Below are 119585 nucleotides of genomic sequence, written 5' to 3'. Positions count from 1 at the left end.
TTCATATTTATTAGTCATGATGGCATGATAGAAATTTATTGTTGTTGTGGTGCAATTTGTTATAATTTTAATGACTTAAAATAAGTAAAATAAAAAGATCCGGCACATAAATTGCAGGGAGATTGGTTGAAATTGAGAGGGAAGAAAAACAATCTTTTTTATTACATGAGTATAGTGTCGGGCTTTGCAGCTCAACACATTCGTGTGTTAAAAAAACAAAACAAAAACACGGGTTTGTCCCCGCGGGTTTGCTCCACCTGCAGCACCTGCCCGGGGGTTGTTGGCTCAGAGGCGTTGAAGCATCGAACGGAAAAAAAAAAGAAACGAAGCGTGAAATAAGGATCCGGTAGGTTGTTTCGGCGATGCGTGCTGTGCAAACGCGGATAAACACGCGTGGACACAGCCAAAAAAAAACAAAAGTCTATTTCCCAGACAGACCAGGAAGTAGCCATTCATTGCCAGGGGATGCTGTCACGTGACGTGACTGGCCAATGACATTTGAGTTCCACAGCCGCACCGCTGATTCGCTTCCGCACTCAAATCCATCCCAATATCATCTTTCAGGTGTTCCGTCTCTGTAGGTCACCCTTCCTCGCCGTTTAAATGTGTTTTTTTTAATCGAATCGCCATTTTCCAATGAATCCGCGCCGCTGCCTCATAACCAAACAAAATAGTAAACGTCATTCCGGTTAATTCACGAAGCCTGGGAGAAAAACTCGTGGGAAAACGTGACCCAAATAATGTGCGGCACGCTTCAGCCAAACAATGAAGTCAAGCGCACGGTGTTTTGAGCTGATACTGAATGTGGTTTTCAAAATAAAACCACGAAATGAACGAATTTCTTGTTAAAATCATAATCCTAATAAGTACTGAAAGGTACGAAGGAAAAGAAAAATAAATGCCCCTGAGTGATGAATCGGGGTTGAAGAATACTAAACAATCTATGTAGTACTTTAACACGTACTCATACTGGATAAACACATCGCTTACGTGTTGTGGAGGACTGAGGAGAAAAGGTCACATCGGGTGAACTAAACTCAAGGCAAAGGATGAATATTTCATTTAATTCGAGGGAGTGAGTATTTAATTTAATTAATGGCCGTTAGCCCTGGCTGTGGACATCTCAAGCAAGCAAGCAATGACCGGAAAGAATCTGCTGGGCAAATATAGATGTATTGACCCCGACAGATTGGAAAGTTTTCCCAGAGAGACGAGATATGGAGAAATAATCTTGAGCGAGAGTCGCCAGTCCATCACAGGGCCACACATGCTCATAAACCAGCCTGTTCCATCTGACGCAAACTGCTCTGGCACTGTTACTTAAATCTGTGTTTTGTGTACCGCAAAGTGGGGATTGCAAATGGATTGATGGACTTTTCCTTGTGTTATTTATTATTAATCTTTTTCATCAGCCATGTTACAGGCACTGTTAGGAAAAAAAACATTTACAGTACATATTTGTGGATGCTACCGGTATGTATTTTATTTAAAAAAAGTTAAAAAAAAAAAAAAATTCTGTGTAACATCTATTTGTGTAGATATCTCATCTCACAATGTGGACACCTGCGGCTTATAGACAAGTGTGGCCTACATGTGCATGTATTTTTATTTCAATTTTTTAGCCGGTGTGGCTCATATTCAGGTACGCTTGACTGTCGAGTATGGTGCCTTGAAGAAAATACATTTTATTATTATTATTATCATTATTATTATTGATGTAGTGAGAGAGAAGCATACAGAGAATAGGGTCAGATGGAGAAGGTTTATCCGCTGTGGTGACCCCACAGCCGAAAGGAGAATTATTATTAAGATAAGATAGATAAGATAGAACAACTTTATTAATCCCGAAGGAAATTGTTGTGCCAGAGTTACAGAAAATATAACAGTAATAAATATTAAAAAGAAAAGGCAGAATTAGAAATAAAATAAACGATAAACTATAAAGTGTCTCAGTGAAACTATAAAGTGTCTTAGTAAACAAGTGATAAAACTATAAGTGTCTTAGTATTATTATTATTATTATTATTATTATTATTATTATTATTATTATTCACACCACACCACCCAATTAAATGCATAGAAATATTTATAGAAATATTTTGTTTGCTGGCACAAATTATCACAATAAAATGTACATTTTACAAGCAAAACAATTCATGCTTGTAGGACTGTCTTGGATTTTTTTTGTGTTTAAAAAAAATAGTAATTGAGACATTTAAAGCCTATTCAAATTCAAATTCAAATTCAAAAAGCTTAATTTTGCCCTTAGGGGTAATTGTGAGGCAAGTAGAGCAGGTAGTACAAGACCAGGACAGCAAACAGTGCTAAAAAGGAGAGAACGTAGCACAATAAAATATGTGAACAAGTAATTGCAGTAATAAAAAAAAAAATAATGATAATAATAAAAAAAAAAAAAAATGAAAGTGTAAAGGTATAGTGTGAAACTGCAAAACAATGAGAGGTAACACGCAAACACACTGTCAAAGAACAGGCTTTTATTGTCTTAACCGGAAGTGCATCCCTACTCACTTCCGGTCCTCACAGGTGATGTAGGGGGTCCAGCCGCCGCGCAGCATGTAGCGGACCAGCCGTCCGTCCGTCTGTCCCCCCTTCCTCCCCTCCCTACCCCCCCTCCGGAGCCCGGCTGCTCGTGTGCTGCCGGCGGTCACACTGCCGATCGTCGTCCAGCTCGCGTCCCGATGGCGGATCGATCGCGAAGGGATCGATCGTTCGCGCGAAGCGGGAAGTTTACCTGAGGAGGAGGAGGAGGAGGAAGCCCGGGAGGAGGAGGACCACCGAGCGGCGGCTCAGACCTTCGCAGGTACGTGGGATTTGCGCGGACTTCGGGTGAAAGTTACACGCCCACGCGTGTCACCGCGGGAAATAATAATCATAATATTAGTAATAATCTAAGATCGGGTTCACTTGTACATCCCGATAGCTCGTCAAACTTTAAGCTGGGGGCGTCCAGACGCGCGGTGGTGCGTTCACGTACCTCGCCAATTTCCACGGGTTCAGCCGTGCGTGATTGGGATGAAGGGGGGCGATGAGCCACGTGGAGTGGACCCGTTCTCCGTGGGCACCTTGCGGTTCACTTGGGTAGGGATGGGGTCCATTTTAACACTAAAACTAAAATTTTATCAATATTTTTATTGCTCATGATCACTGCAATAACAGGACTCCCCCCTCCCAGGATCCCACCCCTGACGTTAAAGTTTGAGCCTTTGGAATAAAATCTGCATTTGAAACTACATAAAAAATTTTTTAATTAAAATAATAAAATGACGTGTTTTCCTAGAGGTGAGACATTCATGTGTCCCAATTGGTGCTTGTGATTTACAGTGCGGGGTCATTTCATCATCCAATTTCTGTGGAAAAAAAAAACAAAAAAACATTCAGTGTTTATCAACCCCGTCAGAGTTTTTTTTCTGTCTTTTTTTTTTTTTTGGGGAGCACAACCCGCTCGGACTCTTTATTAAAAAAAAAAAAAAAAACAACCTTATCTGATCATCTTCGAGATATTATTCATTGACCGACCGGCGCTCCCAACCACAAATCAGAGTGCCAGACATCGCCACCATCCCCTCTCCCCACCCCCGTCCTCTGATTTAATTTTAGTTCTCATTGACAGTCAGCGGCAGTGTGCTGCCAGCCTCCCCCTGCTGCTGGTTATATAATGACAGCAGAGGAACTACCTCATCGTGGTGGGCAAAAAAAAAAGGAAAAAAATGGTGGTGGTGGTGGTGGTGGGGGGGGGGATCCAGGCGAAATGGGAACGCGGACAATAGTGACAAGAGGCAAATTACGGCGTTACGTAAGGGACGCTTTCCTTCCACTCGGCTGGGATGATGCAAACGATGGGGGTCCAGAAATAGAGGTCTTAGGAGGAGCCGGGTGGGGGTGATGCTGCGCGGGGTGAACACACTTGTTAATACACGGCGAGGTCAGGTTATATATATCTATCTCTATATATAGATAGATAGATATTTATTTTCTTCCGGCAAAGGTCAGGGATCGGATGTTCCCCGTGCTATAATGGCATATAATGGGTTTCAGACTGTTGCAGTTCGAGGATACATGTTTCTGAAAAGATGTGTCTGGGGTGGGGGGGGGTCTGATTGCCCTTCCCTTTACTAGTAACCTCATCAGCAAAGTGCACGGCGGCCTCCCGTGCTTTGTTTAGGCCCTTCCAGGAGGCCGATGTCTTGTCAGGCGTGTTCCGACATGTGTGGAAACCGTCTCTCGAAGGAGAGAAAATTCAAAATCCCAAGCGGTCACCTTGTGTAGAAGATGTTTAGGATAAATAACAGGTTGATGAAAATTAGATTTTGTTCGCTGTGACACGCGTGAATATATCAGCCTGCTTCCCTTGCGTCGACTCTGGTTTCGATGTAAAAACACAGGGCGCTTGAAGTGTTTTGCCGGAAAACGGTAGAATATTCTAGTTGCTAACTAACACTAACTGCACGCAGTCTTGCTCACGGACGCGCAAAATATTGGGTGTTGCTGCGGAAGACGTCATATTGAAATATCCCAGGATAAAATCCCCCCGGTGAGATCAGCTGCATCATGAGGCTCTTTGCTAGCACCCGGCGGAGAGGCTGCTGACATCCTCAGTAACCTCGATGATTTAATATCGTGCGCTGCAGGAGGAGATAAAGATTAATAGCAGCGATTCATCATAAGAAGCAGCTTGATTTTTTTTTTCTCCACAAAAACGGTTTTATTTATCACAGGGGAATATATATATATATTTTGTATTAATATATATATATATACACATACATATATATTTCTGTATGTATGTATGTATGTATATATATGTGTGTGTGTATGTATGTATGTATGTATGTATATACATACATTTATATTTATGTATTTCTGTATGTATATATATATATATGGCTATGTGTATATATATATAGACATTTATAATGTGTGTGTGTAGATATACATGTGTATATATCTACATATATACATATATGCGTGTGTGTATATATATGTATATACATATATACATATATATACATATATGTGAGTGTATGTCTTTATATATATACATATATAAGGTATATACCTACATATATATATATACACATGTCTATATATCTTCTTTTTTCGGCTTTTCCCGTCAGGGGTCGCCACAGCGAGTCAACTTTCTCCATCTAACCCTATTCTCTGTATCTTCCTCTCTACCTTCCTATCCTCTCTCACTATGTCCATAAATCTTCTCTTTGGTCTTCCTCGAGAGCTCTTGCCCGGCAGCTCCAGTTCCAGCATCCGTCTACCAATATATTCACTATCTCTTCTCTGTACATGACCGAACCATCTCAGTCTGGCTTCTCTGACCTTTACTCCAAAACATCGAACATGTGCCGTCCCTCTGATAGACTCATTCCTGATCCTTTCCATCTTGGTCACTCCCAAAGAGAACCTCAACATCTTCATCTCTGCAACCTCTAGTTCTGCCTGCTGTCTTTTGGTCATTGTAACAGTTTCTAGTCCATACATCATCGCTGGTCTCACCACTGTCTTGTACACCTTTCCTTTTATTCTGGCTGAAAGTCTTCTATCACATAGTACCCCTGACACTTTTCTCCACCCATTCCAACCTGCCTGGACCCGTCTCTTCACCTCTTTTCCGCACTCTCCGTTGCTCTGGACTGTTGACCCTAAGTACCTGAAATCCTCCAGCTTCTTGATCTCCACTCCCTGTAGCCTCACCGCTCCACCCGAGTTCCTCTCATTCACACACATATATTCTGTCTTGCTGCGACTAACTTTCATTCCTCTCCTTTCCAGAGCATACCTCCACCTCTCTAGATTTTCCTCTACCTGTTTTCTGCTCTCACTACAGATCACAATGTCATCTGCAAACATCATGGTCCATGGGGATTCCTGTCTAACCTCATCTGTCAGCCTATCCATCACCATTGCGAACAAGAAGGGGCTCAGAGCTGATCCCTGATGGAGTCCCACCTCCACCTTGAACTTCTGTTACCCCTACAGCACACCGTACCAGTGTCTCACAGCTAGCATACATGTCCTGCACCAGTCTAACATACTTCTCTGCCACTCCAGACTTCCTCATACAATACCAGAGCTCCTCTCTTGGCACCCTGTCATATGCTTTTTCTAGGTCTACAAAAACGCAATGCAACTCCCTCTGGCTTTCTCTGTACTTTTCTATTAGCATTCTCAACGCAAATACTGCATCTGTAGTACTCTTTCTAGGCATGAAGCCATACTGCTGTTCACAAATGCTGACTTCTGCTCTCAGTCTAGTTTCCACTACTCTTTCCCATAACTTCATTGTATGGCTCATCAACTTAATGCCTCTATAGTTTCCACAATTCTGCACATCCCCTTTATTCTTAAAAATAGGCACCATCACACTTTGTCTCCATTCTTCAGGCATCTTCTCCCTCTCTAAGATCCTGTTGAATAATCTAGTCAGGAAATCTACCGCTGCCTCTCCTAGGCACTTCCACACCTCCACAGGTATATCATCAGGACCAACTGCTTTTCCACTCTTCATCCTCTTCAATGCCTTCCTCACTTCACTTTTACTAATTTGTGCTACTTTGTGGTCTACAGTAGTCACCTCTTCTACCCTTCTTCTACGCCTCTCTTTCATTTTCCACATTCATCAGCTCTTCAAAGTACTCTTTCCATCTTCCCATCACTCTTCTAGCATCTGTCAATACATTCCCCTCTCTGTCCTTAATCACCCGGACCTGTTGTACATCCTTTCCATCTTTATCTCTCTGTTTCGCCAACCTGTATAGATCATTCTCACCCTCCTTACTATCCAACCGAGCATACAAGTCATCATAAGCCCTTTGTTTTGCCTTTGCTACCTCGATCTTTACCTTTCGCCGCACCTCCCTGAACTCCTGTCTGTTCTCTTCAGTCCTCTCAGTATCCCACTTCTTCTTCGCTAACCGCTTTCTCTGTATACACTCCTGCACTTCCTCATTCCACCACCAAGACTCCTTATCTACTTTCCTTCCAGATGACACACCAAGTACTCTTCTACCTGTCTCCCTGATAACACTAGCTGTTGTTGTCCAATCATCTGGAAGCTCACCCTGGCCACCCAGACCCTTTCTCAACTCCTCCCTGAAAACCATGCAACACTCCTCCCTTTTCAGCTTCCACCATTTTGTCCTTTGTTCTGCCTTTGTCCTCTTCATCTTCCTTGTCACCAGAGTCATCCTACAAACCACCATCCTATGCTGTCTGGCTACACTCTCACCTACAACTACTTTGCAGTCACTGATCTCTTTCAGGTTACCCCGTCTATACAAGATGTAGTCTACCTGCGTGCTCCTACCTCCGCTCTTATAAGTTACCCTATGTTCCTGTTTTTTCTGGAAAAAGGTATTCACTACAGCCATTTCCATCCTTTTTGCAAAATCTACCACCATCTGTCCCTCTGCATTCCTATCCTGGATACCAAATCTGCCCATCACTTCTTCATCCCCTCTATTGCCTTCACCAACATGTCCATTGAAGTCTGCACCAATGACCACTCTCTCATTTCTGGGAATATTCTGCATCACTTCATCTAACTCATTCCAGAACTTCTCCTTCTCTTCAGATTCACATCCCACCTGCGGGGCATAGCCGCTAACAACATTGAGCATCACACCTTCAATTTCCAGTTTCAGACTCATAAGTCTATCTGACATTCTTTTCACCTCTAGGACGCTCCTAACAAACTCCTCCTTCAAGATAACTCCTACTCCATTTCTCTTCTTGTCAGTACCATAATAGTACAACTTAAAGCCTGCTCCTAAGCTTCTAGCCTTACTACCTTTCCACCTGGTCTCCTGGACACACAGTATATCCACTTTCCTTCTCTGCATTATGTCCACCAACTCTCTACCTTTTCCTGTCATAGTCCCAATATTCAAAGTCCCTACTCTCAGTCCCAGAACCTTTCCTTTCCTCCTCTCTCTCTGCTTCCGAACACGCACTCCTCCTCTTGTTCTTGTTCTTCGACCCACAGTAGCCCAATTTCCATTAGTACCCTGTAGGTCATCAGTACCAATGGCGGTCGTTGTTAACCCGGTCCGCAACCGATCCGGTATGGTATAGTTTTTGTTGACTCGCATATTTGGTTTTGGCAAAAGTTTTACGCCGGATGCCCTTCCTGACGCAACCCTCTGCATTTATCCGGGCTTGGGACCGGCACAGGGAGACACTGCTCCGTGCCCCCCCAAGGCAGGCTTGGAGAGGCACGGGCCAGTGCCGCCCTGAGGCTGCATTATACACATGTCTATATATATGCATATATATATATATATATATATATATATGCATATATACATATATATGTATGTGTATGTTTGTGGTATGTGTATATATATACATAAATATACATATTTGTATGTGTATATATATATGTGTGTGTGTATATATATACATATACATATATGTATACATATATATATATGTGTATGTATATATATGTGTGTGTCTATATATATGTATATATACACACACACACATATACATATGTATGTATATATATATATATATATATCTGTATATAAATACACACACACATATATGTGTGTGTGTACATATGTTTTTTATCCTATCGTTTTATTACACCTGCTGTATGACGGCAACCGTGCGTGGAAAAGGTCTGCACGGGTCAGCAGCGACAACATTCATCCGTCGCAGCTTGCCAATAAATAAAAGAAAATCCCCGAGACCAGACGGCCTTATCGCTTATCACGGCATCCAGCGCCAGGCTGGGAGTTGGCATTGCCCTCCTGGCCTGCAGCCATCTTTTTTTTTTTTATTCCTATTTTTCCCGAGCAACACCGCTGATAATGGGCGGCAGATAAACGGAGGGCCTTGCCGATCAATTGCAAACTAAAAAAAAAAAAAAAAACCCCTCCTGACGATTTATTTGTTATCATAAAACCTCAATCGATGACCAGAAAGAACGCGTTTATAGGTGTCAAAGGAGGACCTTTTGTGTTTTTAATCAGACGATGGTGACGATATCTGTGACCGCAGTGCCGTCTGATGATGACACACTGAAACCCCCCTGTGTATATATTAGCTGTGAGTCTCGGGGGGGGTCACCGAACGACCTTCTGTGAATTAATGAAGATCATGGAAAGTGTAAGTGTTTGCCACAACCAGACCTGCTCCATAACCTCGAGCTGATGGCTCCTCTTTAATTCCTGCACCCGCAGCCATGTTTTTCCCCGAAGGTCAAGTACGACCGCCGTTATCGTCGCCTCTGACCAGAGCCCGATGCTCGGCAGCAACATGTTCGTCATTCAATTGTAAGCCTTTTAAATTAGTGTGCGCAAGAATTTTTTTACAATAAATCACTTAAAGACACAAAAAGTAATCAATTTAAATATTTGCATTCATTCATTCTTTCATCGCTTATCCCAGCTGTCATTGGGTGAAAAGCGGAGTTCACACCAGCCTGGTCGCCAGTCAACATATTAAATATGTTTGAATGTGTGCACGTGTTTGTGGGTGTATGTGTGTATACATATACGTACAAACACACGCTTGTATATATACATATGTGTGCGTGTATATTGACTATCAATCAAGCTCTCAATCCACACACATATAGATATGAGTAACATTCACACCCTCATTCACACGTCATATAGAGACATACAACCATTCAGTCACTCATTCACTTTGTCATTATAACGCAATTATTTTTATATATTATAAAATTATAAATATTATTGAATTTCTTAAAACTAGGTGAACAAAATGAAAATTGCAATTTAAATATTTTAATTCGTTGGTATTTTATTTCAATTTAAAATCCTTCCTGACCATATAAATGTACAGATCGAACATTATTTTGTTTGTAGAGCAAAACAGGCCGGATGTGGCCTGCGGGCCATAAAATGCTCAATAGTAGTCATATAGAGCAGTGTTTCCCAACCTTTTTTGAGCCACGGCACATATTTTACATTAGAAAAATCACACGGCACACCACCAAATAAATATGTCAAAAACATTTTTTAACGAATTAGAATGAAACCGTAGTCTCAATTTACTTTGTGTGAAATCTGATATATCTAATATCAGTAGATTCGTCAAGTTGCAATGCAAATTTCCCACTGATGTGCAACTTTTCCAGAACACTTTTTTCAATGTCTGAAGACATGTCACCAATATGTCTGAAAATGATATTATTTGAGAGAAAGCTGGCTATTTCTTTATCAACGTCAGAGCTGAGCTTTTCTTCTGCAATGATTTTGCCGGCAGGTAGTATTAATGTTTTGCTACGATGTGTGGCTGTTTGGATTTAGAAATGAGTTCAGCAACTTTATAGCAAGCTTTCACTGCTTTCTCACTCGTCCTGGTAGTTTTCAACAATGCTGCCTGTTTGTTTACGCAGATACAAGTACTTTTTATTTTAAAAATGTATCATGCACAGCGTCACTGATCACTCTGATACACAGATGCACAGGTTAATTCACTACCCGTTGCCATCGAATGGGCACGCTGCCCACATAGACATAGGAAGACACATTATTTACGTTGGATAAATAATTTTCGGACCAATCGGGTGAAAGTGGGCATTTTTCCACGGAACACCTGATAATCTCTCACGGCACACTAATGTTGGGAAACACTGATAAAGAGACATTCAACCATTCACTCACTGACTCACCCATCATGCAGGTCAGGTTTGCCCAATACGTCGATCGCGATCTACCAGTCGAGTGCAGATAGATTGCTCGGTATTACAAAAAATAGACGCCAGCCCATCATCCGTCCTCACGTACAGGGCGGCCAGTCTGACATCTGACCTTTTCTGACACACGGGTCACCGCACATGCACATGCAACGCCGCCAAGTACCGCAAAACTCTAGCACACTAGCGAGTTACCCAGTTATCCTCCAAGTTATTTCTTTTAAACGTAAGAAGGGGTATTAAAATGGACCTAGTAAGAAGCCAAACACTTCCATCGGGAATGGGAGGAGGACTTTTTTTTTTTTCTATGTCATTTTCGAAGGGCGTTTGCCTCATCTGGCAGTCTAACGTCGCTATACTGAAGAAGGGAAATGTGAAGCGGCATTTTCAGACTGCTCATAAAAACTACAATGATCATTTTGGAAGTGCGCTTGAGGCCTGCCATCAGTAGCTACTGTCTGGACTTAACATCCCTGGCTGATTCCATTCAGTGCACGTCATCAGAGTAAGGTCACGACAAAATACAGAGATGTATTGTGCAATATGGGTTCATGCAGTTATGCAAGGTTCACCAGTATATATTGCACACACAAAAAAAAATTCTCAATATATTTGTAAATAAATATGTTTTGCATTTTTTATAGTAGGTACATCTTTTTTGCATGCTGAAAAAGTGTGTGCACCCCTGAGTTCTTTCTGTAATGCAATTACAAAAACAAAAATGTCTTACTTTCTGGATTCATTACAAATCAACTGAAATATTGCAAGCCTTTTATTATTTTAATGTTGCTGATTATGGCTTACATCTTAAGAAAACTCAAAAATCCTATCTCAAAATATTAGGATATCATGAAAAAAAAAGGTTTTCTAATTGCATTACAGAAGATAAAGAACTTTATCACAATATTCTAATTTTCTGAGACAGTCCTGCACATAATGCACAGACATAATGCACAAATATTCACACACTCACTTGTCATACAGAGACAAACTATTCACTCCAAATCCGATGTGACGTCGAAATTCAACCATTCATCAGTTTCTCATTACATTCTTTTCATTTTACAAATAGTCCCCTTCTTGGAAATCTCGAGCATCGAGATAAGTAAGGATTTAACACGCTATAAGAGCAAATAGACAAATAAATCCCAAGTATTCGGGATTCATTTAAGTATTTGTTTGTAACAAGTAATGACCATGGGGGTGAGGTTATATTTTTTCACCCTCCCCACCCTCTCCTCTGCAGGCGCGATGCTGGGAGGCCACCGCTCATGATGGAGGAGGCGGCCAGCCGGCTGGAGAGGGACCATGTGCACAGCGTCTACGACAAGATCGCACCCTTTTTCAACGACAGCCGCTACAAAGCCTGGCCGAAGGTGCGGCAGTTCCTGCTGGAGCTGCCGCCGGGGAGCATCGTGGCCGACGTCGGTGGGTCTCACCCCCCCCCCCCCCCTCGCCGACATCTTGCTTACCGCTGATTCCTAATTTTTTCGTTAACTTGCCCCTTTCCTTTTGAAAAGGCTGCGGCAACGGAAAGTATCTCCACATCAACAGGGAGGTGTTCAAGCTGGGGTGCGATGTCTGTCGTCCCCTGGTGGACTCCGCCTGGAGCCAAGGACACGAGGTGCAGATGTGCGACGGGCTGCATTTGCCTTACAGAGACAGCTGCTTCGACGCTGTGCTCTCCATCGCAGGTAACAGGGGGGCGTGCGCTTTTTTTTTTTTTTTTTGGGAAAAAAATATCATCATCCATCTGCACGAACGTTGAGCTGCCGGAGCTTCCGATGTCTTCAGTCAGACCGAGCCCGGTCGTGATACTTGCGGCGCTAATGTAGGTAGCGTATCGTATTTTCGTATTTGGGTGCACGCTTTTCAAGCTATCTTTGAGTCCGATTTCAATCGCAACGTAGTCACTTTCCACAGAGTCGTCTTTTCAAAATGATTGACGGAAACCAGGCGGCCGTCTGCCTTGACCGGTAGGGATAAACTGCGGGGGTTGTAATGTTGACACCGATAGCTCCAGTATTGATAAAATAAATAACAATGGCGGCTGGTGGGCTTGATCAAGCCGCGCCTCCCCGGGAAACCGTGAGCCCGGGGGACGGCGTGCAGGAGAACTACACAACTGCATCATCTTTCCATAAATATCATATTTTCACGACCAGAAGGCGCACCATACTAAAAGGCCCAGTCTCAGTTATATGTGCCATTACTATATTTAACACACACATAAGGCGCACCTGATTATAGGAGCGCGTTTTAAATACAATCCACGCCTGCTTCCCCCTTTAACGTTCTCATGGTGTCCTCTACTACATTCGCCTTACAACAACAACAACACGCACACAAGCATACAAGTGTGCGTATTTAAAAAAAGAGCGGGAGCTAAACTGTGTTCGGTATTCACATTTTTTTACCGGTAATCGTCATCAATCAAACCCATCGAAGTCCTCATCCTCTGTTTCTGATTTGAACAACTGCGCTAAATCTCCATCAAACATGCCGGGTTCACTTTCTTCACTGTCTGAGTCGCTTTCCGTGCCGCGCGGCTCCTCGGAAATGATGCCGACTTTTGCGAGAGCTCGAACAAAAGTGCCAGCAGACACGTTAGCCCGAGAATCTCTAATCCATTCACAAATTGTGGCGTAACTCGCCCGGCGCTGCCTTCCACTTAGTGAAACTGTGGTCTCCAAGAAGGCTTTTCGTACCCCGTTGTGCGTATCGCTACTGTGCTGGTCCCCTTCTTCTCCACAGTGTGACGAAAGTGAGCGGCACCTCGTCCATGTTAGTGACGTGGCCGGGCTGGAGGTGTTTGTCGGCGATGTTTTCAGGGTTGTTAAAACAAGGATGTTATGCATAATGCACATACCCGTTCTTTCATTTACAACACTTCCCCCTTTAACGTTCTCATAGTGTTGTCGACTACACCCACCTTACAACAACAACACACACAGGGCGCACTGCACTATTTGGCACGCCGCACATTTTGAAGAAAATCTAAGACTTTCTTATGTGCGCCTTATAGTCGTGAAAATACGGTAGGTCACTTCCTTACTTTGGTATTTTATTTACCCTTTTCCAGGATCATCTGGTTTCATTTCATAGCAGGCTGCATTTCACCTTTTTCGGCGTCTGTGCCAAAAACCCACTCATCCGTCAAAACTCGCAGATCTCTACCCCCATGTGGACGTGTGGAGAAAAAAAACAAAACAAAAAAAAAAAAAAAACGCCTGTCTTTCTTAGGAAGTTTTCCACAAGAAATCAATGAAACCGTCTGATGTAAAATTAGAAGCGGCGGTAGTTTTCGTCCATAAATCGCGCACAAACAAACAGCCGCAATGAAAACACAACCTCCTCCCCCGTCGGAGGTGATAAACAGGCTACCGTGGCTGCGTGTTACCTTGCCAACAATGCCGGGACGGGGGGGGGCAACACGTGAAGAGTGTGTCACCAATCATTTGTCTGCAGAAGCATGAAAGTGTCACCGTTAGGCGCACTTGGCATCTCACAAGTAGCACAGTTTATCTCGGGAACTGCATGAGCTGAAATTGCACTCCTACCAAAATGAAAATGAACTGACCGCCAAAAAAAATTAACGCTCTCTCGAGTGGCCGTGCTGTTGTCGTCGTTATCAAGTAAAAGCCGACCGGTGCTTAACTCTGAGCGTTTCTGTTTGTCGAAGTCATCCACCATTTGTCCACCAAAGAACGTCGTATCCGAGCAATAAAGGAGATGGCCCGCACCCTGCGGGTTGGGGGGCGCATCATGATCTACGTGTGGGCCATGGAGCAGAAGCGTCGCAAGTTCGAGAAGCAGGACATCTTCGTCCCCTGGAACCCCGACCCGCACGCGCCCGCCGTTTTGGGCAGGGAGCGCGGCAAACCCCGGCGGCGGGCCACGGCGCAGAGCGTGGGTGAAGCCATAGACAACGCCGACAAGCACAGGAAGGTCAGAAGCACATCCTCGGTGGCCGACGAAGACGAGCTGGCCGGCGCCGCGCCGCAGCAGAGGACGCAGAGGCTGTGGTTCTTCTCCAGATCCCTGGACTCCGTGTTTGACTTCAGCAACCTCGCCATCTCCCGCTCTTCCTCCAGAGAGCTCAGCACTTTTGAGAACGAGAGGAACAGAGGCGGCCGGTTTGGGCGAGGGCGCGGCCTCATCGAGCAGGTCTCCAGCTTTTTCTCACCGCCGTCCGTAATCGGCTCGGAGGAGGACGTCTTTGACCCCGTCACGGAATCGCACAAGGAGGGGAAAGATCCCGAAGGCGGCGGCGGCGGCGGCACCACCACCAACGTCTGTGTGCCGGTAACTTTGGCGGACGAGTGCGGCTCTCTGGCTCTGCCAGATCTGGTCCCGTTCCAGAAGGAGCCCCCGAAGCGACCGGGGGACGGAGGCGACCCGGGGCCTCAAAGGAAAGAGCAGCCTAAAAGCACAGAGGGCCTTCAGGGTGGGGAAGCGCAGGCCTCCTGCCTCAGGTACTACCACGTCTTCAGGGAGGGGGAGCTGGCCGAGCTGATAAAGAACCACGTGGAGGAGCTTCACGTCAAACACTCCTACTTCGATCACGCCAACTGGTGCGTGGTGGCGGAGAAAGTCCGGCTGTGGAAGATATGATACCGAACGGCACTGAATCGCACACTTCTTGTGACCGGCGGGGCCTCAACGCCGCGTCTTGGGTAAATATGGCCGACAGGAGCAGTCCTTGCTGATCTACAATTTTAAGCATCAAAACTCCTCCACTGCACTGCTTGACTGTTTGAAATCATTTAGGAGGGCGCAGATATTTAACCTGTTCGTAGTTACTAATGCAGGAGGTGCACAGCAGAGCTCAGCAACGGCTGCTTCTGTAACTCAGCTAAATACGAGAAGCTAACAAGCATTAACCCGATATCCCAATTTGTGTGCTCTCTTTTTAATTTATTTTTATATTTTTTTTTAATGGTCCGGTGACCTCAGGAGCCGCCAATGGTTTTAATATTCTATTCTTCTTGTCCTTCAAGCAGCATTTTTTTTTTTTTTTTTTGCAAAGAAACTCTGTTTCTAGTATTAGCCAAAGAAGAGTTTTCAACACGACTGTGCACTCTTCCAAGATGTTCTTAACGGTTTTAAATGCTTTGTTTACAGTTTTTTCTTCAGATAACAGTCTGTGTTTTACAGTCGCATCCTCCTCCGCTTTCGAGCACAAGGGGTTTCGGTGGGTGACGTGTTCCCAAGATCTCGACGGGACTTTTCCACAAACTGCTCACGTGTAAACTATCATGACAGTACGATGAGAAGTTGTTCCATTCGCTTCTTATTTAACACCCCCACTTCCCACTCCCCCTAAGTGTTTAGATGTTTTCTGTGTGGATGCTCCATGTCAACGTAGGTAGTATTCCTGTATGTGTGTGTGTGTGTGTGTGTGTGTGTGTGGTGTCTTGTGTTGATGTGACAAGCTGAATAGTCCCCTTAAAAACTCAGCCAGTCAACTGCCTCATATACTGTGACTTAAACATTGCACTGTACCAGAAGTAGGTCGCTGCTTGATGTCACTTTTAATGACAAATAAATATATATGTGAGTGTGTGTGTGTCTGAAACTTAATAAATGGTGATCTGTACCCATTGTGCTAAAAAAGGTGCACATCATTCAGTACGGTGTGAGTTTGTGTGTGTGTGTGTGTGTGTATAATCACTTGTCTCTGTTACGAGGTTAAGACCGATTCTTAATTGTCCTTTTGTGATCTCATGTAAATAGTTTGAATTTTACTTGAATAAATACTTCCATTCATGAAAGCTGTGGAGTTGAGATTTCATACGTTTCCCATTATGTATGTGTCAGGATTGAAAATGAAAACTTATTTGCCCTGTTTTTAAGTAATTTTTTTCAAAATGTACCGATATCGTAACATAAAAGTATTGCATAGCATGAAAATATTTTGCGTCGTCGGCAAAATAGCACTCTCTTGTGGACATTTAGAAAAACGACCTGACTAGGACTGGTTAGACTTAACTGTCGTTCGATAGGTGATTTAAAAGGAGCTGAGAGAAAATATTTTTGATAAAAATTTAATCTCAGTTGCCATATTGTTTACCGATATTAAAATAAAACATGTCATGAAAATGCTTTTTTGGGGGGGGAATTAACATTCTCGCAAGATGTTCATTTGTTTCAAAAGAATATGATTTTAATATTTTGATAGTTCTCTTGCCAGATGTTCATGCTTTTCTCCGCGTTTGGTCATATGTTTTTGCCCAGCATAACCGATTAAGTCAAACGCTGAATACCCGCTTCCTCTAATTTTATCGCCATGCTCTTATTTACTTATGTGACACCTGGTGTGTACCCGACCATCTGTCCGGGTCCAAGTGAAAGCAGCAGATACACCGAAAATGTCACCTTCTCTTCTCAAGCCTCGATGTGAATTGAAAATGCAATTATTATCCCATTTCACGTTTACCTGCTGCACACTAGAGTGAATCCTGCTTTTGAGTAAAGTTTATTTCCAGTCTTCAAGATTCTGGTTCCAGTTATTGTCTCCTTGAATAATGGACAAGAGATGGCCTCTAGGTATTTGTGAAGTGGCAAAATATGACCATGGTCGCCTCCTGGAATCAAAATTGGGAGATTTTCTGATTTGAGGGGAAAGCAAATAATTCCATAAGAAAATAACATTTAGAATTCATTTTATCCAATGTGAAAAAAAGATGGATTTCAGAGTCCGCAAGTGTACAGATTTAATGTTTTCTCTTACATGTGGTTGAGTCGTAGAGCATGTTGTGAGGATGCGTGCAGTTGTGTGTGTGTGTGTGAGTGTGTCTGTGTGTCTGTGTTTCAGATAACATTGACAGCTCATTCTGATGTCACACAGGCTAGTCGCACCTTAAAAAACAATAATTCACATTATTTGATGAGACATAGCAGTGCAACAGATCTATCTGCAGTCATCTGGAGCACAAAGTGTTTTGTTGTATTGTCCAGGGTGGGGGGAAAAAAAGGGAATTTTTGTTTTCCACTGCCCACATAAAGCACGTTCGTGTTCCAGTCTCTCTGATCATCAGGAGGATGTTTTTGTCACATCCCGCGTTCTTTCCAAACCTGAAAAGCAAAAAAAAAGAAAAACCTGTGTATTTTAAGAGAAAGTTCACACGCAGTTTCAGAGATCGTTCCGTGCCCTTCCCGCTGCGTACCTGAGCGGCCGCTCTGTGGACGATGGTGTGTCTCAGTGCCAGTTTGTCGATGTCCCTGGAGTACCCGCCTCCAATAACAGCGGCCACTGGGACCCCTCTGCTCCCCGCGGTCCTGAAGACATACAGGTCTCTCCTGAACAGACCTGAGAAATCACGAAGAGTCACCTGTCTGCCCATGGATGGTTTTCTTCATTTAAAAAAAAAAAACAAAAACGTTAGTTGGGGTCATCGCTCACCCTGGTCGGTCAGACGCAGCCTCCCCAGCTCGTCTTCCCAGTGAGGGTCCACGCCGGCGTCGTACAGGACCAGGTCTGGGCGAAACGTGTCCAGAAGCCACGGAAGGTGAGCCTCCACTGTGGAGACATTTTTTCCCTTTGTCATTCAAACATGTAAAGATTATTTTGATAAAAGAAGGAGATAGCTTGATGATTTGGATTTAACATGTGAGACAGATGTTTTAATGAATTATCATCTGATCTATTGACAGCCTTAAAATCAAATCTGGTAAACCCTGATTGTGGCTTAGAAACTAAGACCCTCTGATTGAAAGAAGCCGTGGTGTTCTTTAGTTTTGTGTTTTCTATTTTTGACCCATTGATGTTCGTGGCGCCACATTAAAAAATGAAAAGAAATTCAGTCATGTTTCACTTTAAATAATGACCTAAAACTAATTTTCAGATGAAGAAACATTGAGAAAGTATACCAAACACCATGGAATGAAAATTCAAGATCTTGTCTGTTTCTATTCTTTTTTGATATGTGGGCATTAGATAATCTGTTGATCTGGCATCCGGCGTGACGGTTATTCATGTCTCACGTGCCTGTGGACAGATAAGCGTCGTCTTCTAGCCCGTCGTCCACGCTGACGTCCAGGTCGCTCTGCTGTTTGCGCAGCGGGAAGTTTTTCCCGCAGTGCACGGAGAACGTGAACACGCACGGCTCGCCGCTGAAAATAAAAGCTGTGCCATCACCCTGTCGGGGCCACCCGGAGGAAAAGAATAAGAAAGAAAATTTAGCCCTTTCGTATCGGTCTGAACAAATCTTTAAAAGCATAAAAGCAGGGGCAACGGTTCCGCCAACCTGATGTACGTCTAGATCCACGATGAGAACCTTTCTCGTGCGCGAGGGGTCGTCTGTCAGGTATCTGGCCGCTACGGCCAGGTCGTTCAGGAGGCAAAACCCCGAGCCGTAGTCCGGAAAGGCGTGGTGAGTCCCCCCTGCTGTACTGCAGGCCAGGCCCCTCTGCAGCGCCACCTCAGCTGCAAGGAGCGTTCCACCTGACAGGGAGGGGGAGGAAAAAAAAAAAAGACATGACTGACCGGCTTTTGAAGCAAGGTTTTCGCACATGGGGTGGGGGTGCCCCTCTTACCTGTCTCGTAACGACAGCGACTGACCACGCCTTCGCTCCAGGGGAAGCCCGTCCTCCGCTGCTCCCGCTCATTTATCTTCCCGGTCAGTAAGTTGCTGAGGTAGTCTTCGGTGTGGACGCGTCGCAGTAAGTCCTCTGAGGCGATTTCAGGTACCAGCACCTGCTCTGACGAAGGAAGAGCTGGATAAAATAGAAATGAAGACGGCCACAAGAAGTGACGATAATGCAAATCAGGCGAGTACAGATTCAGACAAAGAGTGGAGGTATTTTCGTCGTCCGCCGACACAAACGTTACATTTCCTGGCACCAAGAGGCTGGTATATCAAGTGATAAAGTAACAAAGGCCTTGAGCAAACTGAATGTTTGCAAAGAAAGCTTCCCATAGAGAAATATAGAGATGGTTGAAGAGAGCTGCATTGTGCCTTTGTAGATCTAAAAAAAGCATATGACAGGACGTTGGATGAACAACTGTTGTGTGAGAGCGTCTTAAGTGGCAGAGAAGTATGTTAGTGGTGCAGGACGTGCTGTAGGTAGAGGTGGGAGTGCATCAGGGATCAGCTCTGAGCCCTTCCTCGTTTGGAAGGAATAAAGGTTAGCCGCCACAAGACAGAAAAAAAAATTGTCTTAGTAGTTTTGAAAAAATCTGCATCTATTTTTTAAAAACAGGAGGGAATCCATCACATGATCATTCTCTTTAAAAATGACACAACAACATATTTGTTGACACATATCTTCGGTAAGCATCTGAGGAAGAGCCTTGAAACGTCATGCATTTGTGAATAAGTGTTGTGTTATATATAAAATAACTCATATTTTCTTTTTGGAGCATTTTTTGCTGTCCGGATTTGTGAATGAGAGGAACACAAGTAAAACGGTGAGGATTTTAAGTACTTAGGGTCAACTGTCCAGAGCAACGGAGAGTGGACAGGTGAAGAAATGTGTGCAGGCAGGTCGGAACGGTCGGCGCCAAGTTTCTGGTGGCACTAAAGTCACGGGGCAAACATGGAGGTAGCAGAGATGAAGATGTTAAGGTTCTCTTTGGGAGTGAGGAGGATGGAGAGTCCATCTGTGGGGATCTGGGGGAAGGATGCTGAGTTTGGCATTGCCAGGCAGCAGGTCTAGAGGAAGACCAGAAATGGGATGAATGAGTGAAATGAAAGAGAACATGACATTAGTTGGTGTGAGAGAAAGGATGCACAGGAGAGGGCAAGAAGGAGGCAGCTGATTGGCTGCGGGGACCCCATAAGGGAGCGGCTTACAGGGGAGTAAATATATACGCTACAAAAAAAAAAGTATATACATTATATAGAATTGTATGAAATAAAACAAGATCAAACCGATCATATCTATAATTTATTTTACATAAGTATATGTGTTATTAGTTTTGTAATTAAATTACTCGACAAGGATTTGCATTTGTAGTTTCCCTGCTCCCAGCTGCGCTTAAATTTTGAAATTCAGCAAATTCTATGCGATCATAAAATACATATGGGACAGGATAAATTATTTGTTTTACGGAATAGTAACCATTTATTGACCGAAAAATTACGCTAATAGTTTGTGAAAAAGGGGGTTACCGGATATTAACGACTCCCGTCACCTGTTTCTCCGTGATGACCCGGTCTTTGAGTAAGAAGTGCAGCACCCGGGGGAACTTAGCCATCGGGAACCGGTGGTTCGGCGGCAAGTCGCACACGTATTTCCCGTGATGGACCACCGGGAGTCCCGCGGCTCCGAGTCCGACCTGAGGGGGGTTCGACACGGCGTCTTGAGGTTAGTAAATGTCCGGTAAAAACCACCGCGGTGTTGTCGAGTCGGGCTCAAGCTCACCGGTTCGGCATGGAAAAACCTCCGAGAGGTGACGAATTTCATCCGGGACCTTTTCCAAAAGATGTGTTTGAAACAGGTCATGGCTGTGATTGACGGTTGCCAGGGGCAACGCTGTTTGAGAAGGCTAGTGGGAAGTGTAAGTGAAGTAATAGCGCGTGGATTGTACCGTGTTTGCTGCTCGCCGTGGAGGCGAATACGGCAACTTCCACTCTGCTGCCACCCACTGCCACGGAGTGGAACTGCATCGCTTTTTAGAAATTGAATGGCGTCACCCGCTGGTACGATATTAAAACTACAAAATGTGTGTGTGTGTGTGTGTGTGTGTGTGAGGGCGCGGTAATTAACGTCCTATATATCAGTGACGTGCAGTCAGTAGAGGCAGGTGAGGCCGGGCCTCACCTGGCATCACGGAAAGAAAAAAATGTAAAATGAAAAAAGAATTGAATGGTTCTATTTATTCAGTGATTTGTATTATGCAGTTATTTTCCATCTAACTTCAACATTTTTTGTGTTTTTTTTTTCAAAATCGCTGAAAAAAATCACTTTTAGCGTTTAAATATGAAGAAGAGACGTGCGGTGACACGGCAGCCACCGGAGCCCACTATGGATTGCGTAATAACTGGGCTACCATGCTATGCGGCTTAGACGGCGTTGCTGTCTCTGTGGATGTCACTATTAAAATTTGCAAACACTTCAAGCATTAATATATGAACTAAATTTCCATGCTTTAGCTGATGTGTATAATTTTTTTCGTCAATAACTGTTACGTGTTTCTCGTGCCGAGCGATCGTAAAGCAGCAGCGAAGACACACTAAGTGAGGCACGCAGTGACGGTGCCTCACGGTAGGGGGAACTGGTGATTCCAGGGATCCTTTTTACTACTCGGCTAAAGAATAATAGAGTTTGCAACAGCAAGTTACTGTAAACAGTTAGCAAGTCAAGTGCAGCCATCCAGTTATTTTTTCCTCTTGCCTGGCTTTTTTTCAAAATGGGGGATTACATGGCTGAACTCAAAGAATTTTCTAAAGTGGACTTTCAGTCGAAGCAGGAGATAATAAGTAAGGGAAGACCGACACCTGCGGTAATGGATTTGCTTCAGACGAGGAGACGGAGGACTCGGTCTTTTCAAACGGAGTGGTACACTGGAAAAGGCTGGTTGTGTGGATGTCCAGTGAGAAAGCGCCTTTTCTGCTTTTCCTGCATTCTTTTCTCAACTTCTGACAATGTCTGGAGTCAAATGGGATATTTTGACCAGAAGAATCTGCAATGAGGCCTAATCAAATATGGGCAGTCGGCCACTCACATTCAAAGTCAAATCACGCTAAAAACATTCGGGATGTCCAGGATAGATTTGGCTTTGAATGAACAGCAAAGACTCAACATCAGCATCCAAAATGCTAAGGTAAAGGAAAACTGCTCAGCGCTGCTCAGTGTCGCATGGACTTCATTTGTAAGTAAAGGTAAGAGATAATAATGTTTTTTTTTTTAAATGTGCTTTAGTTTGTATGTGCTACAGTTTGTATATGTGAAGAATGCTGATATGATACTTTAAACAAAACACATCAACTGCTGCCAAAAAATAGTGAATAAGCTTCTCCATAAGGTTCATATGCTTGTAAATCTGACTGATGACGTCAGTGCCTCACCAGACATGAACCTCACCGCACATCACTGCTATAGATACATCCTCCATGTGCATCGAGGTTAACAATAGTTTTTGGAAAGAGATGACAGGGCTTCTGTACAAAAAACATTTTGCATGTGTGTATTTTTAGGTGTATGTTGAAACCCTTTATATGACTTTTTAATGGAATCTATTTATGTTACTATCTTTCTGATTTGTTTGTTTTAATTTGGAGAATAGTTTTACATTTTCACTCCAGGCAGGACGAAAGCGTCTTAAGGGACCCTTGGTAATAATGACGCCGCTCCCTAGTAACTTAACTCTCTCATTGGCATTATTCTAATCATTTTAATTATTAGTGATAAGAAACTTGAGAACAGGGACCCTATTAATTGCTGGAATAGTTCTCACAGTACCCTCATAATCTTAGATTTATGTCACCCAACATAAGTGTGTATTGTAGCAATACACGAATGTTGGGGTTCATGTTGATGCTTTTTTTTAAGTGGGATTTGGGGGTTGCTGTGAATTATGTGTGTGGGGTTTTGGGTGCGAGGAGTTTTTTTTTTTTTTACCTGGAATTGAGTGTTGAGCAGGAACAGTTAGTTATACTGTACTATCGTGTGGTGTGGCTGTGGCCAACAACAGTGATTGCTCATTAAACAGACATTTTACGGTCACCCGGGTGTTTCCGTGACTGAAACATTACAGTATTATATTTCTGGTGCAATAGAGACACTTTGGCTATTGGTGTTTTGCTAGTATCTGGGGTATGTAAAGTGTCAACTATAATGCACTCCCTCCTTACTTATTATCCGTAGTGGCTTTAGAATAAGGTATGATAAAATTAAAACCACACTGAATTCCTTGCAACATTTTGTGTAATTGTAAAATGCTGTGTAAAAACGAAAACAATTTATTATTATAATTGTTGTTGTTGTTTGTTAAATTTGTGCCTATTGGGTCAATGCATATCTATTTATCCTGTCCTGAAGTGATTGAGATGATAATTTCTGCAGTTAATGTTGGACCAGTCAGGGTTTGATGACTGAAAAGATTATAGGAATCATATTCTATTGGCTCTGCGGTCTATTCTGATTGTTATATATAATCTGCATTGAAGCCCTTCTCTTACTCTTTTATTCGGTCGAACACCCATTTGTCCAAGTCCTGTTCGGCCTGCGTTTTTTTTTTTTTTTTAAACATGCTGTTTGATGGACAAGATCTGCATGGTGATTAAGCGATTAAATTTTTCACCAGACGGCCTCCAGCGGTCGATTTGATTTTGTCTTTATCCACCCCCACCCGTCTCTCCCACTGTTTCATCCAGTGTTGAACCTGCACACATTTCCTACTCCTGCTATTTTTCATTGAGATATATTTCACATTAACATATCTTGAGTGTGTGTGAACCAGCTATGAAATATCGCTAAATATGTTAAGCATGTCTGACTCGCCGTATGCTCCAGGCTGCGACTGTTAAAGCGATTAGGCTTATTTCTTTTACATCCTCTACTTTACGTGCAGGCACATAACACATGTCACTCGTTGTCTGAAGACAGACAACTGGGTGACGTACGGGGCCTGCTGACAAAAAAATGGATTACGATCTTTCTGTATAAATTATCCATTTTTGTAGGCGAAGCCACTAGTGAATCAATAGCCGGAGGACCCTTGAAAAATAGATGAACATGTCATTCATGAGGATTTATCCTCTCTCCCCTCTGTCCTTTTATTCTCACCTCCTTGTTAGCCATTCATCAGACGACTCAGAGCTCATTTAAGATGTTTAACTTTCCACGTCCTGACAAATTTTTTTCGACATCCCCTCCGCATTTACATACATATGAGGGCAGGGGTTTTTTTTTTTCCCCCTCAGCGTCCAGCAGATTTCCTGTTCCTGATGTTTGCGCGGACCATCCCGCCATGTTAATGGCGTCCCTCCTCCTCCGCCGTTGGAGTCAACGCCCCCCTCCGGCGAAGCGCGACGTGGATGAAATGAACCGGCGGCAGAGGAGCGGATTTGGTGCCAGCCCCCCCTCGGCCGGGGGGGGGGGGGGGGGGGGGGATTTCACACAAGGCATTGGAAATGAGGTGATGTTTACATGGAGGGGGAGAAGGGTTCTGTTTCTTCAGTTTCTAAAAAAACAAAAACAAAACAAAAACAAACACCTTATCACCATTTTGATTACAACCCGCGTCTGGTTTGGACTCTCCATCTGGCTCTGGTCTGCATTGCTGTCAGGCAGCTCCAGGCGCCGCATACAGGGGTTCTGCAAGTGCAGTGGACGGGGATTAGCGGCGTTTCCCGCCGGGGGTTGTGGAGGGAGGGGGATGCTCGTGTACTCGCGGGCAGATAGGAACAGACGAGAGCGTTGGCCCCAGGTGCGGAGCTGAAATCTCCTCATAATAGAGAGAGGAGATTAGAGGGGGGAAAAATCGATTTACCGAGTTCAGCCTTGTTAACTGGCGTTTCAAACAAGGCGAGGGGAAATGAAGAGAGGGGGCTGTATCTTTCAGAAGAAAGACCAATATGCTCGGGTGCCAAGATAATACAGCGCCTCACAGTAATTGTAGAATTATTTCATTAACTTGTGCAATCTCTATCCCGGTTTATTAAATCACGTCTTTTCCATGAGGGTGCCGCATGTGTGCCAAATCACCTTTACTTTACACATAGCAGCATTTTCGACGCTAGTCTAGGACGTCTTTGAGTAAGATTTAGTGGGTATTTTTGGTTTTACACACCAGCTGAGTCTCGTGCACCGCAAAGAGACGATCGATGCTAAATAAATCACAATAGCTGCTTGTGTATTGTGGGAACCTTTTGTGTTTTGTAGAACCTTGTTCAGGAACCAGGCCATTTTGTGCATTCAGACAGCATAGAAACTCGATGCGAGTTCTTAGAACCTGCTCTAAGACAGAAAACCATGTTTGCGGTTCTGTGTGAAGTCATGTGACATGATTTCTCATGGAACTGCGTGGTGAATGGTCAAACTCTTGTGCCACGCCAATTTAAAGGTACTTCTTGCAGACTGCGGGGCACCATTTAAAAAAAAAACAATAATAATCTTGCGACAAAACGGACAAAACCAGCAAGAAGTGGGCCAACAAAGAGGTCTGGGCTCTTTCGGCCTGCTTGGGCTTGCAGCCGAACATAAACATCTTGGCCATAATCAGTATGGAGTGAGCGAACCGCAGGGTTCTTCACGTGGTGAAGTAGTGCAGGGAGAAAATAAAAACGCTGTTTGTTGCGTTTGTCCATGTTGTCCATTTCCTCTTCCTGTTCTACAAATTGGTTTGTTTTTGAATGTAGAATTTAAGGTACAAGCAGTTAACAAGGTTAAGCGGTGCGTCACACCGGTCCCGATGGTGGTCCCTTTATCCCTGTGCAAATGCAAAGCTACAAGGAGCCCCTGGGGGCGGGTAGTTACTACAACCAAACTCAAGCTGAACAGTTCTTAGAAGGGGTCTGTCCAGAAGTGGCTAGTGATAGACGAATCGATGATGTTGGCCCTCTGGAGGTACATTTGCCGCTTTATAATGCGATCGAATGGAATTGATTCAAACGCTTCATTTGCTGCGACATTTGGTTGACCGGGTTTCTCCTACGGTCAAAAAACACGCAGAAGGTTAACTGTAAAATGTGAAAAACTGTCCAGGTGTGTGAATGAATGAGCAGTTGTGGTTCTGTGATCGACCGGCGATCGGTCCAGGGGGAACCTCGCCTCTTGTCCACTGGGAGCTGGGAAAGGCTTCCGCATCCCCACGACCCGAAGTGCATAGAAGGCAGCATAGTGCATAAGTGGTAAATAATGAATGAAGGAGTACAGGAAGATGTTTAGCATTTGCTAATTTGAAAGTTGTCCGTGCTTAACCTAGCGTTTGCTAATTTGAAACTCATTGTCATTCCAAGTTGTGTTCATTTAGCTCAAGTCATTACGGGTTTCCCCTCTCCTGTTTTTCATCACAAAACAGTAAGAAAAAACAAGCAAAAAAACACCAAAATTAGGCAGTCAGTTTTTAAGTAGTCATTTTTTCGTTGAGTTCCTCCAAAAATCAAAGCAAGCAGTGTATTTGAAAAGCGTTTCGCAGGAATTTCGGACACTCAGAATATCCCGGCGGATGGAAAGCGACGCTGCAGCTGACTGTCAGCTGTGCGAGCGTTGGCCTGCGCAGCTGTTTTCGGAGCAGTGGGCTTCACATCTCATTCCTTGCAAACACAAAACACAAAGCCGACAACTGCTCGGGTTTTCGGGCCCTTCTCTCACGCGATGCGGTGAAGGCGGGTCGAATGGAGGCACGGCCTCTCCATCAACCTCATCCTTTTATTGTTTTGTTGTTTTGCAAATTATAGCATAGAAAAAAAAATCAAAAAAAGGGGTTTTAACAACCAATATTAGACATTCTCAATTTAATGCTGAAGCTTCTGTATTACTTTCAGAATAAAATAGGACAATCGAGCATGGGAACGCATGTTTTCTGAATGCTTATTTTCATTGCCCCAGTTTGATCCTGTTAAATGTTTTCCAGCTGACTTGGAAGAGCCAGAGTTTAAAATTAGAAAGTTAATAGGAAGCAGACAATGCGATTTTACCTCGGTCAGTTTCATTTCGGAGTTTGTGTTTTAAGTTAACAGCCGGGGGCCAAAAAAAAAAAAATGACCAAAGACCAACGGGGATGTAAAAAAGAAGGAATGCAGCATATTCCATTAAACTGATCGGTGTTTTTGACAAATCGTCACATGAAAAATGTCCATTTCTCGCATCCAGCAGTGTAAACAGCGTCCAAAAAATGGAAACAGGATTTCGTTTTTTTTTTTTTAAATTATCAAACAAAGCTATCTGTTAGCTTGAAGGCTTCGATTTGATTTAGTGAAATCAGTGGCACTGACCTAAGGCTAAGTTTGACGATCTTATCATTTGCCCTCCCAAAAAAACCCAGACGGATTTTTACATCTCGGGATGTTTTTTTCTTTTTTGGCTGAAGGGCTCGGCTGTCTTCTGATCTCCCTCGACCCAAAAGAAAAAAAGAAAATTACAGAAACAGAAGTAATCACTCCGGCGTACAAATGTATTTCACACATGGACAGGATCGATTTTATGCCGCACGCACCGTATGTTTAAACAAACCCTGTCATCTCTGAATAGCCCTGTCAGCGCGGCATGTTTCCTCGCATTCCTGGAAGGCAACGTGTTTGTTGTCTCACCTCGGCGGCAAGTGGGCGGGTGTGTATCAGACCCTGGATTAAAAAAGAAAAGAACCAAACTGTCAATTACGCGATGTCACGATCCCCAGATGGAACTCTTGAGCCCTCCCGCCCTCGCCTCCCCCCCCCCACGACGGCCTCATCCTCCATCTCATGGTTCAGAGCGGAAGGAATTTACTGGCTGATTGCAAGTGATGGCAGAGCGTGTTGAAGCAGGTGAGGACAGGGGTTGTTGTTGGACTGAATTAAATCGAAGCAGCGCTGTGTGTATGTGTGTGTGTGTGTGTGTGTGTGTGTATATGTATACTGTGACGGTCTCCTCCGAGGCAATCTCCCGGTCACATGAAAGGCCCCGAGCTGATTCACCCCTCATTAATCCCGGCCCTTTCAAACAGGAGCGGGTAGAGGGGGCTACTCAGTGTGGCAGCTCTGCGCCCCTTTATGTACTTTTTAATAATCACCTGTGTTCCACAAGATCTTCGCAAACCTTCTCCCCCGCTTATCAACCGCCACGTTTCGATTTGTCACGAGGAGGCGAACATCAACCGACCTTTGTGTTTCCAGCACGTGACAACGGGGATCCGTGAAGGGATGATCGTCAAAGCTCAGATTTAGCATGACGTTACGTTCCATTTTCACTGGGTTCTTCTTGAGCTTTGAGCAAGAAGCTCCTCAAGATACGTCCACGCAAAGGACGATGCAGAGTTCGAGTGATCAACTCCTTGACTGATAAGGCGAGATTTTACACAATGATTTACATATGCTTACAAAAAGAAATTAAACAGCCGTTTTTTTTTTCCATTATCTTTAATTTATAGGACATCTCCCAATTTACATGCAACAAATACAAATAAATACAGAAAAATCAGAAATGCAATGGAGATTACCTTTACCGCAAATGAAAAATCTCAAAATAATGAAAAAAAAACAAAAAAAAAACTACACGATTATAATTCGTCCCTCCCCCCAGCAAGAAGGTGCAGGAACTGATCAGCCGTAAAGGGGGAACTTATTTGGTATTATCATTTGTAGTAATAAATCTGGCATTGCTTTGCATTTGAATCAATGTGAGCTTCTCCATTTTAAGAGTTAGAAGTAATAACTACGTTGAATATAATTATCCTGAATGTGATTGTTTTCCCGGGTTTGTGGTGTCTCCTGGAGGCCACAGCACCCCTAGTGGGCCAGCCGACTTTGCTCACTGGACTGATTTCATTTGCCATTTCTTTTCTGTATGAAAATTGAAATATAATCTCACTGTATATAATCCACTTCTTTGGGGACGGTTTTCTACCCTATTCTACCCTTTCCACCTTTTCTACCTTTGTGGTGTCATTGGCTGATGAACGCTGGATACCGTCAACCACTGCTTGTAATATATACTGATGATTTAAGTCTTACGTTACCATGGTAACCGGGCGGGCTATACGAGGTTCGCTGTGACAGTGCCCCGTCAAAACAAATGGACAAGGTCACAATCAAGGAGGTTTTATGCAGCGCTCTGAAATGAAGCCCTCAAGTTTGAAATGTGATTTTTTTTTTTTTTTTTTTTCTTTTACAGACACAGAACTCACTTCAGCAGGATTAGCCGAGGAGAGTGCCCACTTGGGACCAAAGCTGAGGTAGGTCGGGGAGCGTAAAAGCAAGGGCAGAGCACGGGAGCGTAAGAGGAAATCCTCAATATGCATTTCTGCCTACTCATGGAATCAAGGGTTAGACAGCAACCAGAACAACAGGCCGACATTTGGAAACCGATGCTGTTCTTTTGACTTGGTGTCCGTGATCCAACACAACATGTTTGTCATGTTTTGCCTTCGATTTAAATGGGGTTATAATCAATAACAAATCATCATTTGAGAATTCAAGCTGCAAGCTAAGCGCTCGGAGGGCAGCGAAGGCATTTGACCTCTGCCAGTGCCGAGGTCGACATTGTCCGAAGGATACCAAAAACAAGTTATGCCCATTTTGCTGTAAAAACTTCCAACAGATGTAGTGTTCAGGTTGCGCCTCCTGCAGGGTCCATCGCTACCCAACATGGAACTTCTGGCCAAGAATGTTTCCTGGCAAAATGTGAAGAATTTTCATGTGATGTCGTGACTGTTAATTTGCCGGCGTGAAAACACCGGATATTCTTCGACGGCCAACTCGGTCGCCTGACCTCCAACCTGTAGAACTTGTTTTTCTCTGTCGCTGGAAACAAAACCCCAAATCAGGAGCACCTTGAGGTGACATCTGAATAAGTGGGCTTTTTGCAACCTGACACATGAGACAGGAATCTCCTTGGACTACGATGTTTGCAGATGACACTGTGATCTGTAGTGAGAGCAGATGGAGGGATATGTAGAGAAAGGAAAGGAGAGGAATGAAGGTTAGCCCCAGCAAAATAAGTTCATCAGAGTGACGGCACATGTTGGATTATCCGGAGAAAAAGTCAGACGGAGAGTTCGGACATGGGGGGAGAGTGAAGATCTGGGTGGAAGGATGTTGAAGTTGGAACTTCCAGACAGGAGGGGAGAATTTTACAGAATAGGCTGAGATTGAGGAAGATGTTTGGCTGTGGTGACCTCCTGAAGGGAGCACCCAAATAGTAAAAGAAGAAGAAGATGCAGAGAAAATTAATAGTTTTCCCCCCCCTTGTAGAAGAAAGGGGCGGGTTGGGTTCACTATACCAACTTGTAGCAGCCTGACTGGATGTACAGATACAGCTTTCCATGTTTTGACTGTGGAGGAAGGCGGCGCGGTGGCGTTTGCACAGCGAACGCAAAGGCAATTGGCTGTCATCGACGTGATGCTTTCAAAGCATCACAAAATATTTCATTTCAACGGTTATTTAAAAACTCCAGATAGGTATTCTGGTGGATGAATGAGCTCTTGATATTTCTGGATGTGAGATAGAACAAAACTATAAAGAGTCTGTGATTTCCCTGCCAGGGGACGTATAAGTGATCATCTTATCTTATCTTACGGATAACTCAAACCTGGTTTTAATTAAAAGCCGTCAGAGCCTTTCTAATATCCTTCGGCGGTTGGAGCTCCGCGAACGAACATATGTTGAATTATCACCGCGGCGCCTTTTAACACTTACTTTTGATTGATAGCTCCACGGTTTTGGCCACCGCGCAGGAGAACGTGCCGCAGACGTTTAATTTGTGACAAAGAATGCCAAACAGTGCCCCGTCACAAAGCCGCGCACGCAAAAAGTCTAATGATGATCAGCTACCGAGATAAAGACGACACGAGACAACAACGAGAAGTGATAATGCGGAACATCTGCCCGCGGTCTGAGGTATGCCGGGAATCCTGAGGGCAGTTGAAAAGCAGCAGATATTGAGTCAGACTCAGGTATTTCGGGAATGTTTTCTAATGATGTTTATGTGTCGTATAGAGCCCCCGTGTTATTCCAAACAGAGGTACGGCTCATGTTACATAATATTGCACATAAGGCATTAAAAAACACACACACACGACTGACAGGGGTGTGAAATGTATCAACGGTCGCTATCGAATTCAAGCACGAAACACAATATTTCCCCGCAGCGTGGATGGCGTTTGACGCCCACGGCCTTTGCCAGTTTATCGCATACCTTGTGCAATCGCATCGCTTGCGGGCAAAACGGCATCCATACAGCCGCACGTTCCAGCGCCGCGGCCCGGGACAAGTCAGTTCCCCTCTGTTTTAATCTCCCAGTGCCATGCAAGGAACACACACACACACACACACACACACACACACACACACTCCAATGTGTCTGCCCCATCTTGACAGCCGTGTTGATACTGACATGGGGGGTTGGGAGCTACAGAATGACAGCACAGAATGTGTTTCTCTGCCTACGCTGTGATATATTGACACGCCACAATCCAGCCGGAGTTGACAGCCGGCAGATTCCGTCCAGACAGACGGATCTTTCTTTACCGCCTCAGTATCTCAATGTATCTGTTGATTTTCTCCCGGTTATTCTATCTTGTATCAACATGACATTCACGCGGGCGGCACGGTGGCGCGGTGGTTGGCTCCTCGGCCTCACGGCGAGAGGCTCTCCGGTTAAATACCGACAGACAGCCTTTCTGTGTGGGGTGTCTGCGTGTTCTCGCCGCGTCTCCGTGGGGTTCCTCCGGGTTCTCGTGTTTCCTCCCGCAGTCCAAAGACATGCAGGAGGTTCGCCGGAGTCCCTAAATTGCGCAGATGTGTGAATGACACACGTCTTAATGGTCGTATCTCGATATTACGTGAGTGGCAAATGGTTGTATGACTCTATATGAGGATCCGTGGTGAGCCCCGCCTTTCGCCCAATGACAGTTGGGTTAGGCTCCACCATCCCTGATTGGAGAATAAGCTCTATAGCTAATGATTATTGGAAAATGTAGCGCAACTACAAATAGTCTACTGAATTTGGATGTATCAAAATGCACATCACCCAATTTTCTGACCACAGAACCCTGGATTGTTGATGTCCATTTACTGACTTTACTGTACAGTAGAACCACGGCTTACGAGCGCCCCTAAACAGAAATTTGGCCAACAAACAATCAAAGTTTTCAATCAGATTTTGATTGAATCAACTGGCAAACAGTCCTCAGTGCACTAACATACAAACAGACAAACTCATGGGCTTTCTGCGTTAGCGGCATAGCGGCAGTCGTCCGTGGTACTGTGTTGTTTACATTGTTCATCGTCATGTTCTGCTTTGATAATTTTTTTTGTGCTTTATTTTCAGTAAGAAAGCCCCTAAAAAGTTAAAAGTGCCGGTGATAGCGGTGTTCAGAAGTTAGAAATTATGGTTAAGGTTATGGTTATGGTAAATTATGGTTAATTATGGTTAACATGGCTAAGTCAACCATCTGTACGATCCTGAAGAACAAAGATATGCTAATGTGGCTAAAGGGGTGACTACATAAATGAAGCAATGGTCTAAAAGTCTTGGAAGAAGTAGAAAATATATTTATATACATGTTAGTTTGGATGAATGAAAGACAGCTTTGTGGAAATAGCATTAGCGAGGGTCTCATGAGAGAAGGCTTTAATTTTGTGTGAAGGAAAGGCTGAGTACAAGTGCTGGCAAGAAGAGAAAGAACACTGGAAACACAGTAATAATTTAGGATACCTTTAATTCCTTTCTGTTTTTCTGCCACAAATAAACCCATAAAAAAGTTTCAAAAGAGTACAGTATGTTTTAGGGGCAGAACGGATCAATGGGATTTACCTTGATTTCAATCGGAAACATTGATTTGGTTTACGCACGGCGTCCAAGAACTAATTAAATTCGTAAGCCCATGTAGTACTACACTGTAAATCATAACATTTTTGAAAATATGCCAAGAGTCGAGTCTAGTTGGATGTCAGCCAGACATTCAGGTGTTGCCGCAGGACTGGTGGCAGAATATTTCATTCTCAGTAAGAAAGCGTTGAAAGTTAAACAACAGCACGAGGTAGCGCAAATATGCAGAACCAAACAGAGCTGCGGTCGGCGCAGTGTGTTTCATTAACCGTTTCCATGTAGCGCACGCGAAGATACACCTCAGTGAGGCGCGACCGACGGAGCCGCGGGAGGCGTGACGGCACATCGAGCAAGCGATCGGGCAAAACAATTGAACCCAAGCTTCTGTCGTAAAACCGGCTTGATTACCAAAAAGTAAATATTCCTGAAACCCACTAATCTGACCTACTTTTACAATAAGGCTCCTTATTGCTACGTTAACCCTAGAACACTAACGTTAAAATAAGTAACACCATCACTAACGTTGGGTATATTTTATCCAATTCAACATCCTGGATAAGATACAGTTTTCATCAATTTATAGATGGGCCAATTAATAACATCAGTGAGCAGCCTGAAGCTATGCAAAAACTACTAAAAGTCAGACAATGGCAACACAATGAAAATCACATGACAAGAATTGTGTGGGTGAAAATCACCCGACGTTAGTGTTCTAGGGTTAAAATGAATTTTGTATTTAAGAGGTGAAATAATCCAGTCAGATTTTACTCCTGTCTCGTGACGCGTTCCACATCGAGACGTCCGGATCGCATTCTTCAAAATGTTTTACAGAAACCAGACAGTCGCCAAGAGCAAGCACAGTGGCTAGCTCAATCAACACTCATCGCCAATCAATCGTCATATTTTTAAACAAAGCGAAATTCACGTTACGCTAAAGTCCGTGCATGTGCTGCCCGGTTTAGAGAATAACTTGATTTGGAATTTAGCCTCGTCGTACCCTCAGGTGTTGCAATTCCTCTGTGATTTCGGTCTCGGCCATTTCGGAAAATGGCAAGCAGACTCGGAAATGATCGTTCCTATCTCCCCCCCCCCGAATCGGTAGAATAAAACAGTAATATCCTCTTACGTTAGCATCGGCTTCCTCCTGGAGGGGGTTGGCAGCGCCGGTCCCTTGTGGATCCGTGGCCGGGCCGTGGTATGCTTGTCATCTCTGGCACTTTGGACATTCGTGGACTCCCAGCAACCCCCACCAACTTTCAACCCCTCCGTCTTTCCTGTCTTCTGGGGAGTTAATACGTCATCCATATTCACGGCTTAGGAGCATTCCGACTCCATTAATGCATTCATTTTTTTTTTCCTTCTAACTTTTCAGCCACTCAGAGATTAAATGAAGACGTGCATCAGCGTAGACCGATACATTTAGGTGATTTCTAATGATTAATAGCCTTCTTATCATGAGCTTTGTCACAAAAAATCTGTCCTGGGAACTATCCAAAATGTAAACAACCACAGGCAGGCCAAGGGGGGAGGGGGCATGTATGTATCCAGATGTCATATAATAATAACAATAATAATAATAACAATAATAATAAAAATGGTAATGCCCAAATATATGAAGAATTACTTCAGGCTATTGCTATAATGATTTACAGATTTGCTGTTTTTTTTTGTTTTTTTTTGGGTGCTACCACTTCCTGTCCCCCAACCCCCCATTGAATCGAGGTCAGCGTGTTTCTCACCATGACGTGACACAGCTGTTTCGTTCGCTCTCTCTTTTTCAGATTTATCAGGTCCAGGAGCAGACAGCGTCTCCCAGGTTAGATTGTGAGACCGTCCAGCTGCGTTCGAGCCACGTCGTTCTCACTCCCACTCGGAGGCCAAGGGAGAGTCTGCCTCCGCCGTTCGCTCCGACCGGGCCGAGAAAAAAAGCCCGCTATTCAGCAAGCGGTGCAGATGGTCTTTGCATGACGTGCTCCACGGTGAGGGCAGACCGTTTTCTTTTCGCACCGGTGGAAAGTGTCCTCTCTTTTATGTCTGATAAAGCACTGTGCAGTTTGCATCCTAGAGTCATATTCCTCAACCCCGATTTTACTCATTTTTCAGTACAGATTTAATTAGAAACCAAAATGAAATCAATGTCATCCCCATTGTTTTTTTTTCCAGCCCCCCCCAAAAAAAACATACTGTACCCTTTTGAAACTTTTTTATGGGTTTATTTGTGGTAAAAATACAGCGAGGAATTAAAGATGATTAATTATTACTATATTTCTGGTGATCTTTCTCTTCTCGTACTTTGCGTCTCCTTCACTAAATCAGTAAAAGTAAAGCCTTCTCACATGAGACTCTCGCTAATGCTATCATCAGCAAGCTATCTTCCGCTAAACTAACTATCACTTTTCTACTTCCTCTAAGGCTTGAGACCTTTGTGTCACTACTAGCCATCTTTAGCGCATTTTTGTTCTTCACAATTGTACAGATGGTTGACTTTGCCATCTTGTTGTGTTTGACAAACACTACACTCACGCTATTATTTCCTTCTTCAGACCGACTATAATTCCTAGCCTCCTCTTAACACCACTATCACTTACTAAAAATGAGGGCTTCATTACTGAATTATGCACAAAAAAGCGATGATGAATAATGTAAACAACTCGGAGTAGCACGCGTGACTGCCGCCGCACTACAACACCACAATGCGGAAAGCCCATGAGTTTGTTTGTTTGTGAGTTCATGCGCCGAGGCTTATTTGCAGGCTTATTCAAAATTTGAGTGAAAACTTTGTTCGTAGGCCGATTTATTTGTGATAAGGGGCGTTCGTAAGCCCGGGTTCTACCATATAAGCCGATTTTCAGAAATGCGCTACCGTCGATGCCGTGCAGATAAGAAGCCCTCGTAACCTTTTTTTCCTCGCAGTTATTCATAAAAGAGACGAAATGTAAACAGATACTAACAAGGACATCGGGAATGTCACTCACCTAATAAAAGATTGGGAAACGAGAAATGTTTGCATGAATTCCCCTTATCTCTCTGGCCAAACAGTGCCGGCTATTCTATTTTTTTTTTTTTTTTTTTTTTTTTTTTTGCATAGCTGCTATGTTGGAACTGAGTGTGAGCCTGGGGGATTCAGGGAACCGGGAGTCAGACATCCATCAGATCCTTCCAGGTAATCAAGATATCGTTGTGTTTGTTTGTTTTTTGCGCAGTTTAAAAAAAAAAAAGGAGGAATTATGACACAGGTGTGATTTTCCAACTAAGAGGGAAGCATTTGTCTGCTGACTTTATGTCCTCTCGTGGCGGTAAAGTCAAGGGCGCAAAACAGTGTGAATTCTTTCTGCAGCACTCCTGTCTTATCAGACCGCCAAGGCGCATAAACACGTCCTCAGCCAATGAACGAGGGGAACACTCGGCATGCCCCGTCCGTGTTCACCCTACGTGCTCATCTCTCACTGTCGCAGTTTTACCCTCAACCCCAATGATGGACTTTATTTTGGAAATTCTTTCAGGTATTTCCTGCAATACTGTATCCTCCTCTGTATCCAGTGTTTTGGGTTTAAAACTCCTCTGTGAGACGCCAAGTCAATGTCCCCAACATCATGAACCAGAGGTCTTTCCCTCAGGGAATGCATTGCTTACATTGGAAATAACCAGGATATTTGAATTATTCCACAATGTTGCATTTCAGAATAAGAGCTCTGGGAGCCAAGATGGCAACTGGATATCTTTTAAAAACCTTTTTTTTTCATTTTTTTCTTTTTTTTTTTTTCTTATGACCTGGAAGCTTCAAGCCTTCATATCACTGTTTTTGCCCCCGCACCCATCCCATGTCCCCAAAATCATGAACAAGAGGTCTGTCCCCCGGGGATGCATTGCTTATGCTAGAAATAACCAGGATATTCGAATGTTACATTTCAGAATTAAAAGCTCCCGGAGCCAAGACGTTGACCCGATCTCTTTCAAAAAAATTTTTTATTAACATTTTTTTGTGAGCTGGAAGCTCCATGTCCTCATATCACCCCCCCCCCCAAAAAAAAAAAACCCAAATATTTATGTTTTTTGATCAACGTTTTAAAAAATGGAATGACAACGCTGCAAAAACGCAACTCTGACAGAAAGCGTACTCACGAAAACAACCCGAGTGTCGCAACCTCTCCATACCTGACCCCCTCCTTCCGGGACTTTCTCCATCGCATCACACCGTATAGATCTAATCTCATGTGTCCCATATCCCCCCTCTAAATCACCTCGGCCTTCTCCTTCGACTTGAAAGCATTCCTAAACCAGGTAGTTCGAAGCTACCGGGGTCACGGCCGCCGCTCGTCTTCCTCCCGCCGGGTTGAAGTCAGGCGATTCGGCCCGGCCTGCTTCTGGAGGGCCCGGCAACCCACTTTCACCTTGTTGTTTCGCGCAGCGCCGATTATTCTCTCTCCACCTCCCCGTTCTCCCTCCTTACTCCCACCCCCCTTCTGCTATCTCCCGGCAAATAAACAGCCTCCCTCGCCTCTCGGGCATATTCCGAGCGGTTCAGTCTCTCGGTGGAGCTCTCCTGCAGCACCCCCCCGGGGACAGACTCCGGCGAGGAGGGGGCGGTTAGCTTGGATGACACACACACACACACACACACACACACTTCTTTTTTTTTTTTTTTTGTGAAGAAGAGGCCTATGGGGACATAAGTGCGGCTGCGAAGGGGCCGGCCAGCCTTCTGTCTTTGTTTTAATAAGAACAAGCGCCACCGCCGCTGCTATGCCATGATCTCAATGACGCTGCTTTGGCAACACAGACTCTTCCCTTCCACCCAGCAGGTGAGTTTTACTTTCTTTTTCCTCCCTCCGGAGCTGGTAACGTGACAGCTGTCATTGTGTTTGGCCGGAAGACCACCCTCGATTTCTCCCCTCACCGAGAAAGTTAGAACCTACTTGCGGTTGTTTCTACATTAGAATATCTACGTATTTCAATCTCAATGCAATAGCCCTGACTATTTTTCCATTCGCTCTTGGATGCTTTGGTTTATATTAATTTCTTATAAAAAAGAAAAAGAGAGAATCACATTGCGGTGTGTTTTTGGGAGATTCTTGGAAAGAGGTAACTTTACAATCACGCACTCAGGCTTGCAAGAGGCAGTATACCAAATTTTCCTCCTATATTACGTAACGCCTGCTCGTACGCAAGGGGGGGGGGCAAAGACACGGCGCCTGCGGACCCTCGAACGGTTGTGTAAAAGAGACATTAATCGCTCTTGACATTTACCTTCGGTTAATTTGCTTTATCTGCTTTTGCTGTAGGAGTTTTTTTTTCTCCCTCATAAACGAACGCATGTTTGTGTGCGGGGGAGTGTGTGAGTGTCTCAAGTGTCTCAAGGCCACAGCTGGAGCTTTCTCACAGATCCCCACCAACGGAGACTATCATGTATCCAGATGGGGTGGGGGGGGGGATAAAAATCGCAATTTTTGGGGGGGTTTCGCCAAATTTCAAACAGGCATAATCCAACGACACAGTGAACACTCTGTATAGGAATAATGGAACTTCCATGTTATTCAAGTGGAGGTGTGTTTTAAGGAAGGCCTTAATGAGGGGTGGGTGGGTGGGGGGTGTTAACCGTAGTCGCACAGGTCTACGGTCTGCCCTGATGAATGGTGTGGTGCACAGTAAATCACCGAGTGGGGAAGAGCGGTCGGATTCCTCTGCGCAGTGATGTCACCGCGATCGGGAGCGAAACAGATCCAGACTTGAACAGCTCAGCCCGAGCCAGATGTTCAAATTCAGAGCCGTCGTGCGCTGGATGGGGTGTACTCGGAGCCGTTCGGAGCCGGATCCCGGACGCTTTACGTCGGGCTCTATCGGCGGGCTTTACCGATTGCCGGACGCCCGCGGGAGTCCGGAGACGCCGAGGCAAGTATGTACCTTGCGTCGGTTTTCTCCCTGCGTTGCCTGCCCTGTGGTCTTTTCATGCACGCCAGGAATGCCATTCATGTGTTCTCGTTGCGTTTCAGGGAATCCGCGGAACACCATGGCCACCCCGTACAACAAGCATAAGTACCTGTGGATATACGTTCTGAATTATGAAAGACTCTAGATCGGAAGAATAATGGAAAGCCCTCCTGCGGTGAAGACAGAGGAGCATCGGTCATTAACATTACAGGAGGCGTCTTCAGAGAGATTAGCTAATGGCTCGCCGGACCAAAGGGGGGGCGGCTCTCTCCCTGATCTGCAAATTTGCTCCCAGTTGGAGCCAATTTGCGAGGTGACAAAGCTAAACAGCGACTTGATTCATGTCAGTCATGCAAATGTTGGATTTGCGCAGAGCGTTTGCTCTGAGGAGCAAGTCACCCCCGGGGATTTGCCCCCGGACCCAAGTTTGCTGTTGGCCGTTGTGTCCACATCGCCTTCCCCGGAGGCGACGGACAAGCGCGACCGGGCACTCAGCGATAATTTGGGTCAGACTTTGGACTTGAACGGGGAAAACGGAGAAACGGATCACGGGAGGTCAAAGCCGGTCACAAACGGCCACATCGCTCTGAATTTCCAAGACCCTCGGGCGAATACCGATTTGGTGGCTCCGAGGCTCTCTGTCACGACGAAAGCACCGGACCTGCCGCGCATCGTGAAACACAAACCCAGCTCCATCGCTTTTGTGGACTGCAGCGGCCGTCAGGCTTTTATCAACGGGAGCACGGACGACGCGGAGTCGTCGCAAGAGGACGACGAAGACGACGAACGAAACAACAACGGCGACGACGACGTGTTCTGCGAGGCGACTCCGAGCGGCGAGCTCCGGGCAGACCGCAAGCCGTCTGACACGGACGCTGATGCAGAGCGGGAGGCGAGCGGGACAGAGGTACGCTGACTTTAAATCGCGCATCATTTCTGTGTGTCTGAGCAGAAGCACAACTCAGGTAAGGAGTACAAGTTTTTGAAGGGACGCATGAACAAAATGCATCTAAGCATTGATGTTTCTACCAATTGCAAATAATATGCGTGCACAATTCATAAGGTCATATGTTGAGTCTCGCCATGAGTGATAAACTACGTTATCCATTGACGTTTTGCAAATGTGCATGTACTTATAAACTCTTAAGTTGTGACTGGATTTTACGGCAACATTATCCGACTTTCACCGTAGTTTCAGATGGGAAAGATCGTGGAAGTTCCCCCCCCACCCCACCCACAGCGCCGTTATTCTCCCAGATAGCTCACGACCGGTGGGAGCTTGTGTGACTCTATATTTATTTTTGGTTGAAACGCAGATCCAGAAGAAATGTAAACATCCTGTGCTTTCTTTCCACTCCCTCAACAGGCGGCCATGTTTTGACAGAGCCGACACAGCCTGCGTTAACGCCGCACTTATCCTTCCCGAGGCCTCCTCTGCTCTTTAATTTCAGACTTGTTTCAGTCTCTTGTCACGTAACCTGTAGACTGATGGCGGTCGAAACCCCCTCATGTAAGCTCTAATCCCGGTTATTTATTGCCGTATTAGGCTTCTCAGATTGACATTCACGACCGCGTTCTGTTCCGAAGATGTTTCCTGTCAGCACTGGAGGCGAACATCTCCGATAGCACGTAACTGCCATGCTTTTCCAAACAGCTCGCAGACAAGCCCTCAGCCGGCCCTCAGTCGGTGAGATGTGGAGGCGGCGCCGGTTTTACGTGCGGACCGACGCTCCGCTCTGCACGCCTTATTTTTGGAGAAGCAAGCGGAAGAATGCAAGGAATCCATCAAGCCCATTGTAAATATTATCGCAGGACGGCCGGGTCAACGCTTGTCGTGCCGTCACACCAGAAGCTCCGGTGTCACATGCCGGGCCGCGCGATGCGGGTACAGCCATCGGAGGGGGGGGAGTCGGATTTCATTTAACCAGCTGGGGAGGCAAAAAAAAAAAAAAAAGAAAAGTTTCTGCGCACAGTGCAGTTGTCAACACTAGCCATATGAGGGCACTATATACATAAGAGTTTCTCAAGATTCCCCCTTGCGTCCTCAATGTGATCAGGGTCCAGGGTTCCTCCAGACTTCCATCCTCCCCTAGTTTTAGCGCGGCGGGATATCAAGAGCCTAATTTATTCCCCCGACTAGCCAGGTAGCCGTTGCCCTTTTGGATGATTGGCCGCTACTTTGGGACACCTCCATGGTGATCCCTGGCACTCTCGGTGGGTGGTTGGGGACCAGGCACTGAGCCCGGAGCTCACACACTTAACTCCTCATTTCCATGTCAAAGGCGTTGTGTTGGTGCTCACAATGTAGCCAATTTGTGCTGATAAAGTTATAGTCAGCTCACATTTTGTTGTCCCCCCCAGAAGATAACATTAATGCATTCATCTAAAGGGTTGACTCATACCGGCCCCAGTTGCCATGGTGTGAGGATTTCGTATAATTGCCCCGGGGCCGGATTGGAGAGAAAAGGCAAGGGGAGATGAATCAAAGCTAGTGTCTAACTGGAGTGTCAAGCCTCCGTTGGAATTTGTCTGTTTCTAAGTAGAAGTGCTCACATTCCTAACCAGCACCTTGTGGGGATGTCACTGAAAAGAGATATTGAACGAGTTCCAGATCCGGGGCTTTTCTTGAATCTGTGTTCGTCTGACTTCGGGGGCCCTCGATTGGCAATCCGGCTCAGGAGCCTCTTTCATTTGTTTTCCTTGTGATGTCATCGGGTTTTTTCGGGCCGGCCGCTGAAGAAAAAAAAAAAAAAAAAAAGACTTATTTTCTCTCTTATTATCGCCACGTGATCACGGTAGAAGAAAATCGCCTGTCGACGGGGCGGCTGTCCGCTTTTCTTGTCGTGTGAAACCCCGTCGTCTTACTCGATATTCAAGAACTCACTAATAAATTGGTGTGAATTTACTCATGAAAATTGACATTTTTGAAACAGAGCCAATGAAATTGAAAGAAAAGTTTTAATCAAGTCATATTTTATTGATTTATTGATAATGCCGCTTGTCCCCAGCTGCATTTGGGGTCGCCTATCTCAGCCGACGTGCGGTTGGGTCACCATTCATTCACAGGGCCACATACAGAGACATACAGCCATTCACTTTCATTCACATCTGGGCAATTCAAGGTCTCCAATGAACTCCCGACATGTTTTTGGTTGATGGGAGGAACCCACGCGGACACGGGAAAAACATGCACGAAGGGACCCTCTTTTTGTGCTGCATGGCAAAAGTACTAACTGCTGTGCCAAATCATAACACAGTTGTCTCATGACATTTTCCGTCTTTCGGCAATGAGCAAACACAGCGGCGAGGAAACGCTGCTTTTCATCAGGCAGAAACCCCAGCTTGTTTTTGGCGGCCTTCTGCCTGAACCAGCCGGTGTAAAAAGAGGAAGCGACAGAGGGTAACCGAGTACCGTATTTTTCGCACGATAAGGCGCACCTAAAAGTCTTAATCTTCTCAAAACAGAAGGTGCGCCTTATACATGGATCAATGTTGAGCCTCAAGAGGTCTTGCAACTACGGGACGCAGCCGCCGACTCCATTTTCTCCTGTAGAAGAAGTAGTGTGCAATGCATGCTGGGATATATGACTACGTGAAGCGTGCTTTTTCATTTCCATTTTTGTGTTTGTGTGTGTGCATGAGTGTGTATGAAGTAGCAGCGGTAAAAACGGTAAAGGGGAATTCCAGTCCCACACCACTTGTGTGTGTGTGTAAAGACCCCAAAACGTCTCCTTTCAAGAGACACGCTTGCGACGCCGAGTTTAAACTCAAGGCGATCAGTCACCCAGTAGAACACGGGAATAGAGCAGCAGCGAGAGAATTCAACATTAACGAATCGATGTTGCGGAAGTGGAGGAAGCAATAAGAAGACCTGCGCTGAGTAAAGAAGACTAAACAGAGTTTCTGAGGGAACAAAGCGAGATGGATAAACTTGAACAGTGGGTTGTTGAACAGAGAGCAGCAAGTAGAAGCGTCACCACAGTCACTATTCCAATGAAGGCAACAGCGCTAACCAGCGACTTGAACATCAATGAATTTAGAGACGGCCCTTCTTGGTGCTTTCGTGTTATGAAACTATTTGAACTGTGACAAATTGGGTTGGAAATACATTGTTTTCAACGAGGGGTGCGCAAATACCGGTAAGAGCTACCGGTAGGGTACTGTATTGTGAGTGCACTAACTTGTTTTGGGAGTGAACGGCATTGTCAGAACGTCGGTTTGTATTCTATTAATAAAGTTTGACTGACTTATCTGACTGTTTTGTTGACATTCCCTTTACCGCAGCTCCATTTAGTGGATGCATAACGCAACCCCAGCCACTACTGTAGCTTCTATTATATGTGCCTTATAATGCAGTGCGCCTTATATATGATTTTTTTTTTTTTAAATAAGCCATTCATTGAAGGTGCGCCTTATAATCCAGTGCGCCTTATGGTGCGGAAAATACGGTACTGCAAAGTGATAGATGGGATTTTATGAAGAAGAGGAAAATCTGGTATGGGGATCCTGTTTTACCTTCGGACTGTGACGGTCGTGGATGGACCACACATGTCCCTTTCCGGCTATTGAGCGGCCTTTGCGTGGGCGCTCTCGCACGTGTGAGCATGCGCCGACATGCCGGTGCGGACAATTTGTTTCACGTGCCGACTGCGGAACTGGGCAGATGGCGTGAAGGTGCTTAGCTTTTCATAGTGTTCATTGCAGTTGATGGGTCCCAAAAGGTTGCCGTCAAGGGAAAAGGGAGCATTTGTTGTGCTCCGGCCATAATTGGGTCAACCTAACAAGTTTGCACATCATGGGGACGACAGAAACGGCTCCAATCCCTTTATACATCATGGAAACGTGTTCAATTTAAATTTAGCAGGCTGCTGCTTAAGTATTACTGAAATATCCGTTTAATACATCATAGCATTTTATGTTGTTTGTGTTTGGCGATTATGTGCCCCCCCCCCCCTTTCATCTGGTAATGGTGCTGACCGCCTCCTTTATGTGGGTCCATCTAGTTGTATTTCTGCAAAGATGTGTCCTTGCTGCTATTTGTTCTTTGCGTTCATTAGAGACTTAAGTTATTTTTGAGCCTCGTATTTGATTTTGCCGAATGCGTTTTCTCTTGCTGCGTAATTGTTCTCTGTTTATTTTGGGGACAAGTTTTGTTTTTTGGGATATGGTGACAGTTTGATTCGGGTTTTCTGGTCATTTACATGAATCTCTCACCTGCTTCTGCATTTTTGGCCTGATCCACCATCACCGAGCGATGTCTGCTCGCCCATCCCGTCACATGGTCCAAGGCTAATTTTGCACATTATTCGTCAAAACAATTTTTTTTTTCACACAATCAAGAATCAAACATTTCTGTCTTGGCAAATTGACCGAACCAGATAAGTCACTTATTTTTGATTTTTCTTTTTTTAATTATTTTTATTTCTATCAGTGGAATCTAACTCTGAAAAGGTGTAGCAGGATTTGAATTGTTTTCTTTGTTCCGCTTATGAGACACTAGCGAAGGATTCCTTTGGGGTTGACAGAAAAAAAAAAACAAGATTTATTTATTCATTCTCCCCTCAGTCAGATTTTGGATCTTGATATCAAATAAGAGGGTCAGGACCTTTAAATCTGTTTGACAGACACAGATGATTATATTGTCCAAACAAACTGATCCCATGTCAAACCTTTTACCCCCACCTACACTCGGACCGCCGACATGGAAGGGAAGGGAAGATTTTTTTTTTTTTTCCTGTCAGTGACCCCAGGTGACTCCTGAGGGGCTCGGGAAGGTCAGCTGGGGATTGGCCAGATTTAGGTCATTCCTTTGGGATTGTGCGGAGAAAGTGCTGGGTCAGTCAGTCAGCTGACCCCGGGTCAGTGGAGTGAATGGACCGTCTGGTGTCTGGTTCCTGAGTTTTCGGAGGGGTTTGAGTCGTTCATTGCCCCCTTATTTGTAAAAGAGCTCGAATATCAGACAATGGGGATCGTTCAGCTGTTTACCTCAAATGTTACAGGAAAACAAGAATTACTGTCCACAGTTAAAATGATGTTAGATTGTTAAGAATCGCAATGTCAAGACACATAGGACTCTCAATACTTTAATACAGCAAAGTATAATACAAGGTATAATTCACACTGATACCACTAACGCACGCATGTATCACAATAGTAAAAAAGTTAATGATAAATATGTAATCATTTAATATACACTATTACAATTATACACATTGAAATGAAATAGGATGATATATACCACAGAAATATTTACATAGGCGCTAAAAGAATTTGCACATGGGTAGAATTTATTGCACATTGATTGTATCCATTCCCTATTTTGCATTAAAGCTGTACTTTAATAATTATACTCAGTGAAATGAAATGGGAAGATATATACCTCAGAAATATTTACATAGGCGCTAAAAGGATCTGCACATGGCGGGACTTTATTGCACATCGATGGTATCCATTGCGCTATTTTACACTACAAGTTGTACTTCTGCCGCTGCTACATGCGAACGAGAATGAGATTGATTCACTTTCCCGTTCTTTAAGTTATCGTGATCATTTAGAGGTCTGTAAAAGGCCCATAAAACGACAAAGGGCGAATGATGTGAACGATTCTCCGACCTCCTAGACCTTCGGAAATGACGAACGCAGGGTAGTTAAAAGCCTTGTTTGGATGACCAATAAAAAAAAACAAAAAACAAAAAAAAACATTTCATTGTACCAATGTAAGTGAAATAGAGAGATTGTTAAAGCTTTTTTTTTTTTTTTTATGGCAAACAGTCACTCTTGTGGTTTCCTTAATGGCGGGATTTAAATGATAATATGATAATAATTCTCAGTACGTGATTTTTCTCTGACGTAATCTTCATAGCCCGACTCTGACTCATTCCACAGATATAGCGATTTGCTAAAGTTATTAAATGCCACGCTTCAAACACGTGTTTAAATACAATGCTGTTTCACAGACCCGGTAAGGATTTCCCATTAAGAATTTAATAAAAGAGCACTTTGCTTTTCATTATTATATCGAGCTCTTGGAAGCACAATGGTTTCAGCTCCGGAAGAAAAAAATTATCAACAGATTTTAGTATTTGGGAATTTACAGTGACTCCTTTTGTTGTGAAGATGATGCCTTTTTTTTTTTTTTTCATTTTTATTTTTTTACAAGTCGCGTAAAAGTGAATAGAAACATAGCTGGTAATGAAACCCCTGATTGTAACAACACATGTAATAACGCAACCCATATTACGATGCCCACAGGATCTGAGCGGACATAGTTAAAGTCCCTTTTTCACATTTTTTTCCAGATCATATGCAGTAATCTAAATAGCTATTTATTAGACCGATATCTTGGATTTGAAAATACGCAGTGACAACGATGGTTGAAAAGCATTTGACTGGAACTTTATCCTGGAATTAGACCGGGTTAACAGCCACGTCCGTCGCATCTGGCCCCCACACAGTCTCTCTCAGGTCATCCGTAGAGCGGTGTCAAAAGCCGAGGCGGGGAACGATGAAGCGTGCATGAAGTATGTTGTTAGCACCTGACCCCCGGATTATGTCACAATATACGATATCTCATCCTTGTTACAGCAGCAACTCTGAGCACAGTGGAAAAAAAAAACACACATGCACACAACACGGTAATTTATGCTCTGGTGGCTGAGGAGGTCCCGGTGATTTATGAAGCAGAGCCTCCAGATCATCAGACACCAGCTTGCGACCGTGTGAGGACGGTCTATTTATACATGCGGCGCGTCTGGGGAGCAGTGAAAGCCGGTGCAGGGAATTCCATCACAGGCCGTGCGGTGCACGTCTGCGGGCCGCCTCCATTGCTCTTTCACCCCGAGAAGTGGCGGGACAGATTACCTTCCCACATGTGGAGCTGATGCTGTCCTGTGCCAGGGACTTTTTGAATTTTAAATTTTTCTGAGAAGATCTAAGACGATCTCCCCGAAGTGATAACACCATTTCATCCCTTTGTTCGACGGCTCTTGTGTTTTTTTTTCTTGTCGAAATCTTCTCGTCTCGGCAATTGGACTTGAATTTCTTCGCTTGAAGATGTTTCACCCCTCATCCGAGAGGCTTCTTCAGTTCTAATGACCGGTGGGGAGTTTCCCCCAATATAACTACCAAGTCGAGTTGTTCATTTACCCGAAGCATCTCATCAATTCAACACAAATGGAATAATAGTATATTATCATAATGTGAACAAAACCATGCTGAAATGATATAAATTAGAGCTGTCAGAATTAAGGTGTTAATCTAGAATTAATTGGAGTTAATTATTAATCTTAATGCAATGACGAAAACCCACCACTCCAACTCCAGATCCAAGATGGACGACTCTAAATAATATACTGGCCTTGGGACAAAGCAGCACTCTGCAGGAAGGACTTTTCCTGTCACTGAAGCACTTCCTGCTTAAAGTACCTCATCATCACAAAGCACACATTAGTTTGGGCTTCCTCTACAAGAACTCTGGCGACCGCCATGCTTAGCCATGTCTGGCTTGACCAAAAACCCTCACAGAACGTCGGGCCTCAGATAATGTAAACAAGTCAGTCCGTCTGAAAGAGTGCCACATTGATATGGATATTTGTTTGAATACACAAAAGAGAGAAAAACGATGCAGTTGGTAAATGCAATGTGAGCATGAAGCTAAGTAAACCCTGGACTGCATTTTATTTTATTTTATTTTATTTTATTTTATTTTATTTTGCAATCTGAAGACCATACCTTTCCTTTCTTCAAAAAATTAACAACTATGTGAAGTGTAGTGAAGTGTAGATGAATCGGCCTCTGTCATTAATGCCCCCCCCCCTACAAACTTATGCATATTCCATAATGAACAGGCTATTAATCCTGATCAGTCGAAATTAATCCACAGCCCTGATATGAATATACACTGCTCAAAAAAATAAAGGGAACACTTAAAAAACACATCCTTGATCTAAATGAATGAAATATTCTTATGAAATACTTTACTCTTTACACAGTTGAATGCGCTGACAACAAAATCACACAAAAATTATCAATGGAAATCAATTGTATTAACCCATGGAGGTCTGGATTAGGAATCACACTCAAAATTAAAGTGTAAAAACAAACTCCAGGCTGATCCAACTTTGATGTAATGTCCTTAAAACAAGTCAAAATGAATCTGTGTTGCTTCCTGAGTGGACACTATGATTTCACAGAAGTGTGATTGACTTGGAGTTACATTGTGTTGTTTAAGTGTTCCCTTTATTTTTTTGAGCAGTATATTTTAAATACAGCTAATGTCAAGGGTATAAGATGAGTAGGACGTGTACAAAACTGCCTGCAAACAAAACTCAAAAGAGTATGAAATAGTTTGACCGACAGTTTCTGTTTCCTCAGGAGCCTTCGCTAGTTTTGTCCCCCTTGTCGGAGCTGATGAGGAAACTGGACCAACTCCATCTGGACATCGAGGAGGCTCTGAGCACAAACTCTTCCCCTTCCAACACGCCCTGCACCGCCCGCAAGAAACAGGTAAAGCGGACTGTTGGTCAAAATGAAAAGTGAAAGCTGGTTCTGCTATACAGCTTCATTAGGAAGCCTAATTCTTCTTTTTCCCAGATTGGAAATGTCAGATTATTCATATTTTTGTGTCATGACATTTTTTGCGCGATGTTGTCTTTAGAATTAGATCCAGCTCAAGTATTGATATTGAGCTCCACATGTCAAGAAAATTGAAAAACAACATTAATTCAGTTGTATTGGCAGCTTGCTAGATATGAGGAGCATAGCCTGTCTCTGACACTACCAGCTTTGTCACGCTGTCCTCCGGCGCCTCTGTTTTTATGATGGAAATCTACAGCTTTCAGATGTGGATACTGGAGGCTACGATCCGGTGGGGGTCAAAATGGTCCCTGGAACAGATGGCAATTGTGCTTTTTCGAGGCTGCGGCCCCGGGACCCCGTTCTTAAAAGAGGCTCTTCTCTCGGTGGCATGTTTCACGGAACAGTTAGTTAGCATTCGGCGGGGCGGGGGACAAAAGTGCCCTTTTTTTAGGGGTTAGGGGGTTGGTGGTGGGGGGGTATGTATGTACCATACAGATGAGCTGTTGTACTGAGACGGGAGATTGTATGATTTGGCCCTTTAGGAATGGTTGAGAGGAGCTCACATGCCTCCAAGGCATCTGCATAACCATCCCAGGCATTCATTACTACTCGCTTTAAGTGATGGCAGGCGATTGGGCGAGACGAGACATCTTTACTGGGATATTTGACAAGGTCATAATCTCTGTCCTCTCAAAAGAACATCCATACATACTGGCTCCTTTGTGCGCCTCTGTCAAGCTGAATTGAGAGTGGAGATTTCACTTCCCCGGCCGTTGACCTCAACCTTTTGTTTTCTTTTCTCCTGAGTTGAGACCGTCCTCATCCCTGCCGGGGGGGAGGCGATGGTCGGACGGACGGGTCTTGATAGTTGTTTTTCGATGTTGTTTCAGCGCGGCTGTGTTTCAAAGCCCACGCCGACCCAAGCCTTGAACGACCACGCGCCACAAGGACCGGAGAAAGCGGAATGCCCCGTCCAGAAAAATTCCCCTGCTCCTCGCGCCACGTCCATGGGAACCAGAGCGAGAACCAAGAAGACGGTGAGTCCTGATTTACTTGGAAACAGCTACTCTACATTCTCTTGCATCGGAACTGACCGCACATGTTTTTGTTTTTCTTATTTTCACTTCAAATGGCCAGTTAGCTTCCGGCGCTGCGTCACTTGTCTCTCACTGCTTTGCTTAAACTTCATGGAGGGATATTTAGATTGTTTAAGTAGGGAAGAAGCCAATAATATTGCACACCGTTGGTTCTATAGTTCAAAAAAGCCCACTTTTACCAGATAAATGACATCCGTTGTGATCGCGCTGTTCAAAGTGAGGCAATATGGTATGGAGTTTATTTTTTTTATCCTCAAAGGTAAATCCAATCCCTCTCGCATCAGAATGTCAGCCCCCCCCCCCGAAAAAGCACTGCGGCTTTTCCTTGTACGTAAATATTTAAGTTGCATTGTAAATAAAGCCGGCTTAAGAATTCTTAAACAAGCAGAACCCGCTTCTGTCGGACAATGCGTGTAAGTGTCACTATTCAGCTGCTCTAAAAGAAACAGACAACTTGGGGATTTGCAGAATGCAGGGCGGGTTTAAATTCAAGGCCTTTCAGCTCACGCTTTGTGCCTCCCTTAATGGCACTGCCACAACGTGGTGGCAAACACCCTGCCAACAAGAGAATACTGCGGGAATCCGACGTGATTCTCATGCAACCTTCGGCAGGGAAGTCTTTTTTTTTTGTTTTTGCCTGCAAAACACACACACACACACACACACACTGTTTGTCAAGTGTACTTTGGAAGCTCTTGGAAAGATGTGGGTGAGACGGTCATCATGCCGGGAAGCTACAAGATTATTTTGTCTGTGGCCACGAGATGCTTTTCGTAAGGTTGGGTTCACAGATCGGACGCCACCTGTCTCTCTTTTCATGTACGTGTAACAATCTCTTGAAATTATGGGAAGGCGGATCAAAATTTTGGAGAAGGAGAACAGCTGGGAATGTCAGAGGAGAAGAGTATTTTGGCTGCAAAGTAACCTTGAGTAACTCGGCCTCGGGGCCGACAAAGACCAAGGGGCTCCCGTGACTTTTCGATGAGTATTTTTAATTGCGCAGAGTGAGAAACAAAAAGAAAAAGTCACCAAGAATGCAGCGTCTTTAAAAAAAACGATGGATTCCACAGGAACTGAAAGAAATTGACTGTTCATTATCTACGGATCGGGAAAAAAAAAGCATGGGGCTGTGATTTTGTGTGCAAAGTTTCCAACAACAGATGACACACTCAGTTTGGGAAGAGAGATCCTCACTCCACTACCCCAACCCCCCTCCAGTCGCCCCCCCGCGGTCTCTTACATAAGAGCCCTGGTGTCCGCATGAAACTTCTGACAACATGGAGCGAGAATGCGAGGCAGATCAAATCTCAGGCTGTGAGCACAATGCGGCCGAATGTGAGGGGCCGCATGCTCTGTTTGGATCCGGCTTGTGAGAGAGATGTTTTATGGAAGTACCTGGAAAAAAATTTTGGCACCTGCACTACAACCTTGACCCCTCCCTCCCAACCCTCTCATGTGTGTTCCCTGAAATCTGGAATGTATCTCCTATGGCCATCAATCTGCAGCACATCGTGCTGGCAGAGGGAAGATTTGCTGGAACGTGTTAGGTGTTGAGTAAGACTCAATCACAAAGATCATGTTGGTAGTCTGAAAATTGGTGGTTCCATTCTAGGCTCAACCAGTCTGCCTTCCTAAGTGTCCTTGGGCAATCCCGGACGCTCCAGGTTAGTACCTGGAACTGAGAGCATTTGTGCATGCGTGTAATCCAGTGTTGAGCGCTTTGAAAGCGCAAGTTTATGAAAAGTGTAATATAAGTTGGGACCATTTACCATTTATATTTTTTGAATCAATTCAATAGAGTATGATATAGCATCGTATGGCATGATATGTAGGGTGGGGTAGAGTATGTTATCATATAGAAGTGTCTAGCATTGTATTGGACAGTATAGTATTCGATATATGTGGTATGGTGAACCACGTGTCATGGTATCATATGGTATGGTATGGTAGGCTTATGGTAGTGTACTGTCCAGCACAGTATGTCATAGTACAGCATAGTATAGTATAGTATAGTATTTTGTTGTATGGTATCGTAACCTATTGAATGGTATGGTAGGGTTAAGCATGCATGTGGCAGGGTATGATATGCTACGGTAGGGTTATGGCACTGTATGGTACAGTACAGTATGGTATCGTATCCTATTGTATGGCATAGCACAGTACCGTACAGTACGGTATAGTATGGTGCTGTACAGTAAAGCATGGTATGGTAGTGCAGTATGGTATGGAATGTTATCAAATGATATGTATGGTCGGGTATAGTATAGTATAGTATAGTATAGTATAGTATAGTATAATGTAGTATAGTATAGTATAGTATAGTGCAGTATTGTATCGTATCGTATTGTATAGTATAGTGTAGTATAGTAGCCCAACATGAATGGTATGGTATAGTATGGTAGGATTTTTGTACTGTATTGTATTGTACTGTACTATACTGTACCGTACAGGACAGTATGGTATAGTATCCTCTAACAGAGTATAGCATAGCACGGTATAGTATAGTATAGTATAGTATAGTATAGTATAGTATAGTATAGTATAGTATAGTATAGTCTAGTAGCCCAACATGGATGTGGATTGGTATAGTGGATTGGTAGGATTTTGGTACTGTACCCTACCATACAGCACAGTATGTTATATTACCATCTAATAGAGTATAGCATAGCACGGTATAGTGCGGTACACTATAGTATAGTATAGTATAGTATAGTATAGTATAGTATAGTATCGTATAGTATCGTATAGTACAGTCTTTTGAGGACTCACATTAGAGCAGAGACTATCTGTGCAGGTAAAACATGTGGCCGAAACATGATCCGCTCTCAGGTGACCACTTTAGCTTAGATTTTGTGCATCTGCATTCCTGCATAAAAAGTCACAGGCCAACAGGACGGGGTTAATTATCCTGAATGTCTTCTGGCTTTTCGCTGAAGACCCACATTCTTGGCTGCAGCACAGAATTGCATTTTTGCCCATTTCAGCAACCAATTATGTCACTCTCAAACCCAGCTGGTATTCGGTAAAACTGTTTATTTCATTTTTTTTTTTTTAATGGAAAGTGTTACTTGACTGATTTGCTTCAAGGGGGTAAATTAGAACATTATGTAAGTGACAGGGGTTTGGAGTTCTGCCTCCCAGTGGAGGCTATGCATCGTTCAGAGGAGGATCATAAATGAAAGTGAAAAAGTAATCATTGAAAATTACATGACACCGTGCGGCCTTGGGCTCACATGGTTTGGGAGAAAAGCTGTTTTGGTGGAGTATTTACGATTACAGAGAATACACGGTATTACTGGGGCGTTGTTATCATTCATAATATTCTATATATGTATTGTTATATAATCTTAATGAACATGTCTGTATATGATGCAAAAATATGCAGTCTATCATTGAGGTTTAAAGAAAACAGAAATGTGCAATCTTAAAGTTCTTAAAAATAATAGCATATTATTGAAATCCTTGCCAGTTAATTGAGAAGTCGGAAGAAGCGTTTAGTGATCGATTATTGCAGCTCAAATATAAATTCGAGAGGTAGTTATTTAAAACTTTGCCCTCCAATTTGAGAGGACAAGAGTCATGTTGGAAAACTAAAAATGATAAAATTAGTAAGACAAATGTGAGTCATTGTGGTTTCTGTCGATTTATTCGCGTTTGGGCTATTCATGGTTTCCTCTCGGCCCGTTGGAAATTGTGAACAGTGTTTCTTAGTGTTATTTCTGCAGTGTTCCATTATTCATTCATTCATCCATGCATGCATTTATTCATTCATTCATTCAGTATCTGCCTATCCTGCACTCAGCAACCAATCCCATCATTTGCAAGTTGATACAGAGACCATTCACCCTCTCATTCAAACATCATATACATACATGTGACCTTTCGCCCTCCCATTAACACCTCATATATAGGTGTACGACCATTCACTCTTGCATTTTCATGTCTTATAAAGACATACAACGATTCACCCAGCATATAGAGACATGCAACTATTCAGTCTCTCATTCCCTTTTTTAAAGAGATAAACCATTTACTTCCTCATTCACATGCCATATAGAGACATATAACCATTTACTCATTTATTTGCACTTTATTTGCACTTTCTCATTCAAACATCACATAGACACATACAGCTTTTCACTGTCATACATGTTATATAGACATGACAATTCACCCTCTCATTCAAACATCATATATAGACATGTGAACATTCACCCATTTTATATATAGGTTCTTAACTATTCAATCTCTCATTTGCAGGTCATATAAATTCAATTTCTCATCCACGCCCCGTCTTGCTGTTAGATGCTAACCATGATGCCACCCAACATTCCAAGATAATCAGCAAAATGATATTTAACAGATGAATTTATTGTGACATAAAAACCCACATTTGCTTCTTCACATCCCCCTTTGCTATGACTAGATAATAATTCAGACGTATCTGGGTCGAGGTTTCCTGCAGCGGTCGAGCGGACGTCTGACCGATGGCGTGCGCGTGGCCCCAAGGATGCCGCCGTTTGTTGCCGAGACAGCATCTGTCGTTCGGCCGCTCAACATAAGCGAGAGACGACGACAACAACCAAGAGAGAGCTTTCGCTTCTCCCGCGTAGACAATGTCGCTTTTCCAGACCTTCCACCTTTGACACGCGTCTGACTGCCGGTTTGACTGAACTGGGACGGCGAGTCGTCAAAGTGGGTCAACGGGCTGGAGATATGTCACTATGAAATATGCCGAGAGTGAGACAGAGAGAGAGAGTGATGTTTTTCTGAAGTCTTTTGAAGCGCCGTCAAATTGGTGCGTCTCCGCCGGGGCTCCGACATCTTTTTTTTTTTTTTTTTTTTTTTTTTTTTTGGGAGTGCTAATTTTTTAGCAGTTTATTTCTGAAAACCCAGTTTCAAAAAAAAAAAAAAAAAAATCTTTGGAGATTAAAACCACGAGTCTGGTGTATTTAAATAGGAGATAGTGCCGTCTCTCTTTCTTCAAAGAGGTATTTTAAAAGCCTGGTGGGTAAAGGGGGGAAGGGGGATAATGACCCCGGTTCCTTGTTATTTACAGTCATAGCTTACCTTTAAACCCTAACCCTTTCTCCATTCCAGGAGCCTTTTGGAGAATTCTTCTTTTTCGGACCGTGCTAAATCTCACAGTCAATAATGAGGGATCCATCTGTGCGCTGCGCAATATAGCTTTTCAAAGGCCTCGCCCACCTTTTCCGCGTTTAAACCGGGACGAAATTACATATATTATATATTTCCGTGATATTTCGTCATTTCGTCATTCCCCCTGTGGTGTGTGGAAGGCAGATAATGTCTAATTATGTTATGGGTATCTTCTGATTCGTTGTGGAAAAAAAAACAATGAAACAACTTCCTGTTTGTCAGCGTGACATGAAAATGACAAAACTTTTACGACCGGCGCCATCACAACATGTGACCGCTTTGTCCGGTTTAGTGGCTACAACTGTTTTTAATGTTTCATCGGGAGAGAGGGAGATGTAGATCGGTCCTGTTTGACCGCACAGGAAAACAAACACGACACACGGTTGATATTTTCATCCCGCATGTCGTGTTTGTTTGAAAGTTAAACTGCTCACTCGTCTTTCCTTATGTCATCACCAAACACGCCACCGTGTGCGACAGTCGTCTTTACCCTTTGACCGTTATACGTTTTCTCCGGTAACACCAATATGCACGGCACCGTTGGCAACAACCGCCTGAATACCGAATAACACATTGCGGCACTGAAATCAAGCGCGTGGATATTTTATTGCTGATTACTCATCATTTTTTTTTTTTTTTTACAGATTTTCAATAAGATGACCGATGCAGCGGGACCAGGTAAGAATGCGCTTGGTTTTATTGGTCCATGGCTTTCCTTGCAAAACTGATAACGATTTGGAAATATAAGGGCACAATAATAATAATAATAATATTATAAATAGATAAAAAATCCAGTTAATTATTATTATTATTATTATTATATTTATATTTACATTTATTGTCATTTAACTGGATTTTAATTCTGAGCTCCCGATTAAAAAAAAAAGAAGTTTTTTTTTGCTCTTCCCTCCAACCTCCATCCTTGTCTTGCACTACATCCTTCTCTACTTACAACTCTTATCTGTGGAATATTTATATTTATACATTCTCCAGAACAGCTTACTCAACATTTCATACCCACATCTTCTACTTTACACCTGTTATTTCTATAACCATTCTCTGCACAAGACATTACTTTTGTTTCTTTTCATATTTTTATTTTGTTTTCTATTGCTTATATTGTGCATAGTCTATATTCTCTCGAAGCATATTAGTATTTGCACACTTTTCTACCTCACAATACAGCTGTGACAATTGAATTTCCCTGTTGTGGGATCAAGTCTGTCTTATCAGAATCTGCATGTTGGTTTTCCAATTTGAATGTCATTTTAAGGACAGCTTTTCACGTGTTTGCTGTGGCAACCAGAAAAGGTTGTTCTATTCCGGAACGGAGACTTTCTGCTGCCTTTTCGCCGTCAGATATCATTGAGATAGAATTTTATTTATTTACTACTCCTGGTTATTGCTGGTATCCAGTCCGCTGTTTCATTGTTCAAGCCCCGCTTCCTTGTCTCCTGAGACGGACGGCCACAAGTGTGGCCCCCCCACCCACCTGGCCCGGGGAGCCTTGAATGTCCATTAGGCTCTTATTTTAAATGGCCGTACGTATATCGGCTCACTTGTCGGAATACGGTTAAAATTTATGTGACAAGCCAGCAGATCCTTTTTTTTTTTTGTTTGGCTGAGGGATATTATCTGGCCCGGTGTGGTGTCGGCCCCTGGGGGTTGCGGGTTGGGGGGGGGGGGGGGGGGCAGCTGTGAGGGATTTGGGCAAATGCCTTTGTCCAGCTCGGGTTGCACTCTCACCCGAAACCCCCGCCGCCGCCGCCGCCGCCACCACCACCCATGTGCACGACGGTGACGCTCAAGTGGACATTATGTTCTGGAAACCCTTGGTGGCATTTTTATGCGGCGTTCAAGTAATGTGTGGTCCGCCGCTATGTATGACACACACTCACACACACACACACACACACACGCCATTCCTCAATGGTAATTGTTGGAAACATGAGCGGGAGACCACCATGAATAACATCAACAAGTTTGTCAACACGACCCGCAGAGGGTTTTTCAGATGTCATTATGTATTCTCTCCATTTGACTTTCATGGAAAATCCACTTATTGCTATCCTTAATATAATTGCTATATGTTTATAGAATATCCACGCTGGAGGCAACGTATCTATTATGTCATCGGGTTGCTTGAGCCGCCGCTTTTGGCCCGGACGATATCAAATCTCATAGACTATCAAACAGATTGATGTGATATAATCAGTCTGCCCGAGGACGGATCCCGAGACCTCCCCTCCCCCGTCAGGTTTTAATAATCCAGCACAGTCATCGCTAGAAAATAGAAAATCATGTGGCGGCTGACGCGGCAGAAACCCGTGGCTGGGAATGTGACTCCGGCTTCCGTGCCGCCGTGCACATCGTTCTATAAACGCTACACCTTGTGGAAGCTTACGTGGCTTCTGAATAAAAGCAATTTGACGAACCGGTGAAGGTGGCGAGGTTTCATCCTCTCGCCGCCGCCTCTCATAGGTCAACAACTTCCCGCATCCGGTTGGACAATCGCTGTCTTTCTCCCTCTCTCTCCTCTCGGGCGTCAGCCATGGATAGCGGGAGGAGGTTTCAAAAATAGCCAAGAGGATTTCACAATCCCCAACATTTATTTTATTTCTATTTTTTTTTTTTTTTATTTCTAATTTCGCCCTCTTGACTTGTTTTGTTTTTCCTCAAGCGAAGACTTAACTCCCCCCCCCCCCCCCGAACTCCATCCTAAAACCACATATGGATATGCTCAGGGAAGATTTGCTCTATCGGGGAGAGGGAAAAAAAAAAAAAAGACTTAATCCTCCCTCTCAAATGTTTATTTTATGAAGGCATTACTCAATGTTTATGGAGCATTTTTCAGCTCTTGAGTAGATGATGGGCCAAAAGTAGCGTTATTCTCTCTCTCACACTGTAATTTGTATAGAAATGTTTTCCCTATGGTCTCCTTAATTGCAGTGTGGAAATTAATGGTTTCCTTTAGTGCAAGGAGGCGGTGGTGTCCATATTCAAATACTGGCGTTAATCATAGGGACGATTAATCTCCAGTGACATCGGTAAAGGGGAACCTGCAGCCGACATTCTTCCCCGAGTAGCGACGCAGATAGAAGAAGAAGCTGGAATAAATTCTTGTTTCATTGTTCCTTTGTATTCCGGGGCTTTAGACGTAAAATTCATCGTAAGGGTTCGACCTGCGTCGGTGGCCAGAGATCATTCACGTCATACAGAGACATACAACCATTCAATCTCTCATTTTCAAGTCATATAGAAATATTCAACCATTCGCTCATTCATTCCAACATCATATTAAGGCATACAACCATTTACTCATTCATTCTTAGGTTAAGTAGATTTTCTCATTCACACATCTGGGCTATTTAGGGTCTCCAATTAATTGTAAATCAATTATTTTCGAAATTGATGGAGCAATCCTACGCAGGCACGGGGAGAAACATGCATTCGATTCACCCCAAATAATGTGCTTTTCTTCGATGAACGTCAACTTCCCTCCTGAATAAATATGATTATGTGGAAATCTACAGCCTCTTATTAGGCTGAATAAATAAAAACAAAAAAAAAAGGAAAGAAGCCCTTAGAGCCTCGCTTTATTATGCGCCTGGTTGAATCGGGTGCTTTTGGCGGGGGTCTCTTGGAAACTCAACTTACTGAGGTTGCAAAATAAACTAATTAGACCAGAAAACAATGGCATGGCCTGGATTAAAAAAAAAAAAAGAATTCAAAGAGTGGAGGAGAACTGGTTGTTTATATATATAATTGATATAAAAATTTGAACCCATGTTTGTTTACTGAGTAACATATAGAACAATCTGTTCTGAATATTTCAGACCAGAATATTTGAATATATGAATGTCACAACTACCACTATTTCAGCAGTTTGGACCATTGCAGCTGCCTCTGAATGTAATGTCCAATCAGTGTGCAGTGCCGCTCTGTGGGAAACCGCTCCTTTTCGGGGGTAATTTTCAGTCGGGTTGAAATCGCCCCGAGTTCTCACATCCTTTTAAAAATCCTTTTAAAAAAACATCAAAAAAACTGGCACTTTAATGCATTCTCTATGGGTTCCGCGAGGGCTTACACCTATGTGCTTTAGTCTTTACGGTAAACCCTTTGTTATTTTTCGGGGGTTAAAAATAACTGTCAATAGGCGAAATCCGCGAAGTGGTCAGCTTTATTTTTTACAATTATTATAGAATACAATACTGTACTGTAGAATGAAACCAAAGATCAAAATTGTTTTTCGCTGTCATGAATGTCATCCCTGTCAGCACAGGTTTCATAACATTTCTTAGCTTTTGTGAGGATAACGTTGCTATCCAGCATAATGTTCCTTTTCCTGCTGTCATTAATTCACAAAGCTAAAGCAGACTCCATCCTTACAATGGTCTTTTTGCATCCTTGTTAAAACTTATTGCTGCCGTCATCCTTATGCTATTTTCCTTCTTTATGTAACAAACCGGAGATTCATTTATTCCATAATGGCGCCCTACAGCCTTATAGCTTCTACCTTCAGCATGTCCAGAATTCTTTTCCGCAATAGTTAACATCTTCCTCTTCCTTTTGGGCGCGTCGTCAGGTGCCTTTGAATGTTTCGTTGACATTGTGGGTTTTGTCATGGAGAAACGTAAATTTGACAAGCTGTACAGAAACAAGGCCAATGTTGACACTGGTCAACTGTCCTTTAGCCAATTAGGATGCAGAACACAACATACTGTGCTGTAAAAAATAAGCATTAAAAAAACTGCGCAAAAAAAAATCTGCGAAGCAGTGATGCCGCAAAAGGTGAATCACGTTATAGTGAGGGTTTACTGTAAATTGATTTATATCTATATCTCGCTATTTATCCAGCCATCCATCGTCTGCCATTTATCCTGCACTCAGGGTCAGGGGGGATGCCGACCAACCAGAGCAAGGCGATCTGTATCCTCGTCTCTGATTGGCTCACCGACTGGCGACATCATTCGTTGCATCTACTGCACGTAGCATGCATTTAGCATCGTGTCTTGTCACATCGACGCACGATCGCTGCTCCCAGAGTTACCCTGCAGTGTTGGGTTTGAGTTGATTATATAGGAAGTGTTTATAAGAGTATGGGAAAGATTATAAGAGTGTAGGTTATGAAGCTTTAAAATATTATACCTATTTGCAACTTCCATGTAGCTTATGCAGGTAGAGGGAACGTCTTTGTGTTTATCTCACCACAAAATGTATCGCTGTGTAATTTTGATAAGACAAACTTATTGTTTTGTCACCTGTTAATCTACTAATTTAATGGGTCCCCTTAGTCATCATTGTAAAAGTTGACCCCCTTATAATTTTGTATAATTTTTGATACTTTTCTGATACAAAATGACTGAATGAATGAAAACGAACCATTGTTCAGCTTTTTTTTTTTTTTTTTTTTTTTTTACAGATCGGATCTGTTTTTTTTTTTTTTTAAATCCAAAATGAAATCAGTGCAACCCATATTTTGGACCAAGACTAAACTTAAAAAAAACAAAACAAAAGGACTCCTCTCCCTCCCTCTCTCCTGTCATAATCTAATCCAGCTCAACCAGCCTGCTGAGGCTCCGCCACCTCGTCAGCGGTCACTCAACCACTGCGGATCATTATTTTTTAAATTTTTCTCAGAGGGGGAAATGTGCTGCACTTGCAAATCGGGGCGCCGTGTTGCATGTCTGCGTCTTCTTTTCTTTTCTCCCTCTTTATTTTTTCAGCAAACTAATTAATGGAAAACATGTGCCACTCTCCTCCTCTCCCACTGCCGCTCGCTCCCTCCCTCATCCAAATCGAGATGGCATTTTGTTTAAAAAAGGACTTGTACGATCAGTGGAAAATGTGTGAATGTGTTGGCGGCCTGGGTTCTCGTGGGCAGAGAGCGAAACACATTTCTGCATCTCGTTCTCACTTGGTTGTGTATATCGCTCATGATAAACACACAGCGGGCAAAAAAAAAAAAAAAAAAAAAGGTTGACATTTTCCATCTTCGCAAACAGAATCAACTGAGCTGGAATGGAAGGAGATCCATTTTGAAGCCAGGCGGCACACACACACACACACACACACACACACACACACACACACACACACACACACACAATGAAAGCTGTCCACTTGTCCGGGGGCGTCTTGATGCCACGTGTCAAACGGGAACCGTGTTTATGCAGATTTCTGGGGCTGTGCTGAGAAGCTGCCAACGGTTCTGGCACTGAAAGAAGTGTGTGTTTTAGTTTTTTTTTTTTTTTTTCTTTCCCTGAACGAAAAAGGGATCCAGGTAATGTGTTGTGAATAAAATAAGAGGGAAAGTTTTCTAGGGTGGATAAGAGTTCGGACCTGATACGGATGAGTAAATCAAAGGATCTAGAGAAGGACTTGCTGATATGAATGAGATTTTAGACGTTTGTGTTTAAAACAGTCCAACGATCGGCCTGATGTTATAGATTGGGGGAATTGAATTCCAGAGAGTTGGGAAAGGTAATCAAAGACTTTAACCCGGTTTAACAATTTGTTCAGAGGGTCAGATAGAGCGCTGAGATTTGAGGAATCATGGATTTAGAGCCAAGGAAGGTAACAGTGTTGGAGATCAATGATCGGTGTTGATCGGTGTGACATGTTTCACATGAAGCTGACGGACGGAGACGGAACCGCATTAAGAGTTAAAGTGAGGATTAGTTACACAACAACATTCGATGGCCAAATGTCAAGTAAAAGTTGCTGTTGTCATTAAAAGCTCTCGCCTCGCCGCGTGACATTTGGACGAAGTCGACCAATAAACTGCGATTTATTTGACTTTTCTATGCCTTTGGCTGATGGGAAATTCGAGTCATCCGCTACTTATTATCGACTAAAATGTCGTTGTCGGTGGGGTTGGGGGTTCGACGTATTTGGGTTTTGGCAGAGAAGTGGATCCGAGTGTCATCAGCGCCGGAGTGATTTGACGTTTCTCGTAAACCAATACGTATAGGGAGAACCGAATTGGCCCGAGCACAGAACCCCCAAGCTGGGCTAGAGGTACTGTGAGGATACATGGTGAACACTGACATATCTATGCGCTGTGCAAAAAAGAAAAAAAAATAAGACCACATTTTAAGCAAGCGGAATGAGATTGATTGAATGCGATGGCAGGAAAATATCAGTTATTAATCGATTAAAAGTTGCAGTGAAGGGAGATTCATAGTCTTTTTTTTGGCAATACGATACGATGTGATGTGTTGGCACAACAGAATGAATGTCAGCCTCGCTGTGAGATCCTCTTGGCCGATGTCTTTATATCCTCGCTGGCGTCTCGTTTTTTTTTTTTTTTTCTTCCGTTCTCAATGCCAGGGTGCAATCCATCATTGCAAACCACCAGGTAGTGGGTCATGTTGTTTCTTCTCTAGCTAACGGCGTTCCTTTTTTTTTTTTTTCAAGACATTTCATTACTGACGCTTGTCTGATAATGATTTTGACGTTCCTTTCACAGTGTTCCGTTTGTGTTCTCCGCAAAAAAAAAAAAACTGCAGCTTTGCCGGAAATTTGTCCTTAGTGCAAAAAAAAAAAAAAAAAGAAAGAAAAAGAAAAGGAAAGGAGAAAAAAAAAACTCGCCCCCCTAAGTAATTTGGATTAATTGTACTGTATAGCATTTATCTTAATATGAAACAGCTCCTCTGTGAGTTTCCAGTGATGATGCACTGCTATATAAATCATCAGTCCAGCTCCGGAAGAAACACTAGTGGGTATTATATAATGTCCGCAGATACCGAAGCATTGCAACAAGGTTTTTCCAGTTTTTTTTTTGTTTTGTTTTCTGGATTCCTATTATTTCTCAGCTGTTCTCAGGGTCGCTGCCTGCTGGTGTAGGCTGACTGTTTCCTCAAACAGCTGTGGGCCGTCCGTCCGTTCCCCCCCACCCCCCTTTTTGGCTTGGAGTCTCTTTGGAGGCCTCTCACGGTCCATAATACACTCGTAGCAGGAGGTCCACAGCGGTGAATGATAACACGTGAAATGTCCTCAGTTATTTGTAATTGGAATACGTTTGACAGGGAATAACGTCCGATTGTTATCTGTCGCGCTTGTTCGGATTCTGACCTCATTTTTGTTTTTTACCATGACGCTTTTTTTGTTTTCATATTTTGGCAGAGTCAAGGGAGGGGGATACCGAGGGGATTGTTGCCGTGACTGTGCCCTCTTATGTCAGCGTTGCGAGTCGTGTCAAGGCGACCCGGGCGTTGTTTTTCCGAACAGTTTTTTTCCCCACTCGAGTCGAGGGTCTAAGGGCGAAGCGGTGTCATAACTTGTGCAGATTGCAAACCCCTTAGAGACAAACAATGTTCGGGAGTTTTTTCTTTTTTTTTTTTTTTTTGGATTACGGAAATAAGAATAGACTTGACTTGGTCAAAGGGGCAGAGGGGCCGGCTAGAGCAGGGATCAGGGGGATATAGATGTCTTTCCCTTGGAAAAAAAAATCCCCTTAAGTGTCCTGGCCTCTGGCTAAAGCCTCCAGGGATGATCACTGCATAACTGCTGGGTTGTGTTTATGCAGGGATGTTCCCCGAGGACACGTGACTTTTGGACATATGATCGGGACCAAGAAAATGTCAATAATGATCACCGCGTGCAATGTAAAATAAGTCTGTTAATAGTACAAAATTAGGACAAAAATGTGTTTTGGGTCATAAAAAGTAATGATATTCATCTCAGCTTAAATGGGAACGAAATGTCGGCTCTTTGGTTTCACCACACCAACCATGGGTGCAGCTGGAGCAGAATTGTAATTTAACGTCAGACAAATGTTCATCTGGAAACCGCCGAAATATCAACATGAAAGGGCGGTTAAACTTTCAATGTTGACCAGTTATGACATTCGGCAGCCGACCGGCGGCCATTTGGTTAGCGATGAACACAAGTTGTTAAAATAAAATATCCACGTCAAAGCCAGTGTTGTAGGGTTAAGCGATGTTGACAGTAAGTGGTGTCCCGGTGTTGTATTCTGGTCGCCTGTCACCATCTATTTAACCGAAAACCATCTCTCTGAGGTCCGACTGCCGGCAGGGATGAAAATCCGAGCCTTTCGGACATCGGCGTTAATGAGTCACTGGCGTTGGGCGATTTGCCGAGTTCTCAGTTGGTGGGCCTCCACAAACATGCGGTAGATAAATTCCCCAGATGTGTGAATGAAAGACTGAACGCTCGCTTGTACCTACATGTGATTGATTGGCAATCGGTCCAGGTTGAGCTCCGCCTCTCGCTCAGTGACAGTTGCGATAGGCTGCTCAACCTCGACTGTAGGATAAGTGGTTTAGATAACGAATGTTTCACCAAGATATCTCTAGATTGCTGAACACTAGGTATGGATGTTGTTTGTTGTATCTCTGGTACACAGCACTTTGGTCAACTGTTTTCCAAATGTGCTTCGGAAAGAGAACTCAACGTGCTTATGTTGCCAAACACCGTAAAATCACAATTTTTTCCACATTCGAAATGCTCTCGAATGAGAGGGTGAACGCCCGTAAGCCTCTACGTGATGTGTGAGTACTTGTATGCTTTATATCAGCGGCCTCCAACCTTTCTCGTACCAGGGGCCGGTTTTATGCATGATATAAACTTCATAGCAGGCAATTACAATATCAAGTGCGTCAGTAAGGCGATGGCTGAAACAGTTGTTTTCAAAATAAGATTGGGAAGATCTAATGAAAAAACTATAATTTTTATAAGGAAAGATTTTCTATGCAGACTGGTACAAAGTGATCCATTGCTTTATATTACAGACGCATTTATTCAAAGCGACTTACAGTGGAAATGCCGAGGTTGAACCCAGGACCTCATACATGCGAAGCATGCGCTCTACCAATGGGATACTTGTTAGCACGTTAGCACGTTAGCACGTTAGCACGTTATATGACATGTGAATGAGAGAGTGCATGGTTGAATGTCTCTACATGATATTTGAATGAGAGGGTCAGAAGTTGTATGCCTCTGAATGCTATGAATTGTGTTCTAAAATTTCCAGTGGGAGAGAAAAACATGAGTAACCAAAATATCGGAATACCGAAAAAAAAAAAAAAAAAAAATGCGATTACTCACATTGGTACTGTAGAACCTCGGCTTACAAACACAAATTGGCCTACCAACAGAGTTTGCCATCACTCAAATTGACCTGCAAACAAGCCTCTGTGCACGAACACACAAACTCATGGTCTTTCCGCAGTGTGGAATTGTAGCATGGCAGCAGATGTGCCTGGTACTCCATATTGTTATAATGCTTTTTTTTAAGGAAGTTAGCCCTTATTATGGCTGCCAAAAAATGTAAGAGTGCCAGTGCTAGTGGTGTTAAGAAAACGTTAAGAATTGCAGTCGATCTGAAGAAGGAGATAAATATCTAAATCAACCATCTGTACAATCCTGAAGAACAAGAAGTAGAAAAGTGATCGTTAGTTTGGATTAATGAAAGACAGCTCACTGGCGATAGCTTTAGCAAGGGTCTCATGTGAGAAGGCTTTTGCTGATTTTGTGAAGTAATATGCCGAGTACAAGTGCTGGCAAGAAGAGATAGGACACCACACACACAGTAATAATTAAGATTAGCCATAATTCTTTTCTGTTTCAGAAAGTTTCGAAAGAGTACGGTATGTACTCAATTGGATTTACATTGATTTCAATGGGAAACATTGATTCGGTTCAAGAGCATTAAGGTTTGTGAAAACGGTGTCAAAGAACAAATTGAAACTGCTATTCTGCATAAACCAGTGTTCCCAGTGCCAGTAAGTGAATCGAACTTGAAGAAATAAAAACAACGTAAAGGGACTATTAATTTGGTACACTTGTATTCCATTTCTAAATACGGATAGTTTTGGCCTCCTGCCGTCATTGACTCTGCGTGTTAGCACCCGACAAGGAGTTTGTCATTGAGCACGACATTTGTGACTTTATGAACGTGTAAATCATAGCGCCTTGTTTATTTGGGCCTAGATTTCAACACTTGGAATGGATCCTGAAGATACCAAAGAGCCCCGGCTCTATTTTCTCCATGCCGTTGAGACTGAACGCGAGAAGGGGAATATTTGACGGATTGGAGTTATTCGGAAATGAGAAACATTGCTGAATCTTACCTCTGCGGATTTTTTGCTAGAAGCCGCCCTGGTAGCTATTGAAACTGAAAAAAAAAAAGGCGACAACGCATATTTTTCTTCCACCGTGGCATATACGAACATAACCAGCGGTCGATTGAAAGCCCGCCTTCTCGAAAGGAAAATACATTGTTGCGCGAATTTACCGTTGCTTTTCGGTCTCCGTCTACCCGTACGCTTAACAGGTGCCAGATCAGTGACATCATGTGCTAAATTTACAAGCAAGTCGTCATCCTGAGCTCCAGCGCAGACTATAAAGGGTGCTGTTGGCATTGAGGAAGCATGAAAAATTCCACACGTGGAAAGATGGAAAATGACTTGTGGTTTCCTGAGTGCAGAGGCCAACTCCGCATTTTGACACGGAGAGGAGGAGAGGGGTTGGAGGGGCTGGGGGTTTAAAAAGAAGCATGGTCGTATTTCTGGACTTCTTTTTGTATATACAGTAATTTGTCAAGGTTGTGAAAACAGCCATGCTATTTGGCTAAGTCGTTTGTAAAAATCTTTTTTTTTTTTTTTTTTAAGGCAATATTTTTTTCTCAACCTCCGCTCTCTGCAAAATAGCAGATAATGCCATTTAATGATCGCTTCGCGGCCTTCGTGCTAAATGTTCTCGTCGCGCGAGGTGATGTTTGGACACGATTGTTTTTTTTTTTTTTCTCCCCCGGTTTTATCTTTCTCAGCTGTTTTTTTTTTTTTTTTTTTTTTTTTTTACAGTTCAAACCCCCAATTATATTCACACCGCCAATTAAAAAAGAAGCTATAAATCCTTCCTGGCGGGGGTCAAGGTGAGAGCGTGTTCTCAACGCGTGTGCCTCCGGGAATCCGGGGCCTGGATTTTGTAAACCCGGCCGAGGGTGATATGGGTCGCCCTGTCAGGATGTGGGCGAGTCACAGGAGGGCGGGCGATTCTGTGAGCGAACGATTGTGAGTGTGTGTGTGTGTGTATGTGTGTGTGTGTGGAGGGAGGTGAACACAAAAGCTCACAGGTTGGTCCAGCACTCAGCTGCCACCTCAGAAGAAAGACAGAAACTAGATTTTGGGCGGTAATGAGCCGGGGAAAGGGTCCGCAAATCGTTTTCGGGGAGGCGGGTTGCAGCTCGGCGACAGTCAGCAGGCTTGATCCTGTACGCAAACAAGCGTCGGGTACTTCACTCTGACCCGTCCGATACGACACATTCCGACCCCGTTTCCTCAATTCTGCGTTTAAAATACGCGTTGTGCTTAAAATCTGTCGAGTTCTGGAGAAAAAAAAAAGCCAATCGGTTTTGACAGCATCGTGACTCTTGTGTTTCCAGTGCCAAAGTCCAGTGTTTGCATAAGTCGTCGACTGCGCTAACGGGCATGCATGCATAGACATACCGACTATAACGGCGCCGTATGATTTGTTATGATTATTATGTCTGCTCTGCGTTTGTCTTTTTTTTTTGGTCCCGCTTACAAGTTATGCCTGTTATTCCGCAGCTCAGTGTTATTATTCCACCCTGTGCCAGGCGTGTGTGTCAAGATGTGGCATTCCCGGTATTGCTTTTAGATATAAACTCCGCGTGTCGGTGCCAATTTTGCAGCTTGGTACGTCCATGTTGCAAGCTTTGCTTTGTGCGCATGATGGCTAACTTTATCAAGGGTGTGACGGAACTTGATGTTATCGTTTCCCTTAAAGGGATCGTTCTTGCACGCTTTGTGGGGAATATTATGAGAATGAATCTTCACAAGCAGGTAAATCAGAAACAGCAGTTTTTGAATTCTTTGCGTGCATATGTCTCTCATGAATACATTTTCATTCTTTGATTATCTATGCTGAATTGCGAGGATGCCGGAGCCTGTCATTGGGTGATAGGCGGGGTTGGCCGCAGACCGGTGGCCAGTCGATCACAGGACATACAACCTTTCACCCTCTCGTTCACAAGTCTGGCCTGTTTACAGTTGGTTCTGCAGTGAGTCTGATGTCTTTGGACTGTGGGAGGAAACCAGAGCTGTTCTATCCCAGGCTTGTGGACCACAATATGAATAGGAAATAAAAAATAAAAAATAAAATAAAATAAAATAAAATAAAATAAAATAAAATAAAATAAAATAAAATAAAATAAAATGAAATGAAATACAACAATATAAAATGAAATAAAATAAAATGAAACTACTTAAAATAAAATTATATTAAATAAAAATGTCATTAAGAAATATTTTCCCATAAATTCTACAGCCGCAAAGTAGGAGACTGCTATCATGCTGCGCTCCGTGAGCAAGCATTTCCAACCAGCCTTGCCTTTATACGTCTGCGGTGGAGGGAAATAAGACAATTAACCTCATGTGACTCATAGAGACTCTTTCTGCCACTGTGAGGCCGGTAGGGATGAAGGCGAACGGGACGCAAACACATTTCCACGGGAGGGAGGGTCAACGGCGATTTAGTTGGATCTTTTATCGCCCTCCGACGGTCTCTATCTAAGGACTGGTCTTACACCGCTTCTTAAGTTGGACAGCACAACTCATGCCAACCTCTGCACTGAAGCAGTCTGTAACCATGGAGACTCTGCATCGCTGTGCACCTCCACCTGAAGGGGGCTAACAAGAAACAAAAAGCGTGTCGTTAAAAGAGGCCTTGTCCCGGGGCAGTGTAGCACTTCGGCTCTCTAGTGGTTTCAGACCCGATTAAACTATTTGGCTCGATAATCAAAGAGGAAATGCGGGCCGAGGCAAAGCAGACATCCGGCATCCTCTCTGCTCCTGAGTCCCCGAGTCTGAGAGCGAGGGATTTGTTTTTTGGGTCTGAATTTGAAAACAGCAGAAGAGTCGAACCCCCTTTTAAAGGACGTAGACCTCTAGATGCAAGACGTTTAATATTCCACGTATACATATATTTTAATAACACGTGAAACAGTTGACAGTTTTATCTCCTTTTTTTTTTTTTTTTTGTTTTTTTTTTTGTTTTTGTTTCGCTCCCGTACCGAGCCCGGTCATCTTCCCGCAGTCACAACCAATTAAACAAAAGGTGAAGTTTATTGCGCGGTAACCCCCTCTCCTAAGTCTGGGTTATATTTACGGTACGGGTGTCACATCGACAGAGAAATGTTATAAATTTTTCCCTGTGGAAAAAACTCGATACTTAAGATCTGTGAATAAACATATATTTTATATCTACCCCCCTGTGAGAGTCTGAGAGAGAGAGAGAGCGGGGTGGAGGAGGAGTCATTGGGAGAGAAATGTACCTCTGATTAAATCCTCATTGCGCTAATGGAAAACAGATGCAGAGAGTCGGTGTAAATGTTTTCCCATGCAATTCTGCAGGGCGGCGCAAACCTTTACAGATTCAGACCTGACAGTATTACATGCTTTGTCATTCAACCAAACAATCGCCACGCACGGCTGTCATGCCGGCTTTTTCCATTCTTCGGGGGGCCTCTTTATATGAACTTTGACCCCCGCAGGCTTTCTCTCATCTGTCGAAAAAAAAAAAAAAAAAAAAAACGTGCATCCAAACGTGCTTCTTTTGTGCTTTTCTGCATTTAATGTCACTTGTTCAGTGTTACATAAGGTGTAGTTGGGGGGGAAAGAAAGAAAAAAAAAAAAGGCAGAGGACGATTTTTTTTTTTTTTCTTTTTTTTTTAATTGATCGTTCATTTGGGAATGAATGATTCTACCTCGGCGAGGTAGGAAACCATGACGCCATGACGGACGGTCCTCTAAGAAAACAGAATTAGTGACCACTTTAATGGATTGGGGACTAAAGTAAGTTCCTCCATCCCCAACCTTATAATCTAAACCCAGATATGCACCACATGTGTGGCTCCTCTGGAAAAATGAACTCAGCTTGGGAATATATGGTCAGGAAATTTATAGCACATGCCTGGGACGAGCCCTCAGGGGCCGGGACGGGGAGGGGAGGGGAGGGCTCCCCGAGTCTTGTTTCCATCAGGCTGTGAAGAGCAATCTTCCAGACTGTTCAGCGGGGCCCGGTGTAAGACCTCTTGGCCAACAACATGACCCAATCGTCGAGCAGAATCTCCGCTTTCCACACATCTGGGATTTTCCCACTCCATCTTCCGGGCAGAAAAAAAACAAAACAAAACAAAACACATCAGTCATCTGACACATGCGACGCACAAACACTGGAATTTTAGATAAACAGCGCACTAATATGTTTACGATGCTAAAGGGGACAAGAGGTAGCCCCGGAATAAATGCTGTTTTTTTTTTCAGGGAGGCGGGAATACGGGGCGCTTTCCAAAGACGCCGAGGCCAAAACAAACAAGCGGTTGAGTCAGCAGAGAACTGGGGGAAGGTTTCGGGGGGGGGGCTGATTGATGCTTCCTCTTCTTGCATCTACCGCTCCTTCCATCACTACGATAATGCTTGTCCGCGCGTGGAGGTGTTTTTTCAGCGGCGGGCCTTGTTTCACCCCCTCGGTGATTCATATCCCGTTTTTTCCGCCCCTTATTCGCTCTGCACGGCGACAGCGACGGTATTGTCCCCCCCCTCCGCCCTCCCCTTCCGTTCGTGCCGTGTCCATCACGAGGGCCGGAGATATCTTGTTCAGCGCCGTGTTGATCATGCCGACATCCAATACGCTCATTCATCACTCCGACGAATGGCGAGGTGACGGATAGATGATATTTAGAAGAGTTACGGAAATGAGCTCTTTTAAACCCTCATAATAACAGATAGTTTGGTGTTGTTTTAAGGATTTTTCTCTCCGAGCTCCCTCGGGGCCGACCGGTTTGTTGTTTTTTCAGTGCTTTTCTCTTGATTGTTATGCGTTGCTTAATAGTCGGAAGCACTTAAAATGTCAGTATCATTCGCACAAAATGCCAAGCAAACCAGAGGCCAGTTCCGAAATGAACACATAAATAGATCTAAAATATACTTAGTAGCCCAAAGCATTCAGTAGAAATGCCTGGATTTGCCAGATTTGTCTCACAGTCCTAAAAAAAATATGCATTAAATACGCATATAGTCCTGTAGACAAGTTGTCCTAAAATATGCATTAGATTATTTGGAGAAGCCAAACCCTGTCGAGGAGAGAGTGAATGTTACTATATAACATCTGAATGAAAGGATTAATGGTTGTATATTTCTATGAATGAGGGAGTGAATGGTTGCATTTCTCCATTAGATTTGTGAATGACGGTGTGAATAGTTGTGTGTCATCGTGAATGGTTGTATATCTCTATACTACACATTCTCACTTCTATACGGATGCGTCAGACACCCCTTTCTCATCATTTCTCAATGCACCGGGAGCGGCGTAAGATCATCTATCAAACAAAAAGATGCAGAAAAAAAAAACAAATTATACACGCTTTTATTTTGGTAGCGGTTAGCTACTGATACCGATGTTGAAGTAGACGCGATGCTGCGCGGATCGTCGAAAAATGACAAGATACGGGTGTCTAATGCATCGGTATGTGACGCTAAAGGAAAATTCTCCATTTGTCACGCAGTTGAAGCATCGGGATGAGAATGTGTTCCCGTACATGACATGAAAATGAGAGGGTGAATGGTTGTTTGTCTCAATATGTGGCCACGATTGACTGGCAACCGGTCCAGGGTGAGCCGGTGCAGCCTCCCCTGCAACAATACAGATAACGAATCTTAACTGCGGAGCTCGTTCTTTTCAAATACAATAATAGATGAATTACAACTGTCCCAAGACCGTAAATTCCCAAAAGGATGAATATCTTGGCCGGGTCTCTGGCATCGGTGGACTCCCACTCCTGCCTCGCATACCTCGCCGAGAACAGGGAGCTTGACTCGGCCTAACCCCGAGCCTCCCTGAAAAGACAAGGGCTCCCGTGAAACAGGTTCTCCAGACAAGTGTTTGTCTCCGGCAGAGAGGGATTGCGGCGTCCGAGCTGCACTTTAGCCTCGGGTCTGAACAAATGGAGCTCAGAATAGCGACAGGCTGATCACTGGTGAACAGGTTCATCCCTCCGGAGCCCCCCCCCCCCCCAAAAAAAAAGCCTCTGCAAATCCCCTCACATGCCGCCCGTCTCATTCCCGTGTCTTGTTAAACCTTAAAATAACAGTGAGAAATTTCTAGCTGGATGCAAATCTGTGAAGAAAAAAAAAAAATTGAATACGACCCCCCCCCGAAGACTAAATCTTTGATGACCCGATCACTGAGCGGGAAAGCAGATTTATTCCCACCGACTGCTCTTCGTTTCGACTTAAAGCAGAACCAATTAAGAGCTGAGGCTGTTTTGATCGTCTCATATTCGACGTTGGCATTGTTTCGAAAATGATCTAGTTCCTCTTTTGACTAAAATGGTTCTTAGACCGGATTCATGCGGAGCGGGGCGGGGGTCAGAAGGAGGTCAGATGTGGACTGTTTACTTAAGAAGCTGTCAATCATCAGCCAATCATTTCTGCATGAGGACTGTGTTTGTAATGGCTTTAGATGTGTTATAAGAGTAACTTAAGCCGGTGACAAAGATATTCATGCAGCTGATACCGTATCAGCCCCCCCTTCCCAGTCGACCGAGGACACAATAGCAGGAGAAAAAAAAAATTAAAATTATTGCAATTTATCGAGGCTAAAGGTAGCAGCGGCCGTGTGCAAAGGGAGAAAAAAAATAATAATCATGTTTGGTCTTGGCTGGGTTTTCTTTTTCGGTATCTGCGTCGGCACGGTGTTGTGACAACAGAAGCAAATGGTGCTGAAAGTGAACCTGCATTCCAGTTGGAGGGTTGACCCGCCGGCGAAAACGCGCTTGAACTCCCGCCGCCCTTCCAGATAAAAGATGACAACATCCCGATGAGAGGCCCGATTGACGTGAAGTAACTGGTCACGTTATTTTTAAAGGGAAAAGAAACTGATGAGCTGCTGTATAAGGTTAATAATATTATAAATCGGCAGAAATATTCATCCTGTGTGGAGTGAGTGTGTTTTCTACATCTAAAAACAAACAGGGGGTTAATTCCAGACCCTAAATGGCCTAGATATGCAAATGACAGAGTGTACGGTTGTATTTTTCAACATGATATGAATGAGTGAGCGAATGGTTGTATGTATACATGTGAATGCGAGGGGGATTTTTTCGCGTCTCCATGTTATGTGTGAATGAGTGAGTGAACGGCGATATGAGTCCACGTTACACCTGAATGAAAGAGTGAATGGTTGTTTCAACATGATTTATGAATGAGTGAGTGCAGTATAAGCAATGTACAAAATGAATGAATGCATGAATGAATTATCCACAATCAGCTTGTTTTATGAACAGATATCCTGAACAGATATCCACGACTCATTCAGGGTGTTTTTTCGTGAACTGTCCCACGCCCTACCCTGCCAATCCAGTTCCAAACTGATGGCTGCAAATGTCCCTCAGATGGCTCGGCCTGGAGGGTAACAGACGGCAGCTGACTGTTAGAACAGCAAAAAATGGTCACCGGTGCCAGACCCACACCCTCCTCCACAATCCCCCGACCCCTATCCCGGTCTTAAACACGAGCAGGGTGAGAAGACAGGAAGCGATAATGATTTAGGCTCCTCCCAGCTTCTCAGGAACTGCAGAGCAATGAGCTTCAAAGACTTGTTTCCGTCCTCAGGCCAAAACTTTCATTAGAATATAATTAGAATAAGTCCAAAGAATTTGCTGATAACCAGCTCCATGTCCACCGAAACAAATAAAACCAAAAAAAAAAAAAAAAAAAACACACACAAAAAACTATATATTATTCTGCCCTTTTACCTCACTTGTTCACTCCCTCAATTTAAAGGTACTCAAATAAGTTTGTATATAATGTTTATTTTTTCCTCATACTAATCTATTGTCTTCCTTCAGCCCTAAAAGTAAATAATACACGTATATTAAATCATAATTAATTTATTTTCTCCCTTTCATTTCGCTCAAAAACATCATGATCGTCCACATGTTTGTTCACATAGTTTTGGAAAACTGATTCTGATTAAGAGCCACACCATTAAGCTCTAGATATGTTTAAGGGACGCGGGAAAAAATAGTTTTTATTTTAATGTGTAAATTATCACAGTGACATTAATGTGCTTGTTTGCGTTTATTTAATAGACTCATCTGGCAGATTTTTCCCGGCTGATTTTCTGTATAAAAAAAGTTTTTTTCATTATATCTTAACGATTTTTAATGGTTTCCCCGTGAGCGGCGTCGCTCTTTCATGCTTAACATTCAGATTTCCCGCAGTCCTTGAACGCATCGCATCTGTGCGCCGCTCTCTTGTGCGTGGGTCCGGTCACACACACACATACACATATACACACACATGCACATCTGGTGTGAAGTGTGGAAGTCAGTCATTTTTACCTCTCTTTTTATCATTATTCTTTTACTTTTTTTTTCCTTTTTCCTTTTTATTTTTTATTTTTATTTTTTTTTAACACCGGGAGGAGTACATCTTATTCTCTGGATATGAGGACCTCTCATCCGGGGTGGCCGCTGGAGGCTGACGCCGGAGTAGAAAAAATTTAAAGGTTGACCGGGAAAAAAAAAAGAAGAAAAAGAAGAAAAGGAAGAAGAAAAGGGTGATTCTCGGTATTATGTCCGAGCGGTTCTTTTGCGATGTCATCTAGAAGAAAGTCGGCCAAACTGAAGCTACGGCGCTCCCTGAGCGAGCAGCTGCGGAGCTCCACGTCCAAAGCCTGGGATTTACTCTGGAGGAACGTCCGGGAGCGGCGGCTGGCAGGTCGGTTGCCCGCTGTGGGGTGCGCCGGGTCCGGCTTAGGGTCCGCCGGGGGAGGGGGTGGGGGTGGAGGTCATAAGGGCGAAACCTCAACTTATTTCTTATTTATTGAAACTTTGCAAAGTCAAATATTTAGACAAAAAAAAAGAAAATATAAATGTATGAATTCACGTGATGAATTGAGTTTGGAAACAAACCTTTCATGTTTACATCGCATTTGTTTCCGTTGCGGGGTTTTCTCTTAAACCTCTGTAAATCAAGCGCAGTTCCAGTGTGCACATGTTGGAAATAGAGAAGCGCTTTTCTGTAATAACGTAGTAATGACAGTTGATGGGACGGACGCAAGGTGGCGCTGATGTACGTTTTTTTTCGGGATGAGTGTATGGAAACCGGACGCAAGTTTTGTTTTCACAGTTTCCTTGTGGGGGACGCACTTTCTAATGACGCATCTTGCATGACTCAAATATCCTCATGTTGATTTTTTTTTCAGGATCCATTTTGGCTTTTTTACTGCTCCATGCTTTATTTTATGTCCACTTTGAATATACTAAATTATATTATATAGGTATGTATACATACTGTATGTATATATGTGTAAATATATATATATATGTATAATTATATCAAAATTTGGAATTTCACATGATCTCCTTGTTGGGGAGAAAATAAACAAAAATGAAACCATCTGAATATAAAAACTAAATTGTTCCAATGATAGTTAGTTATTAAGTCTTGTAAAAGACACCCGTCCCCCCCGAATACATACAGCAGCCAAATTCACTTGTTTTCAATTCAGGTCCGAGTTCCTTATTTCTATGGAGAAAAAAAATAAATTTTACATAAAAAAAAAAAATTAAAAAAAAAGATCGCGATTGGCTTGATGCTCTCCACTGGAAAGTAGTGTTCACATGCAATTTCCCAGTAAAGTCGTGTGACAACGCGGTAGCAAAGTGCACAGCGTTCGAAAACAAATTGTCTTCCATACGTTGTGCACATCTCCGCCGCGCTCTTCCCCAGGGCCTTTGGAAGATGTTCCAGCTCCAGAGCCCTTTTCCGAGTTTTGCACCAACGCACGTAGATCAGCCCGGCAGACTTGACTGCCATTGTTGCCTGCTCAAATTGTTAGCATCTTTCTGCTCCATTGATTTAAAAATATGCATTCAAGAAGTATATATATGTATATTTATAGGCGTCCAGGGACTTGCTGATTTGTTATGAAATTCAGGTCGGGTGCGCTGCAAACCGCCTGGAGCTCATTTCTTCCCCATCGAATGCACTTAGCCAGCCGGCGAGGAAATTAATGTGTGTCACATTACAAAAGTGACCAATTTTCGCAGCCAAACGGCTGATGAATAGAATCCTTTAGCACATGAAAGCCTGGGCTCTGACCGGCGGGGGCGTTGAGTGAGATGAGCTGGAGCACGCGGTACATTTTAATGGCGACTTTCGACTGTATTCTACGGCGGTGAGTCAAGGACGCTCTGCGGCGAACAAATGTGCCATAAGAAAGACCTGATTTTTTATTTTGCACGGTGAAGTAATTTACAAAGCACAGGCTTCAATTCATTTTACAGCTTTAGGCCAAAGGAGTCATTTTGCAATCGTGACATAAACAGGATAATGCCGGATTCTGCAAATTCTCAAGGAGCAGGCAGAAGGTTTTGTTTTCACTTAGAGGACGACTCATTGCAGGGGACGGGAATAAAACTTGGTCTGAGTGAAGCGGCGAGGCGGCGTGCTGGCTAGCACATCAAGCGAGGAGGTCCCCGGTTCGATTCCTGCAGGGGGGGCTTTCTGTGCAGCTTTCCTCCCACAGTCCAAGAACATGCAGAGGGTTGATTCGAGACCCCAAAAAGCCCGGATGTGTGAATGTGTGAGTAAATACCGTATTTTCCGCACTATAAGGCGCACCTAATTTCTCAAAAAATAACAGTGCGCCTTATAATCCAATGCGCCTTATATATGGGTCGATATTCGTTAATTACAGCTACCGTTGTCAGAGGGCGCCGCCAAAGTAGCAGCGGTAAAAACAATAAATCCAAACTCAAGGCGATCAGTCACGTAGTAGAACACGGGAATAGAGCAGCGGCGAGAGAATTCAAAAATTAATGAATCAATGGTACGGAAGTGGAGGAAGCAATAAGATGAGTAAAGAAGACTAAACAGAGTTTCCGAGGAAACAAAGTGAGATGGCCACAGTTGGAGGACAAACTCGAATAGTGGGTTGTTGAACAGAAAGCAGCAAGTAGAAGCGTCTCTACTGTACAGTCACTATTCGAATGAAGGCAACAGCGCTAGCTAGCGACATAAACATCAATGAATTTAGAGGAAGTCCTTCTTGATGCTTTTATTTTATGAAACGATTTGAACTGTGACAAATCGAGTTGGAAATACATCGTTTTCAACGAAGGCGGCGCAAATACCGGTCAGAGCTACCAGTACGTATGGTATTTTGTTGACATTCCCTTTAGCGCAACTCCATTTGGTGGATGCATAACGCAACCGCAGCCACTACTTTAGCTTCTATTATTTGCAGCTCATAATGTGGTGCGCCTTACATGTGAATTTTTTTTAAAATAGGCCATTCATTGAATGCGCGTCTTGTAATCCGGTGTGCCTTATGGTGCGAAAAATTCAGTAGAAGCGTCTCTACAGCCACTATTTAAATGAAGGCGACAGCGCTAGCTAGCGACATAAACATCAATGAATTTAGAGGTGGTCCTTCTTGGTGCTCGTTTTATGAAAATCCATTTTCCAAATGGAGTTGGAAAACATGGTTTTCAACGAAGGCGGCGCAAATACCGGTAAGAGCTACCGGAATGTATGGTACCCTACTGTGAATGCACTAACTTGTTTTACAATTGAACGGAGTTGTCAGAACGTTGGTTTGTATTCTGTTAATGACGTTTGACTGAGTGATTTATCTGACTGTTTTGTTGACATTCCTTTCAGCATAACGCAACCCCAGCCACTACAGTAGTTTCTATTCTATGCGCCCTATATATGAAAACAGTTTTAAAACAGGCCATTCATTGAAGGTGCGCCTTATAATCAGATGTGCCTTATAGTGCGGAAAATACAGTAGTTTTATGTTTCTGCATGATGTGAATGAGAGTGAATGCTTGTATGTCTCAGTATGTGGCTCTGAAATGACGTGGTTAACCCCGACTTTTGCCCAATGGCAGCAGGGATAGGCTTCAGGCCCCCCAAACCCTCCAGCTCCCCACCCTCAGTCATACAAAATGAATGAACAAATTGTCTGATCGAAGGTGACTTCACTCCAAAAATGTAATCTCAAGAAAATCTAAAGTTTTTATTTCACCGATATGAACCAATAATTGTCTCTAAATGCGCCTTTCATCGAACTAAAATGGGCCTTGATCAGTCTGATGTGAATTAAACAATTCTTACCTTTTAAAAGGAGGTTAAACTCAATTGACCAGTTTGTATGAGATTTGAAAGTCTTGTCGAGGACTTCAAGCCTCCCTGGGGAAACAGCTACTGTACCTCTTTGAGTAAGAGGTGCAGCGCTCTGATGAGACTCGTCATCTAAAATGAAACCATTTTCAATCCAGTCCTTTCATTTTGGTTCACTGCTATAACCAGTCTAGCTGGGAACTCCCTGCGCTCCTCGATTTAAGCTCATGTTGTTCGCTGAAGTATCAAAAGGCCTGCGAGAGAACCGTCGCGCCGTCGGAGGTTCCCACGGTCAGGAGTTAAAACCAACGCTGTGCACTTTTACCTCCCTCTGCTCCATATCTCTTCTCACATCAACATTAAAAACACGTTTTTGGCTCTTTACAAATATATATATCGATAGTTGTCTTTTATATATTGCTAACCCTTGATGTATTTCTTCCATTTTATGGTTTAATGGCTCTCTGGAGTCCGAATTCTTTTCCATTGTTTTTCAGCGTGGCTTTAAAAATAGCACTCTGCTCAGCCAAAAATATTTTTTAGCACTAGAAATAATATTTATTTTGTTTCTCGCTCTGTACCTTGAAAATTGCCTTCCAAATGTGAGACATAGCCTTGTTTCATTTCCCCCTCTTATATCCTGGCTGCTCGAGGTCCAGGAGTGCCTATAGCTAAAATGAGAGTTATTATTTCAATATTTGTAAAAAAGAAAAAAAAAGGCTCATATAATCCAGTCCGCAGTGGAGCCGCTATTATGATAAATAGTCTCAATTTATGTGGCGCTTGCACACATTGCAGTTTTAAAGCGCTTTAATGCTCATTTATGCTCACGTCTCGTTCACAAATAGGTATTTCGAATGTCGTCACCCGTATGTGCTTTAAGTTGCCGCGGTTGCTAAGCGGCGAGTTCACGTCCAAGTTCAGTTTCAAACAGTGGAAAGGTATCACGGACGGCACGTGGACGGGGAATTCGTATGCCAGATTAAACCGACGCGTCTTCGTCTTCTACGCTCCATTCGTCGGACATACTGGGCGACACCGCCCCCCTTGGCTTCAGGTGGTACTGCACCTTCTTGCTCCCCGAAAACCTACGGCAAAACAAATCCATCCGTCTTTAAGACACTGGATTCGCTTTAAATCGCTGCTCCTTCAATTTTTTTTGGACTTCGCCAATAACCTTGTTGCCTTTGTTGCACTTGTTTTGAGTGATATCTATTAGCGTCGCAACGTGGGTCTCAGATTAGCGTGATTTCCGTTGTCTAACATTTTTTAAAAAGGGTCTAGCGATGTTCTGCATGGCACCTCAAAGGGGTCTAAGGTCAAGTTTTATTTTATTTTTTTTAAGTGTATGTTTTAATTAGAGCTTTGCTGTCCAGAAATGTGATCAGGCGCGAGGTGGAAATTGTGTTTAAGCTGTAACCATAAGAAATATAGCCGCGCCAGGAGCAGATTGCACACGTCTGCTCACTCAAACCACATAACAGCTGCGATCTAACACTCCACCGCTTCGCATCCGCGCTCGTATAATCTGCGGCTCCCGAGATGCGATTCCTTTTTTTTTTTTTTTTCCCAAATCAAAGTTTCCCCCTCTTCTAACGACACCTGGCTCCGGCTGAGCGCCGCGGAGGCGGACGAATCTGCGTAAGAACGAAGATTTATTTCGTCGTCGCACAAAAAAAAAAACGCCCGCGTTGTAAGAAAATCCCATCAATCAGGACGAGCGGCATCGTTTTCGAGTCTTGTTTTGTGCGTGCGTGTAATATGAGTCCGGCTTCCCGTCGCCGGGCTTTATAGCAGTCTAGCTCCGCAAACCCAGACAAAAAGCGTGTTAGAACATGTGCGATAAGGGCTGGAGTCACCGTGCCTGACACAAGCAGAGGACACGGCTCAAAGTTAAAACACAAGGACGTGCAAACAACGTGGCGCAGAGCTCATAACTCATCGGCGTGCGGACAAAAACACCATTCTTCTCGTCCATTGTGACACGGCATAGCGGCGGCTGATTGATTCTGTAATACGATATGTGTGATGCGCCTGGTGAATTCTGTCGTCTAGACGTCTAGTTAGGGAGAAACCGCAGAAAGGGGAGATTAGGCGGCATTCAGGATTCGACACCTCGAGGCTTTCTCGTGCGCTATGAATGAAGACAGGTGTTTTTGTGTGTGAAATGAGTCAGCGCCCAATGAAATCATCGCAATGGTGTCATGCCATCACCCGGCACTTTAGTAAAAGCAAAAAAAAAAAAAAAAAAAAATCACATTTTTAAGTAGCTCCACCGGAGGGTGTGGGGAGGCCCATTAATCCCAGAAGAAGTTTATGAAAATGCACGAGTGGCCAAGCGCGCTGCTGAATCGCAGCCTTTGTGAGCTTGAGCTAGGTCGGATTTTGCCAGCCAGGTAGAGGAACAGACAGGGGCTGTGTTTGACTTGGGTGTTTGCCCGCTTGGGCTCCGTTCACATGTATGGCGCCATGCTACTGCTGCACAGACAGGCCTGTATGAAAAGGCGGTCGACTGTGGCTCAAGCCTCCGCTGGCACTGGGTGGGTCTGCATGCACCGCTGTGGACTTTAGTCCAGGTGTGAGTCGGCCGTTGTTCTTCCCTATGCGAAAGATTGTACAAGGAACATGTTTTACATTCAGTCGGGAATGGGTTTGCTTTCAATATTCCCGGGGAAATAAAACAAAAAAATATATATATTTCTTCATGCACACACGTGTATATTTTAATTTTTATTTTGCTGGCATTTACCCATATGTACATATACATGTATGACATATGTATATAAAAGGCCGTCAGCAATGACAATTAAAAAAATGGAAATATATATGTGTGTGTACAAATAAATAATTGTCTGTATATATATCTTTTTTTCTTTTTAAATTCTGAATATGGACAGCCATTTCGATTACTCACCATATTGCCAGAAAAATAAATGTCATTGCTGACATTCATTCCTATTCATTCAAATATATATATATATGTGTGTGTGTGTGTGTGTGTGTGTGTGTGTGTGTGTGTGTATATACACATATATATACATATACATGTATATATATACACATACTTATACACACACATACATATACAGATATACATATACATATACCATATACATATATGCCGTAGTTATATATTACCATACTATACTATATATACACACACACACACATATATATATACAGATACATGTATATATATATACATATATATATACACATACATATACATATATACATATATGCATATACATATACCATAGTTATATATTACTATACTATATTAATTTTATATTTTTTTTCTTTGGAATATGGAGAGCAGTTTTAAATATATCGCTCTCCATTTGCCTTGGAATAAAGTACAAGAAGAAAAAAAATGCCTGAGTGTGGATCATGCGGTTACATGTCAATGTCAGTGCATCGAGAAAAAAATGTCTCGGCTCATTTTTCTGGCTCTTGCCGGTGACCTCAGTGCGGTCATGAGATGTTCCTCACCAGGGTCAAGCTATCTTGAATAAAAAAAGATGTCTCTGACTCGTAAAGGACCATCTCAAGGCGATGACTTGCGCGAGCCATTTAGAAATTCTGCGCAACAATCGTCGAGGTTCTCCCGTCGCGTCTCGCGCTAATTCGAGCCCCTCCTTGATTTCCCGTGCAAAGTTTGTCGAATCTGAAAATGCCTCATCTTGTGCGAGTTCCCGGTTGCACTTGTTGTCGATTTTATTTTGTGTCTTACTTTCTCCGCACCGTAGATCTCCTCCGGGCCTCTCCACTTGAATACTAAGCGCAGGAAAGCGCGCCGTGAAAACGAATGCGTAGTGGTCAGTACATTAGTGTCAGGCTTTTAAATCACAACAGAACTCTCCCCTCCCCCCCTGGAGAGCTAACAATTTGAGGATACCTGCTGGGAGGACTTCCTGTGGCTGAAAGTAGGGTTTTATGTGGCGGGGGCAGGGGAGCAGAAATTAGCATCCTCCCCCCCTTCGGCTGGCAAAACAACTTCTCCCTCTTTTTGGTTTTCTGTAAATGGCACAAACACGGCGTCGGGCCCCAGTAAACTTGGCACCTACGTGCGCCGGCAACAGCGGACGGGTTGTTCTGAAGACGGGCGGGTCCAAAATCCGGTATTTTCGTAAGCCCTCCCACACCCTGTCGTTCTCGCACTCCCGTTCTCCCTTACTCAGTTCATAGGCATTCCGATGGTATTTATATTTCCCTCCAGAGCCAGGGGGTGGGGGGGGATCGAAGAGCATTTACACAGACATTGGATTCAGCTCGGACAGGTGGGCGGCGCCGGTAGCGTTCCCCTCCGCCATTGGCCTCCCCCGCCGGTCACGTGACTCCGGCCTGAGCGTCGGCGCTCCTCCCCCTCGGCTCTGCTCCGGCGTCCCCTCTCAGCTCACTCCGGGCTTTTGCGCCTCCGCGTGAAGTTTTTACTGTTGCTCGGAGAGCGCGCAGGGCAAGTGTCAACCGCTGTTCAGAAGTACGTTCGGGGTTAAAAGAAAAAAAAAAAAAAAAAGAAAAAAAAAAAAACAACCCTCAGTTATGTTTCGGGACCTTCCAGAATCCACCGGCAGCGAGTGTCTCGGCAGCATGACCCCGGAGACTCAGGATATCTACTTGAGGATGGACCATCGGCGCAGACGCTCGGGGTACAGACTTGGCAGGATTATCGCCAGACAGCAGCTACTCAAGCGGATTGCTGGAGGTAGGAGAGGATAACAAGTAGACATTTGAGACTCGTCTTAAAGTTTTTCTTTCAAAACCAACTGTTAAATGCTTTGGTTGAAGACTCAGCTCTCTGGAATTCCGCGAGAAATGAATATCCCCCTTTTCAGGAACGTGCGGGGTGAAAAAAATCTCGTAATCGAAAACCGAAAAAGAGCAAATATGACGCGGCGATAAGGTAGGAATGCGCGAGCGAAGGAAAGTCATTGTGTTTCTTCAGGATCAGCTGATTTCCTTTGTCAAAGGTCGGGCCTCGTATCTTCCCCCGTTCCCCGCGCCGTTCTCCGATAAAACCCTTAAGTTAAACAGAAATGATCTTTACCGCGGTTTCTCCTCAAACTTGACCTTCGGGTGTTAAACGCGCCGTATTGACCGATAATAACAAGCGATAAGCGATAATAAGCCACGGGATCGGTTACATAACAAGAGGTGGGCGAGCAGTTGTAAACAAGAGGTATTGATGAATGTCTTTGCTTGACAGTTTTACAAGCCCTCGGCTCAGACGCGGGGCGGAACAATATCGGCCATGTGTTTCTCTCCTTCGCCGTTGTACCTGGACGGATCGTAAAAAGGGGGGCGCGTTTTTTTTTTTTTTTTTCCCTCCCGCCCGCAGGTGCGCTCGCCAGATCCGGGAATAAATGGCGTCTCTTGTGATTCGAGAGTCAAAAATACAAACGCGTGAACGCTCCTCTTGTGTGGCTAACATTTCCGGCAACAACACAGGGGAGTCGGTGTTTACGGGTTATGATGACGTGACGGTTACAAAGGGATGTGTGGAGATGCTCCTGCAGGTTTGTGTGTGTGTGTGTGTGTTTTTTTTTTTTTTTCTCTCCCAGGAGGAAATCCTCACTGTGCACGTGGTTCCTGGGCATGTGCAGTCATGTAATTTGGCGTGTTTTTTTTTTTTTTTTTTTTTTTCAGATTACAGGAGTTGCGGTTTTTACAGCAAAACCGGCAATTTGGAGGGGGGGGGGGGTCATCCACTACAAGGGCAGAACACATGTACGCGTTTAAAACGAGGGCTTTTCCGTCTCAGTCAAATCTGATTTATTCGCTTTTTGGAGGACAGAAGAGCATTAAAGTAGATTCGGGTGTTGTTTTCTTACGCCGGTGTTTAGATTTTTTTCTGCGGTTGAAAAACCCAAAAATTAGCCTGCAGGGAAAAATAGCTTTGTTCGCATTGATCTTGTTTTCATCTATGTTTTATGCAACAACTTTTCAATTCATATTTATGAAACTTGGGCAGAGGGATGAATTATCGGCTCCAGCGACTCCATGTTGCGGTGGACATTTATGCTAATTCTTTTAAAAAATATTTCACCAACTTTGTTCGAGTTCTGCAATCGTTGATCTCAACGTGGAAAAGGACGTTTTTCAGTTTTAGCTACTTAAGGAGCCTTTTCTGGAAGTTTGGCGAATTCTCGACAAATAGGTCTCACGTTTCTTCAACTATCTTCCTGGGATTTGATTTTATCTGCACCCTAAGGCGCCAACCTGCATGTCTAATTTTTCATAATTGTATATATTCCACATAACTTTCCACAAATACCGCAGCTGATAGTTTGTTTTCCTGCCTCCGGAGAACAAATCTTGCCAGCTGAACTGTATTTTGCTAATTTTATTTTTTTTGTCTCACCTTGAGTGAACCGCTACGGTTGCCGGAGAACAGCCGGGGCAATGTTTTTGAGGGTCCGGCCGCAGATCCTCAGACCCACGTTGTTCCCCATGTGCTGCGGCGGCTCCTGCATTCCAGCCGGCCGGGCCCTGTTGACATAGCAGGTTGGAAAGTGAGCGAGCGGGGGCCATGGTGATGGGCAGCGCTGCTCGTGTATTGTTTTACTTCGAATTCCAGGGAAGCCTGTGGGGGTCTTAGTCATGTTTCCGATCGGATGCCATCTCAAAACCCGCCGTCTCTCTCTCCCGGTCGTTTGGCGCTCTGTCGACCGATGGAAGAGTCTTAACTGTTGAGGAATTCCGCCGAAAATATCTCACAGACAAGGGGATGTAAGTCCCACAGCTGTAAGATAGGGCGTATGACGGGAAATGACAGGTGCTGGAGTTATTTACATGGGGATGGGTGCAGGATCTTCAAATATTTCAGGTCGCTCACCTCCGAGATCAAGTTGACCCAACCCGTAAAAACCGCGTTTAGCATTTACTGCGTGACGGCAAATGTTATGCAAAAGAGACAACCAGAATAAAGTCACTTGTTTTTTTTCATTCTTCTTCTTCCCATCCTCTCCTCCTAGCATATTGAAAATCTAAATACATTTACCTCAAACTAGCAAACTAGCGATGGTTGATTCACAACATTTCGATGACCATGATCGCACAATCGTTTTTTGTACATCAAGGTTAGCATTTGGGTTTGCTGCGGGTTCTCCGCTTTCCTTCCGCAGTCCAAAAACTTGCATAAGGTTCATTACAGACCCTATAAATGAGAGTGAATATTTTATACGGCTCTATATGTGGCCCCGGGATCAGCTGTCGACCAGTTAAGGGTGAACGCAGCCTTTCGCCCAATGGCAGTTGGGATAAGGCTCCAGTTTCCAGATAATGGACGGGTAACAATATCAATAAGTGACATTCTGGATGTCTCAAACTCGAGGTGCCACAGACCGACTAGCAACAACAAAACTGTGACAGGCCTTGAATTGACGTCACCTCTGTGTTGGGACGAAGAAAACTTTGGGTCACGGGTGTCCGCCCTTCCCGCCCTCTGGTCCTATTGACATTCGCCCCGCGTCCGAGGCAATTGGAAAACATTTGCGAATTGCAACACCCACGAGACAAAGTTTCCGTGATGTTTTTGTTGTTTCCTTGCGGTTCTAAACAATCATCTCCCCGCGCTTGCTCAAGATTAATGCGGGTAATCTATCTCTTAATCACTTGGCCGGAATGAGTAACAACATCATGTTGTCAGCCAAATGCGTCATGACCGACTAAAACTGGAGTTTTAAAAGCAAACGATTCCCGTCGCTGTTCTGATGTCCGTCCGATTTCATTTGTAAAATCCCGCCGATGCAAAGTAAGACTGCGAAAACTCCCAATTTCCGACCAATTTAAGTTGACCTGGTGCGACGGGTCTATTTCAGGCCCACGCGTCTCCTCACCTGGAATGAATGAAGAGTCTCCTCGGGTTTCAGTGACGCCCCGGGCCGTTGTCATGGTCGCGTCAGGCCACTTAACGTAAGCTAAGCCTGGTGATATTCCAGAAGCTCTCCCAGGGGAAGCGGCTCATGCATGTTCTCTGAGAATTAATGAACGGTTTACTGTTTCTCAGACTTTATTGTCGAGGATTAGGGTGAAACGATATTAAAATGTTATGCAACTTCCAAGTGATCCCTGAAGGGTACAGCCTACATGTAGTGTTTTATTAACGTTGTAATTATTAGATGGAGAGGGATTATCTGTGGGTTCCTGTCATTTATTGAGACTTTTTGATTACTTTTTGCCTAGAATTAGGGTTTTGTGTTTTTGTTGGGACTCCACGTTAGCTGGAAAATACATCTGGGAAAGGCCAAAGACCAAAATCCAAAACCGTTGAATCCATCCAGCTGTTACACAGCTTCATTCATCTATTCATTCTTTCTCTAAATCAGTCATCCACTCAGGGTTTGGTAGGAATGGGACATAAAGTTTATGGTAGATATTGAATGACTATATTAATATCGCTGTCACTTTAGAATTGCACATTTCATGTAGCGGAGCCACATTCGCTTTTCTACATACAAATGTGACCTCATTATTCATTCATTTTTTTTTACCCTTGTTGCCATTCAATTCTCATCCTGTTTATTTTTATTATTGTTGTCCTTTTCTTTGTCCTTTTAATTGCTTTCTCTGTTTATATTTACATACATATTTATTGATACTGTTATTGTTGCGCTGCGGTGACAAACGAATTTCCCCTATGGGGATCAATAAAGTATTATCTTATCTTATCTTATCTTATCTTATCTTATCTTATCTTATCTTATCTTATCTTATCTTATCTTATCTTATCTTAGTCATTCATTATCAATACCAGAGTCTTGCGGGGGGGTCATTGGGTGAAAGATGGGCCACATATGGAGACATCCAAAAAATGTTTTTGGACTGTTGGAGGAGCTTCAATGCAGCAATGAGCAATGAAATTGCATTGAATTTAGTGACATTATTATTTTTAATGCTATGTATATTTCTTAAGAGGCAGTCAATGTACCTCATAGATGAACTCACCTCCCTATGGGAGACATCAAACCAAGGTTTTTTGTTTTTGTTTTTTGGAGGGGGAGCAGATTCCAAACTCCCATGGCTCGAGAGGAGTTTCTCTACCGCTCGTCTTCCTGCCGTGTTTCCTCCCCCGCCCGCCCCATCTGGACTCCAGATTTTCCAGATTTCTCCATCTGCTGTTGCCGCTCATGCATCGGATAAAAAACGGTCATAATCACCGTATTTCGTGTCTAATTTACCCAAACATATTCTTCGCTGAATACATTCAAACGCTCGGCAGACGGATACGATTGCTGAGTCAGTGATGCGTTTGAGGTTACCAGAAAGCTGATCTCGCCAGAATCTTGTTTTTTCTATCTGCCGATTGAATTCCTCATAGATTACGAACTTGTTGAGTATATTTTTTTTCCCTTGTATTTAATATATATTTGTATATTTATGTATATGTATGTATTTTTTTTAATTCCTCTCCCTTCAGCCGCAGGGAATCTCAAAATCTTTGCACTTAAGACCTTAAGACACTTTATACCCTTGACTTGTTACTTAGACACTATATAGTTTTATTTGTATTTCTTATTCTCCCCCCCTTTTTTATACTGTTTATACAATTTCCTACTATTATTTATTTAGTTACCTTTTACTTGAAACTCTGGCACAACAATTTCCCTCGTGATAAATGAAGTTATTCTTATTCTTATTCTTATTCTTATTCTTATTCTTATTCTTATTCCTTTTCTTATTCTTATTCTTATTCTTATTCTTATTCTTATTCTTATTCTTATTCTTATTCTTATATGTGTATTTGTATATATATGTGTGTGTATATCTATCTATCTATCTATCTATCTATCTATCTATCTATCTATCTATCTATCTATCTATCTATCTATCTATCTATCTATCTATCTATCTATCTATCTATCTATCCACACACATTCATTTAAATGCTGTAAGATATAAATTAATAACAGGAAATAACCGGTGTAGTTTTGCGGGTGGATTATCCGGATGACTTGATAGTGAGTAAATGCATCGCTTCACGTTTACAAATGAGATGCTGTATTCTTTTCGGTTTCTTGTGTAACGGCCGCGCCACGTGTTTGGCAATGCCAATGAGATTAATAAACCATCCAGAGAATTGTATTCTGCCAGGGCGAGTACATTTACATGACCCTTTTTCCTCGCTGTTGCGGCGATGCGAGGATAAAACCAGAAAAAGATAGTAAAACCGTTATGTCATCATCCATTCGTTCATGAGGGAACGGCAAGAGGCGGCGTCCGTCTTGGACCGGTCGCCTGTCAATCACAGGGATACATGTCATTTTGGGACGAACAACCATTCACCCTTGCTTTGATTGGTCGTATAGAGGCCTTCTTGTTGAAATCTTCATGTCGTGGCGACTGGATTTGAATTTCTTCACCTCTAGACGTTTCACCCCGATGCCCATCAACTCTTCCATTTGCGTAACAAGCCATCATAGCCTAGACCTGCCGAAGCCCTGGCAGTTATATTCGGAAACTCCCCGCAGATTATTGGAACCGAAGAAGCCTCTCGGATGAGGGGTGAAGAAATTCGAGTCCAATTGCCACAAGAAGAAGATTTCGACAAGAGTTCACTCTTGACCCGGATGACTGAGAGCCTCCACAGACACGTCTCAGAGAGACAAACTACCATTCATTCAGTGACCCAAGCAATCACTCTGTATAGAAACATTCAACCATCCAATCCCTCTTTGTCGAGTCTGGGTAATTTCGGGTCTCCAAGTAAGTCGCCAAGTAAGTCGTCCTTGGAACTGAACTTTCCTGCTCCGATTCCCGGTTCCTCTTGGTGTGTCAAAGTTTTGTTGCTCCCCTGGTGCTGATAGACGGCAGCCGACTGCTCATGGTTCATCCATGACGGGTTTAATGCAGAGAAGGAATTTCCCGCAAGGGATTAATAAAGTGTAATAAATTAATTCCTACAGTGTGTTTTTGGACGAAGGGAGGAAACTCACCTTGACACGGGGGAGAACATGCAAACTCCGATCGGAGTTTCGGAATCGAACCGGGGAGTTTCTTGCGCCGCCATTGTTTGTGTAATCAATATTTTTCATGCTGTCATGACCTGACTTTTCCAAAAAGGGTCGTCCAGCTGACGTCGGCCGTCACCCGTCAGGTTGTTGGTTATTGTGCGGCAGTTTGTCGGGCGTTTGCGTCCTCCGGGCCGCCTTGCTGTCGAGCCCCCACAAATCTCCCCGCCGGCTGACGTTAACTGTTTACACTGAGCGCCGTCGGCTTCGCTTGAACGCGTCGCTCCCAGGTTGGTACGAACCGCCTGTGCGCGGCGTGGCTCGGTCCATGTGTGCTTACGCAAACACCCGCGAATGCTTTCCAAATGACGAGAGGTTCGGTTAAAGCGCTTTCTATGCGTCGCATCGCCCGAAGTAAAAATAGCTCCCGTGTCAGAGTACTTGCGCAGAGAGCAGGAAAAAAAAAAACACTTCCGTTTGTCAAGATGGCAACCTCTGACCCACATCGCTGCAAGCTCCACTAGACAGGCAGTTCCTAGAAGGGTAGTTTTCATTGTTTTCCTTTTTTTGAAGAGCCATCAGAGTAAAGACCCATTGAAGGCTGGAATCTAATTACGCGTCACCGTCTTCCTCTTGAGGTTCCCCGAGCGCCCGAAACGCTGAATTATGAATCAGTGGTCCGCTGTGCCGTGTGGAACATTAGATCATCCAAGTGCGATACAAACATACCCCGGAGGGTCCGTGATGACCCTCCATCCTCGAGCCTGAAACAGCAGGTTTTGTTTAATGGAGAGCAAATCCATGATACTTCAACGGCCGAAGTTTATCCGTTGCAATTGGGCTATAAATATGGCAGCTTTCGTTGGAATTGGTTGATATAAAGCAGGGGTCTCAATATTTTGTGGCCCCCTGCCTGAAATCAAATCGTCGTGTTATTGCGTCCCGCACGTTTTTTTCTCACATGCATCAGGGGTTTTATTCAGTTGGTTTCATTAAAATGGGCGAGAAAAACCTGAAAAATTAACTTTGCAATATATTTTTTGTTCCAAAATTTGAAAAACAAATGATTTTTTGATGAAAAGAGGTCTAGTGTCATTGTTAAAACAATCTTTTCTTTTCTTATTTCTATAAAAAACAAAAAAATTATTGCAAAAAGAACGGGCAAAATTAAAAAGCTTGATTTAGTAACCAGAATAGCCACCATTAGCCTTGTAAACATTATACCTCCTTTTATACATGCTAACAATCAGTTTTCTAATAAATTCTAGTGGCAAATTTTCTCTTTTAACTCAACAATATTTTTAGGATATAATTTCATCAATTCTTTTTTAATCGTCATTTTTAATATTAATTCATCATGCATTTTTTTTTCGAGGAACAGTTCATTACATGTAAATATTTTTATCATTTACTTGTTTACCTCCTTTACACTAAAACAAAGGAAACATTTGGACCTAATGGTACTTCTTAGGTAATGATTTTACTGGTCTGGTCCCCTTGACATCATATTAGGCCCCCAAACCAAAATGAGTTTGACATCCCTGATATAAAGGGACGAGAAAATCCCAAGGATGTGGTTGTCTTCCCTGGCAGTGCCACATTGGGTGAATCTTAGAAAGATAACTGTTTTGACCCCACGGATGTGTAATTTGCTTTGCAGAGAGCTCAACACCCTTCCGATCGAACTCTGAAGAACAGGCCGATGTGCTGAGTTTAGCGGTTTAATCAGGAAAACATTAGATAAATGAACGGAGATTGTAACACCAATTTGCAGAACCGATTGTTCACAAAAACATCAGCATGATATGGGAGTGAATGATAAAGTGAATGCTTGTTTGTCTATATATGAAGTGTGAATGAGAGGGTGAATGATTCAATGTATCTATATTGTACCTGGTCCTGCGATTGGCTGGCAACTGTCTTGCTAAAACAGGGGTGGGCAAACTTTTTGGCTCAGGGGCTGCATTGACAGCACAAGATACGAAACATATTAAAAAAAAAAACGCATTTGTCAACAGTACGTATCAGACTCATCTAAGATTTGCTTTGAAAATAAAACCAGCTTGGTTTTGAAGGCTCTGACGTTTGCTTGCATTTCATGCACAAACCGTTTTTTTCCCTTGAAGCTTCACATCCAGCTCATTCATGTGTGTCAGTATGTCCAAAGTAAAGGCTAAATCACAAAGCTAATCTGTGTCATTCATCTCAGGAAAATTCTCAAGTGTTCTCAAGTCGTGCCAAAAATGAAATAATCACCTGTTTGAGCTCCCACATTCATTGATTCGATCATTCAATCATTCACATCAAGTATGAATTTTATCCGGGCCGGATTAAAAAGACCAACGGGCCGGATGTGGCCCGCGGGCCGTAGTTTGCCCACCCCTGTGCTAAAACAAAGCTTGGACAGCCTTCGGCAAGACGCGACCCAGTCAGAAGTATATGTGGTACAAAGAATGAATGACTGAATGAATGAACATTTTCCCGGTCAATTATTCTGCATATATATTTGATTAAAAAACAATTATTCATACGTAGCCAAAGACGACACCAAAGACAGGCCGTTAGCCGTTAGCTTAGATTACACATTTCCAAGTCTGGATCTTAACAATACAAAGTTTTGCAGAAAACTATGGCGCCACACTAGGTTACATCTCTTTAGATGATTATTTTATTCCTCTATAACAGTGATCCTCCTCTCAGGCTAACGGACACAAGCGATGGAGTTGCGTGAAATTAAATGTAAACTGCAAATTAATTTTTTTATAACGCGTTGGTTGCTAGTGTGCAACTTCAGGTGGCCATCTTTCACCGCCCTCAGCACTTTATAACGGTTACCTTCTCAGCAGGCGTTTATGCCCGGTACCAATTCATAGTGCACGAGTGAAAACCTATAGAGGTCCATGCACGGGCACGCACCCTTGTTTCTGGAGAGGAAATTGCAACTTGAACAATAATCCTTCTTTGTCCTTTTCCATGCTGAGAAATTGCGATGAAATAAAGAAAAATATTAAAAACGGGCACAGTCACACACACAAACATTTATACACACACACACCGCCAGCCTCGCCTTGCACAGGAGGATCGACCTCAAATGCCAAACACACACACACACACACACACACACACACATCAGCAGACTGTCTGACAGCTGGCTCTCATGTTGAGTTCACACAGGACGGTCACGCGTCAAAAACCGTGGCGCGTTCAAGATCGATGTTATCGCTCGAGTTTTTTATTTTTTCACCGCAAATTCGTTCTTTGCCCAAAACACCTTGAGTTACCGTTTCTCTTCCGACGCCAAGTTCCCTGAAACTCAAAAAGTTCGCTTTTAAACAAGGGTTGTTGTTGGATTCACGGGTGCATCAAGGTTCCTCCGGGTCGCTATACATTTCAGAATCGGTACATTTTTGATCCGCATCGAAAAACCGGCGGCGGCATTTGCTCTTGGATTGTATTTTGACATTCTTCAAACTATTCTGTAAGAGGGGATAAAGTTCGGGGAAGACTGTCGGGATGGATTTTTTAAATTCTTTTTTACAAACTCACCAGATATATAGTTGTTATCATTCTGGTGTTGACATTACAGAGCAATTACATAATAAGAGCCGTGTCCCACGATTCAGCGCCGTTTCTCCCGGCTAAAAAAAAATAGAGATGAGTTATTTTGTAGTTTTCTATCGTCCGGAGAAAAATCTAAAAAAGCAACTTGCATCTGTTTAACAAAGGTCGCCTCGGTCACGCACTGCAGCCTTTGCCTTTAGGTGGCAGGCTGATTTCCTATCTTCTAGTCCCTACTCTGTGTGTGTGTGTGTGTGTGTGTGTGTGTGTGTGTGTGTGTGTGTGTGTGTGTGTGTGTGTGTGTGTGTGCGGTTGGTCCGGTTTCTGCTTGGAGCGGCTGACAGCTGCCACATGCGCAGAGCTAATCATTTACCAAGCAGGAGATTTCACGAATGCCTCGGCTGCGCCGTAGCGCCAACGGAAAAAAAAAGTCACACATTAACAAACCCCTGCTTCGGAAACATGTCTCTCATTTCTAGCTCTCTGACATTCCGCAGGTTTAACTAAACGCTAACTCACCGCCAACCCGCTCACCGACCCGTGTCACGAAAATATGATTTTAACTTATTTCGTTGTGCAAACCGGTCGTATCTCGAGCGACGGTTTGTGTCGAATGAACGGAAGACACAAAGGCGCGAGTCGGTTGCGTACCGCAGCTGAGTATTTCCTCAATAACGTGTTTATTAACCGGACGTTTTCGGCACCTGACGGCGAACGTGCATCACTTGTCGGGGTTGGATGGGCCACACAGCTGCCTCTTCCGGGCTTCGCTCCAGAGCACATGGGTGTTTTATCACTACCTCTTTGTTACATTGGAATACTTAACCCTCCTCTGCACTTCAGCCGCCCCTGAGTTCAGCACAGGGTTGCCCCCTCGTGATAGAAATGCGCATCGCGACCAATCCTTCGACTGACAGCAGGCATCCCAGACATGCAGCTGCGGTTCCTCCACCCGAGAGCTTCCTGCTTGATCGTCGATCGCCACATGATGAACGACCCTATTTTTTTTTTTTTTGTTGTTGTTGTTTTTTTCACATTAGCTCATCCCGCAGCTCGAGTAACGACATATATCACCGCCGCGCCAAATCTCAAGCCTGTTCCTCAACTGCTGCGAAGGTCCCGAGAAGTCTGGAGAAGCCTCACCATTGATGTTGTTAATTAGTACCAGCATCCCGAGGGATGGCTCTTCGTGCTTTTATTGTGGACTGGAAAGGGCTTTCTCACGGTATGGGGCCCTTGTTCTGACATTCCCCCCCCCCTCCAACCCCTTGTCTACCCTCTGATACTCTGAGGCCGTTCCCAAATAAAGGAAGGAACCCCAACTTGTCCCCTCCGGGATCCGACCCAATGAGGCTCATCAGGAAAATGACGCATTTCGTTTATGCGCTTCCCTTTAGGAGTGCTCGGAATATATGTGTCAGTATCCGAGTGCAGATTTTTAAGATCTAGCAGAGTGCTAGTAATTTATAGCCCCCTGCCCATCCCCCACCTTTGGAAGTGTTACACGGCACGCTCAGAAAAACCAAATTACAGTGTTTATATGGACTATCAAAGGGACGGAAGCGGCGGAGCCGCACAACCGTCTATTACGAGCGGGAAAAACGGCATTACACGACAGGGCCTACGGGGAACAGGACAAGTAGGGACCTCCAATCAGGTCGAAAAAGGAAAAAAAAAAACAATAAAATGAAATAAGTAATTGAAAATTCACACACAACTAATAAGATGATATTGAATATTAGAGATAAGTATGTTAGCACAGGGGAGAGTGGGCCTGTTGCGTATAAGAGTGATAGAATTAGACTTCTGGAAAAAAAAAAAAAAAAAGGCCGGACCAAAATCCTGCCACGAGGGATGGAAAAAGACAAAATGGGCGTGGGTGGGGGGGTTGAGGGGAGAGGAAAATTGAGAGCTCAAGGAGGAGGAGGATGCGGGCGTACAGAGGCCGCTACTGTATTTGTCATTACATTTTTAAACATTCGGGGTCGGACTTGGAAGAAAGAAAAAAATTGAAAATTCCGCTATCTGAGAGCTAACCAAGAGCAACAAGAGATATAAAAAAAAAAAAAAAAAAAAAAACATAAAAAAGCAGGATCACGCTGACATGAATGAAACACAGAGGTTATTCATTTCACAGTGGGCCTGCAAGCTCTGGAGCTACACGACCAGCGCCTCTTCCGAGTGGAGTCAAGTGAGATGTTATTTGAGTATCGACAAATAACGACGCGGTCGTAATGATTTACAGAAACCCAGCATTCCCGTGTGAACAAGGCACTTTGGGGCAATAGAGACGAGGAAAACACCGGCTTTTAACAGCGCAGAAACAGCTCAAAGCTGGCGCCTTTCTGCCTCGACCGACTGTGGTAGAAAGTGTCATAATATCGGTAGCGCTAACGTTATTAGCTTCAACATGCATAAGAAATAACAACGGTGGACGCCTGGCAATCAAGCCACGCCCGCTGAGAACTGTCCAATGGGAGAGCCTGGGGAAATGATGATGTCATGAATCCACGATGGCACAAGAGTGAAGACAGGATAGGAAAATTGGGAGAAATGATAGACGTGCATCATGGGATACTTCTGGTCAGGTTAAGCCTAGCCTTGCTTCGTGTTATCTAGAAGCATTCTCAAAATAAAGGGCATCCGTCGTTTTCTTGGGAACATTTCTTGATTGGCTTTGCTTTCTGCCAACCGGCAGACGTTCTCTTCATAAGAATAATAACATAACAATAACATGATGGTGTTACCCTCGTTGACGGACCGCTCATAACATTACGTCTCCTTATACGGCCGTGTGATTGACTCTCAACCGGTCCACGGTGAAAAACCCCAATGACACCAAATGACAGCTGGGATAGGATTGCAAAAACAGTCCTGATAGCAAGATAGGTGGGATAAATCATGAATGAATGGATGTATGAATAACACAAGACAGGTTCACTCTGCTCTCAAAATTATCCCAAAAAATGACTGTAGGATGTCAGATGCCGTCACCCCCGATTTGGGTAAGGATAATTAGATTACGTTGACATGGAAACAATTTCCCAAAGTCAAATTGTGTGCACCGGCTATGAATAAATATATGTGTACATATATAGGCCGCATTTGTCTATAAGCTGCAGATGTCCATGTAGTAACATAATATATTTACACAGAAACATACTGGTAACATCCACAAATACGTGCTGGAAATGCTTTTTTTTTTTTTTGGAACAGTCCATGGAACACGTTTATTTCAGTGTTGGAATCAAACAGCTTCAGAATTTCACTGTAATTTCAGTGGTCCAAAGTGACGAAGCTAAATGTTTTGGCAACATAAGGTGCGTTAGCCCAAACAAATCCCTAAAAAGCCGCATCGTTTTTTAAGCCGCGGTGTTTAACCCTCATATTATGTTAAGGGTCAATTTGACCCATTTCACCCATTGACCCAATGGGTCAAATTGACCCTTAACATAATATGAGGGTTAAAAAAGTGGCGACTTATAGTCCTAAAATTACACTAACCTATGAATTTTTCTTTCGCACTACCAGGTGAAGAGAATGAGAAGGAATTTTGTAGTTTTTCCAGATGTCTGTTTGTAGTTTTTATGCTTAGTCAGCCATCGTACCGCCATGCACATTTTCCTCCGGGGTGAAGACGCACAATAGACAATGGCGTCCGTGGCGAAATAATGGCGTCTGAGAGATGAGCGTCATCACACATGGCATCCCACTAATGCACGTTATCGCCGGGTCCTCCGCATTACTCACCCCCCCCCCCCCCCGCCAGCGCCACGTTACTTATTCATCTACGGATGAACAGGACTTAACCTCAGCTGGAGAACCGGCTCGACTGATAACGCGGCAAAAAGATCAACACAACACTGCGCCGGCAAAAAGCCCTGGATCTCCAGGGAGGCGTGCCCGGGGCCAGATGAAGAAGGATATCTGCAAGAGCCAAAACTTGATGTTTTTATCACAAAAGAAAGCAAAATCCTTTATAAGAAAAAAAAAAAAAAAAAAAAAAAGCTGGTTGTTAAAACACTTAGACATGCGTGGGAACACGGCCGCGGTCCAGAGTCTGGAAGTGTTTAACTTTTTTTTTTTTTTTTTCTGGAAGTCACCGTGTTATGTATTTCACAGAAAGCCCTGCCCGGTGATCTCCTGGGCTGGAATCCAGCTCGGGCGGAGGCGGGTGGGAGGTCAAAGGTCACGTTTCTAGTAGGGGAAACTTGCTCTGGAAGCATCCGCCGGAAGTCCAATGCGGCGTGGGCGAAGAGGGAGAAACACCTGGCTGAGAGAAGACACATTTTTTTTCCTTCTCGCTGCGAATAATGGCGCGGTCGCCATAAACCGTTTTGAATGAAAGCGCTGTGCAGCTAACGGTTTCAATGTTTCCGAAGTCATGTCGGCCCCGGGATCTTTCGCTTGATGACTTGTTGCAAGTATGATGTATGTTTTTTATTTCTCGAAACAGCGTGAAGTGATTTTCCATAGTTAGGAAACATCCGGGACATCAACCCCCCAAAAAGGCTGTTGGTCTTGATTTCTTCACCGCGTTCCCCGTCATCTTTGATTGTTTGTTTTGTAGCGCTGGGGGGGGGGGAGGGGTGACCCCTCTGAAATACATTGGGATTAATTCAGAAAAAGTGCGAAAGGAAAGGAAATTCCCAATCAGCTGAGCTTATTTCCCGTAAGGGATTAATAAAGTATAATAATGTTAAATTGAAAAATAAAATAAGGAGCTACGTGCGGGAAGTCTCACACACATACACTTGCAGAAAAAAAAACAAAAAAACAAAACAAAAAAAAAAAAACTGACTTATCATCGGAATTAAATTTGGGTTTGCACTTATAGGCAAGCCTTGCCATCTATGTTATTACACTGTAATTACATTGTTATTACACTGTTTCAACATTTTCCCCATTTTTTTTTTTGGCATCAATTTAAAAATGCCATTTTACAATTTTTTAGGAGTTTTTTTTTTTTTTTAAGCACAACAGAAAGAAACCTCCCCTCCCCCAACCCCTCCCACACAAATTTCATTAAATTAGCACATGTGCTAGCGTCTGGATGGGCTTCTTGCCCCCTGAAGATGAAAGGGCCGTCTCCCCGGGGTGTCCTCTGGAGATGAACCGGCGTGTTACCACAGCTGTGCCGCCCTTGTTTGAATTCAATACAGGACCTCGAGAGAAAAAACACGTCTCCGATGACTTTTGACCCGGGACGCTTCGACAGCGGTCGACAACAGCAGCGGCTCTGGAGCTCGCGCGGTCGTGTTATTTACTCTCTGAATCAATAAGCTCCCGCTGCGGTTGCGCGTGTGTGCATGTGTGTGTGTGTGTACTTCTAAAGAGAAATTCTTGGGAAAATTTGGAACATATATCGCTTTCTTTTTGCAGGAATGTGCAATAGATGATTGGGCATTGATTTTCCCCTCCTGATCTAAGGGCTGTAATTAGTCAAATATATTCTTTTGATTATTTATGTATGTTTGGGAAGCTGGCGTCTCCTGGCTGTTTGCAGGGCGGCGCCATGTTTTTTTTCTCCAACCTCCCCACGAGGAGCACGGAGGTCCGCGCCGTGGATCCACTCCATAATTCAGAACCTCGAGTCTACTTTGGATCGTAGGGGAAGTCGGCCTGAGAGTTCGACGACGCGCTTGCTCGCGAGGAAATATTTCTTAATGTGCGAAATCATTGCGAGTGGCTCTTCCACTTAGAAAGGTTCTCAGTTCACTTCCGACAGGGGGGAGTTTACGTCCGTTGTTTTCGTCCGGGTCTGGTTCCCTCCTAAACTCCAAAAGCATTGCAGGACGTTCATTGGAGACCATAAATTGCTCACGTCTCCATGATGTGCGAATGTATTTTCGATTCCATATTATTTGTAAGTCAGAGAGCTAATGGCTCTATACAGGACTGTCTCAGAAAATTAGTATATTGTGATAAAGTTCTTTATCTTCTGTAATGCAATGACAAAAACAAAAATGTCATACATTCTGGATTCATCACAAATCAACTGAAATATTGCAAAACTTTTATTATTTTAATATTGCTGATTATGGCTTACATCTTAAGAAAACTCAAAAATCCCATCTCAAAATATTAGAATATCATGAAGAAGTAATTCTTGTTTTTTTAATTACATTACAGAAGACAAAGAACTTTATCACAATCTTGTAATTTTCTGAGACAGTCCTGTATATGCCTCTATGTAACATGTCTAAGAACGAGTGGCTAGCAGTATGTCTCCATATGACGAATGAATAGGAGGGTGAATGGTTGTATGTTTCTACACGACATACGTGTGGGAAGCCTCACACACACACGCATACACACACGCACCCAGGAAAAAAGTTGGTCAATATGACATTTATCATCGGAATCAAACGCTGGTTTGCAATTTTAGGTTTGCCTGTTATTACACTGTTATTACACTGCTGATACACTGTAATAACATAATTTATTCACTCTACGCATTGCATCTATATTATGTATGAATAAAAAGATATGGATGACAGGCGTTTTGACATATAAATGTGAGCGACCGGTTGTATGTCTTAAAATAATATATTAATGAAAGAGTGAATAGTTGCGATGTATCTACATGACTTATGAATAAGGGAATGAATGGTCGTATGGTCCGGTCCAGGACGATCCCCCGCTTCTAGCCAAACGACAGCAGGGAACGCAAACCCGCGACCCCGAGAGCAGGATAAGCAGTATAAATGATGAATGAATGAACGTTTCTCACGTGTGGCAGAGCTGTTCCTTTTAAACCACCGTCCAGACAACAACAGGCCCCCTGTGGAATCAGCGGGGGGGCGTCTACAGGTGACTCAACGGGCTCCCTGTAATTACTCGACCCGCCGAGTCACCCGGCTCGCCTGCCAATCACTCTGACAAGGAGTCACATTCACCACGTACTCAAACCCCCCCCCCGTCACTCCCACCCCCTCCGGTAGATGATAATCAGCCATTGTGCTTTGTCCCCCCACGCCGCGTTAGCCTCAACCGCGAGGACGCGTCGCGACACCGGCGAGGTCACCCCTGAAAACAGGACGTCCGTCTTCTATGCGACATTTGGCCGATCGGGAATTTCTACGCCGACGGCGGTGCAAGAAATTTGCGGTCGGGACGCCGCTCGTCTTTATTTGCGGCGAGGCGTCAGACGGTTTTTTTACAGTAGGGATGCCTCCTTGCGGCGGGCGGCCGTCTGCGTCTGCAATTAGCATCGTAAAGGGGAACAGAGGCCTCGGCGTCCCGGTGTGTCAACACCTCCTCGCCAGCCGGCCCACTTCTTCTTTCTTTCTTTTTTTTTTTTTTTTTTTTTCATACTGTACGCTGCTCCAGGTGTCACCGTCTATATTTTTGCTGATATGCTGTCTTGTCTGGTTGAATCATCTAGTCGTGCAGTCTTTCCTGATACATTTATAGGGGTTGATAGTCGGTAGTATTTATAAATGCTTCTTGACAGCCTATATTGACAGTATCGAATAGATAGTTCTCCCGGTCCACCGTCTTTGTTACGAGTGAGAAAAAAGGCAGAAATGTTATAAAATGAGACAAAAAAATGTGGATTCATGGCGAGGCTGTATGTAAAAACCTCTTCCGTCCACGCCTCTTCAAATCACAACACAAAACACATTTGTTTAAAGCAGCCTATTCCATCTGATGTCCCTTTATTTTATTTTATTTTATTTTATTTTATTTTATTTTATTTTATTTTATTTTATTTTATTTTATTCTATTTTATTTTATTTTATGTTTTTGCCCCTTTGTCACGTTTACTGTTTTTTATTTTTGTATTTTAAGGGTTAGAGTTAGGGTTTTAATCTATATTTTGCATATAAATGGATTTGTGTTGGATAGATAGATAGATAGATAGATAGATAGATAGATAGATAGATAGATAGATAGATAGATAGATAGATAGATAGATAGATAGACTGAGATAAATATAAGTCTACATAAACACACACACACATATATATATATACACACACACATATATACATATATATACACACACACATATATATATATTAAAGACGGGAAATTACATCTCCAAATCACAACACAAAACACAACCTTCCATCTAATGTCACTTTCATTTATCCATTTTTTTATCACTCTGTCACTTTTGTTCTTTTTGTGATTTTTTTACTGTTTCTTTTGAAACAATTTTCAATATTTTGCACGCATATGTATATCTGTATGGCGTCCTTGAGTGTCGAGTAGGGCCTTGAAATAGGCCTTAAATAAGATGGATGGATGGACGGATGGATAGAAAGAGGCCGCTTATATATAACTTGTCGAATGACAGAATGTGATGCAAAGATTAGCATCTCATGTTATTATAGCGGATAATATCTCTCACGTCCCCGGAGCTGCTCAGATTTCAGCTGAAATAAGAAACTAGTCTCCGTTTGAAGTCCGCCGTCCCGCGTCACCCCTCCTCCCCTCCTCCTCCGGTTGTTTCACCCCCCATTCACAAATTCATCTATCAGACAGCGAGACGGCGGCGGGGGCGAGGCAGACGGACGCATCACTCGCGTCGAGGGAACGCGCGGTCTCGCGGGGCTGAATGCCTCAGCGTGATTCATCGCCGGCCATTTCTGACAGTTTATGTCACCCTCCTTTTTTTTTTTTTTTTTTTTTTTATCCTTCCTTTTCCACGGGACCTGCTGAAACAACACCGGGACTCAAAAACCTTTTCACCGCCCCGGAAGAACACGACGAATAATCCTATCGTCGGGGGAACCGATTTCGACAAACCGCAGAGGAATCGGTGCCGTAGAGTTCGCCGCTTGGCTTTTCCGCGCTGATCTTTTTGCCAAAAATGTGCTGAGTGGGGTATAAAAGAGGGCAGAACTGGGCACGAGGTAGGAGGGACGATGAGGAAAGAGGGGGGGGCGTCTCCTGCCGCAGAAAGGGGTGGGTTCGGGGGAGAGATTTAGCGTTTAGGGGACAGGCCTGCGGCGAGCCTATGGTGACGGGGAGAAGGAGGAGGAGGGGGGGGAAGGAGGCCGCGGAGCCGAGTTCAAACTGCAAGCTGCGTTCAGAGAGAGAGGGAGCTGGAATGCGGCCTCGGCGCGGCGACGAAGATGCTGTAACACGTTGAGAGACACCCGAGTCTGGATGGATCTGTGATGATGAAAATACCCCGTGAGTACTTGGCGACCTCTGCGACGATGCTCTTCTCCCGGCCCTGCAGGAAAAAAAAAAAAATCTTTTAATTCATCTATTAATTGTTTTTTTTTTTTAAAAAAATCGATTTCTTCCGTTTAACCCCCGAATTCCGCGCCTTCGCCCAACGAATCTCTTTCAAAAATTAAGTGAACCGCTGATACTTTAATAGCACTTTTGACATTCCGGGGAAGAGGATTGGGTGGTGGGGGGGCATTGTCTCCCGTCCGAACCCGGGAGGGGGTTTCATCCCTTTTGTGACACCGTAATTCTATACTGTACACAGTTTGAGCGCTCCGGGGGTCGCGGAGAGCAAACACAAGTTCTCATTCTTTGGCATCGTGCCCGCCCAGCCTTTTATCCACGAGAGATTTCCTTAGAGAGAGAGAGAGAGAGAGGATGAGAGAGGACAGAATGTCTCCGTATCGTGTTACAGAATGCCAAACAGGGAGGAATTCCCAGCTCGTGTTACTTGCTCTCAGTGGTCCAACCTGTGGCTGGAGGACACGGAGGGACCTGGCGGTGGAATAATACAGGCCTGATATTATCCACCTGGGAGGGGAAGCCTTGGCTCGGCTGAAAGCCTTCCCCTTCTCGCGATACAGGTGGGAACGGAGCACCACGGGGGTGTTGACTCTGGTCAGCGGGGGTAAACATTTTTTTTTTTTTGCCATCCAAGGCCACAGGGAACTGTTAATATTTATACAGATGTCCGTCCCGGCCCCCCAACCCGATGACCAAAGTCGCTTTTTATCGATCGCTAGGCGACGCCGATGTGAAACAGCGCAGGTGGGCTCTGGATCTCGCGCTACCCGCGTCGGGAGAGGAGCCGCCGCCACCGCCGCCGCCGCCGCCGCTGCTTTTGTGTGACTCGGATGTTTATGCTCTCGCAATGATTCACTCTGGAAGACTCTGAGCCGGGCCAAAATCGGAGGTGCGAGCGTGGGAGCGAGAAGCGGTGGAACATTTATCATCCCTGTGGTTTCTGAGCACTGGAAGCGGTGGTAAGAATATTTCTTTCCTGCGCCACGTATTGTCACTCTTTCTAAAATATGTAATTTAAAACAACTGACGGAAATCGCTTTTGAGATAAACGGATGAAATTAGTGGATCACATTTTGGGTAATGTCTGCCCCGGCGTGTTTAAACAAAGATTTTTTTTTTTTTTTTTTTTTTTTTTATAAAGCAACCCGTGTCCTCTAGCACTGGCGTGTCAGACAGCACGTCCCGCCGGCCCTTTCAGTGGCACCTGACTCCATTAGCATTAATGGGAAGGTGCCAACAGTCTGTTTCCTGTCCTTGTCAACGGCGACGCCGGCGCCTCAGATGTTTTACCCAGCCGCGTCACCGGCACCCGTCACCAGCTTCTCATGAGCTGTTGTTTCGTTATCCATCTCCATTTTAAGTGACAGTCCAGGTAGTTCTTTTGTTACTTTCACAGATCCTATCAATCCCGGTGATGGCTCTAGCCGAAGGCAACGGGTGTTCCGGTTTTTCAACCCCCGCTTCTCCTCCCCGCTCTCACCGATATCTCAGAATCGCACAAAAAGGAGGAGACGCGTCTTCACGGGTTGACGCAGAACCTCCGTCGGGATTCGCCGGGAATCGGTCGCTCAGAAGTCGAGGCGCCTTCGACCTTTTTTGGCAAAACATGTCATCGGTATGAGTTTAGCTACCCGTACATCGGAGGACTTCGGAAAAGGCTCGTGGGAAACTATCATCTCACAACCGCTCACATCTAAAGACAAGTGTGAAGAGATTTTAGTCGCAGCCGAGTTTCAAACTGACATTTTACAAAGACTCTGAATCTGACAGGGTCGCTATTAACAAGACTACAACTAGATTCTTTCAGCTAGCTTTGCCATCAGGCAATGTTTTCCTCTACTAGCTCACGCCATCGCTTTTCCTTCTCGGCTCGGTCGTGGTACGTTGGAGTGTTGACGCGCTACGAGCCGGGCCGTTCTGCCCACAGATCAACTCCATATTGATCGGGACGTCCTTCCCGATCGTTCATCCATACTGACAACAAATCCGGTGTCTTTGGCCTTTGGTCTCTCTGGCGATTGTTTGTCTGCCAAGTTTCCTGTTTCTGGTTTTGTTATAGCTCATCTATTGGTTGTTGATTGGGTTACATCAACCAATACATTGAACGTGTTTGATATGTTTGACGAAAACCAGCTTCGATTAATTACCTCCTTATATTTAACAACTGAGATAACGGGAGTGCTGTGACTCCGAAAATTTAATTCTGCCTTTCAGTTTTTAGTCTGGAACCGTGAAAATCTTTTTGCGCAAGATTTGATCAAAGATCAACAAGCTGATTTTTTTTGGAACAAAAGATCGCCTACATCTAAAAGGCTTTTGTCACTGACAGTCACAACATTGATTATTCCACAGATTACTCAACACCGCCACCCGAAACCATATCCATTACAAAGTCTGACCTTCATATGGGTAGTCCAACCCTCAGGGCTGACCCTGTAGTTTGTAGTTCATAATCCGATAAAATTCACCATGTCCTCGATATTTAAGATACGAGACGAGGAATTTCCCGTCGTTAACGTTTACGAGGCGCTCGAATTATCATCCCTTGTGTCGCCTCTGTTTGCCTTTGTGTGAGGTGTGTCCTGTTTGATACATGGAACTGGAAAAAACAAGAACAATTCTATTTAGGGGCTCAGTTGGTTCCTCCAGTCAGAAGGTTAGCAGTTAGATTTCCCGTCTCTTTTGGCAGACGTTTGGAGTAACTTACCAAACCGCAAGTTACTCTCGATGGTCTGGCAGCTCTGCCGCCACCGGGGTGTGAAAGGGTGAATTCATTCAAGTGCTTTGAAACTACAAAGTGTGAAAGAACCATATAAGCTGAGACAATTTTACCATTTTTATTGAAAGGAATATGTGGTTCAATTGGAGAGAACAAAGAAAAGAATCAAAATAATAATAAAAAAAAGTATATATATATATATATATATATATATATGAATAAAAACATTGTGAAATTATATGTGTGTGTGTGTGTGTGTGTGTGTGTGTGTGTGTGTGTGTATATATATATATATATATATAAGAATAAGAATAAGAACAACTTTATTTATCCCGAAGGAAATTGCTATGCCAGAGTTTCAAGTAAAACATAACAATAATAAATAATAATAGGAAATTGTATAAACAGTAAAAAAAAAAAAAAAAAAAAAATGGGGGGGGATAAGAAATACAAATAAAACTATAGTGTCAAAGTCAAGGCTATAAAGTGTTTTAAGGTCTTAAGTGGTCTTAGGTCTTAAGTATATAATATATATATATATATATGTATATATGGGAGTGCAGACATTACCTAAAAATCATGCTTTTTTACTTGACACACTGGTCTGTGTGGTAACATACATATAATAAAATATTACTACTGAGGAAATATAAACCATTACTGTCATTTTTATATTTTACTTTGAATTATATAACTGTGGAACAGACATACAGGTAAATGGTAATGTGGCTGCCTGGAGGACGTAAAGGCCGGTGCGTTAACATGACAATGTAGATGGTTATATAAGGTCCATATCACATATCGCTTCGTATGTGTGTGTGTGTGTGTGTGTGTGGGTGTGAGTGTGTGTGTGTGTGTATGAGCTAGAATAATTGCGGCCAGCCAGACCCACCTGCTATCTCCCAATAATCCGACAAAAGGTTTCGGTTTCCGATGCAGCCTCTTCTGCACGCCCACATACAGCTCGGATACCAGATGCATCGTGATGTTTTTCGGGCACTTGTACAATGCTGCGGTTGTTTCGTCAAACCAAAAACTCAATTGTATTTTTTTTGTTTTTAAGCACGCATTCTTCTCTGTTTCAGAAATCGAGGCGAAAGAGGCGTGTGACTGGCTGCGGGCGGCAGGATTTCCCCAGTATGCTCAGCTCTTTGAAGGTAAATAAAGGTCCTTTGTAAACTCCCATTCATTACAAATGGAAGACATGTTTGATGAACAGATACTAGCCGTCACACAGCAGTAAAACTGGCTCTTTACGTAACCCAAATAAACTGTCCATCGATTCATTCGTTCTTTATCTGTACCGCTGGCGCCTATTCCCGGTTTCATTGGGCGAGAGGCAGGGTTCACCCTGAACTGATCATCGGTAAATCACAGGGCCGCAAATGGAGACGTACAGCTGCTTCCGCTCCCATTTAATGTCATATAGAGCAGTGGTCCCCAACCTTTCTTGGTACAAATTATATATTTTTTCATTTGACCTTCTGGATCTTATTTTTGAAAAAAAAAAAAAAAAAAAAAATTGTTTAATCAGTTGTATTCAGTTGTAATAATCGTTGTATTCAGATTAAATACTGTGAACCGATTGAAGTTATTATTATTTGAACCTCCAGCCATTCAAGATGCAAACCGTTCCAGACCATGCAAACTTCAACTGGGGATCGTCTCGCTGCGAGGCGGAGGCGCTAATCACCGCGCGCTAAAATAAACCACCGTTTCTATTTTCTGTTCTGCATCCGTCTAAAAAGGAGCAACCGCGGATCGATAACGGGCTATTTAGAGAGAGCGTGACGGTCCACGATACCACCGGGCCTGTTGGCGTAATTCCACAACACTTTTGCACAAAACCGTCCATTCACGAGCTGCGCGGCGAGCCTCATTTATACAACCGTCTCCAGGAAGCCCCGCAGCCAGCGTTTCAGCCAGACTTCCGGACACCGCCAAACATCAGCTGCTTTTAAGTGTAATCTTGTCCGAGCTTGAGTTACTACGTAAACATGTCCTCAATGGTTAAAGACTGAAGTCACGGGAAGGGGTGATTTTTATCGGACCTCGGGGTAGCCGTACTCCCTCGGATCCTCTCGGAGAAGCCGGACATTTCAAGCGCTCAGGTCGAATGTGTTCACTAGCCTACGGGATTCCGCCTTGGAAGCGAGACGCCGCCCGGAAATTGACGTTAGTCACAATTCTAAAGCCAGACGTCAATTACAAATGACAAGAAAGAGGAAAAAATATACCATTGACTGTTTTTTAAAAGCCCGCATCTCCACGTCTGCCTCTCTAAAAGAGCGGGCAGAGGCTCGCTGAGGACGTCCACTGCTGCTTCTGCTTTTCATAAAAACTTAATGACTTTACATGAATGCGGTGGAATGTTCGATTCAGAGGGTCTGGATTTGGTCCCTCGGGTTATGTAAGAGGACAGCCATACCCGACGCAGTACGTAATCCCTGCACAGGCGAGAACGCTGTTCCTTGGGCAAAAATTCTGTTCCGTCTCATCAGCGTCACACGCAAAACGTGTTTGATGGTCAACCCCTTATTTTCCGCGAGTTTTCCCGCCACTCTTCGGTGATTCAGTTAAATTGCCAGTTATTCACCGATGCTGTAGTTTTGAGTCAGCCGCCTCCTCTCAAAACCACTTATTTCCTTTTTTCCCCCCCTAAAGATTCCCAGTTCCCCATCGACATTACTCCGGTGAAACGGGACCATGATTTCCTGGACAAGGACCTGGTTGAGCCTCTTTGCAGGTAAGCGGATGAGACACCGAAACACGTGGTCCATCTATGAATCGGCCAATATTTCCTAGCCGGAAAGAAAACGAAACAAAGCATACAAGTTTGGAGACACGGCCTTATGCTGTATTTGTTTTGAAGTGTTGTTTAATGGCGATATTTTTCCCATCGAGCATCTGTTCTTTCAGCTGGAGCTCTAATGCTGGACTGACTAACTCAATGAATGCCAAATTTAAGCAACAACGAGATGTACCCGTATTCAGTGATTTCCTGGAGAGGGTTAAGTGCATAGCAGTGCAACAAGTCAACAACTGGTGGTTACGTATGACTGCATTGTGTGGCGGGACGGTTAACATTTTCAAACAGATGAAAACAGCACTTCAGTTGGCACGGTAACCACAGCAACCGTCCCGAGAGGGTAGCGGGGCGGGGGTACGAGGGTGCCTCGCACCACTCAATATAGTGTGACTCTAAACAGGCCTAAAGCAACTCATCTGAATTCCAAACTAGCCACGGGATAAATAGAAGACAATTGGAAACAGTTCCAGCTTCAACGTGATTTTGTCCATGACTTCACGGAATCTCTATGGTAACATAAGGATGGCTTTGTCTGAGTTACGCCACCACAGTCTTGTGTGCGAAAATAAATACCAACCCCACATACTGCGGCGTTTGTTAGAATTGATATTTCATGTAAGTGTGCGCTCTCTCTGATCCGTCTCCTATTTTAGAAACTACATTATAAGCCCTTCAAGCCTTTGAAAAAACCCCCGTCGGATAAATCCGCCCTTTAGTCGTGTCCCGCTATCAACGGGAACAGTTCTGGGAACTTGTTCTTCATCCCAAGCCATTTACTGTCACAGAGAAATACTGTCATTCTGTAAAGTGTCCGAGGCCCAGAGTGCTGGAGCGTATTTTCTTATGCCGTCATCTTTTCCCCTCCGGCGCTATTGTCGACTCACGTACAGTTTTTAGTACTGTTACTTAATATGTTCCGGCTTGTCCGTACACCCAGACCTCTAATTGCTGGGCACACGCTCCAAGGGTGTATTGTTTATGCCAACGTGATTTCGGGAAATGCGCCGCATTATTCTTCAAAAAAAAAACAAAAAAACAAACAACAACAACAAGGCTTCCCGTGTCACTCCCTCGGAGACCGTGAAATATGATTTCGTAATGTTTTCAGGCATGCGGCCGTATCGACGTGCTGAACGGGCGTTTTATCGTGGGAGCGAATTGAGAGACGCAGGCGGTACGCTAGGATCGCGGCTAAATCTGTCGGTTCACCTTTATGAGCGTTAACACGCGCCACCTTTCAAGTCACTATCGCTTACATCCAGCTCTGCGAGAGAAAGACCAGATCAACCAGTAATTGCTGTTCATTGGTTTTAGGCTCCTGTAACGCGGACAAACTGATTTTCCCCGGGGTCTGGCTGTTCATCCACAACAAAAGCTGATCAGATTAAGACTTAAATAGCAGATAGCATGTGGGTTATTTCTGGAGCGCTCATTAATAGACTGCTCCTGTGCTTTTTTTTTCCTCCTTTTGTATGCTGAGAGATCAATTTTCCTTTTTTCTTTCGGCAGGCGACTCAACACCTTAAATAAATGTGCCTCTATGAAGCTTGACGTGAACCTTCCAAAGAAAAAAGTAAGTGTTTTGGGACAAGAGGTGGGGGAACGCAGTTCTAAGAACCGACCAGCTTGAGTTTAGTTCCAGGGACTACCGTCCTCCGGGGGAACCTTTTTCGGTTTTGCTTTCGCACAGGCGGTAAAGGGCCACAGTTGGAACCAATGTGACCTTTAGTGGCATATTCAAAAACAAACATCCGCGAAGAAGAGGAATACAACAGGGACAACATGCAGTGCGAAGTTGTCACGGCAGAATAATCATGGTCTATAAAATGGTGTTTTTATTTTCTCCCTGCACTGCTTTGCCTTGTGGAAAAACCCTGCCGTTAGCTAAGTCCGTACTTATTTTGGCCAAAATGTTGATGTTCCGCTGCGAGCCTTGGAAACCTCTCTGAAGCATAGCCGGCCAGAAGAGCTTGGACCTCTTCGTCGGTCTGGTTCTTGCTGGTTCTGTCCATTTTGTAGCAAGTCGCGAGAAATTGGCACTCCGCAAGAAGTGGCTTATGAGTTCTACCAGTCACAAAGCTACATCACAAGTTCCTATGAAATCCTAAAATGACCCTTCCGTGGTATGAGCTAAGGTCCGCGGCCCCCAAGGTCCTATGCTGCCCAAAAGCACGAAAAAAAGGCCCAGCGCCTGAAAAACTTCTAGATACTCCAAAAAATTCCTAGGGCGCAAAAGAGGTCTAACGACCCCAATGCATTTATGGTCTTGGCTGATTTTGAAATGTAAAACCACATTGTCATGAAGGAAAGGAAAATTCCGAGCAATGTAGGTTCGCGGAGTGGCATACTGCAGTTGTCACCGTAGCGCAGATATCGAGGTATTCCAACTGACAAAGGTCCTTTTGTATCTGTCCCCGGTTTGGAGTGAAGCCTGTGGTCTTTTTCCACATCTCGGCCCATGTTTGCAAAGCTATTTTTAAAATGGCCATCTGAATGGCTCTCTAGTACCGTCGGCCGATTGCATAATGTTATTATGTCTGAGCGGACTCTTCCGCCAGCTGCCTGCGTCATACCTTGCACTTACCTAAGAAGACGAGAATAATGTCGTCGGTGTAACCGTTCGAACCGTTCATTCGTGGAAAAGGCGTTTCATAAGGAGTAATAATTTTGGTATTGCTCAATAAGATTTGTCCATTTTCTCATTTGTGACTTGTGTTTTAAAGCCAAACGATCATATTTTTAGTCAAACTGCGTCTCTAGGTAACTAAAATTGAGACGCGACTGGCATTTTGTGAAATTATTTAATTTAATTTTTCTTTTCTGTCTTGACCAAGAGTGAAGATTCAGATGAAGAAGACCTGTTTGCCATCAGCGACAAATGGACCTTTGAGTGGAGCAGTCGACGCTGGTCCAGGTTGCAGGACATCGACAGCCTGCTGGAAAAACAGGAACACAGTCGGTCCACTGGCGACGTGCCCCTGAGAATCACCACCAGCAGTGAAAGTGTTCTGACGGACCTCAGCGAGCCCGAGGTCTCGTCTTTACACAGCGGGAGCAGCGGCGGCAGCGGCCATCGAGGCCTCAGCACAGAGGACTCCGACTGCTCCAACCGCACTTGCTCGGATTCTATAGTGATGCCAGACTCTACATCCCTTACAATGTCTCACATCCCCAGAGACATTGCTCACTTTGGCTCCCTGCCTAACAAACATGGCAAGACGAGTCGGACCCGTGCCAAAGACTTCCTGAAACGCATGGAGACGTTGCGCTCCAGGGGGACACTCAGAAGGGGCCGTAAGACGTTGGTTATCGGCTCTCCGATGCTGCAGCAGGAGGCCCAGGCCCTGAAGACGCTGCAGTGCGTGGAGATCATCAACGGAGACGGCGACGCTCCGGAGCAGCCGTCGCAGCTCCTGCCGTCCCAGTCCAGCAGCGAAGGTAGCAGCCATTCCAGCGGGAGCGCCGGCAGCACCCCCAGCCTGAAAGAGCGAAAACCTTACCGGGCTGACCACAAACGCAGTGGCATGTATTTGGAGGACATAGACATCTTCTCAGGCACCCAGATCAATAAGGTTGCCGAGCAAAACCGCCGAAATGAATTTTGTTCCTATGAGGACCTAGTGGTCCACATCCCGAAAGACCACAAGCCAGGAACTTTTCCTAAAGCGCTCTCCATAGAGAGCCTGTCCCCGACCACCGGAGCTTCCATCAACTGGCACACCGGCAGCATGCACCTGGACTCCCAACTGATTTCATGCAGAAAGGAGTCCAGACCTGTCACCCAGTGCTGCTCCAGAGGGAGCCGCATCAGCGTGTATGACAACGTCCCAGGCTCCCATTTGTACGCCAGCACCGGAGACCTTATAGACCTGGAGAAAGAAGACCTCTTCCCTCACCTGGATGACATTTTGCTGCACGTCAACGGTCTGCAGCAGATCGTCGACCACTGGTCCCAGAATGTGCTGCCTGAAGAAGAAGGGGTGTCAAAGGTGGAAGGGGTCGGGGAGGATACGTCAGACCACCAGTCTTCGAGCCAGATCACACTGGACTTTGAGGTGGACTCCGTGATGGAGAGTCGGACAACGCCTATCGATGGGGACAGAGACGGAGTGTCCCTTGCGGAGACGGACTCCACACGGCTCAGGGAAAGGAGGGACTCTGGAGTAGGTGCCTCACTGACACGACCCAATAGGTAAGGGTTTGCTAGAGCATGCTTAACATTCAGCAAGTCGCTCTCTTCATTTGCACCAAGAGCCAAAACGGCTTCAATTTATAACTAACATGTATGTATCTTGTTGCATTAGGCTACGGTGGCCGAGCTTTCAAATATCCAATCGTCTGAGCCACTCAGTTGCCTCGCTGCAAATCACCAACCAGTCAGGGGGTCAGCTGAGTTTGTTACAAAAGTTCTCACTGTTGCGTCTCACCGCGATCATGGAGAAGTACTCGATGTCGAACAAGCACGGCTGGACTTGGCAAGTCTCTTTTTTAAACTTCTCCGCTCGGCCGTTTTTTGGGAACAAAGTAAAAGTCGGGGGTGATGTTGAGCATGTTGTCAATCCCGCCTCCCAGGTCTGTGCCAAAGTTTATGAAAAGGATGAAGGTACCGGACTACAAGGACAAGAATGTGTTCGGAGTGCCCCTCATAGTTCACGTACAGCGTTCTGGACAGCCACTGCCCAACGGCCTGCAGCAGGCCCTGCGGTACCTGAGGAGCCAGTGTCTTGACCAGGTCAGCCAAAGCACAAGCGACATACTTGTAGCCTAATAGGGAGCGACAAGGTCACCGAGAGGGTACATTTTTTTAACAGCGCTTGTTTTGCTTGTAGGTGGGACTTTTTCGTAAATCAGGGGTGAAGTCCCGAATCCAAACTCTGAGGCAGTTGAATGAGACTTCTCCGGACAACGTGAACTACGAGGACCAGTCCGCCTATGATGTGGCAGATATGGTCAAGCAGTTCTTCAGAGATTTACCAGAACCCCTCCTCACCAGCAAGCTCGGGGAGACCTTCCTCCACATCTACCAATGTAAGCACGTCTTCTTTTATGGAATTAGGCTTTGTTTTATTTTCAGTCGATCACATTTTGGCTTCTTGCTTGTCGAAATCCTGAGGTCACAGCTGTTGTTGTTGTTGTCGGCCAAAATCATAATTCTCGACATACATGTTTTTGTTGTCCTTCTTTTCCTGCTCCCTTCAGGGGTCACCGCTGCGTATCAACTTCCTTCATCTAATCCTTTCCTCTCACACCAACTAACTTCACGTCCTCTGTCACTGCCCTTCCTCAAGGCCTCTTTTCTGGCAGTTCCAACCTCGGCATCCTTCAGCCAATATATTCACTATCCCTACTCTCCACGTGTCCAAACCATCTCAGTCTGACTTTATCTTCAGAACATCTGACATGCGCCGGATGGACTCGTTCCTGACCCTATCCGTCCCCCTCACTCCCAAAGAGGACCTCAGTGTCTTCGTCTGTGCTGCCTCCATCTGGGCTTCATATCTTTTTTGGAGTGTCACTATCTCAGTGTGCACCTTTCCTGTCTGTCATTGTGTCTGACTGCAGAATCCAAGAGCATTGAATGTGTAACATATCAGATAGACCACAAGATAGTCGTGTTAATTTTACTCATCTGGTAGCAGCATCGACTGAAACATCCTCCAAATTCCCTGTTGTGATACCGCTTGAGAAGAAGGCGTTCTTTCATTTTCTCAAGAACTTTTGTTTTTTTTCCCAATTGTTAATGACTGGATTCATAAAAACAACCCTGTTTTCTCATTCGCACAGACGTGCCAAAGGACCAAAGGCTGCAGGCCGTGCAGGCTGCCATAATGCTGATGTCAGACGAAAACAGAGAGGTGTTGCAGACGCTTCTTTGTTTCCTGAGTGATGTCACATCCTCCGTCGAGGAGAACCAGATGACACCAATGAATATTGCAGTGTGCTTGGCCCCCTCCCTCTTCCATCTGAACATACTCAAGAAAGACAATCTCTCACCGAGGTAAAGCCTACGTTGTTTTCGGCGCTTTTGCCGCGGCTTCCCGTCCGCAACCCTCGGTCAGTTGTAATGTCCGCCGGCCTCTGCCTAATGAACATGTTCGCATCCTTGTAAACTCCCGGATGATTACCTTAAGCCGCGACTCCATAAATGCAGACATAAAACGGGGTGCGGGATTTTCTCAGCCCTCGGGGGTGCAGTGGATTACTCCCTTTCTGGACCGGTTTTATAAGGACAGGGAAGTCTTTTTTAAAGTTAAATGTTTTATGGGGTCACGCTGTGCACAAACAAAGCTGAGTTCTCTAATTTACCGCGTCGAGATGGTCGGTTAGAGGATCAAAGAAGTCCCACCCCCTGCAGAGCGCAGGATGGGTTTTATATACTGCGCCGGGACTTTGACCCGGGGATTCTACCATCCTAATTTTTATCAACATAATCCCCAGGGCCATGCAGAAGAAGTACGCCACTGGCCGCCCGGACCAGAAGGATCTGAACGAGAATCTAGCCGCGACACAGGGTCTGGCTCACATGATCATAGAGTGCAATCGTCTCTTTGAGGTACGGGACTCCTTTCAAAAATCGAATGATGCAAGAATTTCAAGCTGGCATGCAAAAACTCAGACACCCTCCCGATGTTGCTTGCTAACCGCGTGCCTCTAAACACCCATTAGATCCCTCATGAAATGGTTACTCAGTCGCGTAATTCGTATGTGGAGGCCGACTTGCACGCGCCGACGCTTGATGAGCTCTGCAAGCAGCTGGAGGACGATGACGGGACATACCAAAACCATATGGAGGGGAGACTTCAGAACCTGCTCAAAGAAGCCCGGGAGAAGTCCAAACACTGGGTGTCCTGCAGCAGCTCTGATAACACAGAGCTGTACTATAAGAAGGTCGGTGTTCGTTGTTTTGACCTCCTTGATATCTTTAGGCCCGATACTTAAATCGGATATTTCGCTTTGTGTCGCGTCCAGGTGGGAGACGGAAACCCGCTGAGACGCTGGCGAGTGTCCGTGGAGGTGGAGGCGCCGCCGTCAGTGGTGTTGAACCGTGTGTTGCGAGAGCGCCACCTGTGGGATGTCGACCTGCTCCAGTGGAAAGTGTGCGAGACACTTGACAAGAAGACGGAGGTGTTCCAGTACGTCCTCATCCGAATGCCCCCCCATCCCAGCAGAGATTTTGTGGTACTCAGGTGAGTCCAACGGGCATCGATAGACTCTCGGGCACAAACTCTCGTTGTTTTCCGTCAAGTTGAAACGCTATTTTCGTGCGCCTTTCCAGGTCGTGGAGGACAGACTTGCCCAAAGGAGCATGTTCCCTAGTTTCCGTCTCGATAGACCACGAGGGCAGTCCGCTTTTAGGAGGGGTACGAGCTATCGTCCTGGAGTCCAACTACTTGTTGGAACCCTGCGGCTCGGGAAAGTCCAGGCTAACTCATATCTGCAGAGTGGACCTGAAGTAAGCAGGATTTGTGTGGCGTAAATCCAGTTTGCGTGTACATCCGGGATACTTGAAGAAGACTGATAACTGTGTTATTTGTTTCAGGGGACGGACTCCGGACTGGTACAACAAGGCCTTCGGTCACCTTTGCGCCGCCGAAGCTGCCCGGATCCGCAACTCCTTCCAACCGCTCATCACGGACGGTCCGGAGACCAAAATCTGAGACTCTCTAACCATTGGGCCTTTAGACTTCTTACTAGCGGGCACAAAAAGAGTGCGGACGAGACCCCCGTAAGGCACAATCTTGTTTTATTTCAATTTTTTTCCCAGAACACAAATGCGCTGATAATAATTTTGAGCCCCTATGTTCTTGCACAGTCACATTAGAAGACATGCTATAGGTGCTGACAATAATTACTCAATGGGAAATTAATCATCCTACCAATGTCCGTAGAATGAGAGTTTAATTTTACTTTGATATTGTTAAACTTGCATATTATTTTAATTATTATCTTTATTATATTGTGTTATTGTTGCTATCATCTGCGATGTCGTGGACATTTTAGCTCTTAAATGCTTCCGGGAAGCATGTAAATATAATTAACTTCAAACAGATTCAAAGCTATAATTATTTTGACGTACACTCAAGTGTCAAGTGTATATAACTGTGAATATAGTGTACATGCATAAAAATTGTATATATTTGTATATTTGTGAAGGCATTAATATTACATATGTTAATTTACTATATATTGATTCTCCCACTATGTCAGTACTCCTGTTATAAACGTGTTAAACTGATGTAAGCTGGTATTACTTTGCTTCAGTATTGTCATTCTTGGAAAGAAGTGTATTTGTTTTTTTGTTTTTTTTTTTGTTTTTTTTTTTAAAAAAAAACAGTTTGACCTCCTATGGTTGTGAAATGACTTAAGGTGTGACTCGATCACACCCGCTTCACGGTACAGGATCGCGCAGTTGCCGAAAAGAGACCTTTTTTTTTTTTTTAAATAAAAGTATCAGAATAATGATAATGTTTATTTTGCGGTGATTTCACAGCGGACGCTGCATTCGTAAGGGGGTGACCCGTGGCGTCAAGCACCAACTCCTCCTCAGCCGTGGTCTTTTAGTGATCTGGGACAAGAGGGACCTCTATTGGTCGTTTCAAGGACACGCATGATCAATCAGGGAGGAGAAGGATTCTGAGCAAAACATCTGAGATTCTTTTGACTTTTCTTAAAAATATTTCACTTATCTCAGCTATGGGTTCCCTCCCAGGTTAATTTAACGTCAACCGAGACACTTGTCGGTACATAAAAAAAAAAGGAGTGTAATCCAATGACCCAGGTCTAGGTAAATAGCTGCAATAAAGAAGAAAAATCAGCGATAAAGCAATTAAATAAAGTCATAACAATAAATCCGGCACGCAGGGATGTTATTATAAAAGTCGATAAACACGTAAGAGTCGAGGGATGTATGCGATTGAACTCTCCCACAGCAGACGGGATATTTCAGTGAAGCTTATCGGGTTGTCATGGAATGAAGCTGTTCTCGGGCTCAGGTTTCTGCTCCCGATGGTGTAAAAACTCCTAGATTAAAAGGCGTGGGAAGGCGGAGGGGTGAAAACTCTATCCTTCACGATAAACTTCGGGGTCCCGGAGAAATATCTTGCTGCAGCGAGTCGTCCACCGTCCGCAGGTCGAGGTCACCCACCGCACGCTCCAGCCTCCTCCGACAGAAGACCGCACCGTGGAGGAGTGGGCAATCGTCATATTTTTGCGTTTTTCTTTCCAAGCTGATTCAGAGGTCGTTCGCTCTACGAGGCCTCGGGTCCGCCCGACCAGCCCTCCCTTCCTGCCGCTACACTGACTCATCATCGCCAACCACGAGTCCCGCTGCGTCCGGAGCATCCGGCTCGAAGAGAAAACATCTGAACACCAAAAGGAAGTCCAGCACCCAGTCAAACAACGATGAGCTCATAGCGCGATGGCGTCCAAATCATGACTATCAAGTGGAGGGAACTTCAATTCGTGCACGGAAATTAATAATGTTATATTTTGGGAGAATTAAACGGTGTTGGTCGAGTTGGAAACGGAGGCTGCACGGATTTCGGTTTCCGCCTTGCCGGTAATGCTGGAAGTAAGCGTTGGGCCGTATAGATAACCCTTAAGCGACGTCACTAATAGATCAATTTGCAAGAAAGAAAAAATACTTGAAATCATTTTGATACCTAACATCAGCAAGTTTTTTTTTTTTTTCAAATGGGAGACATTTCTCCCATTCATGAAAGTCATGAAAGTGTCTCGGTCATGTTTTATAATCCCTGATTTTCCCTTTGCACCTGGTTCTAATAAAGAAATCCATTGACACGCATCATATCCTGTCAATCGTACATATTTTGTGATATGAATCAGGCCGCGCGGTGAATGGATTTCTTAAAAGTAATGTTTTCCAGTTAATCTGAGCGCCATCAGCTAATTGAAGTGGACATTTCTCAGATACAATATTTATTTTCAATGGAGCACTTTTTATTGAATCATTATTAGGGGGACATAGAAAAGCGAACAGGCGTGGATTCACTAACATTGCTAATCATTGCAAGCGTTGGTTTAAAGTCCAGGTGTCCGGACCGGAAGTGGCCACCTACTTCCGGTGAAATGCACGTTTGTGACGTCACAAACCTCATTTATCGTCTCACCTGCGTTGAACAGAGAAAGTTTCTGCAGTGTGGGAGAATCAATCGATAAATCGATCAATTAATTAAGTTTCTTGACAACATTAATTGAATTGATTACCAGTGCTCGGTTCGGTCTCCGGTACCGCCGGTGCCGCCCGGTACCGCGGTGAGCGGAGCCGCAGGCAGGGGGCGTCGCCACGGCGGCGGCAGACGCGCATCCGGCGGAGTCCACGCACACACGCGTGGATTTAAGTACACAACGCGGGTCAGCGGACCGGCGGGCACCGAGCGGACGCGCCGGACGCGCTCCCCCGGGATGTAACCGGCGCGGCGCGGGCGGCGGAGGCGCTCCCGGGCTCTTCGGGTTTCTTCCCCAAACCCCACTTCCCGGGGTTGCCGGTTGTTCGCCCGCTTTCGTTACCGAGTGAGGTATTTGGCGGAGGTCTACCGGCTCCCGACGCCCCCCCCGCCTCTCTTCCGCCTCCTCCTCCCCGTCCTCCTCCTCCTCCTCCCGGGGGGACATGGCGAGCGAGAGACCGGGACCGGTGACAGTTCCGGGCTCGGCGTCCGATCCGGCTCCCGCAGATCACCGGCATCATCCGACCGCAGGCGCCGCCGCCGGTGAGACGATGCTGTCCGGCGCGGCTCCGGTGGTTCTCCCGGCTGGGATTATCGATCCGTCCGTTCCGATCCGGAACATCCAAACCAAATTCGCCGTCCTCCTCGGACTGATCCGGGTTCGAGAAGTGAGCAGTCGGGACATCGTGGAAACGGTGCTGAATCTTGTGAGTACCACCCCACCTTTATTTCATTTTTTTTAATTAATTCTTTATGCTTTAACCTCAAAACGTGCACGGCGGACTTTTATTTATTTATTATTATTATTATTTTTTTTGTTTTAGACAACAGTTCCGTTTGCTCACAGAAACGTCCCGGGGTGAGTGTTTTGCGGGAACGGGTAATCGTGGGTCTTCATGGTTAGAAACTTTTTCTCCAAAAAAAAAAAAAAAAAAAAAGTTCCATTCATTTTTAATGGAGAAGGTTGGTGCAAGGTGTTGTGGAGCGATGGGCTGAAGAAGGAAGAGCTGATGGATTGAAATGCTTTCTCCCCAAAAATAAAAAAAATCCAGCCAGTGTTGGTCAATCTGGGGTTTTCTGAAGGCGTAGCTGGAGAAGGTGCACGGTTTGAAACTTTCTCCCCCCCCCAAAAAAGTTCCGTCCATTGCTAAAGGTTGGCGCAAGGTGGCGGGAGAAGATTGGGGGTCCTAAGATGGAAGAGCTAATGGAAGGTGCATGGTTTTGAAACTTTTTCTCAAAATTAAAAAAAAAAAAGTTCCATCCGTTGTTATCGGAGAAGGTTGGTGCATGTTGGATGGGTCAGCGCTGATAGATGGTGCATGGTTTGAAACTTTTTATTCAAATAAAATGAGAGTTCCATCCAGTGTTACTGGATAGGATGTCAGTAATTTGTGCATGCGAGTGAGTGGAAGTCCTATAAATGCAGGACCTTCTGCTCTGTGCAGGAGCAGAAGTGTCAGGAGTTGCCCCCCCACCCGAAATCACAACAATGGAAATACGGTCTTTACTCCAGGATGTCTTTGCAGAGCAACAATGTCCTCAATGACCCAACTCCGATGCATTTTGTGGGTGGATGACCTATTGTACCTATTTGCATGTCCACTGATGAACACACAGTTTTGCACCTAAAAACCAAAAAAGCTCCGCGGTAGAATCTGGATTTCAGCGCTGCATTTTTGTCCCCATGGTGGCGACCACCTTCACCCGCAGAGCGGCGGATAGCAGAAGTCGTCTGAAACAAGAGGGGAATTAACGACCAGAGGAAGGGGGAGCGCTGTCTTTCAGACAACCTCCCCCCGTCTTGAAGACAAGCACGTTCTCTCCTCGTATACTCAGATTTTTTGTTGTTTTTTTTTTTTTTTTTTTTTTTTGAAGAATAGAGAGGCACTGAAGATCCTGGAGGAGTCTCTGTGTGACTCTCGTGGGGTCTCATTTGTGGAGTAATCAAATAATAATGCCTGCGCCTCCACGGGGAATCTCAGAGGGAAAAAAAAAAAAAAAGAAATCCAGAACTGCTGAACATTGTTCGGGGGGTCATTGCGGTAGTTAATTTTTTTTTTTTTTTTTTTTTTTACATCTGAGGA

General features: G+C 44.2%; 4 protein-coding genes across 8 annotated transcripts; 3 read left to right on the top strand and 1 right to left on the bottom strand.

The window, feature by feature from the left end:
- The first annotated feature begins 2536 nt into the window (after positions 1 to 2536).
- On the top strand, positions 2537 to 16476 carry trmt9b (tRNA methyltransferase 9B). Its single transcript, XM_086164425.1, has 4 exons — positions 2537 to 2821; positions 11949 to 12130; positions 12223 to 12396; positions 14385 to 16476. Exons 2-4 carry the CDS (start codon positions 11974 to 11976, stop codon positions 15314 to 15316), a joined length of 1263 nt encoding a protein of 420 aa, XP_086020551.1. The 5' UTR covers positions 2537 to 2821; positions 11949 to 11973; the 3' UTR covers positions 15317 to 16476.
- Positions 14457 to 21248, bottom strand: hdac12 (histone deacetylase 12). Of its 2 annotated transcripts, XM_086164422.1 has the most exons (9): positions 21071 to 21248; positions 20818 to 20984; positions 20132 to 20358; positions 19241 to 19420; positions 18952 to 19148; positions 18693 to 18843; positions 18108 to 18224; positions 17872 to 18014; positions 14457 to 17779 (listed from the first exon to the last, which is right to left on the bottom strand). In XM_086164422.1, the coding sequence occupies exons 1-9, from the start codon at positions 21149 to 21151 to the stop codon at positions 17756 to 17758; spliced, it is 1287 nt and encodes a 428-aa protein (XP_086020548.1). In that variant the 5' UTR covers positions 21152 to 21248; the 3' UTR covers positions 14457 to 17755. The 2 variants fall into 2 exon arrangements, with proteins under 2 accessions (XP_086020548.1, XP_086020549.1); XM_086164423.1 differs by lacking the exon at positions 20132 to 20358 and having other exon boundaries at positions 19241 to 19400; positions 20841 to 20984.
- A 16500-nt stretch (positions 21249 to 37748) lies between these two features.
- On the top strand, positions 37749 to 57135 carry LOC147224209 (uncharacterized). The gene is made up of 5 exons (XM_086164082.1): positions 37749 to 37924; positions 39113 to 39957; positions 48423 to 48554; positions 49517 to 49663; positions 55528 to 57135. Exons 2-5 carry the CDS (start codon positions 39208 to 39210, stop codon positions 55609 to 55611), a joined length of 1113 nt encoding a protein of 370 aa, XP_086020208.1. The 5' UTR covers positions 37749 to 37924; positions 39113 to 39207; the 3' UTR covers positions 55612 to 57135.
- Positions 57136 to 74226: 17091 nt separating this feature from the next.
- stard13b (StAR related lipid transfer domain containing 13b) lies at positions 74227 to 115774 on the top strand. 4 transcript variants are annotated; one of them, XM_086164078.1, is made up of 15 exons: positions 74227 to 74652; positions 82628 to 82771; positions 105591 to 105662; positions 107170 to 107251; positions 108824 to 108887; positions 110149 to 111506; positions 111619 to 111789; positions 111887 to 112046; positions 112144 to 112342; positions 113099 to 113312; positions 113753 to 113867; positions 113981 to 114202; positions 114284 to 114501; positions 114591 to 114767; positions 114855 to 115774. In XM_086164078.1, exons 1-15 carry the CDS (start codon positions 74529 to 74531, stop codon positions 114970 to 114972), a joined length of 3438 nt encoding a protein of 1145 aa, XP_086020204.1. In that variant the 5' UTR covers positions 74227 to 74528; the 3' UTR covers positions 114973 to 115774. The 4 variants fall into 4 exon arrangements, with proteins under 4 accessions (XP_086020204.1, XP_086020205.1, XP_086020206.1 ...); XM_086164079.1 differs by lacking the exon at positions 82628 to 82771; XM_086164080.1 differs by lacking the exons at positions 74227 to 74652; positions 82628 to 82771 and adding an exon at positions 101186 to 101720.
- The last annotated feature ends 3811 nt before the right edge of the window (positions 115775 to 119585 follow it).

The sequence above is a fragment of the Fistularia commersonii genome, chromosome 18, assembly GCF_037954325.1.
Source record: "Fistularia commersonii isolate RoL2024-O1a breed Wild chromosome 18, RoL_Fcom_v1.0, whole genome shotgun sequence".
Lineage (NCBI taxonomy): Eukaryota > Metazoa > Chordata > Actinopteri > Syngnathiformes > Fistulariidae > Fistularia > Fistularia commersonii.
Note: the sequence above shows the minus strand (reverse complement) of the source record. Positions and strands in the feature narration are given on the sequence as shown.

Bases quoted from the DNA above. Each gene is read 5' to 3' on its own strand.
- trmt9b (XM_086164425.1), top strand. From the start codon at position 11,974: ATGATGGAGGAGGCGGCCAGCCGGCTGGAGAGGGACCATGTGCACAGC. The intron at 12,131-12,222 runs GTGGGTCTCACC...CCTTTTGAAAAG, and splicing joins GAGCATCGTGGCCGACGTCG to GCTGCGGCAACGGAAAGTAT. The intron at 12,397-14,384 runs GTAACAGGGGGG...TGTTTGTCGAAG, and splicing joins CGCTGTGCTCTCCATCGCAG to TCATCCACCATTTGTCCACC.
- hdac12 (XM_086164422.1), bottom strand. From the start codon at position 21,151: ATGACCTGTTTCAAACACATCTTTTGGAAAAGGTCCCGGATGAAATTC. The intron at 18,844-18,951 runs GTTGGCGGAACC...TGGCCCCGACAG, and splicing joins TGGATCTAGACGTACATCAG to GGTGATGGCACAGCTTTTAT. The intron at 17,780-17,871 runs GTACGCAGCGGG...TTTGCTTTTCAG, and splicing joins TCCACAGAGCGGCCGCTCAG to GTTTGGAAAGAACGCGGGAT.
- LOC147224209 (XM_086164082.1), top strand. From the start codon at position 39,208: ATGGAAAGCCCTCCTGCGGTGAAGACAGAGGAGCATCGGTCATTAACA. The intron at 39,958-48,422 runs GTACGCTGACTT...CTGTTTCCTCAG, and splicing joins GGGAGGCGAGCGGGACAGAG to GAGCCTTCGCTAGTTTTGTC. The intron at 49,664-55,527 runs GTGAGTCCTGAT...TTTTTTTTACAG, and splicing joins GAGCGAGAACCAAGAAGACG to ATTTTCAATAAGATGACCGA.
- stard13b (XM_086164078.1), top strand. From the start codon at position 74,529: ATGTCATCTAGAAGAAAGTCGGCCAAACTGAAGCTACGGCGCTCCCTG. The intron at 107,252-108,823 runs GTAAGCGGATGA...TTCTTTCGGCAG, and splicing joins CTGGTTGAGCCTCTTTGCAG to GCGACTCAACACCTTAAATA. The intron at 113,868-113,980 runs GTACGGGACTCC...AACACCCATTAG, and splicing joins AGTGCAATCGTCTCTTTGAG to ATCCCTCATGAAATGGTTAC.